Source organism: Oryctolagus cuniculus, chromosome 9 (assembly GCF_051225735.1).
Source record: "Oryctolagus cuniculus isolate XC-2025 breed Fujian yellow rabbit chromosome 9, ASM5122573v1, whole genome shotgun sequence".
Classification (NCBI taxonomy): Eukaryota; Metazoa; Chordata; class Mammalia; order Lagomorpha; family Leporidae; genus Oryctolagus; species Oryctolagus cuniculus.
Genome location: NC_142875.1, coordinates 60,676,938 through 60,794,112, shown reverse-complemented (window position 1 = coordinate 60,794,112; position 117,175 = coordinate 60,676,938). Strand labels below are relative to the sequence as shown.

General features: G+C 48.9%; 1 protein-coding gene, 1 long non-coding RNA gene and 1 pseudogene across 6 annotated transcripts; 2 read left to right on the top strand and 1 right to left on the bottom strand.

Annotated features, from left to right (window-relative positions):
• Positions 1-5,906: 5,906 nt before the first annotated feature.
• On the top strand, positions 5,907-39,540 carry LOC149124571 (uncharacterized). Of its 4 annotated transcripts, none has more exons than XR_016213232.1 (4): positions 5,919-10,104; positions 20,245-20,319; positions 30,706-30,859; positions 36,070-39,540. It is a non-coding gene; the product is annotated as an uncharacterized LOC149124571 (long non-coding RNA). The 4 variants fall into 4 exon arrangements; XR_016213233.1 differs by lacking the exon at positions 5,919-10,104 and adding an exon at positions 19,627-19,647; XR_016213235.1 differs by lacking the exon at positions 30,706-30,859 and having other exon boundaries at positions 5,907-10,104.
• Positions 39,541-60,808: 21,268 nt separating this feature from the next.
• RGCC (regulator of cell cycle) lies at positions 60,809-72,930 on the bottom strand. Its single transcript, XM_051850648.3, has 5 exons — positions 72,741-72,930; positions 72,032-72,217; positions 63,966-64,073; positions 62,341-62,403; positions 60,809-61,184 (listed from the first exon to the last, which is right to left on the bottom strand). Exons 1-5 carry the CDS (start codon positions 72,787-72,789, stop codon positions 61,177-61,179), a joined length of 414 nt encoding a protein of 137 aa, XP_051706608.1. The 5' UTR covers positions 72,790-72,930; the 3' UTR covers positions 60,809-61,176.
• Positions 72,931-93,105: 20,175 nt separating this feature from the next.
• LOC138843788 (YEATS domain-containing protein 4 pseudogene) lies at positions 93,106-98,310 on the top strand (annotated as a pseudogene). The gene is made up of 3 exons (XR_016212891.1): positions 93,106-95,307; positions 97,266-97,415; positions 97,892-98,310. The product of XR_016212891.1 is annotated as a YEATS domain-containing protein 4 pseudogene (transcript).
• The last annotated feature ends 18,865 nt before the right edge of the window (positions 98,311-117,175 follow it).

Sequence of the window (117,175 nt, the reverse complement as noted above, 5' to 3'; positions counted from 1 at the left end):
GCTTTGAAAGCCATTTAGCCATGGTTTTCCGTCGACAGCCCCACGTGGCTCTTTCCTGTGCCTGTCGGACCAGCCAGAATTAAATTCCTCAGCGAGTAGGGCAGTGAATGAAGCAAAACAACAGGACCGGTCCCGTATTTGCTGCATTTCTATTTGTTGCCGACTATGGCAATTATGAGAGAATTCTGGAAATTCTCAGCCAGTGTCTCCAGCCTGGACAGCTTCTTTCTGGAATTACATCAGAAACACACACGTATCTACTTGTATTCAACTAGTTGTTCATAGCATTTTCATTTCGTTAAGCTCTACATTTTTTCCGACCGATAACATTTGTGATTTTTAAAAATACGTGGGGTTTCTGGTCAGGGTTTTATCATGAGGTTCTTGTTGCTCTTTTCTTTACCTTTTCGCTAAGGTTTCCTGTGGGAAAAGTACTCCAGGTAATGGAATGAAGCTCTATTTCTCTGCTTGGAAGTGGGGAGAATTTACAGACACGGCAGAGAATTAGTTTGTAGCCAGGAAGGTCTACCCCTGCTCAGCCATTCACATGTAATCGCTCTTGGATCTCCGCTGAACGAAATGGATGAATTAAAGCAGTTGGACAAAATCATCTCTAGCACTAAAATACCAAGTTCCCCAGCATGCAGGAAATTGACTTGGTCCCTCTTATATCTCATAGGTAACCCACCTTATATCCCATTGTGCAGAGAATGCTGGCATCTCTCAGAACTGCCCTAACAAAGTAGCATTTTACAGACTGAACATGTAGACTAAAAGGAAGAATGTCCTTAGAACTGGACAAAAGGGACTTTCCCTCAACAGCTGAGCGGACACTTAGCTGATAGTGATGAACAGGATTCAGCCTGTCGCTTCACACTTCACTGTTACAAAATTACCTATCTGCCCCGCTACACAGTGGGAATCAAGACGACTCAGGAGTTGGAAAACTACTGTGTCCGCAGAGCTGACCTTTGTGCTGTGGCTGAACAATGCCCAATTGTGTGTGCCCGCGCGTGTGCATGTGCGTGTGCGTGTAATTGTTAAATGCTTTGAACAAAAATCTCCTCCAGAGGAGAAAAAAAAAATGCTCGCCAAGCAAACATCTCAAGTCGCGAATGACCTGAGGCTCCGTCTGAGAGTGAGCACTGTGTGGGGTTTCCACCTTCAGAGCCGCGCCTGTCCCTGCACAGCCAGGCACGCGGCCTGTGGAATGCCGCGGTCACATAAGGTTGAAGTCGAGGACTGCTGTGGTATTTGACCACTCAGAGCAAAGTACAACACTCCCATCAAATGGTTTGGACGCTGAGGGTGACAAAAATGGCACAGTCTGCTAGGAGAAATTTCCTCATGGGAATGGTAGCTGCTAAGGAACATCCGCCACCTTGCTTGGTCCCCCAGCCCTGACCCCTGACCCCTGACCCCTGACCCCTGGCAGGTGCTAAAGATACTTCACATCTTCCTGCAGGCTGCACTTAAAGGACTTTGGAGGTGCCAGCTCTTGCCCTAAAGAGACAATCAGAATGAATCGATAAACTCAGAGTCCGAACACGGTGGGCGTGGCCACAGAGAAGTTTCAGAATGTAAAGACTGATACAAATGAAATGCCACAATGAAGCATTAAGAAAGTAATCGCTGTAGTGCAACCTGGAAACAGAAGTGAACAGTGTCTCTCCGAACATCCCGAATCAGGTTAGACCAGAATCAGGTTAGACCAGAATCTGCGAGACAGTCATGACCGAGTCAAGTACTCGATGTAATTGCTCTCACGACATCATCGTGGTCAAACCTATTGATTGAAACTTTAAATATATTTACTCAGGACGTTAAATTGGAATTTCAAGTAAATATGTTTATATTAGTGATTCAAATGTAATGAGGCTGACCACTTCCTCATTCTTGAACTGATAAAAATCCTCCATCATCGGGTCTCCAGAAATAGAGTGAGTTGCAACAAAAGAAGTTGGTCCGCTTCCTCTTATAAAAGATTTTATGGCCAGTTCAAAATTCAGCCCTGAAATTGGCCCAGAAGGGAGCACTTGCAGGCCAGTGGAGATCCAATGGCAAAGCAGGAGAGGCAGCTTGCGTGGGCCTTGCCTCCCGGGGGGTGTTTCCCATAGAGACCGGGGCTGATGAGGAATCCCAGGGCCTCTCAGCAAGGATGCTCAGATTCCAGCGAGTTCCACACAGCAGTTTGAAGGGCAGATCACAGGAGGACTGGCGAAGGTCAGGGCGCAGCTAATGGACACGTGGTTGGGTAATAAAGCTGCATATTTTGCAGTTGACAAAGAAGGAGCCTATATCTGAAAAGTCGCCTTTGGAGCCCAGATGCTTTTGAACGGCTCCTTTCAAGGCTGATGGGATATGCATGTCCCTTTATTGCGGGCTGGAGCACAAAGGTTTTATATTAAATATGTAGCGCCAGAACGAAAGAATCTCTCTTTCTCTCCATGACCTTTCTTGGAGACTGGAAAAACAAGCATCCTCTCCGCACAAGTGGAAGACTGCAGCACTCCGCAGAACTGCCTGGCCGTTTGGCTGGAACACAGCTCCGCACAGCTGGCCTGGCTCCTTGCCCCTCGCATCTGAAGTCTATCTGCAGAGCTGTGTTCCTCTTCAAGAAGGCCTTCTCTTTTCGGATGCAAACGGCCATCCATCATGCTCATCGCGATTTGAATTCTCTCATTCACATACTTTCCTTCTAACCCCAGCTGAGGTGGAGGTCCTCACACAGAGGGCCTGTGACTTCGGGGAGGAGGTGGAAGTGTGGGGGGGCGCGTTTCCTGCTTGGAGCCTCCCCCAAGTAGAGGCCTGGGCCTGAGACACAGCACCAGGGCATGAAACACGGGCGGACGGTCATGCCTTGGGCTGCCTCGTTCACCTCTCGCGCCTCCCAGATTTAGATGGATGCTAGCTTGGTCCTCTTAAGTCTTGCTTTTTCAGAGACTGCCGGCATTTGGTCTTGCATCTGACAGAAGCGCTGCCTTCCGGGCTGGGTTACAGCACTGTGTGTGTGTGTGTGTGTGTGTGTGTTGGGGAGGCAACTTCCTGACTGCTGCAGTGAAAGGCCTTCTGCCCAGAGGAAGGGCATGGTCTTCAACATTGGACACAGACCTCTGGGCCAGGTCTTTGAGGACATGAACAAATCAGCTTTTTTTTTTTTTTCTTAATTTAGTTTGCCAAGTGAGGAGCCCTTGCTCTGTGCTGTGTGTTTTTGAAAAGACAGCTGATACCCCTGAGTGACCACAACCCTTATTAGAAGCATCTTCCCTTTCTTGCGGAGGGGGGACATGGCCCACGCCCCACTGCACAGCACATGCCATGGAGAGGTGGTTGTGGGAAGAGCTTTGGAATTCCCAAGTTCTGATAGGGACTGAAAGAGTTGATTGTGAGCCTGTTAAAGTCAACATACATTCCTTCTCTCCAGTGAGAGTATTGGATATCCAAGAGTACTTCAAAAATCCAAGGGTATTCATGGAAAATACATACTATGAAAAAGACATGGATGGGTTTCAAAAATTTTTTGATCAAAGTCAAGTCATCTTTTATTTCCATTTCTCCACCAACCTGTTGAGGTACCCTCATATGCTTTTGGAGCTTTGTGTGCTAGAAAGTTTTGTGAAATGTCTGGAATTGTGCCTCTAGGAAGAACAGGTTGTGTTTTTAAAAATCCCAAAGTACAAGGGGCATGAAAAAAGTTCATGAAAAAAATGAAATTGGAAGATAAATTAAGGGGCCAGCATTGTGGCATAGCAGGTACAACTGCTGCCTGTGGTGGTGGCAGTTCATGTCCCAGCTGCTCTGCTTCTGATCCAGCTCCCTGCTAATGGCCCGGGAAAGACAGCAGAAGATGGTGCAAGTATCTGGGCCCCTGCCAGCCACATGGGAGGTCCAGATGAAGCTCCTGGCTTCAACCTGGCCCAGGCCTGCCCATTGCGGCCATCTGCAGAGTGAATCGGCAGATGGAAGATCCATCTCTCTCTCTCTCTTTCTCTCTCTCTCTCCTCTTTCAAATAGATAAATAAATCTTAGAAAAGAGAAATCAATTTTAGTGCAATTTTTTTAATGGATGTATCTGAGGCATCTTCCAAAAGTTTTTGAAAAATATTGTATTATGAAGTAATTTCATGGATTTAGAATCCTTTTTTACACTGCCTGTTATTATTACTTTTTTGTTTATTTGACAGATAGAATTAGACAGTGAGAGAGAAAGACAGAAAGGTCTTCCTTCTGTTGGTTCACTCCCCAAATGGCCGCCACGGCCGGCACCTGTGCTAATCCGAAGCCAGGAGCCAGGTGCTTCCTCCTGGTCTCCCATGCAGGTGCAGGGGCCCAAGCACTCAGGCCATCCTCTACTGCCCTCCCGGGCCACAGCAGAGAGTTGGACTGGAAGAGGAGCAACCTGGACTAGAACCGGCACCCATATGGGATGCCGGCGCCGTAGGCGGAGGATTAACCAAGTGAGCCACTGTGCCAGCCCCTGGATTTAGAATCTTTTTCAGCAAAGCAAAGTTCTGTATTCAGTTTTTCCATGACACTTTTAAAGTACCCTTTCATTATTTCCTTAGTGCTAAGATGATCAAATGTCTCTGAGAAACAAATATGGCTCCTTTAAAAAAAAAAGTTCCTTTTTTCTTTAAGGTGGTTCTCCTTTTCCCTTTCCTAAGAAAAACCAGTGTTGCATTTTCTGGCCCTTGCTTAGCCAGATCCCTCCCTCCCCTTCATGCTTATAAATAAACACCCATTACATCAGTTTCACTCCTAAACCACTTCAGCTCCTCCCCATGACACTACCACTTGTCATCCGTAATTACATCCGACCGTCCCACCCAGGTCTGCAGAGAGAGGCTGCGTGACTGGCACCCTGAAAGCATCCCCAAAGTCAGAGGGGCCAAGGGATGAGTCTGGAAGGAAGAGAGAAGTAGTGGTGCGGAGAATCACCCTGGCTTCCAGAACAGTCGGTTCTGTCCCTGCCAGGCCACAGGCACCTGAGAAAGCCCAGACTCAGGCTTTACAGTCGGCAGGATCGGGCAGAGTCCTGCACCTGCCCTCCTGGCCTCTCGGAGAAGCAGGTTCCTCGATGCCATCCTGGGGTTCAAGTGAGGAGAGAACTGTCCAGCTCATGATACATTTGGATTTTGGGGTTTGGATTTTTTTTTCCATTTTTTGGTGGGTGGAGGGGTTTGGATGGTTTTGGTTTTGTTCTGTTTTGTCCCAAATGTGTTTTTGGCATGGTTTCCCATTCTTTCTGATGCAGGATGCTTTTAGTGCTGCCTCGGTATGAAGGAGCCTCGTACTGGAAGCCTGCATTTCCTCCTGTGGACTGGCAAAGGGTGGCAGAGCAGCCAACAATGTGTGTGTGTGTGTGTGTGTGTGTGTGTGTGTGTGTGTGACTAAACCACAGTACCCTCACATGCATGGAGTACAGACTGGGGCTGTGCACCAGGCACTACCTGGACTTCCGCTTCTCCTCTGCTGGGGACAATGTGAGGCCGTGTTCTCATGGGAAGGTCATTACCAGCCCCAAAGGCAACACGCTCACAGAGGGAAGTGGCCTCCTCGGAGGTGAGGGTCTCTGGGCACTTTTGTTTGGGAACCAAGACATTGTGGACAAACACCTCAGAACCCAGAGGGTGCCTCTCCCTCGCAGGGGTGGGGGAGCCGTGGCTTTCAGGCCCCAGAAGCCCGGCGACCCTGCTGAGCCAACTGCAGGCTGGAATGCAAAAACACAATACTTCGATAGCAGCCTCATCTTGAAGTTGATCATTTTTGTTGGGCCTGTGGATGGTGTTACCAATATCCACACGGCCCGTGGCAGGAAAAAGGCTCCCCACCCCTGCTCTTTGGATACCCCTCGCTGACCAAGGGAAACGAAAGTTAAATGGCCCCCAGAAACGCGGGATCCATGTCCTCTGCCCTCTTTGCTGATGTGTTGGGCTCATGAATTTGCTGCCTGCTCAGAGCTCGCTCCTCCAGGCTCTCCTGGCCTGCCCTGGGCGGGGTGAAATGGCATTTCTTAGGAGCGACTCCAAGTGGTTTGCAAGCTACGGCCTTCCGGAAGCTGTCAACGTTGGAACCACCTTAAAACTTCAGACCACGATAGAGTCCATTTGGGATGTTGTCCTGCCCCATACCAGGGAGAGCCCCTGACCCAGCTCAGAATTCAGACGGCCCCTGAAGCATTCTGCCGTGTTCTGGCAAATGCAGAGAATATCATCAAAAGTATTATTCTTACCCAAAGTAATGAGAATAACAGCTAACTCTCTAGTACGAGGTCCTAGCTCCTGACTTCCCAGGGCCTGGCTACAGCTCCTTTTGGAGTTCAGTTGTGCCTCCTTCTGCACACCTACCCAATGCACTGGCATCCTCCCAGTGCCTTCCTTTCCACTCCAGCAAGTTCAAGTTCAAGAAGTGTGGCAGAGCTACCTACTGCTCCCGGAATATCCCCCACACTTCCCTGTCCCCTTGCAATTAGGCTGGGCCGAGCGACTAGTCCCAACCAATGGGTCGTGAGCAGAAGTGAAGTGGCAATAATGAGGTGAAACACAGAAGAGTCAGGGTGCAAGCCCCCTACCTCCCCTCCTCGGAACCAGGGTGGCTGGTCCAAGCACGTGTTTCAGACGGCGGCGAGGCCTCCGTGAGCCTGCGTTCCTGGATGTTGTGAACTGCACATTTGGGCCACCCTGAACTCCTATGTTGAGATCCTCACCCCTCTGGAGATGGCTCCTGTGTGTGGGATTAGTGCCTGCGTAAGAAGAGACCCAAGAGCCTGCTCGCCCACACTCTATTCTGCACCCTGGAGGATACAATGAGGAAACAGCTGTGCACCACAAAGTAGGCCTTCCCCACAGGCGGGATCCACCAGGGACTTCTCAGCCACAGCAGTGGAAAAAAATAAATGTTTGTTGTCTGAGCCACCCAACCTAAGGCAGCCTGCGCTGACCATCAGCCAGCCTCAGGTGGTGGTGTGGAGGGGCGACTCCGCCAGTTTGCTCTGGCGCTATAGCGTGAGAGATCAGCCTTTGAGGTGCTAAAGCATTAGAACTTCAGCTCACTTTGGTATGAAATCACAAACACCATCACTAATACAGGAGGTTCTCTTTGTTCTGTTTCTCGTGGCGGTGCTACCAGATAAATAAAGACCCAGGACTTGAAGCGCAAGTTAGCAAAGAGTCCCTTAGCACCAGCCACCAGATAGCCATTGAATCCAAGGACATACTGGGTGACCACTGCGCAAGGTGCTCAGAACATGAGAGACTGAAGACCCTTCCCTCCAGGTGCTAACAGTCTGCTGGGAAGATAGGACCTACCAAGAAATAACTCACCAGCCTCCATGGCTGTGGGGCAGTGAGAAGAGTCGGGGGTGCTCGGCGCCCTATCCCATCACTGTCTCCACATCTGCCATCCCTATTGCAGGGGAACAAGGGCAGGGATCAAATCTTGTTCATCTTTGTCCTGAATCTGCGACCCTGCCAATAGATTGTTGCTGCATGAACAGCTGTGGGATGGGAAGGCACCGGGGTCCTGGGAATCAGAACCTGTGCTGACTCCGAAAGACAGGCGAGATTCGAGGGAGCCTAGGAGTCCCAGAGGAAGATGGGGGTAAGAGTCGTCCAGGCAGAAGCCTGAATTTGGAACATGCAGAGGGGGCGCTGAGCAGGCAGGGGTGACACATTGTCCTCCCTGCTCTACAGGCACCCGTGTGAAGCCAAGGATGGCTAAGCAAGGGTCAGCTCTGGAAAGCAGTTTTCTCCCGAGTCTGTAGGGTGGTCTCCTAGGTAGCTCAGCTGCTGATCCTTGCCCCGTCTGGCCGGAGGTGAGGTGGGAGGCCAGCCAAGCAACCGAGGCCCTCCTGAAACCCAGAGTCTCAATAGCTCACCAGAGCAAGCCCCTACGTGGAAGGCTTCATGATGTAGCTGTTAGGTCCTCTTCCCTCTGAAGATAAGCCGAGATCTTTCGTTACCCAAGATTACCAGTTAGCTTGGTGATGAAAGGTCTGCGCAGTGTAGAAGGAGCCCTTAGGAGGGAACTTGCACATTTGCAAGTCCTTTTGTTGAAAATGACTTGTTCTTTGGGGGAAAAATAAAATAGAGGAAATTAGCAGGGAGGGCTCAGGATCAGCTCCGCCTTTGTGATGCTGCCTGCAGGCCGTGGCGATCATCATGGCTGCCCAACGTTTCCACACTGCACACAACCCAGTGCGACCCCAGCTTGAGAAATCCCTGTAAGACTCAGAAAAAAACCGTGTAGGCCATGTTCTCAAATCCTGCCCAGCAAGGAACAAAAACCTTGGCAATTGATGTCCTTCAATACATGGGTATTGGATTCAAGTCATGACTCATTAACAAGCTCTCTTCCTAGGGAAGTTTTTGTTTGTTTGTTTGTTTACATATATCTGTAATTTGAGAAGCAGAAAGGGAGAGAGATAGTGTGAGGTCTTATTCACTGGTTCACTCCCCAAACGTCTGCAGTGGCCTGGAGGGCCACAGCCAAGAGCCAGGAATTCCCAGAAGATTCGCCTTCCACCCACCACGCAACTTTATGGCCGGCCCCAGCCTGGCTGTCACTCAGGGCCTCACACATCAAGCCCTCCCCTCTCATCCCTGTCTCCCTGTGAGAACTCTGTTCCCAGGCTGAACTCACTCAATGTTCTTTCTCCATGCATTAGGTACCAATCTGGGAGCTTTCCAGCTAATTGGGGGTCTGAACGCAGTTGCGCTCCTGAGTCAAGGGGAGGTTCAACACAGCTGGAAGGCAGCTGGAGACGTCGTGGGCCCCAGCTGACTTGGAGGCGGAAGCACCTGTTCCTCTCCAATCACACCATCTCCAGCCCGCCTCCGGGCAGCCCGGGCCAGGAGTAATTTGTGGCTCATGAATAATAGTATCAGGAAGACTAAACCTGCAGGCTCCATGCCCTGTGCTTTCAGAACACAGAGAGAGCAACTGAGCCGTCAACAATGAACCCTGACGTCCCTGCAGCACAGAGCATCCCAGTACACCTCAGCCTCGAAGCACAGCCCTGAGGGCGGTCACTCACAGGGGACCCAAGGCCGCCCCTTCCCAATGCCCCACCCGTGGCCCACCCTGGAGTCAGCCACAGCGCCCGACCAGCTTCGCAGCTGCTGTCCACTGCGTTGGAAATGCTACTCCCTGTGTGCTCACCATCTGTCCGTCTGTCCTTCAAGGCCAAGCTCACCTGAGCTTCTGAGGAAGACTTCCTGTGAACTTTCTTTGCCTCCTATATTTAACAAATATTTGCTCAGCACCTGCTATGAAAGGGGACTTCAAAAAGTTCGTGGAAAATGGCAACTAAGAGATAACGCACGTTCTCCATGAAGTCTTGGAAGCCTGCTAGTATTTCAGGCACCGTTCTGGGCACTGGAGATTCAACGGTGGACTTGCTTTCATGGAAGCATTCAGCAAGAGCCAGCAACTAAACAGGGAAATGTACTTATATAATGTGTAGGTGGCGGCGAGCTCTGCAAATAAATAGAGTTAGGATAGGGCTGGGCGCACTTTTTGAAATAAGATGCACAGGGAAGCCACCAAGATCCTCTCTCCTCTGGCCACGTTTCTGAATGGGCTGGGGGACCTTGCAGTGCCCGTCCAGGTCCCAGTGGTGACAAGAGGCAATGCTGGCCACACCCAGGCACAGACCCTGAGCCGAGGCTCAATCAGGCAGGGCTGGCGAGGGAGGAGGAAAAGGCTTCCGAACAGGAGGCCTCGACCTTGATGGCACATTCAGGTCACCTTGGGGAGGCTTTGGCCGGGTCCGACTCTGAGCCAATTAGCCAGACTGTGTGGGGCAGGGGCCAGGTCTCCAGGGTTTTAGTTTCCCCATATTTGACGAAGATGGAGAGCAAGTGCTTCTTGGCTGTCTCTACCTGTGCTTTGTAAGGGCCTGGGCACTGAGCGGGGACAGAAACTCCCCACCCTACAGACAGCAAGTCAGCATCCCCGTTAAAACATCGCCAGGCCCTCGGCTGCACCTTATGCAGCTCCACCTCTTTCACAGATGAAATATATTTCGAAAATTTGCAGTCTGCCCACACCCTGCCCTGGAAGGTCTCCCAGCAGGCCCAGCGGTGTGCGGAATGTGAGCAACAGGTAAGAGAGAGCTGGGGGTGAGCCTGGGGTGTTTGGGTATTCCTCTCCCAGCCCTGGGTACTGGGGTAGACCAGAGCGGTAGCCAGGACCTAGAGGAGGGTGAGAGACTGGAGGCTTCTCCATGGCTCAGTGACTTGGACTCGGCTCCAGTTCAACTCCGGAGGAGCCGGAGAGGCAGGGTCCTCTTCCTCTCATTAATGCTCATTGGCCAGCCCTTCTACGTCCCCAGTCAGTCATTGCACAGAAGCCTCCTCTGGGCCTGCAGCGGCTGTGACCCCTCCTCCGTAGCCCACTCCCCAGACACCTTTGTGGCTGGAACCCACACTACTTGATTGAGGTCAGGTGAGATGAGAAAACATTTGCTGCTTGATAATCGCCCACATCTGTGCTGTCTGGCCAACCATAGCCTGGGCTGTTTGTCATGAGGAACCGGACTCCCTGAAGAGTGTGGGTGCAGAGTGGTGGCCGCTCTTGTACGCCCACCTGCCCCTGGGGAGGCGGGGGGACTGTGGGGCAGGCAGGGTGTTGCCGTCAGGCTGACCCGGATGTAAAGCCTGACTCGCGTGAGGACCCGCACACCTTTGAGACACTTGTCCAATCTTCCCGAGCTTCTGTCTGAGTTTGTCAAGAGGTCCAAGTGGAGGACGTGAGCAGGTGCAGGCAGGTGGACAGTGCACCCCCCAGGTTCCCCTCACCTCCACCTGGAACCCGTCATTTGGGAGACTGAGTCAGCTCGCCTGCCCACTCCGAGAAGACCCCCTTCTCTGAGTCCAGAAGGAAGAGAGCAAAGGGACCAGCCTGGGGCTGAACCCTGGCATCATGGACGTGGTCCCCAGCACATAGGGATGGGTCTGGCTTCAGCAGCAAAGTGCCTGGCAGGTGGGCCCGGGACTGGCCAGAGAGAGATCCCTGTGATGTCGCTTCTTAGCTGATGAGGTCTCGGAGGCCTCTCAGGAGGTACAGTTACCCCCTTCCCCGGGCAAGGTGGGGGGCGGGCTGGGACCTGCTATGACTACAAGACTGGACCACAGCTCTGCAGTGGGGTGAGCATGGCCACAGTTCTCAGGAGGAGGCCGAACTTCTCCCCCGCCCCCCTCGCCTCCTCAAGCCTCAGCTGGCCCAGTTCCCAGCTAAGTGCTGATGAGGTGGGTTCTGCGTTGCACTTTCGGGGAGCCCTCAGCCGCCCAGCAGGAAGCATAGTTCCCCTGCCAGAGAGCCCTCGTGGGAAGCCAAGGCCCTGAGATGACGCCAAGAGGCCCGGGAGAGCCTCCAGGGGCCGCCTGCTGCCCGTGCCCCCTGAGGGACCCCAGCCAGGTCTTGCGCCACTGAGCCCCGGCAGCCCCCAGAACCGAGTCTGGCTAGGCCACAGCAGGTCACCGTGGAAGTCCCCGCCGCTGCCCATATAAGAGCGAGGCATGCGCAATGGAGAGGCCCGCTTCTCTCGCCCCTGCAGGGCCTCTCCACAGAGCCCCTCACGGTGCACAGGTGTTGTCAGTGCACCCCAGATGTGCGTGTGTCACACCACGTGTGAGTGTGGAGGGCCTGGGGGAGGGGTCGGAAGTCAACCCTGGAGGCCTCAGGAGCTTCCTCATCCTCTTCCATCCACCTCCCGCACCGGGACCACCTCTGCTCTGCAGCCTCCGGCCAGCATGGTCCTTAACAGCCATCCGCCCAGGGCCTCGGCCCCCCTCATGCACCCCCCCCACCCCCCAGCCTCCTGCTCTGGTGGCTCTCAGGTTGGCCCGAGCCTCACCCTCACTATCCTCCCCCAGTTGCCAAACAGAAAGATAATTACAGCCCCCCTGCCAAACCCAGGCCTGGGTGCACAAAGGAAATCAAGTGACACTTCCCAAAAGGGACCGAAAGTTCCCTTCACTCAACCAGACAGCCGCTCCATGACTTGGTCTTTGAGGGTCAAGCATGGATTACGGATATTTTTTAAACTATTTTTATTTAAAAGGCATAGTTAGAAGACCTCTTTCTGTGTCTCTCCCTTTTTCTATCTGCTGGTTCACTCCCCAAATGGCAGCAATGGCCGGAGCTTGGCCAGGAGCTTCTTCTGGATCTCCCATGTTGCTGCAGGGGCCCAAACACTTTGGGTCATCCTCTACTGCTTTCCCAGGTCATAATAGGGAGCTGGATCGGAAGTGGAGCAGCCGGGACTCAAACCGGTGCCCATATGGGATGCTGGCACTACAGGGAATGACTTAACCCACTGCGCCATAGCATTGGCACTGGGTTACTGATATTTTTATAGAAAATGTCAACTGTGCTCAAAATCAGATCAGTGGAAGAAACACAGGCCATCAGACAGGGCTCATGGCAAGTCTCGTCCCCTCTCCCCCATCCCACTCCCCACACACCCACCCCACATTATTCTGGAAATAGTTCAGCACACAGCTCTAGCAGCAAGGGCTGCCCTTGGCAACAACAACGCCGTAGTTCACAGACTCCAAGAAATCCATTCTGGGCTGTGCCCTGCCCAGGAACGCCTCTCAGGTCTGGCCCACCTGCGGGATGTGGCAGAGATGACAGCATGCCAGGCTGGCCCTATGTGTTCCTTTCCCAGGTTGGGGCACTTGGCTGAACGTGGCGGGACAGGAAGCCAGGGGAGTGAGAGAACCACGGGCAGACACAAGGGAGGGAGGGTCCCAAACAGAATGGAATGGAAGCACCCGAGCTGCCACTCTTGTCCTGTCACCCTCCTTCATCAAAGACACAGCTCCTGGCCCTGGTGTCCTTGGATGGCCTTAGACCTACAGATGTGGGAAAGCAAAAATCATTGGCTCATGCATTTGCTGTCACTCTCAGAGCAGTGCAGGCTCCCAACAGCCAACAACATCATGGCCTATGTTCCAGGCTCACATTGGGCCCTCCCTGACCACACCCAGAATGCCTCGCTCAGAGGCAGGGCAGGACTCCCGGGTTTCTCATAAATCTGAAACATGGGCCGGGACCACAGACAGACATGTGGAAAGTGAAAGGCTATTTCCATTAGGTAGCATTTTGAAAAGGATTTAGCTTGTTGTGTATTCCAGAGAAATGGTGACCATCTCTTAGGCCTCGTTGTGTTGTGCGTCTCCCACTTTCCACCCCAGGGCTTCTCCACCTGAGCTCTGTTGACTTTGGAACCAAATAGTTCCTTGCTGGGGGGGGGGAGGGGGGCTGATCCTCCACCCAGGTGCTAGCAGCGGCCTTTCTCTCCAAGTTGTGACAACCACAGGTGCCTGCAGGCCTCACCCCAGGAGCCCTGGGAGGCAGAACTGCCTGGGCTGGGAGCCCCTGACCTATTTGTGTGCTTTTTCCTCCAATTTGCTTGCCTCCCTTCTTGAAATCAACGAGCATTTCCTGTGTTAGATAAAATAGAAAGGAGGGCACTCAAGCTTGTCTGGCCTGGGGATTGGATAAACCTGCCAGCCGCTGTGCCATCACAGTTGTTGTTAAGACTGCACACGTGTGTTATTCTTAACCCATGGGCAGCGCCGTAACGAACACGAAGCCATCAAAGCAAACACAGCGGCATCCTCCATGACAGGACTCTGGGAACTCTTTTTCTGCTTTTCCTTTGTTTTCTTTTCTTTTTTTTTTTTTTTAAAGTTCTGAATTTTTTTTTTTTTTTTTTGACAGGCAGAGTGGACAGTGAGAGAGAGAGACAGAGAGAAAGGTCTTCCTTTGCCGTTGGTTCACCCTCCAATGGCCGCCACGGCCGGCGCACCACGCTGATCTGATGGCAGGAGCCAGGAGCCAGGTGCTTTTCCTGGTCTCCCATGGGGTGCAGGGCCCAAGCACCTGGGCCATCCTCCACTGCACTCCCTGGCCACAGCAGAGAGCTGGCCTGGAAGAGGGGCAACCGGGACAGAATCCTGCGCCCCGACCGGGACTAGAACCCGGTGTGCCGGCGCCGCTAGGCGGAGGATTAGCCTGTTGAGCCGCGGCGCCGGCCTTCCTTTGTTTTCACAGTGAGACAAATCAGAGACGGTCCCTGAGGTTGGACACAGGGACAGGCTACTCATCCTGACATTTTCATCATGGGTTCTCGAGAGCTCAGGTGTTGGTTTTATGGTCCCTAATGGGAGAGTCCAGTCCTTTTATTCCATTTTTCTTTTATCATGTTGCATTCCTAGAAGAGATGAAACTGCCTGTCATCGAAAATGCCCTGTATAATCAGGAAGTGAAAATGTCTGCCTTGAACCCCCAGCTCTGGTGCCCAGAGAAGGCCCCCAGGCTGAAGATCTCTGGGGAAGGCCGGCTGCGCTGTGTTACTGTAGAAAAGCCAACCGCGGTGTCCTTCAGGCCCTGAGGCTTCCGGGGGCGGCCTCGGCCCTGTCGTGGAGGCCACACAGCCTGCTGCTCAGGGTAGGCCCCACTGAGCCCTGGCTGTGGCTCAAGGGCTTCTTAGTAAACGAATTGTCATTTTAGAAAGTGGATGGCAGAGCCCTGAGCTCACAACTTGAACGGGCAGGCCTGGCAAGGACGTAGAGCCAGGGGTGGGTGGGCGTCTGTGGCCCCTGGCGAGCAGCAGATGCTCAGAGAGACTGGGGTGCCTCCCAAGATTGTGCCCAGAATCCGGCCTCTCCCGTCTCTCGTCTCTTAGTCCTTGGGCCCAGGGCTGCCTGCCCCTCGGCCACATTGATGTGGGGGTGGGGAGTGGCAAGAATGACACCCCCCCTGGAATCGTCAGCCTCTCTGCATTGAGGCTTCAGCTGGAACCTGGCCGGCCCAGCGAGGGGAAGGTCAGAGACTCAACACGGCAGGACTCTGGGAGGGAAGATGGAAATTTTAACCTTTTCTGCTTCCTGGGCAGGGCAGTGAGAAAGGAGGCTGTTGTGAGGGTTGGGGGCCCTGGGACGCACTCTGTGCTCTGGGGACACCACGTGCCCTTGACCTGGGTGCAAAGGGCAGGGGTTGGAAAGCACTGACCTTTTGCACGGGGAGGCATCGAGGGCCCTGGGTTCCCACAGGGCAGGCGGGAGCTGGCCCTCTCCCACGGTGAGGAACAAGGCCAGTGTGCCCAGCTGGCTGGGCCCGGCCCGGCCCATTGCATGGTGGCCGTGGGGGCCCGGGAGACTTAAGCAGGAGCCCTCGTCTGCTAACAGAGGAGGACTTTGTTTCCCAGGCCGGGCTGCGCTTTTTCCTGCGCTCCGTTCATGGAAAAGACGAGACGACTGAGGCGTGTGTATGTTGTGATTTCCAACTTGGCGAAAGTGTAAATGTGCGAGTTCACACAGGTGGGAGATAGATGGTGCTTTGTGCACCGGCCCTGGCCATTCCCCTGCGGCTCAGACCCATCAGGACAGCTGCACTCAGAGGGGCCGAGGGGCGGGAAGATGGGAGTGCCCAGGTCTGGGAAGCGCCCCCACCAGGTGAGGGCAGGAAGTGCACGCAGGGATCAGCGGGAGGGGCCTTCCCTTCAGGAGCACCTGAGATCTCCCAGATAGGGTGCCCCCACTCCCTGTCCTACACCTCCCACTCAACCTCGGGCCTGCCCCAGCCTGAGCGGCTGGCAGCATGTCCACTTCCCTCCCCTGATGAAGTCTCTCTCTTCCTGGGCTTTCACCCTTTCTCATTCAATCTGCACAACCACAAATCCATCCATCTGTCCATCCACCCATCCACTCATCCATTCATGCATTTATCCATCTACTCATCCATCCATCCATCCATTCTTCTATGCATCCACGCACTAGTCCATTCATCCAGTTATCCATCCATCCATCCATCCATCTGTCCGTCCATCCATCCATCCACTCATCCATTCATGCATTTATCCATCTACTCATCCATCCATCCATTCTTCTATGCATCCACACACTAGTCCATTCATCCATTTATCCATCCATCCATTCATCTGTCCATCCATCCATCTATTCATCTATCTGTCCATCCATCCATCCATCCAACAATGTGTGTTAGCAGCTGGTTTCTGGGGTCAGAGTGGTGGATGGTACAGATATGAAGGGAAGAGCTGCAGAAGACAGAGCACTTAGTCGCAAGATACATAGTAGCAACAATGATAACACCCACTAATGATTAAGAACTCGTGATGTCCCGGGTGTATGTAAACATACTTAACCCTCCCAGTTCCAGTGCAAGAAGACTCCTACTACCTGATCTTACAGAGAGGGTTCAGTAACTTGGTCAAGACCACCCCATAGGTAAGTGGTAGTACTGAGCTGACAGCCTCAGAAATGCCCAAAGGCTGCTCCTTTAGAGGCCAGCCTCGGCTTTCCGGGGTGCATGGGAGCTGCTCAGCTGTGGATGGTGGTCAGGAACTTCAGGGCCAAAATGCACTGGAGGCAGAAGTCCGTGGTATAGCCCCTGGAACCCCCCTGCCCCGGGTTGGGGCTGCTTGCAGAGCCAAGGCTGGAACTCCCAGAATTTTGACTTAAATCACAGGGAGAATCACAGTTTCCACCCTTCTGCTGCCCAGTCACATGGAGGTCACCTAATCCCAGCCTGCCGGGAAAGGTCCACGAGGGTCCAGAGAAGCGGAGTCTGGTTTCCAGGGAGAGCCAGTTTATCCTGCTGATTCAAGAGGTGGCTCAGTGGTGGGCATTTGACCTGGTGTCAGGACGTGTACTGGAGCACCTAGGCTTGAGTCCTGGCTCAGTTCCTGATCCCAACTTCCTGCCAATAATGCTGCGGAAGAAAACAGGTAGCAATGCAAGTAGGTGGGGCCCTGCCACCCATTTGGGGAACCTGAATTGAGTTCCTAGCTCCCAGCTTCCGTCTGGACAGCCCAGCCATTGCAGGCACTGGGGAATGAACCAGAAGAAAGGAGTACTTGCTCTCACTCTCTCAATAAATAAATTTTAATATTTTTTTAAAAAAAAGGTGGCTCAGGCCGGCGCTGCGGCTCACTAGGCTAATCCTCCACCTTGCAGCGCCGGCACACCGGGTTCTAGTCCCGGTCGGGGCGCCGGATTCTGTCCCGGTTGCCCCTCTTCCAGGCCAGCTCTCTGCTGTGGCCAGGGAGTGCAGTGGAGGATGGCCCAGGTGCTTGGGCCCTGCACCCCATGGGAGACCAGGAAAAGCACCTGGCTCCTGGCTCCTGCCATCGGATCAGCGCGGTGCACCGGCCGCAGCGCGCCGGCCGTGGCGGCCATTGGAGGGTGAACCAACGGCAAAGGAAGACCTTTCTCTCTGTCTCTCTCTCTCTCACTGTCCACTCTGCCTGTCAAAAAAAAAATAAAATAAAAAATTTAAAAAAAAAAAAGGTGGCTCAGAGTTGCCAATGTGTGGACAGCCAGTTCCCCAGGGCCTCGCCTAAGATGGGGGAGAGAAAGAGGTTGGACAGGCAAGCAAACAGCTTGGCCCTGGAGCTTCCCATCATTGCACAAGGCTGATTAAGCCACTTGCTGCTACTGATGAAATGGAGGGGCGGGAGTGGCAGCAACTTTACAGCCTGGAGGGTGGTGCTCCAGGAACCGGGCCAGAGAACAAAGGTGGGGCAGGGGGAGGGGTGCAGTCAGGGGAAGTGCAGCTCAAGCTGATGCTCTCCAGCTCTCCACGTGGGAGGTGTGGGCAGGGCCCAAGACAGGAGAGGTGACTGGGTGTGAGGGGGCGGAGGAAGTGTTGAGCAGACATCCCCTCTGAGCCCCGAGGAGAAAAGTCATCACTTGCATGTGCCTGTTACACAAGTCCCCAGCACAGAGACCACCCAATGTCTCAAGAGAGCAATGATCCAAGGGCAGAACCAGAAAAATGAAGTCCAGCACACACACCAAGGTCAACGCTGTAAAAATGCTCCAGCTTTGAAGGGACTGGAGAGGTGGAGTGGGTGTTGGTGATGCCGCTGCTTTGTACTGCACAGCCCTCGCCCTCTCACCTGGGAGAGCCGTGAGGCACCGCTCAGCCCCCATGGCTCGTGGCGTAGCCCCTCCTCCACGCTGAGACGTGGCCCCATGCAGATTTGGGTGACAGCTTTTCCCCGTGTCTCATACTCTCCTCCCCTGCCCGACACACCAAGCCAAACTGGAAACCGCAGCTTTCTCAGTCACAGAGCCCCACGTGCGTCATCCCCACAAACCACTGTGGAATCCAAGAGCTGGGAGGACCAGCCCGTGGGCAAGAGCATTGACTCAGGAGCGAGAAAATCCAGTGGAAAATGAATCTGTTCCCCTGCGGAGCACCCACTCTGCGGCAGCAGCAGCAAGGCGGCCACACCTAGGATAGGAGCACGCGTGCGGGGCCGCCCGCACCACTGGCAGGGCCTGGGCAAGGACGCAGATGGGCGCTTCCAGCCTGCAGCCCCTCTCACTTGCCACCTGGTTCTGTCCTTGCTGCTACCTCTCCCATCCCCCCTCAGAGCAGCAGTCCTCAGCCAGCCCTTGGATTGCAGGTGCACACACCAGGGGTGAGGAGGGTGTTGCAGGGCCCCAGTACTTGGAACATGGGCCAGTAGGGCAGGCATGCTTTCCATTGAGAACATCTCCTGGGTCCCGCACGTGGGTCTTCATTACATGGGTTGGGGTGTGACTGGAGGAGGATCCTGTTTGCCTAACCAATGGCAATGCCATAAATATGGTGTGTGTGTGTGTGTGACTATTTGAGACCTGGTTAAGAGCCAAGTCCTTGGTTACTAGACTTATGTTTAGGTAAAAACCATACCATGGCTGGATGGATTTTTCTGTCCTTCCTCAAATGTACTGCGTGAGTCTCAGCTTCGGTGGGGAAGAAGAATTTTTCATTGCTATTATTAAATGACACCAAAGTTATGCCAAGAAGGATTCATGCTTGTGAGAGAATCTATTTGCCTGCCAGAACTCCACAAGGATGGAACCCCCATCACCCTCACAGGATGGGGCAGGAACTAGTGGCCCAGGGTAGGACATGAGTCACGGATGGGTCACCCAATGACTTGGGAATGGAGAGAGAGAAAGTGACCCGAGGAAGCAGGCATGGGTCCAAGATGAATGTTTTCCAGCCTCCCTGTATCTTTTCAGTTAGGTGCAGCCACAAGAGGAGAAAGGGCTCAGGAGGGTCAACCTCATTCTCACAGGGTGCCATGCGAGTGTGCAGAGTGCTTTGGCTGTGGCCTCGGGAGGCAGGGCAGGGTGCACAGTTTGGGGCTGGATGGTTTGAGTCATCCAGTGAGCTTCGGGCTGCAGAAGTGGTCTCTGGTGGCTACCCAGTGTCTGGCCCTGGATGGTCATGGCAGAGGTAGTGCCTGTGGGGTTTACGGGCAGAGAGAGGAGGGCTGGCTCTGGGCTGTCATCTCCCTCTCCAAGAATTGACTTCCCCAAGGCAAGCAGCATCTTTCCAGCCAGGAAGGGTTTTTGAAGATGTCAAAGCCTCGTAATACACAGAAGATACGGACACAAGGCAGTCCCTTAATGGCAAGCAGCTTTGTGATCAGCTCCAAAAAAGGGGTGGGTTTCCTTCCAGAAGTGGGCAGCCCCTCAGGTTCCTGCAGGTGCCGTGAAGGCTTGGCAAAGTTATGAACTTGGGCTGACCCACCTGAAATCACTGGCAGAATAATCAAGGAACCGGCCTAAAGCCTTCCCTCCCCGTGGCTCCTCTGCTAGAGGTGCCTGTGCTAGGGTGAGCAGAGGGAGCAGCCTTGTGCTATTCCTAACTATAATGGGAATGTTTCTTATTTTCCCCTATGGGCATCATGGCAAGTTTGAAATATGCATATTGCTTTGTATTTATTCCTATTTTATAAAATGCGTTTGGTCAAACATGGGTGTTAAGCATTACTGAATGCCTACTAGCAATCATGATGGCCTACTGCTGGAAGTCATTCCATCGCTGGCATGCAGCCCAGTGACTTTTCAAATACATTGTTGCATTCTGTTTGCTACTGTTTCAAGTTAAGCTTCACACCATTATCGATAAGCAAAGTTACAACTTTACCTTATTTTTGCTCTTGTACTATTTTGATATTGGTGCTGTGTTACAGTTGATACGGATCCTAATTCTATGGACAGTGGATATGCTTTCCTTAGACGTTTTGATACAGTTCTGCCATGAAGCCATCTTTGATTGGATGTCTCATGGGGGACAGTTGGGGAAATGGACTGACAGATAGGGCAGATAGAAAATTTGTGATTTCTCCCCACTCAGCCGAGAGTGGCAACCACAGGGGTTCTTGTAATTCAGTTCCATCTGCTGCCAGGATTTGGGTTTGCCTTTCAGCCCGGCCTCTCCCAGATGAAGCAGAGCTATTCACCTGCTGTTGCCTCCGTCCGAGCACCCTGTCCACGGTCGCAGGTATGTCCTGTTGGTTCTGAGCCCTTGAGCTTCTCACTTTGCAGAAGCTTGCTCTGGTGGAATGGAGCTCGTGGTCGTGGCCCCAGCATCTCCCGCGTCTTCACCCCTCCCTGCTGATCTTGCCCTCATTGAGCAGCCCGTCCTCAAAAAGGGTGGACGTAAGTCTCAGATGTTCCCGGTTTAATCAAAAATGGAGCTTACATTTCCGCTGCTGCTTCTCCTGGGGATCAGCTTAGGGGCTGATGTTAGGAGCAGGGGATATTGCCACCTGGAAACTGGAAACTAGTATCCCTTGACTTGGAATATTTTTTAAGGTGTCTTTATTTTATTTGAAAGGCAGAGTTACAGAGAGAAAGGAGAGGGAGAGACAGATCTTCCATCTGCAGCTTCAGTCTCCACATGGCCACAACAGTCAGGGCTGGGCCAGGCTAGAGCCAGGACCCAGGAGCTTCATCCAGATCTCTCTGGTACAGGGCCCCAAGCACTTGGGTCATCTTCTGCTGTTTTCCCAGACCACTAGCAGGGAGCTGGGTCAGAAGAGGAGCAGCTAAAACTCAAATTGATACCCATATGGGATGCTGGCATTGCAGGGGGTGGCTTGACATGCTACACCATAATGCCGATCCCTTGAATATTCTTATACATTTACTTTTCCATAGGAAGTTGAGGATTTGTTTTACAAGTAGCATAAAAAAAGTTCTATTGGCACAGAGGTACATTTTGTTGGAGTTGCAGATTGCTTGAGTCTTCCCATGCATGACTGCATTATCTGCTGTTTTCCCATTGAGTCTCCTATGATGTGGAAAATTCTGAACCTGTCAGGCCCCTCAACTTTATTTTTCATTTTTTACTTTTTCCTATGCGTCTCCTCTGGGAAATTTATTTTGCTTAAACTTGATTGTACATGGGAATCACCTGAAGACTTCTAAAACCTGACAGGACTGGACCCACTGCCAGGAAGTGTGAATTAATTAGAATGGGGCACAGCCAGGAACTGGAGGTTCTAAGTCTCCCCCGGTGACCCTGTTGTGTAGTGAAATTAGAAAATCATGCCTCTCGTTCACTAATTCTGTCTTCAGTCTGCCCATTCTGTTACTTAGCCCCTAAACAGAGACTTTGTCCCAGCAAATTGAATTCTAGAAAATTCTAATTTGTGTCTCTTTCCTAGCAATCTTTTTGTTTTCATGGGTTTACTACCACCTACATTTGAGAATGCTAATTATTTCTTTGCTTCAAAGTGTTCTCCATCTGTTAGCTCTATTTTCTCAATCATTTCAAGGATATATTTTTCTGCTTTACACATGAATTCTATTTCCTCAGGGGTTAATTCTCCTATTGAAAGAGTGTGGTTGATTTTCACGCTGTTGAACAGTGGGTGCTTCCCAGCTCTGTGTGTAGCAGTCTGAGGCTGCTGATGGAGTGGATGTATGTCCCCAGCCCAAGTGGGCAGTGAGTGCAGGCTCTGTGCAGCAGCTTAGCTGGTCTCTGGGACCTGAGCAGCTGGCAGTGCCTGGGATGAGGCAGGATGTGCAGTTGCTTAGCTTCTGGGTGTGGAGGGGCTCCCTCCTCCTCACAGGCAGTGACCCCAGGGGACTTTCTTCCAGAGACACTCCCACTCAGCCCCACGTGGAAATGGCCAGTCCCAGGGTTTCTCCTTATGAAAATCTCAAGTTGTCTCAGGCTCTTCTCTATTTCTCTTTTTTTATGTAGATTTATTTATTAATTTGAGAGGCATAGTTATAGATAGAGAAAGGGAGAGACAGAGGTCTTCCATCTAATGGTTCACTCCCCAAATGGCTGTCATGGCCAGGGCTGCACCAGGCTAAAGCCAGAAGACAGGCGCTTCTTTTGGATCTCGCATGTAGGTATGGGTCGCAAGCACCTGGGCCATCTTCTACTGCTTGCCCAAGCCATTAGCAGGTAGCTCGATCAGAAGAGGAGCAGCCAGGACACAAAACAGCACCCATATAGAATGCCAGGAGGCTTAGCCCCCTATCCCACAGCGCCAGCCCCTCAACTTCTCCCCAACACTGGCACCTTCCCAAGAGGATTATGACAGTTTCTGGCAATCCGTTGATGATCGGTAAGGACCCCTCTGAAGGGGGTTGATGCCGTGGCTTATTTGGTTAATCCTCTGCCTGCGGCACCGGCATCCCATATGGGCACCAGTTCTAGTCCCAGTTGCTCCTCTTCCAGTCCAGCTCTCTGCTGTGGCTGGGGAAGGCAGTGGAGGATGGCCCAAGTGCTTGGACCTCCACCAGCATGGGAGACCAGGAAGAAGCACCTGGCTCCTGGCTGCAGATCAGTGCAGTGCCAGCCGTGGCGGCCATTTGGGGGGTGAACCAACGGAAGGAAGACCTTTCTCTCTGTCTCTCTCTCACTGTCTATAACTGCACCTGTCAAATAAAAAAAAAGACCCCTCTGAAAAGGTAGCATGGCAGCTGATACCCAGAGGACAACGAGGCAGCACACTGCAGGGAAGAGGAGAGATTGGAGAAAGGAGAAAGCATGGCAATATTCCAGGAAGCAAAAGGAGCCTGGACACGTGTCCCAGGACTGGCAAGAGCCTGGCAGTTAGGGACTTATGAATGGCAAAGTGGCTGGGTTGCAATGGGGAGGCAGGAAGACGGTATGGGGTGGAGGCCTGCAGGCTTTGTTTGTTCTAAATTCAATGGAAAGCCTTTGGGAGTCTTAAGCAACGGAAACATATGATGTGCTTGTAGTTTGGTTTTGATTACACTGGCTGCTGTGTGGATAGGAATTGAAAGGAGCAACGGAGGGAGCAGGGGAGACCAGGGAGGAGGATGTCATGGTCATCCAGACGAGAGATGGCGGTGGCCAGCACCTGCATCACGGTGGTCACAACAGAGGGAGGAGGAGGGGCTTCAGATACCCCATGGAGGAGACCAAACATAACAAGCTTAGGGATTAGGAATTAGGTGCAGGATGTGAAGGAGAGGGAGGAAGTGAGAGCAGCAACTAGGTTGTGGTCTGAGAACCTGGAGGGAGGTGACGGCGTTTCCTAGGGTGGGGAAGACTGGGGTGAGCTGGGTTAGTTATGGGGGGGTTAAGAGTTCCATTTTGGATGGGTTAAGTTTGAACCATACATGAGACAGTGAAGCAAAGATGGTCGACAGGCAATCCGAGCACCTAAATAGATATAGTAACAAGTTAGAGACGGTTCAAGGGTAGAAATGGGTGTCCACATTGATAATAAAAGATACATGAGCAAGTAGAGGGGTGGGGAGGGGGCACGGAAGTCAGAAAAGCATCATTTTCCAACCACGCTGGTAAAAGTTGGATCCCACACAAATCATCCGTGGATGTGAATCTAGAGGTAAACTCTTTGAGATACAGAACAGTTGCTTGCCTTAAAGCGTCTCCCCACAGACCAGCTGTTAGCTACCAGGAAAACGATGGGGAAGGAGTAGTAATTATACAAAGGAGAAATCCAGCTGCATCCTGACAATGCAATCAAAACACACATCAGCAGCTGAGGCTTGAATGGACGCTGTGCACCCCAGGAGGGGACGCTCTGACCCTAACCTGGGTCAGACCCAGCACACTCCAAATAACAGCCTGATCGCAAGAAAGCGGCAAGCCCTAAATGAGGAAGGCCCTATTTAAAGAAAGAAGAAAAAATGGGGAATCCTGTTCTTCAGACATGTCAATGTTATAAAAGACAAAGAAAGGCTGTGGAAGTGTGCCAGGTTAAAGGAGGCCAAAGAGACATGAGAATTAAACGTGCTGTCTGACCATAGTCTAGCTCCTGTGCTGAGAGTGGAAACAAAATGCCATCAGGAATATCTTTGGGTTAACTAACAAAATTGAAAGGAGAAGGATAAAGTATTACACCAATGTTAAATGTACTAGGTTGATAGCCATTGTCGTTACACAAGAGAATACCCTTCACCTTATAAACAATGTTTAAGTGGCCCTCCAATGGCTAAGCAAAAAATATATATACATACATGGTATTATTTATTATACGTATAAGGTATATACACATTACAGATTATATGTAATATATACAAACACCTGTGAGATCATATATAGTATACACGTAATACACACAAAAAACAAGACAAAGCAGAGAGAGGTATGATACTCGTTAGGTAAACTCAGAGAGGGTATACAGGTAATTTTTGTACTTTTTGTGATTGTTAAACAAGTAACAAATGATTTTTAGGTTTATTTTGGGTTTTTAATAATTACTTCCAGCTGGTGCATAAATTGTACAGATCTGTGGGGCACTATGTGCTGTTTCAGTGCATGTGTGTGCTATGTGATTTCCCAGCAGAGAAAACCTATCTGTCACCTCAAGCTGTCAGCATTTCTTTATGGAAAAACACTCACAATCCTAGTTTCTGCTTTTGTAGAGACATGTCAAGTACATTATTATTACTATCTATAATTAACCAATGCAATACCCTACCAGAATATCTTACTTCCTTATCATTGCAATTTAGTGCCCATTGACCAACCTTGCCCCATCCTGCCCCCACCTCTGCTAACCACCACTACATTCTCCCGTGAGATCCACTGCTTTAGCTTCCTTGTAGGAGTGACATCATGTGATACTTGTCTCCCTGTGCTTGGCTTCTTTTATTCATTTGATGTAACCCATGCTGTTGCCTAAGATTTATCTATGTTATGGTAGAGTAATATTCCATTATGAGGCTGTACCACGTTTTCTTTATAGGGTGTTCCTGTCCCCTGGCTGTTGTGGGTAGAGCAGCAACAAACATGCAAGTGCAGCTGTCTACTGGCAGACTCCTTTACTTCCCCGGTCACACACCCAGGGGTGGGACGGCTGGCTCATAGGCGAGTTCTGGTTTTGGTTCTCAGAGGCACTCTTCATACTGTTTTCTCTACTGGCCCTGTGTTCCCTGCACTGCTGTGCAATGGTTCCCTTTAGTCTGCATCCTTACCAGCACTTGGTAGTCTCTGTGTTTCTGATAATAGCCCTGCAGTGAGGTGACATCTCTTTGTGGTTTAGATTTACAGTTGCCTGAAAATTAGTGACGTGGAACATTTTTCCATAGACCTGTTGGCCAATTGTAGGTCTTTCTTTGAGAAATATCTACTTAAAACCTTCTTCCAGGGGCCATCAAAGAAGGAGGTACCTTTCTCTGAAGGGAAGAAAGAACTTCCACTTTGCTTATAGCCCTGTCTAAATAATGTTGGAGTTTGTGGGCTCAAAAGGCTTCCATAGCCTTGGCAGCTCATGACAAGAGCCTTGGGTGATCACTGAGGTCGTAAATAAGAGTGTCAATTGTTAAGTCAACAACAGGAGTCACTGTGCACTTGCTCCCCATGTAGAACCTCTGTCCTTAATGTGTTATACTATGAGAATTAGCAGTAAAACTAGCCTTCAAACAGTACTTTATACTTTGTGTGCCTTAGTGGGTGCAAACTGTTGAAATCTTTACTAGGTATAGAGTTGGTCTTCTGTATGTAAAGATAATTTAAAATGAATCTTAATGAAGAATGGGATGGGAGAGGGAGTAGGAGGTGGGATGGGAGGGAAGGTAGGAGGATGGTATGGGGGGAAGAACCACTGTATTCCTAAAGCTGTACCTTGAAATTTGTGTTCATTAAATAAAAGCTTTCTAAAAAAAAAAAAAAAAAAAGCCATTTTGCAAAAACAAAAGGAACCTTTTTCCCATTGATGATTAGATTAATTTTTTTTTTGGCTGTTGAGTTATTTGAGTTCCTTATATATTCTGATTATTAACCTCCTGTCAGATGTATAATTGCAAATATCTTGTCCCACTCTGTAGGTTGCCTTTTCACTCTATTGATCATTTCTTTTGATGTTCTGAATCTCTATAGTTCAATGAAATCCCATTTACCTATTTTTGTTTTGTTTTGTGTGCTTTGGGTCTGATCCAAAAACAATCCTTACTCAGACCAACATCCTGAAGCATTTCCTGAGGTTTTCTTCCAGTAGTTTTAAAGCTCAGGATCTTACCTTTGGGTCGTTAATCCATTTGGAGATATCATTCTTCTGCACGTGGATATCCAGTTTTCCCAGCTCTATTTATTCAAAAGACTGTCCTTTATGGTGTTTTTTTTTTTACTTTTTATTTGTTGAACTCTTTATTTAGTGGAACATTAAGCCTTTTGATTATAATATAAATTAAAAATATGTTATCTCAAAAAATTTAAAAAAGACTGTCTTTATTTTAATGTGTTTTCTTAACACCTTAGTCAAAGATCAGTGTGGGGTTACTGCTGGAGTCTCTATTCTGTTCCATTGGTCCATGTATCTGTGTTTATGCCAATGCCATGCTGTTTTAATTAGTGTAGATTGGTAATGCATTTTAAAGTTGGGTACTATAATGCCTCTGCTTTGTTCTTTTTTATTCAATATTGCTTTGGCTAATTGGTGTCTTTTGTGGTTCCATAAAAGTTCTAGGATTTCTTCTAGTTCTTCAAAAAATATCATTGGTATTTTAATAGCAATTGCATTGAATTTATAAATCACTTTGGGTAGCATAACATTTTAACAATATTGATTCTTTTTTTTTTTTATTTGACAGAGTTATACAGTGAGAGAGAGAGAGAGAGAGAAAGAGAAAGGTCTTCCTTCCGTTGGTTCACCCCCCAAATGGCTGCTACGGCCAGAGCTATGCCAATCCGAAGCCAGGAGCCAGGTGCTTCTTCCTGGTCTCCCATGTGGGTGCAGGGGCCCAAGAACTTGGCCCATCCTCCACTGCCTTCCCAGGCCACAGCAGAGAGCTGGACTGGAAGAGAAGCAACCAGGACTAGAACCCGGCACCTATATGGGATGCCAGCACTGGAGGCGGAGGATTAACCTAGTGAGCCACTGTGTCGGCCCAACAATATTGATTCTTTCCAACCCATGTGTTCCCTTGAGCTTCTTTCATCAGTGTTTTATAGTTTTCCTTGTAGAGATCTTTTGCTTCTTTGGTTAAGTTTATTCCTATGTATCCTTATCTTTTTTAGCATACCTATTGGATATGATTTGCTTCCTTGATTTCTTTTTCAGATAATTAAAATACTATATGGGTGTTTAAAAATGTTGACTTTGGAAATTTGCTGAATTCATTTATCGGGTCTAATTTTTAGTGAATCTTTGGAATTTTCTGTATGTATGGTCATGTCATCTGTGAACAGGAATAATTTTACTTGTCCCTTTCCAATTGGGACGTCCTTTACTTCTTCCTCCTACCTGATTGCCTTGGCTAGAACTTCCAGTTCTGTGTAAAATAAGGGAGTAAAAGTGGGCCTCCTTGCCTTGCTCCATAAGCCTTTGAACTTGACCCATCACACCAGCCGCTGGCTTGTTACACAATGGCCTTTACTATGGAGGTACATTCCCTCTATCCCTCAAGTGCTTGAAGCAATGTTGGATTTGATCAAATGTCCTTTCTGAGGTTTCTGCCCTTCATTCTGTGGATGCAATAGATCATGTTTATTGACTTGCATATTTTAAATCATCCCTGCATTCCTGATTTGAACCCCACTGAATCATGGTGACTAATATTTTTAGTGTTTTATTGGGTTTGGTTTGCTAGTATTTTGCTGAGGATTTTTGCATCATGTTCATCAGGAACATTGGTCCGGAGCTTTCTCTTTTTGTGTGTCCTCGCCTGGTTTTGGTATCAAGGTAATACTGGCCTCATAGAATTAGTTTGGAAAAATCATTTGCTCTTCTATTTTGGGGGATAACTTAAGAAGTATTTATCAACTTTTCTTTAAATGTTTGGTGGAATTCAGTAATGAAAGTGGTCTGGGCTTTTCTTTGAGGGGAGACTTTTTTGCTTATTCAAGTTGGCTACTCATTATTGATCTGTTTAAGTGTTCTTCATGATTCAAGCTTGGTGAGGTGTATGTATCCAAGAGTTTGTTGGTTCCTTCTCTGTTACCAAATTTGTTTTCATATATTTTCCATAATTTCCAACAATCTTGTATGTGTCTGTGGTATCACTTGTAATGTTACCCTTTTATCTATGATTTTTGAGTCTTTCCTTTTTTCTTTAATCTACTTAATAGTTTGTCAGTTTTGTTTCTGATTTTTTCTGCAGTTTTTTAGCCTTTGAGGTACTATGGCTTTGAGTTTTAGTATTTCATTCTATTAATTTTGTATTTAATTTTTGCTTTTCCCTCTCCTTGTGGTATAGTGAAGTTGTTTTCTGAGATATTTCTGCTTGTCGTGCAATGATTGTCATAACCTGCCCTTTTATAATGCTTTTGCTGTATCTCATGGATTTTGTTACATTGTATTTGTTTTTGTTTCAAGAAATTTTAAAATTTCCTTCTGAGTTTCTTCCTGGATCCATCTTTGTTCTGGTGTAAGTCAGTTTCCGTGTATTTACGTAGTTTCCAAAGTTTTTGGTGGTATTGCTTTTTAGCTTTATTAAATTGCAGTCAGGGCCAGCGCCGCGGCTCACTAGGCTAATCCTCCACCTTGCGGCGCCGGCACACCGGGTTCTAGTCCCAGTCAGGGCACCGGATTCTGTCCCGGTTGCCCCTCTTCCAGGCCAGCTCTCTGCTGTGGCCAGGGAGTGCAGTGGAGGATGGCCCAAGTGCTTGGGCCCTGCACCCCATGGGAGACCAGGAGAAGCACCTGGCTCCTGCCATCAGATCAGCGTGGTGCGGCAGCCATTGGAGGGTGAACCAACGGCAAAGAAAGACCTTTCTCTCTGTCTCTCTCTCTCACTGTCCACTCTGCCTGTCAAAAAAAAAAAAAAATTTCAGTCAGAAAAGATAGTGATATGATTTCTTTTTTTTTTTTTTTTCACTTTTTGAGACTTGTTTTGTAATCAACCATATCATCTACGGAGAGTATTCCATGTGCTTTTGAGAGATTGTGTGTTCTGCAGCTACTGGCTGGAACTGTCCGCTCACATCTTTTGGGTCCAATTGATTGAAAGTGCAATGTAGCTCTGCTGCTTCTTCGATTATTTCCTGCCCAGATTATCCATTTCTGAATGTGGGGTGATTAAGTACCCTGTTCTTATTACATTGAGGTCTATCTGTCCCTTTAGGTGTATTGATATTTGCTTTATATAATTGAATGCTCTGATATTGGGTATGTATATGCATTTATAATTGTTATGTCCTCTTGCTGGATTAAATTCTTTATTATTGCATAATGACCTTCTTTGTCTCCTTTTGCTGCTTTTTATTTACATTTTTATTTTCTCTAAGTGTGACAACTCCTGCTTTCTGTTGGGTTCCATTAGCCTGAAATACCTTATTCCACCCTTTTACTTCAGTCTGTGTGTGTTCTTGGAGGTGAGGTGAACTTCTTGTAAGTGTATATAGGTGAATCTCACTTAATCTAATCAATTAGTCATGCTCTGCCCTTTAATTGAATAATTTAATTCTTTTACATTTAAGTTAGTTATGGATAAGTGTTATGGCTACAACTGTGATATTTGTTTTCTTTTTTGAAAAATTTTTAAATATTTATTTGGAAGGCAGAGATAAGAGAGCTGGAGAGAGATAGGAACTGAGAAAGAGAAAGAGAAGAGCTTCCATCTGCTGGTTCACTCCCCAGATGGCAACAACAGCCAGTGCTTGGGCCAGGCCAAAGCTGGGAGCCAGGAACTCCATTCGCTCCTCCCATGCGGGTGCAGGGGCCCAAGTACTTAAACCATTCTCTCCTGCTTTCCCAGGCACATCAGCAGGGAACTAAATCAGAAGTGGAGCAGCCAGGGCTTGAACCAGCACTCATATGGGATGCTGGCATCACAGGTGGTGATTTAACCATCTGTGCCACAACACTGCCCCTAATTTTTTTGAGAGGTGGTGGGGGTTAGTTCTCTTCCACTGGTTCATTCCTCAAGTGCCAGCAAGAGCAATGACTGGGCCAATTCTGTAGCCAGGAGTTAGAAACCGCATCCAGGTCTCCTACCTGGATGACAGGAACCCAGTTGCTCGAGTCATCACTTCTGTCTCCCAGGATCTGCACTGTCAGGAAGCTGGGGCCAGGAATTGAACCCAGTTATTCTAATGTGGGATACAGGCGTCATAAAGGCTAGGGTAAATGCTCATTCCCTGATACTTGTTTGCTAGTTTTATTATAACTCCTTTTTACTCCTTCTCATACAATCTTCTTTTGTGATTAAATGATTTTCTCTAGTCGTGTATTTTCATTCCTTGCTTATTTTTGGTAAATGTATTATGGATTTTTTTGTGGTTACCATGAGGCTTACAAAACCACTTTTTGGTTATAACACAGTATTTTGAAATGATAGCAACGTGGTATCAATTATAAAGGCAGGAAAAGTAACAATAAAGAACTCTTTTTCCTCTCCATTCCTCCTCACGTTTTGATTTTTAAAAATTTTCTATTTTATTTATTTGAAAGAGAGAGAGAGAAAGTCTTCCATCTGCTTGTTCATTCCCCAGATGCCTACAATACCGAGGGCTGGGCCAGGCCAAAGCCAGAAATCAGGAACTCAATCTGGACCTCCCACATGGGTGGCAGCGACCCGGCTACTTGAGCCATCACCTGCTGCCTGCCAAGGTGCACATTAGCAGGAAGCTGGAACCAGGAGCAGAGGTGAGACTTGAACTCTGACATTCCGATACAGGCTATGGGCATCCCAAGCAGCATCTTAACTGTGAGACAAAACAGCAGCACATTTTGAATTTTTGTTGTCCCATTTTATAGCTGTGCATATTGTCTGTCTCCTAACATTTTAATGTAGTTATTATTTTTAGTTGCTTTGATTTGTAGTTTTCACAATAAAGATATGACTGGCATGCGTGTTTATGATATTAAAGCATTCTGAATTTGTATAGTACTCCTATCAGTGACTTTTTTATCTTCTGCTATTTTCTTCTTATTTTTCAGTGTCTCTTTGAGTGTGAAGAGCTCCCATTAACATTTCTTGTTTGACAGATCTGGTGATGATAAATTCTCTCAGCTTTTGTTCGGGAATATGTCTATCTTTCTCATATCTAAAGGATAATTCTGGGTACAGTATTCTTGTCTGGCAGAAGCCTGGTGTTCTTCAGTTCTGTGATGGTCTTGTTCCATTCTCTCCTGCTATGTCAGGGTTATTTTTTTAAGATTTATTAATTTAATTGAAAGAGAGGCAGGGAGAGAGAGAGAGAACCCTCTGCTGGTTCACTCCCCGCGTGGCCACAATGGCCAGGTCTGGGCCAGGTCGAAGCCAGGAGCCAGGAACTTCACCCAGGTCTCCTACATGGATGACAGGGGCCCAAGTTATTGGACCATCTTCTGCAGCTTTTCCCAGGCTGTGAGTAGGGAGCTGGAATGGAAGTGGAGCAGCTGGGACATGAACCAACACCTACTATGGGATGCCGGCATTGCAGGCAGCAGCTTTACCCACTGTGATGACATGGGCCCCAGCCTGTTTGGTTTCTGCTGAGAAGTCTTCAGTCAGGTGAACTGGGACTGCTTTATGTAATATTTGTTTCTTTTCTCGTGTAGCTGTGGGAATCCTGTCCTTTTCTTTATCTTTGGGGAATTTGATCAAAAGATGTTTGAGTTGATTGAGTTCAGTCTGACTGGTGATGATCCATATGGAACGGAACATGCTAAGTAGGATTGGTAAGCAGCAGCAGATTAACATTAAAAAATCCCACACCTCATATACTGGACTACTTCATCATCTTCCACTGTTTCCTCTGTCTGCCTTGCAGAAAGTTCCTTGTGAATATTTCAGTTTGGTTCAGAGGAAACAGTAGGAAGCAGAATTGTGTTGTGAGACAACCATGAAGCCCCAGGGAGCCTTGAGGTTGCAACCTGCAGGGTTAGGGCTGGTGCAGAGGGAAAGCCTCTTCCTGCTTAGAAGACATCCTTCAACCTCGGGCAGCTTTCCCCTCAAAGCTGCTTTCTGGCTAACCTCCCCCTTGCAGGATGCCTCTTGATTGATTTTTTAGAATTTTATTTAAGTTATACAGTTTTCATGTATTTCATAGATACAGATTTAGGAACATAGTGACACTTCCCTCTCCTACCCTCCCTCCTGCCCATACTCCAACCCTTCCTTCTCTTTCCTCTCACATTTCCACTCTTAATTTTTACAAAGATCTATTTTCAGTTTACTTAGTGATAGTATAGTCAACCCTATTCTGAATAAAAGAGTTCAACAAATAGTATGAAGAGAAAAAAATAACGCTGTTTCTCAGTGGAAGAGGCAAGGGCTATAAACAATCATGAAATCTCAAAATGTCCATTTCACTCCACATTACATTTCAGGTACTCTATTAGTTACCTCAGTTCAGGGAAAACATATGATATCTGTCTTTTTTGAACTGGCTTATTTAAGTATAATGATTTACAGTTGTGTCTATCTTGTTGCAGAAAACAGGATTTCAATTTTTTTTCTTACAGCTGAGTAGTACTCGATAGTATATGTACACTGTAATTTCTTTGTCCAGTCAACAGTTGATGGACATCTGGGTTGATTCCATATCTTAGCTATTGGGAATTGTGCTGCAGTGAACATGGGGGTACAGATAATTCTTTCATATGCTGATTTCTTTTGGTTTGGGTCAATTCCCAGGAGTGGGCTTCCTGGATCATGTGGTAGGTCTATATTCAGATTTCTGAGGTATCTTCATACTGTCTTCCACAGTGGCTGCACCAGTTTACATTTCCACCAACAGTGGAGTAGGATACCTTTCCCCCCACATCCTCACCAGCATTTGTCATTTGTTGATTTCTGTATGGAGTGAGGTGAAACCTCACTATGGTTTTGATTTGCATTTCTCTGATGGCTAGTGATCCCGAGCATTTTCTGAAGTGCCTGTTGGTCATTTGAATTTCCTCTCTTGAAAAATGCCTGTTCAGGTCCTTTTTCCATTTCTTAACTGGAGTTTTTATTTTGTTGTTGTTGAATTTCTTGAGCTCTTTATAGATTCTGTACATTTAACCCTTTATCAGTTGCGTAGTTTGCAAATATTTTCTCCAATTCTGTTGGTTACCTCTTCACTTTGCTGAGTGTTTCTTTTGCAGTGCAGAAGCTTCTCAGCTTGATAGAATCACATTTGTCAATTTTGGCTTTAATTACCTGTGCTTCTGGGGTCTTTTCCAAGAAGTCTTTCCCTAAGCCAATGTCTTTTAGGGTTTCCCCAATGATCTCTAATAGTTTGATGGTATTGGGTCATAAATTTAGGTCTCTGATCAATTTTGAGTGGATTTTTGTGTAAGATGTAAGGTAGGGGTCTTGTTTCATACTTCTGCGTGCAGAGATCCAGTTTTCCAAGCACCATTTGTTGAAGAGACTGTCTTGACTCCAGGGTTGATTTTTACTCCTTTGTCAAAGATAAATTGGTTGTAGATGCATGGATTAATTTCTGGAGTTCCTATTCTGCTCCATTGGTCTACACATCTGTTTTTGTGCCAGTACCAGGCTGATTATAACTGCCTTGTAGAATGTCTTGAGGTCTAGTATTGTGATGCCTCCAGCTTTGTTTTTATTGTTTAAGATTGCTTTAGTTATTTGAGGTCTCTTGTGTTTCCATATGAATTTTAGCATCATTTTTCTCTGGATCTGAGAAGAATGTTGTTGGTATTTTGATTGGGATCACATTGAATCTATAAACTGCTTTCAGTAGTATGGACATTTTGAAGATGTTGATTCTTCCAATGCATGTACATGGAATATTTTTCCACTTTTTTATGTCTTCTTCTATTTGTTTCTTTAATGACTTGTAATTTTCATCATAGAGATCTTTGACATCCTTGGTTAAATTTATTCCAAGGTATTTAAATTTTGTATAGCTATTGTGAATGAGATTGATCTTAGAAGTTCTTTCTCAGCCTTGGCATTGTCTGTGTCTACAACAGCTATTGATCTTTGTGTTAATTTTATATCCTGCAAACTCTTTTATGAGTTCCAATAGTCTCTTCATGGAGTCTTTTGGGTTCCCGATATATAGACTCATGTCATCAACAAATAGAGATAATTTGACTTCTTCCTTCACTATTTGTATCTCCTTTGATTTCATTTTCTTGCCTAATGGCTCTGGCTAAAACTTTCAGTACAATATTGAATAGCAATGGTGAGAGACGGCATTTTTGTCTGATTCTGGATCTTGATATCCAAACTCCAGGGAACATATGCATCGTTCCCAATCATGTTTTTTGGCTGGAATTTATCTAGGATAACCTTCTATTTTTACCTCTGAAACACCACATACTACATTTCAACAAAATACCATTGTTGCTGTGGATTTGTTCTAAGAGGAGAAGCGCAGCAGGGGCAAGAGGAGCAGAGTCATGACACAGACACCAGGAGTTGGGTGAAAGTGGGCTAGGGGCAAGCAGCTTGAAGACTTGTTTATTTCAATTGCTGCAGCAGCTTTTATAGCCAAGGCAGCCAATCTGGTCAAGGGGCAGTTTATGCCATAACCAATCACTGCCTGTTGCTAGGCAGGCTCCTTTGCCAGGTGGGTTCGGAAGCCATTTCTTGAGTAACTGACACTCGCTTGCCAGCACCATCTTGGCATAGCCTTCTCATTCCACCACATACCATGTCAATAAACTCTTGAGAATCATTACAATTGTAATTAATAGAGGGTCAGAATGTCATAGCAGAGGTTTTATGAAACACAGCAAATGTCCACAGAAAGGATGGGTGTTTCCAAAGTTGCTGGCACTAACAGAGGTCCCAGCATCATTTCATGCAAAGCAACACTAGCAACCATGTCAATGAGTAGTATTTTAAGCTATGTTTTAAGGACTTACACTCTAAAGTGGTATTTTACTATTTACATATGTGTTTCACCATGTATAATTACAAGTAGGAAATTGATTGGCAGGTGTGTACATTATAAATTTTTCCACTTAGATAGTATAGTGTGTTATTTTAGCAGAAATGATATATCAATAGGAACTTTTGATTCTAATGTACAACATGGTGACTGTAATACTCTATCTATACTTAATAATACTCCATTACTGAAATGTGTTAAGACAGTAGACTTTTTTAAGGATTTATTTATTTCTTTGAAAAGTAGAGTTATGGATAGAGAAGGAAATAGAGAGAGAGAGAGAGAGAGAGAGAGCAAGCTTCCATCTGCTGGTCCACTCCCCGAATGGCTGCAATGGCCAGGGCTGGAATAGGCCAAAGCCAGGTGCTTCACAGGGGTCTCCCACATGGGTACCCCACATGGGCTCTTGGGCCATCTTCCGCTGCTTTCTCAGGTGCATTAGCAGGGAGCTGGATCAGAAATGGAGCAGCTGGGACTTGAGCCAGCACCCAGGTGGGATGCCGTTGTCTCAGAGACCACAACTCTAGCCCCAAGACAGTAGATCTTGCATTTGAATTTCTTCACTGCACACACACACACACACACACACACAGTGACTAAGTGACATGGTAGTTGTATTAACTAAATTTGATTGTGGTAATCATTTCATAATGTATGTTTTATCAAATCACATTTTGTATGTTTAATACGTATAATTCGGTTGGACATATTCAGTTGTATACATTCAGTATAGAAATTACACCTCAATAAAGCTGAAAATACATTAAATGTAATACAGAGACATAGGACGTCTGATATCCAGATATAGACAACTGACCTGAGCGGGGAGTCAGCTAAGAGAGGCAGCATTGTGTCCCCTGCCCAGAGGAGAAAGAACCAGCACATTAGCTCCAGTGGGGACGACTTCCAAGGAGAATAGAGTCAGATGCCATTGTGGTCAGTTCCTGTCACCCCATGCCTTGTAGGGCACAGTCATCATCCATTCGGTCACCAACGACCAGTATCTCCCTCCTCTCACTGCAGAATCCCACAGTACCAGCTACCAGCTTCTCCAGTCCCCTTGACAGGGAAGAAAGACGAGTGGCTGGCTTCTGTCCCCAAGAAGAAGAAGCAGGTCTCCTGCGCAGCGTGGACCATCCTGGCCGCAGACAGTGGTGATCCGATGGAAGACATCCAGCTTCTACGGGCAGCAGGACTCTGTGTCCAGCTGGGCTGTCAGCAGTGGGCCCTGCAGCTGAGCAAATCTGCCTTCACCAAATAGGTGCTAAGGCAGGACTTGGTCTGCACCCCAGGCCCCTGAGCTTTGCCAGTCCCCAGGCCGGTGCCCCAGGGGACACTGCTGGGACACAGTGAGCTACCCAGTGTCTTGCTAATCAAGCCTCTTTCTGCCTCATTAGCTAGGGTCCGTTGCTTTTCCTTGCAATTATGAACCCTGACTGAAAGGATCTTGCATTTCCTTGGCTAAAGAGGGGATTCCTTTCTGCCATCTTACACCAACTTCTGCCTCTCATGAGTGTATCGAGTATCCAGTGTCCCTGGCCAGTGGCCAGTGTAGACAAAATGGCCTCCCAGCGGTCACAGTCTGAGCCCTGATATCTGATATCTCCATTTCCCCTTTTCAGATCCCAAGAACTCAGCCCCGTCTCTAGCTATGTGGATGCCTGTTCGCCTGTTCCCCACTTTATCTTGGCTCTGCAGAACCAGCTCTCACTCACCCATTGCCCTGTGTTCTCCTGGGACTCCTTGGAGCCTGTGGTTTTCAAGCTGCCTTGCTGCTAAGTGGGGGAAAGGAGATAAACAGGGAACACAACTCCCCGAAGTTCTCCGAAGCATCCAGTAGGTTTGTCTCTTGCAAACGCTGATTTGAAGTTCTTTGCCCGAAATCAAACCAGTCTGTCATCACCCTGGGCTGATGGGGGATGAATCAGACCTCGCAGATCTCGGGAATCTGCCTAGCCACCCTTGACACGTGTACCCAGAGCCGCTGTGCAGGGAAACCTGCGATGGATGTCTACCTGTGGCGCTGCCAGACGCCCAAACCACGAATGACAGCCAGCTCATCAGTCTCCTCTTCTCCTCCATGAGTGGCCGTGTCTGAAGAGCCTGGTGCCCTCCCAGAGGCCTCCCCATGCTAATTACATGTGTGGCCTTCCAAGGAGGCCCAAGCTGATCTTGCAGGCTGGGGCCAGTGAGCATTAGACAGTGATAAGACTGCTTAACCCGCTCCCATGAGCGTCAGGGGCTCAAATCAGCATTTTTGTCTTTTCCAAGGAGAGGTTTCCTGACGTCACCTGATCCCACTGGTGTACCACAACTTCCTGTGAGGGGAAAGGCATAGATTTTGCCATCCAGCTGGGAAAACTGAGGTCTAGAGAGGGCACAGGGGACTTCCCATATGGCAAAGTGGCTCACGGGGAGCCTGAGGTTTGCAGGTTCCCAGTCCTAGAGACGCATCATCGGCTGTTGATGTCACTGCTCTCTTGGCCTACTCGGAAGCAGAGAAAGCTTCCACTGACTCTCTTGGGTTCTTCCTCTTGCACCCATTAAATCATTCTTTGAAAGTGTATGGCTCTCAAGGGCTTCACCAAGGCGAAGTAGTTATGATCGGTAGAATCCCGAGAACAAAGCGTGCAGTAGCTTGGCCCTTGGCAAGTGGCTTATTCTCCAAGTGTGATTTGTGTCCATCACCTTCTAGTTTTCAGATCTGCCTCTGCAAGTGGGGCTGGGACATCTTCGCACTCATGGGGCTGCTCTGAAGGAGACTGGAAGAGTCGAGGTGAGGGCTTGGGAGCAAGGTGGGATCACCACCGGGCCTGGTCTTCCTAGCCCCAGAGGCCAGGACAACCCAGCACAGGCCAGGTGTGGGGGTTGGTCACCCAAAGCCGGTTTAGCCATCCTACCTCCATGTCCTATTCTGAGGTTGGGAGTCACTGTGAACCCCTGGGATGTTCTGGCCTCGTTACTTCTTATTCCAAAACCTTCTCTTCCATGTCCCTTGCCCAACCTCAAGCAGTGACATTTGAGCACTCCAGGGATTTAGAGACTGGTCCCATCCACTTATTTTACAGTCAAGGTGACCCCGCTTTACATCTGATGCAAAGGCAGAAGGATGGTCAGAGATGGGTTCCAGGATATAGCATGGAGATACACTTGGGCCCACCCTGGAGCCCAGCACAAGGCATGAAGAAGTGGCCAGAAAGTTCCCAAAACACTGACCCTGCAGTTCTGAATTGCCCCTGGCACAGACGTAGCTTGGAGTCCAGAACGGATGAGAAACAGATCAGTGGCCGTGTCTAATGGTTTTGGAGTCCAGCTCTGGTGGCCATCCTCCCCCGGACACCCAAGTGTCTGATCTGCTCCGAGCTGCAGGCCTCTGACGTCAAGCAGGGTCTTTGGAAGCAATGAGTTTCTAAGGAGAAGCTGAGCCCCATTTAAACCATCTGGGAGACCTCTGCCAACATCTTTTTCTGCTTCCCTGCTACTGAGAAAACACAAGGCCCCACTTTCTCTCCACATTGAAGCAGCAAAGGCTCATTCTGTATCCACATCCCCTCTCCCGCTCTCAGCTCCTCCACCCCCACCTAGGCTCTGGCTCTCCCTCAAGGAGCCAACACTAGGCCCACACAGAGCCTCTGCAGTTGGTTGGTGGGAAATGCCAGGTGGGCTCTATCAGGGTTCTTGCAGGTTGTGCCTGGAAGGGGACACCTTGGGAATCCCCACTTCCATGGAGCCGTCAGGGTCAGGGGAGGGGTACTGCAGGCTGAACAAGGCCCTCCCTAGAATGTCAGCATCCTAACCCCTAGGACCCCTGACTGTTACCTTCCGTAGTAAAATGGACTTTGCAGATGGGATTAAGCTAAGGATTCTAAGACAAGGAGATTATCTTGGTTGTCTGGATGGGCCTACTCCTGGCCATCACAGGGGTCCTTGTAGGAGGGCAAGGGAGTACAAAGGCTTCTAGAAGCTAAAACACGCAAGAAGCCAGCTTCCCCAGCAGCCTCCAGAGGACAGGTGGCCCTGCCAGCAGCTTGGGTTTTAGGCTCTGAACTCTTGAATGGAAAGAGAATAAAGTTATGTTGGTTTAAGCCAGTAAGTTTTTGGTAAACTGTTGCAATAGCGACAGGAAACTGGTACAGAGGTCCTAGGTGAGCATTCACGTGCCTGGGAAGGAAACCTGGGAGTGGTCCCATGGGTCCCAGGGTCTTCCAGGTCTCAGATCTTCTGCCACTAGGTGATCCCAAGTAGCAGAAAAATAAGTCAACTGGTTTATGCACAAGTCCAAAGGCAGGAACTCCAAGCTCGGTTGGTCAGTGACACTGTCATACTACCAAGGACCATGGTTCTCCCCAGCATTCTTATGTACTAGTCTCACTGTCTTCTTGGTCACAATGTGGCTGCCACAGTTCCAGGTAACACATCCAGGTACACCATTGCCTAGACCCAGGGCAAGAAGCCATTTTATCTTGGAATCTGTTGTTGAGAGAGAGGAGAGCCTTCTCAGAATGATCAGCCCTCTCCCTTCCTGCACCTCAATGCCAGAAGATTTCTCCTTCCATCTACTCATTGGCCAGCATCACATCATATGTCCATGCTTAAGCCAATCACTGGTGAGGAAAATGGGAGCACTCTGATGGGTTTAGCCCCAAAGCACTTGGCTATCGGGCAGAGAATGGAGCCCAAAAATAACCCAGGAGAATACTGGCCAGGTTGAGTAGACGTCCACTGATGTGTGGCATGGGCTTCACAGAGCCTTCAGACAACTCCAGAGCTTACGCAGCCTGTCCTTTACGTGGGATGGAATGGCTAGTCCCAGGCACCAGGGAGCCAACCCTCTGAGCAGCAGTCCTGCCTAGCCACCTGGGCTCCAGGCTCTCCCCAATCTGCCCCATTGTCTTCACCCACAATGTGGAGTCTGATGGAACCATCTGGAATCCATCTGTCACAGGGCTGGGTTCTGCTACCTTACTAACATCTCCACATCTCTAGCACCTGCAGTTGACGCTACTTTCCCCCAAGAAAACAGCCATAGGTATGGCAGGTCCCCCTGGCTCCATGGATTTTTCTCTAGGCCCCTGCTCCCCCAGGTGCAGGTTGCCTGCTGTTTCGGCCTCCGTGGCCTCGCCTGACGTGTGACAGGGTCCTGAGGTCCCCGTGTGCCCAGCCTCTGTGGGCTTCTCCCTGTGATGCGCACCTCGTGAAAGAAGTCAGGTGTTTGTGCCTGGGACACAGGACCCCTGCACCTCACAGTCTCCGTCTCCTCCATGGGGCGGAGGAGGAGGCAGGTGTGCAGGAAAAAAATAACCCAAGTGACCAAACTGGGGCTGAGAAGGGTAAGGAAGGCAAAAGGCAAATGAGCTAGGTGGAACGTCTTTCCGGAACAGCGAAGGGACGGGGGGGGGGGGGGGGCAGTGGTCCAGCCTGCATAAAGTATGTGAGAGCGACTCGGGGACCAGCTCAACTGCTCAGCTCGGATGAAGGTATGAGATGGTAGCATCAGGGGGAGCTGGATCAAGGGCATCCAGGAACTCTGCACTTCCTTTGCAACTTCCCGATAAATCTATAGTTATTCCAAAATAAAAAGCATATCAATTATTTTTACAAAAAGAATAAAGATAACATCAGGCCCAGCCCAGTTTCTACTCTTGGCCCCTGGGGTGCTCCCTCCCCCAGCTGGCTGGGCCCAGGTGAGAATCCTCTGTTCCAGCACCAACCCTAAAACAAATCCAAACGAGCGAGGAGGCATTTGAGTTAGAAGCACGAAGTTTATGTATTTAAGGGGCAGACACGAAATCAGCTCCTAGAGATGTTCCTATGTGTTGGGGAAAGGTGGCAAATCAGGATGCCAATCAGTGGGGTTAAGAGGTTTCTCAATGTCAGGACTCCGCAAAGCCACCAACAAGATCCGGTTCAGAGGCTGGCGCCAGGAGGCCTTTCCCAGAATGTCTTTAACAAGGGACCTTTCTTTGTGAAGTCACCTTGAGACACCATTTCCACCCGCCCTGCAGGGAGCCCGGCCTGGCCTCATTCCCAGGTTCTTTGCGTCAGCTTCTGCTGTTTTCCCAGCCCCGCCTTGAGGCCCAGTTCTGACTATAGAACTTTCCAGACCAAGTCACGTGCACCATCGCGGTGTGAGAACCGGCTGTGCATCGTGCTGTGCTGGCAGCCTGCCTTGAGCCCCGCCCCTCAGCTATCCTCACGACGTGGTTTAAATCCTGAGCCCCATCGTAGTCCGCCTCTGACAGATGAGGGGGCCCAGAGAGATTAAATCCTCTGCTAGTGAGGCCACCTCTGCACAGCCCCTCCCCTGAGCCTTGAAAAAATCCCATGGGCTTCCCTGCCTGGACATTTGCATATCCCCTGGTTCATATTTTGCTGCCTGCCACTGCTCCTTGCCTTTGTCATTCCTGTCCCCACACCTGTGGCCAGGGTGGTCTACTCCCAGGGGTCTGGCTCCACTCCTCCTCCTGCCCTCACCTTAGCAGGCAATGACCAGAGGTAAGAAAGGGGGGGCAGGCAGCAAGAAGGCACCTGCAGTGGGCCCAGAAGAAAATGAAAGGCTGCTGAGGTCTCAGTGTCCCCTTGCTGGGGACAGTCCCAGGCACAGAGGTGTCCATGACACCTGCTGGTGAGCCTGCCTTATTTCCCACTCTCTTTCAATTGGCCCAGCTATCAGCTGTGAATTGTGTCCTGCAGGGTCCTGGGCTCCTGGGCAGGGTCCGCAGTGACACTGCACAGTGGAACGGGCCCATCTGAGGGCCCGCAGCTCTGGTCTCATAAACTCCCAACGCACTTTTATGCTCCACATGTTTACTTTGAACAGGGAGGTCCCACACGAAGGCAGTGACCTTTCTCTGATATTTACTTTGAGTTGCATTAAAACTGCAATATTTTTTCCCTTACCGTTGGCGGCACGTCCCAGGACAAACACCTCCGTAAAACTCGGTGGCTCCGAGACAGCCGGCAGAGAGCCCTGTGTCACCCAAGGTTATGAGCCTTTGTTTCTGAGTGATCTCTCTTCAAGTGTAAGTGGCAACACGTTTAATGTTCAAGTCCTAGCAAGCGGCCAAAGTCTGACAACGGACAAGGGGGAAAGAATGCTTTAAAACATATTCCTGGCGGCGCCGCGGCTCACTAGGCTAATCCTCCGCCTTGCGGCGCCGGCACACCGGGTTCTAGTCCCGGCCAGGGCACCAGATTCTGTCCCGGTTGCCCCTCTTCCAGGCCAGCTCTCTGCTGTGGCCAGGGAGTGCAGTGGAGGATGGCCCAAGTGCTTGGACCCTGCACCCCATGGGAGACCAGGAGAAGCACCTGGCTCCTGCCATCGGATCAGCACGGTGCACTGGCCACAGCGTGCCAGCCCCGGCGGCCATTGGAGGGTGAACCAACAGCAAAAGAAAGACCTTTCTCTCTGTCTCTCTCTCTCTCACTGTCCACTCTGCCTGTCAAAAAAAAAAAAAAAACAAGCCGGCGCCGTGGCTCAATAGGCTAATCCTCCACCTTGCGGCGCCGGCACACCGGGTTCTAGTCCCGGTTGGGGCGCCGGATTCTGTCCCGGTTGCCCCTCTTCCAGGCCAGCTCTCTGCTATGGCCAGGGAGTGCAGTGGAGGATGGCCCAGGTGCTTGGGCCCTGCACCCCATGGGAGACCAGGAAAAGCACCTGGCTCCTGGCTCCTGCCAGGATCAGCGCGGTGCGCCGGCTGCAGCGGCGGCCATTGGAGGGTGAACCAGCGGCAAAAGGAAGACCTTTCTCTCTCTGTCTCTCTCTCTCACTGTCCACTCTGCCTGTCAAAAAAAAAAAAAAAAACAAAAAACAAAAAACATATTCCTTTATTTATGAAACACTTCAGCTCTAGGAGTGCCACACTTTTGGGGTGGCTGCTCTGTCTCCAAGATGTGAAAGCCTTCCAGGTAAAGCTACTCCCATGTGGCCACTCCCACGGCCTCTGGAGACGAGGGACGAGCATGCATGGTTTAGTCTTCTTGAACGGCAGGTGCTTGCCTTAGGGCTTCTCCTGCCGACCTGCCCAGCCACAGTCAGTCATTCCCTGAGCGTGTCCTGAGCTGCTTTCCTTGTCACTGTGTCTCATTTCTCCATGTTCATTTCTTATAGCACTTGTCTCTCTGAAATTATTCTCTATTTCGTCACTTCTAATGTATTTGAGAGGCAGAGAGATGTGAGTGGGCACTCCCACCCATGGGCTTATTCCCCAAATGCCTCCAATGGTCTCCTAGCCAGCACTGAACTGCAGCCCAATTATCTGAACCACCACTGCTGCCTCTCAGGGTCTGCATTAGCAGGAAGCTGGAGCCAGGAGTCGGAGCCGGGGATTGAACTCGGGTACTGTGAAACGGTGCAGGTGTTTTAACTGCTAAGCCAAGGGGCTTCCCCTATTTTTTTCCCCTGTCTTCCCGCTGGAACATAAGCTGTATGAGAGTAGGAGCTCTGTGGGTTTTGTTCACTGCTGAATCTATAGAATAAATTCGGTAGAAGAGTAGAATAAAGCACCAGGCAGGTCCCCACCATCATGGCTGTCTTCTCTCACCATGGAGAAGCAGATCACGAGTTCAAATTCTGGATCTGCTGCTCACAAGCTGCACTGTAAGGTGAGTTCCTCAACCTGTCTGTGCCCCAGCTGCCCCACGTAATGATGGAGTACACTAACAGATGCCCCTCAATCGGGCTAACATCTGTGAAGCACTTACAGTAGATGCCAGCGTACACACACTCAGTCAGCATTGGTTACTGTCACCTAGGGCCCCTTCCAGGCAAACCCACGTTCACCTCCAACATAGACGATCTGCAACCCTTCCAGGACCATGCACCCAGCCTTCCAGACACAACACCTTCTCCTTGTCTCTCCCATTTAACCATCTCTATCCCATTTCCTAGAGAGAAAAAAACCTGATCAAGGGGCGGGCGTTTAGCCTAGCTGTGAACACCAGGTAGGATGCCCGCGTCCCGTAGCAGAGTATCTGGGTTTGTTCCTTGGGTTTGGTTTCTGACTCCAGCTTTCTGCTAATGCAGACCCTGGGAGGCAGCTGTGATGGCTCAAGTAATTGGGTCCCTGCCACCCATGTGGAGGACCTGGATTGAGCTCCTGGCTCTTGGCTCCTGGCTCCTGCTTGGCCCAGCCCTGGCTGTTGCGGGCATCTGGAGAGTAGACTCACAAACAGGAATTCTGTGTGTGTCTGCGCTGTATGAATAATAAATAATTGTGAATATAAAAGTTCAGATCCACCAATCTGCCTCCAAGGATGCAAACCACCTACTCTCTCGTGGATCCAAACAGTCCTGGATCCCCCAAGGTGGCCTATGGGGTGAAATGTTCAACACTGAGTAAGCCCCCACCCTGGGAGCCGAGCCGGCAGGCCACACCCCATGTCCTAGAGAACTCCCTCCCCTGGGATCTCCCTCTAATCACCCATGGTGTCAAAGGGGTCAGCCCAACTGTAGGCACAGAATAGATCCGCGTTTGCCTGTAAGACAGCTGAGGAGGGTAGAACAATTACTGACTTCCCTAAGGCTTGGGGATGGGCTTCTGGGCTCTTTGGTGCCACCTACATGCTACGCCCCCAGCAGGAGCACTCTTCCCTCTGTCTTCCTCCTGGATATGTCCACTCACTGTGTAGACCCCAATTCCTCCAGGAAGGCTTCCCTGATTCTACCTGTCTGGGTGAGATTTCCTTCTTGCGTCTGCTGACTCGGTCCCTGTGCACACAGCTCTGCATGGGCACTTGATTACCTGTCTGAATCCCTGAGGGCACCCAGCCTGGGGCCTGGCACAGAGCTGACTCCTGTTACTCTGATGCATGGGGTATTTGTGCGCCCCCCCCCCCAAGTCCCCTTGCTGCAGTCTTAACCCTCAATGTCATAATATCAGGAGGTGGAGGCTTTGGGAGGGAGTTATACCATGAGGATGGAGGCTTTATGGATGGGATCAGTGCTCTTGGAAAAAGGACCCCTTAGACCCTGCGGCCTCCTTCCGCCACGTGAGGGCAGCGATCTGCGGACCCGGAAGAGGGTCCCCACCAGACTGGACCAGCCCCCCTGGTCTGGGAGAAGTACACACCTATGGTTTATAAGCCACTCTGGCCATGGTACTGTGACAGCAGCCAGCATTGAATTGCTAACCTAAAAATGTATTTCAATTTCCACTCTCAAAGATGTGCTGTCTTTGCTTCTGGTTGAAAATCCCGCCCCTGCTTTGCAATGCAGGAAAACCAATTTCTATAAAACATGAGAAAGGGGAGAGCTTAAGAAAAAAAAATGCTGCCCTCTGCCTCTCCCCAGCTCAGCTTTGCGGTGGGCAGGAAGCTTGTGGTATAGACAGGAGACAGGATTGCTTCCCCCCCCCCCAGTCTTACTACTACTCCTCCCCCTTCATCATCGGGCCCACCATCATGTCTCCTCCCAGGCCAGTGGGTGAGGGATGGGGAGAGAGGACAGAGGAGAGGGAAGGACAGATGTTAGCGGAAGGACACTTCCTCTTTGTCAGGTGTGTTGCAAGCCGGCTCTGCTCCCTCTGGGGCTGGGAGGTGTTCAAAGCTGAGAGTCCTTCTCTAATGGGCAAGAGTGGGTTCTTAGCAGACCCGGTCGGTGGGCGGACTCTTGCAGTCCCCTCCGCCAAGAACGTGTGCTTGTTCCCCTCTGCCGAGGCTTGTCCAAGATGGCTGCCTCTGGGAGCAAAGCCAAAACAGATCTGTCTCGGACCAAAAAGGAGGCCCAAGGAGATGAGAGTGCTGGGGAGTGACACCCAGAACGTGAAGGCAAAGGCCTGAAGTGGGAGTGTGTTGGGTGCGACAGCAAGGAGCGCCCCAGGGCTGCAGACCAGCTGGGGCTGGAGCACGCAGGGCCTTGGCTTTGTTCTCTGTGGGAGGGAAGGGAAGCCGTGGGAGGCCTCTGATCAGAGGAGTGAGGTGATCCAACTTTGCGCAAGAGCACAGGCTGAGCATACGGAGAGGAGTGGGGCTCCTGCAGCCTCCAGATGAACACAGACCCGGGAGGTAGAACTGGAGGTTGTGAGAGGAGGGTTCAGGATATTTTGAAGGTAGGGCCGAAAGGAACCCCAGAGCTTCTCCTGGAGAGGAGAATCGAGGCTGCCTTCACAGGCTGGACCTTCACAACTCGAGGAAGGAGTCTCTCTGAGGAAGACTGCCTGTTAGGGATAAGGATGGAATGGGGGGTTGGTTTGGACTTGCTAACGGCGAGATCCTATGAGGGAGCTAACTGGCGAAGCCAAGCAAGCAGCCAGGTGCCCTAACTGGAGCTCAGGAGAGGGCCAGCCGGGACAAGTGCCAGCATGGCACTAACCACTCCGGGGTACCCAAACGTTATAATGGCGGTTTTGTGGTTTGAGCAAGAACATGCAAAAACGCAGGTGTCTGTGGCCAGTGAACTTCTCTGTGAAACAACGCTCACCCAGCTACAAGCCGGGAACACCTGTCACTGTCTGTTAGCTGCTACCACATGCGCAAGGCAGGGCTTCCTTCTGTACCAGGTGAAGTGACTTCAACTCTTTCATGCACCTGCTTAATTTACCAGTTGCCATCGCAACGCCACTTTCAAAATAAACAGTGTATTTTGCTAAGTTCAGGGCCCCCAACATATTTCCAAGTGCCCTTAATTCAATATGGATGTGCACTTATATTGTGGCAGATGTGTTGGACATTTAAAGGGCAGAAAGGAGGAAAATAGACATGTGTTGAGTTCCTGTAGAGATAAACAACCTTAAGGTTATTTATAACACGCACCTGCTTTGTGTAAGGCAAGTGGAACCAGAGAAGGATCGTTCTGTGATGAGGAGTAGACAGATACAAGAGGGGAGAGATGGATGCTGCACCTAAGAAAAATGACAGAGACCCAGAAGAGAGGCCCCCGGACTGGAGGGCTCCTGGAAGAGCAGGAGATGGAGGTGGGTGGGTGGTGCCAGGACAGGGAACAAGGCAGAGAGCCTAGGAAGATTGCTGTAAGGAGAGTTGGGGCCAAGGGCTCAGAGCCACTTAAAGTGGGGGCCAGGAGGTGTTGCTCTTGTGGGTGAGGTGGGATTCCCTCTGGGCCTCCACGTGGAATCTGCAATGATTTTCTTCCCACAGGAAGCTGAGCTTGTACAGTGTGCGGAGATGGGTTTCGAGGGGCGAGCAGGTGGCCCAGGATCATAGGCTGGGCTGTGAGACCTAGGTCTCTGCCAGCGAGTGCTTGATCATTCGTTCTCAGAACTCCAGAACAGAAAATGTGCTCCTTCCTGATAACACCTGGACAGGACAATTGTACACGTCTGGGTGGGGAAGCGTTGGGGGCGGATCGTTAACCAAGAGGGCAGAAACCCCACCCACCTGCTCCCCAGCCCTGGTGCTCCCTCTCCGTGGGCCAGAATCTGCTGATGGTGGAAAGAGCTCTTCAGGACTTGTTTTAGAAGGCATCAGAGCACAAAACAAATGTCAGTGCAGGTTCAATTATTTCTTTGTAGAAAATGTGAATTATATCTGACCCAACTGGTGGAACAAATCCTCTCATGTTCAGTTGTATTGGGAAAGACTATTTGCTTTAAGAAGTAAACCAGGGCATTTGGCATAGCAGTTAGAACATGGTTTAGGGTGCCCAGACCCCATCATTCTACATTCCTGGTACTGTGCACCCTGGGAGGCAGGAAACAATGGCTCAAGTACATGGGTCCCTGCCACCCACGGAGATGGGCGGGTGCAAGAACCTGAACTGGGTTCCAAACTCCTGGCTTCAGCTTGGACAAGCCCTGGCTGTTGTGGGCTTTTGGGTAGTGAACAGGCAGATGGAAGATCTCTATCTCTCTGCCTTTCAAATAAATAAATATACATCAATACTTTTTTTAAAAAAATTAAGTGACCATAACATTTCAGTGGCCTTGAGTGATGTAAGTTGACTTGTCGCTCCTCTGCCAGGCTTGCTGTGGTGCACTGGTGAGTGCATGACTTTCTTCCACAAACGTGGTGATCCAGGCATCCAGGATCTTCCCATCGTGTGGACCTGCCATCCATAGGGCCTCACAGTCTTCTATACCCATCAGCAGAGCTGAAGAGAGGACATGGAGGGGCCGGCGTTGTGCTACAGCAGGTTAAGCTGCCACTTGCTGTGCTAACATTCCATATGGGCCCCAGTCCTGCTCCAGGTCTGAGCCAGCTCCCTACTAATGGCCTGGGAAAGCAGCAGAATATGGCCCAAGTGCTTGGGTCCCCTGCACCCACGTGGGAGACGCTAATGGAGCTCCAGGCTCCTAACTTAGGTCTGGCCCACCCCTGGCTATTATAGCTGTCTGGGGAGTGAACTAGTGGATGGAAGAGATATTCTCTCTCTCTCCCTCCCTACCTATCACTGCCAAATAAATTTTAAAAATCTTTAAAAAGACATAAAGAGAATATGTAAAGACCTGCCCACTTCTTAAAAGTCCCCTCCCAGAAATGCCATACCTCTTGTCTGCCCACATCCCACTGACAAGAGTGAATCACGTGACCACCTCTGGCCAGGAGGAAGGCTGGGAAGCACAACCCTTGTTCCTGCAGCAACAGCGGAACTCCACACTGTAGAAATGAGAGCTTAAATTTCTGGTAAATAGTCACCGAATTTAGGCCTGTTAATATGGGAGGATACTTCAAAATATTTGTGGCAAATGTAATTTAAAAGACCATGTTGGAGCAACAACTTTTGAAATTCATGAATAGTTTTTCATAATATGCATTTCTGTGGGGAGCAACTGGGAGCAACCCGGACTAGACTAAGTTACTGGAATTAAGACTTATTCTATGTATCTGCACTCCCACAATATGGCGCTGGGAGAGGAGGCAATAGCTTCTACCCAGCTGCCTCTCACCAACTTGACAAGCTGCAGGACCTGCTCCTGATTGGAGGAGAGCAGCGTACTCGGCGTGTGGGCAGCAGAGTTGGGATTGGTGGAGGAGGACTATAAAGGAGGAGAGAGACAACATGCACCAGGAACATCTAAGGGGAACATCTAAGGGGAACACCTGTGCAGCCCCCGAGAGAGCCGGCCGGCGGTGTGCCGCTCCCCTGCGGAAGTGGGGAATGTGGCAGGGGGAACCGCCCTTCCACGGAGGTGGAAGGGACAGTAGCCAACCCGGGAAGAACCAGCAGCAAACCCGGGGAGGGCCGAGCAGACAAAAGAACAGTGCAGGGTCCTGTGTCGTTCCTCCACGAAGAGGGGGAGCGACAATTTCCACAAACTTTTCCAAGAGCCTCACATATACATGCTGTTCAAAACTTCTTGCATCAAGACCTTTCTCTCTGTCTCTCTCTCTCACTGTCCACTCTGCCTGTCAAAAAAAAAAAAACTTCTTGCATCAAAATGATCTGATCTTTTTTTAAAAAAATTATTTTCATTTTATTTGAAAAGCAAAAAGAGACATCGTCCATCCCAAAATGCTTACAACAACCAGGGCTGGCCCAGGCTGAATCTAGAAGTCTGGAACTTAATCTGGCTTTCCCTTGGGGGTGGCAGAAACCCAAGGATTTGAACAGTTATCTGCTGCCTCCCAGGGTGTGCAGTGGCAGAGTGGCTCTCCTTGTAAAACCTCAGCTACTGACGTAGGCAGGCAAACCTTGCACAGGGCTCAAGAAGCACCAGGCCTGCTTCTGATCTGATTCCATACAGTTGTGGATCTGCTGGGCCAGTCACGCTGCTGGCCCGGGAATTCTTCAGGGAGTTTGTCCCACACCAAAACATGGAACCAGTTTCCAAGGTTCTTGCTTCACCCTTCACCCCTGCCAATCCGTGTAGTTCAACGCTGCTTGCTGGCTTTGGGGCTTCTGACACTTGGCCATTTTTCTTTAAAAAAAAAATTAGCAACTGGTTGCACATACATAGTGTCCTTGGAATGTCCCCCACTGAAGCAGAGGCTAATGGCTTGCACATTAGAAGGTGAGTGAATCAGGCAGTGAATTTAATACTTGTCCTATCCTACACCAAAGTGCATGCCAGGGACTAAAGGGGACAGGATGGTCCACAGTACAAGAGAACGAACCTGAAGCAGCTGAGTGAGAGATCATGGGAACAAGGGGACAGAGGCAGGCTCAGCGCCTCCAGCCTGGGAGGTGGGGTTGTTTCCGGTCTGGGCTTACACCACCGACTGCGGGCTCTGAGGCCGGCCTCGCCTCTGTCAGCTCACGGGTAACCTTCCCAGGAGGGAGAACCAGGTTGGCACAGAGAACCGGAACTCAGCAGGGGAAGGGGAGGGCCATCGGCCAGAACCCAAAGAAAGGGACACTCAGGGAAAAGCCCAGGAAAAGCGAACAGGAAAGTCTTCAGCCCAGAGACTAGAAGGAGAGGGCTGGGTATTGATTGTGAAGTGCAGGAGCCTCCGGCTTGCCAATGCTCTGTAGCCCGATGGGAGTAGTGGTTACCCGTGCACTCCTCCTCCGGAAGTCTCGTGCTAACCACGCCAGCGCTGACCCTGGACACGTGCAAGCCGAGTGAGGACACTGGGGGTCGTGCATCAGGGGCAAAGTCTGTGAGATGCCTGCCTCCTCCACGTCCCAAGGAGGCTGGCCTCTGAGCCCAGATCCAGCCCGGGGGGCAGCTGCTGTGGCAGGAGCATGATCTAAACCCAGACGGGCATCCACGGAGGTGGCTGTGCCACCGGCCCTGCTGTCACTCACACCTGCATTTCCTCATCTGTGCCCTGGGATGAGCCTGCCTCTTGGCACGGCTGCTCCGGGAGGGAAATGGAAGATAACTGCACGGGGGACTGCTATCCTCTGGACCACGTTGCGAGTCTGGCATTCCCACGAACAGCCTTTCTTAGGCGCCCCTCTCTGAAGATGGCTTCACGCTCCTTCAACATTCTGCTGGTCTATTTCAATCTCAGAACGTGTTGTCCTTGCCCTTGGAAACCCCAATGAGAGCTGAGGCTGTCGTGCAACCCCCGGGAGGGCCCATTTCACAGGAGAGTGACCTTCTTCCGTGGCACACGTAGACGAGGTGTAGCCATAACAGCAAGGCAGGCGGGCTGGGGCCACGTTCTCATTGGCAGGCAGACTGTGTGTGCAAAGGCGCCACTTTGTGCCATTGCACCACGTGGAAGTGCACTCACTGCACTCAAGTAGAACAGCTCAAGAGGCCCCCAGTGAGGCCTGGAGACCTGGTTTGGGTTGGGGAGGGGGACAACCACAGGACAGAAAAAGCCGCTGGTGTCACACTCACCCCTGCCCTCAGAAAGGGACTTCCCTACACCCTTTTGGGCAATGATTAAAAAAAAAAAAAAAAGAATACTGGGACAGGTGCTTGACCTGGTGGTTAAGTGGACCCTTGGGATCCCATTTTCCAAGTGCCTGGTTCGAGTCCTGGCTCCTCCACTACCAGTCCAAATAATGTGCATTGTGGGAGGCAGCAGCTCAAGGGCTTGACCTACTGAGACTCAGATTGAGGTCTGGCCTCCTGGCTTCAGCCTGACCCAGCTCTGTCACTGCAGGCAATCAGGGAGCGAACTAGCAGATGGAATCAATCTCTCTCTCTCTTCCTCTCTTCCTGCCTCTCAAGTTTTAAAAAAAAAATTCTCAAAATAGACCAAGTTGCGGGAGAAAAGCAGCTCCCAGTATACTCCCCACCCGACAAATGTACCCAAATTAGGTACCACCTGCTGCCACCTAGCCTGGGGTCCTTGGCTCCAGCCTTGGCAGCACGGGTAGCAGGTGACACTGAATAGCATCACACTGCCCTTCAGACCACCTTAACCCCAGGCCTTTGAATGGGGGGTTGTACTTCCCAGCCCCTCCATCTGCACGAGCCTCAGGTCTCTCCTGGCTTGTACAACCAAAAAGAGACTTGGAAAACAGGTGTCTCCACACCAAGGCCAGATACGTAGGCCAGGTGTTGGCCAGCCTAAGAGAAAGACGTGGTGCTTATCAGGCACCGACTCTTAATTAGCGCTCAGCTGATCTCGAGACCATGTTAATGCTTCGGTCTCCACCCAGGAAGGAAACAGTTTTGCCTTTAAAAAGGAGGCAGGGTTGTGACAGCAGAGCGCTCGCTACTTTGCTATCTCGGGATCACAAATATTCCCACAGTGCTGCGCAGCCTGGTGGGGCTGGAAACTCCTCCCTGGAGGAGCTCGCCCAAGAGAATCGAGCTCTTGACTTTCTTAACCAAGATGTAAACATTTAAAAAGTCTCCAGCGTGTGTTTGCACTGCGCCCTGGGACGCGGGGTCACGGCCCTGACCCGTTGCATAACCTCTCTGAGGGCCAGCTCTAATCTTAGCACAATGGGTTTCCTTGGATCAAGGTGTCCTCTCTCCCTGAGTGTTTGCCTTTGCCTTGGCTGCCTGGCTGCCGGCTCCTGGCTGCCCCGACACACGGCTCCTGGTACGATCCGTCCCAGATGCCTTGAGATTGCGGTGGCTATTTGGGGGTTGTGGAACTTGTTGAACCCTGTGGCCCAAGCCTGTCTCTTAATTTCCCTGCCCTGAAACATTTCAGACTGAGGTGCAGTGTTTGGTCACTTGATCCGTCGGCCCCAGCCTCAGTTTCTTCATCTGTAAAAGGGGTGTTCTAATTCGGCGAGCTTTTGGACAACCCAAGGAAAACAAGCCAGGCAGAGGGAGAGCAGGGACTAGGGCTCAGAGGCCAGCAACGCTTGTGTTGGGGGGAAAGGGGGGTGCCGACCCGCCTTCCAGAATGAACTCCATTTTGCTCTAAGGTTTTTGGTTTGGTTTATTTTTTTTCCTCCTTCGAGTCTGTTCTCCTTCCAGAAACCTCGCTGGGTCACTCAGCCCGTCTGCCCCATTGCTCTCCAGCAGCCCGAGTTGTCCCAGGAAGAGACCGTGGCCCTCCTGCCTCCTCGGCCTCAGAATCCCTCCCATCATGGCTCCCAGGCTGCCTTCCTCCAGCTCAGGGCCTCGCCCTTCAGCCACCCTTGTCAAGTGAGAGTCCCCCTCCCATCCTGCCCCTCCCAGACCTGTTCTTGCCTGGGCGGGGGCTTCCTTTGGCCCAGAACCCACAGCCAAGCCCTGACTCTTGTGGGTGCAGGACAGGCCTTGGCTGTGGGCCGAGGACAGCAGGTCACACAGCCTTCCCGTGTGATGCGTGAAGCCCCAGTTGTGAACATAGTCCTGTTCTATGACAGTGATGACAAGCAAGGGCCAGCCCCAGGGGCTGGCTGTGCTGTTTCCAGCAGGCTGGCTTGGGAGTGGCTCCACTCCAGAGTCTCTGGGGGCCCTGGCTTCTCCTATAGGTCTTCCCAGTTAGGGCCCGTGTCTCTGCCACCTGCCTTTCCAGCTTGTAACAGACACCATGCGCACACGCGCACACACACACTTAGCCCAGTGCCTGTTCATCATAGGGCTTGGGAGATTTGCTGATGTTAGGGTCTTGGAGTTCTAGAATCCACAGGGTCAACTCCTTTTCCCTCCTGCCGGTCCAGGTGCCTGACGTTCCACCATTAGAGATTCATTCCTTTGGCCTCAACATTCTCTCAGGTCTTTAGTGAGTCCTGCTCTCCCAAGAAATTCTGTGTCGCCGGGGAAGGGAGGCTGTGGGTCCCCAGCACCAGGGTGGGCCCTGAGTCAGTAGCTCGGATGCTTTGAGAGAGAGAAGGCCCTGGAGAAGGGGAGGCAGAAAAGAGCTACGTGAGGCTGGTGACCCAGTCAGTGGGAGGACATGGCCAACAGCCCTCCATGGAAGCACATCACAGCCAGGGTGCCTGGCTGCAGCTGAGGTGGGAAATGTCTCTCGTTAACTGAGCATATGGTGGCAAGCCATCAAATCCCTGTCCCAACGGGGTTTAAAGCCCCCATCGCGGGAGGGCAGGGAGACCCCAGCAAAAATCATACTACTGAACATGTCATTGCAAACCAAGATGAGCGTCCTCAGGAAGATCTTCCCAGGACATAGCACCAAGCGAAAAACCGGCCAACACTGTGCGGCTGGGGAGGTTTGCTGAGGAAGTGATACTTGGGTTGACCCTAATGAAGCAGAATTAGCTACAGAGAGGGAGGAGAGGTGGCATTCTAGGAAAAGGGAACTGCACGTGTAAAGGCCCTGTGGTGGCAAGGAGCCACCCAATCCTACCATTGTGGATTGTCCTGACCTTTAACCTTCAGTAACCTCTGAACTTGAAATGTTCCCTGCTAAAAATGTACTTCCCCTTCCCCTTCCATGTACTCCTGCACTCAGCACCCAGCCCCGCAGAGGTGAGGTGCTCAGGAGAAAGCCTTAAAAAAAATAAATAAATAAAACTTGCAGACAGCAGCTAGGACAGCCATTTCCTGTTTGGTGTCGCTCACCACAAGCCTTCCTAGCCAAATAAATCAGCACAGGAAAACATTTTGGAGAAGGGTGTGGAAGAGGCTGGGTGGTGGGGGGAGGGGATCCCATCTGCTTTTCAGAGAACTGCAGGGTCCTGGCCCAGCCCCCCACCCACCCAAGGGCTGCTGACCTGAGGACATTTAGTGCTGCCCCTGCTTTTTGTTTTGTTTTGTTTTTTGAAGAACTATTTTATTTATTTGAAAGAGTTACAGAGAGGTAGAGCCAGAGAGAGAGAGAGAGAGAGAGAGAGAGAGAGAGAGATCTTCCATTCCTCTGGTTCACTCCCCAAATGACAGCAACAGCCAGAGCTGAGCTGATCCGAAGCCAGGAGCTTCTGCCGGGTCTCCCATGTGGGTGCAGGGGCCCAAGGACTTGGGCCATCTTCTACTACTTTCCCAGGCCACAGCAGAGAGCTGGATCAGAAGAGGAGCTGCTAGCCCTTGAATCTGCAGTCATGGGATGGGATGCTGGCACCGCAGGCTGGGGCTTTAACCCGCTGCACCACAGCACTGCCCCCCCCCCCTTCATCTGCAGGGGTCTGAGGCCCGCGGAACGGAATGGATTGGGTTAGATTGGGTTAGCGGCGGCGCTGGGGCTCGTCCAGGGTTGTGTGCCGGCCTCTCTCCCTCTGGCCACACCTGCCGCTTTATTCTATCAGACAAGGACCTGTAGGGCTGCAGTGGCCCGCTACAGTCACTGGAGCTAAAGCTTCATTTCGCCACGAGCGCAGGAGCCCAGGGTCCCTGGGACGTGGAAAGGAGGAGCAGGAAAAGGAGGGCAGACAGCGTGTGCTCGACACTCCAGTTTGGCCATGACCCTGGGAGACGAGATCCCGCGCCCCCATCTGATGGGGGAGGCACCAGAGCCTCTGCCACAGGGCTTCCCCCAGGTCACTCAGCTAGCACGCAGCAGAGCTGAGGCTTGAACCCGGGCTAGTTTGAGGTGCAGTACTTTGTCCTCCTTTCCCCATCCATATCCAGCAGAATATTTCCATTTAGAGGCCTCAGGGTCCCCAACCCTCACTGATCCCCAACAGGTCCCCAGCTAGAGCCCTCACTGCACAAACGGCTACTCACACCCGAGGATTGACGCGCGGTGCCGCCCAGCTCCATCCTGACCCCTGGAGGAGAGCAGCCCTGTTCCAGACGCTGGCCGGGCGTCCAAATACTTGAGCTGGCGCTAGATCCTCCTTCCTTGAGGGTGTGTGCAAGATGTTTTTGGCTTTGTTTTGCTTGGGAAGTCAGAGAATTCCCAAACTCAGACACAAAGCCAGCATTGCACACACACTGTTCAGTATGATTTTGTTCTAGAATTGTCTGCTGGATGACTCGCTCCAGGTAACAGACAAGCAGGTTGCAAGGGCCGCCCACCTGGCATTCAGGCCTGGGAGGGCGTGGCCAGACAAAGACAGTCTTGGAGCAAGGTAACAGCCAACGTTTCCAACCTGTGCTCCCGGGGCGGTGCTGTGGACGGTTGGTAGCATTCAGAGCCGCCCAGGGACCAGGGCAGAGGTGACTGCGTGTCCTCCAATACCTGCGCTCTTCCTCTCCCACTATAATAGAGCTCCCAGATTTCAGCTGAACACGTATCTGCCCAGTTAGAAACCTCTCCCAGCCTCCCTTGCATCTGCAATGAACATTTCACTGAGAGCTGAACGCTGGGATGTGAACGGAAATGAGGTATTTCTTCGTTTAAACAAAGAAGCCTGTGCTTGACATGCTTTTTCTCCTTTCTGCTGGCTGGGATGGAAATGTGATGACAAGAGCAGGAGCAGCCTCTTTGGACCCTCTCAGGCCTTCTGTTAGTAAGAAAAGATTTTCATCATGTTCGAGCCACTGTATTTTTGGGTCTTTGATCCAGCTCCTTAGACTGACTCCTAAGTAATTTATATACCATAAACGTAATAAATCTAAGTGGAATATATAGCATGCAGCATTTTCAAACATATATGACCTTAATACCTAATTTTCAGAGTAGATTAGGACTATGCTCCTAACTTGGGAAACTCTAAAAACAGGTTTTCCGACATTTCCAGAAGCCCAAGCTGTGACTCAATCCTCAGCCCACTTATCCCTAAGTCGTTATTCACAGAGGTTCACACAGCACGAACTACCCTCCCACGCACTGACATAAAAGAACCCGTTTCTGGGGGCCCGGTGCTGTGTTGTATTGGGTAAAGCCGCTGCCTGCAGTGCCAGCATCCTATATGGGCACCGGTTTGAGTCCCAGCTGCTCCACTTCTGATCCAGCTCTCTGCTATGGGCTGGGAAAGCAGCAGCAGATGGCCCAAGTGCTTGGGCCCCTGCACCCACGTGGGAGACCCAGAGGAGGCTCCTGGCTCCTGGCTTTGGATCGGTGCAGCTCCAGCTGTTGTGGCCAATCGGATAGTGAACCAGCAGATGGAGGATCTCTCTCCCTGCCTCTCCTTCTCTGTGTAACTCTGACTTTCAAATAAATAAATAAATCTTAAAAAAAAAAAAAAAAAAAAAAAGAGAACCCGTTTCTTTTCCCCAAGCCTCTGGCCTTATCCTCCCCAGGCCACACAGCTGCACACACTCCACGTCTCACTTTGGGAGTCCAGACCTCAGGAGCTCACAGAGAAAGAGCTGCCGAAGGCAGTTAGATCCTCAGTTCCAGAAGAGGTGTGGAATAAAGGCGACAGTGACGGTGATGAGCCAGTAATGAAAAAAAGCTCATCAAAAGCGGAACAAATCAGAACCACATCCAGGTAATGGGAAAATCCAGCTTAGAAAACAAGTCAAGGAAAAACTAGGCACTTAGCACAGCAGTTACGACGCGGCTTGGGACGCCTGCGATCCCTTATTGGACTGCCTGGGTTCAAGTCCCAGCTCCACTTCCAATCCCAGCTCCCTGCTAATGCATACCCTGAAAACAGTTCCATTTCTTTTTACTTTTTTTTTTTTTTTTTTTTGACAGGCAGAATGGACAGTGAGAGAGAGAGACAGAGAGAAAGGTCTTCCTTTGCCGTTGGTTCACCCTCCAATGGCCGCCGCGGCCGGCGCACTGCAGCCGGTGCACCGCGCTGATCTGATGGCAGGAGCCAGGTGCTTCTCCTGGTCTCCCATGGGGTGCAGGGCCCAAGCACTTGGGCCATCCTCCACTGCACTCCCTGGCCACAGCAGAGAGCTGGCCTGGAAGAGGGGCAACTGGGACAGAATCTGGCGCCCCGACCGGGACTAGAACCCAGTGTGCCGGCGCTGCAAGGCGGAGGATTAGCCTAGTGAGCCGCGGCGCTGGCCTATTTTTACTTTTTAAAGAAAGGTCTTTGGCCGGTGCTGCAGCGCCAGCATCCCATATGGGCGCTGGTTCAAGTCATGACTGCTCCGCTTTCAATTCAGCTTCCTGCTAATGCCAGCAGAGGATGGCTCAAGTGCTTGGGCTCCTGCACCCACATGGGAGACCTGGAAGAGGCTCCTGGCTTTGGATCGGCCCAGCTCTGGCCATTGCAGCCATTTGGGGAGTGAACCAGCAGATGGAATATCCCTTCCTCTTCCTCTTCCTCTCTCTCTCTCCCCACTCTCTGTAACTTTTAGTAGGGAAAGAGAGAGAGGGGGAGAGAGAGAGAGAGAGAGAGAGAGAGAGAGAGAGAGAGATCTTCCATCTGCTGGTTGACTCCCCAAATAGCCACAGTGGCCAGGACTGGGCCAGGATGAAACAGGAGCCAGGAGCTTCATCTACATCTCCTACATAGGTGGCAGGGGCCCAAACACTTGGGCCATCTTCCACTGCTTCCCCAGGCCATTAGTGAGCTGGATTGAAAGTGGAGCAGCTGGGCTTTGAGCCTACACCCATTCGGGATGCTGGTGCCACAAATGGCGGCTTCACCTGCTACACCACAAGGCCAGTCCCATAGTTCCATTTATAATAGTATCAAAACGAATAGGAATAAACTTAACAAAAGTCATGCAAGATTTATACTGTGAAAACTACAAAACACAGATGAAAGAAATTTTAAAAGACCTAGGTAAACTGAAAGGCATGCATGTTCATGAATTCCAAGGAAGACCAGGTAGTTAAGACAGCAACTGTCCCTCTCTGCTCTGTAAATTCGGGGCAATCCCTGTGAAAATCCCAGCTATGCTTGTTTGCTGAAATTGACAAGCAGATAGTAAAATGGACATGGAAATATAAGAGACCCAGGACAACCAAAACAATCTTGCAAAAGAAGGATAAAGTCAAAAAAGACTCACACGTTCCAGTTCCAAACTTACTACGAAGCTATAGTCACCGATATCATGAGATGCTGGAATAAAAACGGACACGAGGATCAGTGGGATAGAACTGAGAATCCGCTGAGAAACACATATTGTGGTCCACTGATTTTCATCAAGGGCACTAACACAATGGAGCACCCGAAAACACAGATCAATGCCCGAAAACACAGATCAAGCACAGCCGTTAGCGTTCAAAAAAACAAGCTTGTGAGTACGGTCACGCATCACTTAATAACGGCCACGTTCTGAGCAGCTCATGGGCAGAGGATTTCGTGGTGTGCACACTGTGGACTGTTCTGACCCCCAAACCTACAAGGTAGATGGCAACAGCTGGACAGGGTCTAGTGATGCAGCCGAGAGACACAGTAAACACGAGATGTTCGAGGCTGCTACTCGCGTAACACTGCATACTTAAAAAAAAAAAAAATATTTTATTTATTTGAAAGAGTTACAGAGAGAGGTAGAGCCAGAGAGGGGGGTCTTCCATCCACAGGTTCATTTCCAAAATTACTGCAACAGCCAGAGCTGAGTGATCTGGAGCCAGGAGCTTCCTCCAGGTCTCCCAGGCAGGTGCAGGGGCCAAGCACTTGCGTCATCTTCTATTGCTTTCCCAGGCCATAGCAGAGAGCTGGATCAGAAGAGGGGCAGCTGGGACTAGAACTGGTGCCCATATGGGATGCCAGCACTGCAGGCGGCGGCTTTACCCGCTACACCACGGCGCCGGCACATACTGTTTTACAGTCAACTGTCTTTTTATGCAGATAGGAGCACACTCTAAAATAAGTATAGTTAAGTCAGGAACACAGTCCTTTATTGTCATCATCAAGTATTATGAGCTGCACATAATTACAAGTGCTATATTTATAGGACTGGCAGGACAGGAGGTTTGTTTACCGCAGCATCATCACCAACATCATCGCAGGATGATTCTACCATGGCTGCAGTGTCATTTCAGTTCCATAATCTTCTAGGGTGGCCGCTGTATATGCAGCCATTGTCCATAGCAATGCTGATATGCAGCAGGTGGCTGTAGTTATGTCTTGGATCACAGTTTTTAAATAGCTTTATCATGAATAAGAAATTTAGGGCTGGAGTTGTGCACAGGGGGATAAGGCACCACGTACAACACCAGTATCCCGTTAGGGCACTGGTTTGAGTCCCAGTTTCTCCACTTCCAATCCAGCTCCTTGTTAATACACCTGAGGAAGCAGTAGAAGATAGCTCCTGGCTCCTGGCTTCAGCCTGGCCCAGCCTCTGCTATGGTGGCCATGGAGTGAACCAGCAGATGCAAGATCAATCTCTCTCTCTCCCTCCCTCCCCTCTCTGTATTGCAGCCTTTCAAATTAAAAAAAAAAAAAAAAAAAAAAAAAAAAAAAAAAGTATGCCATTTGGTTCAGAGAAGGTTTTAAAGCAAGAAAGTATAAATAAGAAAGTCATGAATTTTTCTGTTCCCCTGTGTCCCTGGCTATTGTGTGAAAGCCTTGCCTCTGGACCCCTGGGCTCCACCGAAGTTGCCTGCACACTGGCATCAAGGCCAGCACATTGAACACATCGAATCTCCCATAGTGCACGGATCTTACAACAGCACTGTCACCTTTACCTGCTCCAGCTGCCCCACTTTTCTTTATCCTGGATTTCCAATTCTGCTGGTTTTTCCCTTAATTTATAGTAACAGTCCATGGTGCTTGCAAAGTACCAAGACTTGAGAAGGAGGGCAGAGAATGCTAACTGCTGTCAAAGCCATGATCCTTACATTAAAATTTCCCAGGCATTAGTCCCTGGCCGCACTGCCCTGCAGAGCACTGAGTGAGCGTGGCAGAAGGTTCCAGAAGTCCCCACACCTTCCTGTCTGGTGCAGTCAGGCAGCACCAGGGCCTCAGTGGGGGTCTAGAGGCCTGGAATTCCTGGTGGCTAAGGCGGCTGTGTCCTTTCTCAGAGTACCTGGGTGATTCCGAGCTCTGGCTCCTGGCTCCTGCTCCTGCTAATGCAGAGCCCAGGAGGCAGCTGGGATGGCTCAAGTGATTGGCTGCCTGTCACCCACAGGGGACCCCTGTGAGTTCCCAGTTTCAGCCCAGCAGCCTTGGCCGTGATGGACATCTGGGGAGTGAACAGTGGATGCAAGCACATGTGCACACACTCTCTCTCAAATAAATAAATTTTAAACATGACCTTCAAGAGAATATTATTTAAATTGAAATATAATGGGAAAAATGAAGAAAAAGAAAAGGAAGCTTACAAAATAGATTCCAGTTCAAATTTTATTTGTATACAAAAATATATTATAATGGGAAAAGCATATTACTATTTCCAACTATATATAATTAATTACAAATATTTTCATAAAAGCACTTTAAATTACAGGAAAGCCGTGTTTTAAAACACAACATTAGCGTGGATCATTTGTCCTAACTCGCTGCAAGCAGGTAAACAAAGTCAGTTTCACTGTCTAAATTGCCAAGAGGTGTGCCCCAGGGCTGACTTGGAGGCGAGCTTGAGAACGGCAGGGTGGTGGGTGAGGGCTCCTCTCCATCCCCTCCGCAGCTGGCTTTTCCAGGTCCTCCAAGCTTCCTGAAGCTTCTGCAGGATGCAAGGCCCAGGACGCCCTGCCTCACATGCCTGTACATGGGAGACAGGGCAAGTTATCCACTTAGAGAAGGTCACGGTCTAGGCTAAACCACATCACAGCCCCACAGCTAGCGGCAGCCTCCCACGCAACGTGTGCCTGCGAGGTGGGATGACTGGGTGGCCAGCGGCAACTCCGTGACGTGGCTGGACTTGTTCCGTGGGTCTGACACAAACTGGGCTGCGGCTGTACTCATCTCTGTCAAAACAGGCCCAGGACCTCTGCTGTAGCGTGGTACAGCGTGTAAGACGGGGAGGTAACAAAATTTCAGGTACATGGAGATGATACAAGGACTATGCCTGATATTTAGGTTTGCCTGAGAGAGTGTTAAGAGCTGAGTTATTCTTGAATAGGCACCGTTGGATCTATTCTCTCAGATTTACCCGGCTACTGAGCAGTGCATTGCACAGCGTCTTTCTGATGCGAAATCAACCCTTTCCCTGAAAGATCAAGGAGCGGCAGCTCCAGCTGGTTGTCCCAGCTCTTGCAGCCCTATCGTACGGAAGTAGAACATGCAAATCCACAGTGCGCGTCCCTTCCATTCCTCCCCTCCACACCCCCCACTGTAACTGTGACCTGATAGCTTCAGTTCCCGGCATTTTGGGTCACCCGGTATAGGTCACCATCAATGTTAGGCCCAAATGGGAAGCAAGAAATTGCATGTGTAATCCAGGCCGTTCAGTATGGGTGGTATGGGTCTTTGGCAGCAAGATCTCCCCCAGCCAACACCCAACTCTTAGACCTCCCCAAGCCCCTGGATCTAACCTGGGGAAAGCACCCTGGGCCCTGGGAGGGAAGCCCCTGGCTTGCTGGAGTCGGGCAAATGTGGTCGGTGGGCTCACTTCATCCCTGAGAAGCCTGGCAGGCCGCCACCACGGGAAAGCTCCAACCTTGCTCACTCTCCATCTCAAACAAAGCGCCATTGTTCGCTGGTGACCTGTTCTCCCTGCTCAGAAAGGCGCGCGGTCTACTTTAAGGCAAGCTTATCCTCAGAGTTTCTCCCCCAGCCGCTGGGGTCCTGTTTCTCAGCCTAAAGAAGCCCTGTGATGCAACTTCCTGCCCCGGGCGAGCTGGGAAACTTGAGAGCACTTCATCAGAGGTGTCAGGTCGTTTTCTGTTTGATTTTTTTAATGTCGGGCGTGTACTCACTTGCTAGTGTTCTGTCAAGATCAGCAATGAAGTCTTCTAGCTCTTTTGTGTCTCCCAGTTTGGCTGTAACACAGGAGAAGAAGTTCAGTGTCCGTATCAGTGACGGCAGCGGGTGAATGGATTACTTCCTCTCGGCACCTCTGTCTACAGAGGTTTTTCTGAAGAGTGCCCCCTGCCCTTCCTCAGGGTCTGCTCCCGGGTTTAGTTACAGCAAACTCAGAAACTGACTCCTGAAGACCCCATCTCAAGCCCTCTCCCATCACCACCCTCTTCCACTGCCTTGCCTGGAAGAAGAATCTCCCTTGGCTCTGTTACAAGCTTGGGGAGGGCTGGGGGGATAGAAAGTTGCAATTGCCTAGGACTTGAGTTATCAGTAAAAACCAGCCAGAGAGCAGGGCGGGGTGTGGAATGGACACACCTGCTTTCTGACACAGGCTTGCTTCTGCTTTCACCGCAGGGTAGCAGAGTGGCCCCCAGAACTCCTCCACTGAAATGCCCCAAGAGCTACTGTTGCCGATGAGAGGAAGGTGGCAGAGGCTGGGGGCCTGCCAGCACAGGTAACGAATCCAGCTCCTGATTGTGATCTCTCTATAGCTTTGTATCAGGCTCTTTTCTTGTAGCTTGTCATTGTGTGCCTTCCCTGCATTGCACTGCTGGATGGGCTCACGAATTCACCTCTGCCGACTATAAATAGCCCATTGTTCTGAGCTTTTCAAGTCATTTCAACCCCCCAAGCTTTTTCCCCCTCCTTAATGCCTGTGTCTTGAGGATCAGGTAGAAAAATCCGGGCACATTCTAAGGCACTTTGTCAGCTGCTCTCCCAGAATTCCAGAGCTCACGGCAGGCTCCCCGGGGGCTGCTAATGGAGCTGAGTTGAGAAGGGAATGTAAAATGTGTCTTTTGAGAGAAACAGAAGTTCTGTCTTAACACCAGAGTGAGAAAAGTGATGGGATCTTCGTATTTCCATTTTTCTTGCATTCTACAACTATTTTCAGCAAGTGTAACTTTTTTAAGGAAAAAAGTCTCCTTTTGTTTTCAAAAGGGCGCCTGTCCAGAACAACAGAACATTCGGCTCTCTTGCTGGAGAGGCTTTGCCAGTTTCAAAAAATAAGAAACTGCTCATGCATCATTAAAAACTTTTTAGGTCTATTAATATCACAGCAGAGACAAGTGGGAGCTGCTATTCTGAATTACGTTAGGTCACTGCTTGTCTCATAATGAACACCCCATTTAATTGCTAAATTGGTCATCTGAAAGCACTGGCTTACTAGTTAATGCAATTAAAAAAAAAAAAAAAGCAAGACTGAACAGCTTGCTTTAAATTCTAGAACCAATCAGCCTGGGAGGAGACTCATGAGAAACGCTGGCATTTGGCACAGTGGTGACTGCAACACACGAGAAAGAACAGTCTACAGTCTGCAAGTTGGCCTTTTCCCTGGGGATCCAGGCTTTCTGTCCCCCAAGCAATCTGATTTCATTTTCACAGTGGTCAGAATCCTGAGAAATAACAAGTTCTCATCTAACTGGTTTGCACATTTGGGAAAGACTGGCCAGGAATAAAAGGAAAGGAATAAATTTTTAAAAAAGGCAAAAAAGGAAAGTCACACTGCAACCACGGAGCTTACCTTTCCGCGGAGGGACAGTGGGGGAGAGCAGAGCGGGGCCAGGGTCTGTTGGGGAATTCAGTTTTTCATCGCTGAAGCTGAAGCTGTTCCTGTACAGCGAATCGGCACCTTTTGGGGAAAGACACCACGGTCGTTAGAAAGGACACTCGTGAGACTACCCACTCAGCAGTCCACGGGCAGCCGAGTGCCAGCGGCAGAGCCCCAAGATAAGCCAAAGTTGGACATCCAGAGTGAGGGAAGCCTTTCAGGCTCCAAACTGTGTATGTCTGCCTCCAAATGACTTGAGACTGGGGTGTGTGTGCATCGCATGCATGCGAGTGTCTCTGGTCAAGCACCCCAGAGGTCCTGGCTGCCCTACAAAAGGAAGGGTGTGAGGGCCACCATGGCCAGCACAGCCCCCTGCTGACACACAGGAGCCTGCCAGCCAGGCGTCTCAAGTGCAGCTAAGCCAACTCGCGGCTGCTAAGGGGCAGTGGGAGATGTGTTTGAGATTTTATTTTTATTTTTCTAATTTTTACAAGTTATTTATTTTCATTTATGTGAAAGGTAAAGAGACAGAGATCTGCCATCTGCTGGTTCACTTCCCCAAATGTCTGCAACAGCCAGGACTGAGCCAGGCTGAAGCCAGGAGCCTGGAATGCACTCTGGGTCTCCCACGTGGGTTGGCAGCGACCCAAGCACATGACCCAAGCACACCCGCTGCCTTCTCAGGGTGAGCAGGAGCAGGAGCAGGGACTTGAACTAAGGCACCTGGCTATGGGATACAGGCATCCCAGGCAGTGTTTTCATCACCAAATGCCCACCCTAACATAAGGAATCCTCCATCATGAAAAATGTCCCTCTTGTTCTAAAATAAAGCACAAGGTTGTAGCCCGGAACTTAACAATCCTCCCACTCTGCTCTCTGGACCTCAGCTTACCCTTCATTAAAATGGACAAGTGGACTAAATAATCCTTAAAATCCCTTCCAGCTCTGAAGTTCTGAGATTCTTTTTCTCTAAGTCCTACCAAAGGGGAGGAAACCAACCCAAGGCCAGCCCAGCTGTGCATCTGTGATGCAGAGAGGAGCTGCTGGCGGAGCAGCACCGCATTCAAAGGGCCCAAAGGCAGGGCAGGCAGCGGAAGCAGGATGTGGCCACGGAGGTTGCGAGGCAACAGCCTTCCTCCCTTAAACAGATCACAAAGGCAGCCGCAGTCATGGCAGAGATGAGCTCTGGAAAGCTCTACAGGTGAATGACGATGGTGTGGCTGGGCCCCCACTTCTTGGGGTTCTCTGAAGTCCATTGCTTCCAGCTCAGCAGAAGGCAAAAACGTGGCTCTTTGGTCTCCTGAACTCTAAATGAACTTGCCCAAGTTACAAAAGCCACCTGCACCCTGTATAATAAGCAGCAGCGTCTTAAAAAAATTATTTATTTGAAAGGCAGAGCTACAGAGAGGGAAAGGCAGAGGGAGAGAAGTCTTTCATCTGCTGGTTCACTCCCCAAATGTCTACAATGGCCAGGACTGGGCCAGACCGAAGCCAGGAGCTTCATCCAGGTCTCCCACATGGGTGCAGGGACCAAAGCACTTGGCCATTTTCCACTGCATTCCCAGGCACATTAACAGGGAGCTGGATCAGAAGTAGAGCAACTGGGACTCAAACCAGTGCTCTTATGGGATGCCAGCACTGCAGGTGGTGGCTTTAACTGCTGTGCCACAGCACCGGCCTCCAGCAGGGTGTATAGAGAAATGCTGAGCGCCGTCAGGGACGTCCCTTGTGCGGCCCCACCGTGCCGGTCCCTGAGGAGTGTTGTGATAAAGAAACCAGCGTGGCCCTGCTGTCTGGGAGCACTTGGCAATGGGACCCTTTCTTGCAGGTGTCCTGTTGGCATTTTTGAAGATGCTTTGCCTCTGCTCACCTTGACTCGGGAAGCCTTCGGCTGGGTCTGTGGGTGGGACCTCCCCCAGAGACGCAGTGTGGGCTTGGTCAAGGGAAGATCTCTCCCTCCACCCGGGACCGTGGCCAGGCAGTAACCACAGGAATCGCCGTGAATGAGGAGGTGCGATAAGGAGTGGGAAAACCACAGAGTGTCGGGCAGGCCGCCTGCAAGCCAGAAGGAAGGGCCACGCCCCTGGCACCTTATCTTTGGCTCTGAAGGACACCGGGAGCATAGGCCCCACCCCCATAGCCGGAGTGGCAGTGCCAAGATGCACAGCTCTGGCCGCTATCTCCCAAAGACAGCTGGCACCTGAGAGCCAGCTCCGATGCCACACCTCACTGCACCTTGCTCTGGCTTCACGTGTGCCCCACCCCAGCTGTTCAGCAATTTGACAGCCACGCGTGCTCATCCTTTGTTTACCTCCCAAGCATGTGGACCAAACACTAGTGAGTTTTCAAGGAAGGAGCAGTGTAGACCCAGAGAAGGCCCGCATAGGGTCTGGAGCTGTGGCATAGCAGGCAGAGCCGTCGCCTGTGATGCCAGCATCCCACATGGGAGCAGGTTCAGGTCCTGCCTGCTTCACTTCCAATCCATCTCTCTGTTAATGGCCTGGGAAAGCAGCAGAGGATGCCCCAAGATCTTAGGCCCCTGCCACCCACATGGGAGACTCAGATAAAGCTCCTGACTCCTGGCTTTGGCCTGGCCCAGTCCTAGCTGTTGTGGCCATCTGGGGAGTAAACCAGCAGATGGAAGGTATCTCTCTCTCTCTCTCTCTCTCCTTTGTGTGTGAGCGTGTGTAACTGACTTTCAAATAAATCAATCTTCGAAAAGAAAAGGCCCGTGAGAAGGAGGGTGGTAAGAAAAAGGAAAAAGCAAATCCAACGGGGATTCCAGAAGAGCCCCAGGACACTCAGGTGGCTGGAGAAACTGTAGGAAATGAACAATCGCCCGAGCTATCACCACAACCTAGCTTGATCCTGTGGAGCCTAAATGCCTCCCTCACGCAAGCATTTTCCCCAGTCTCAGAAAATAAAAGACAAACCGACTGCTCCCAGACAGATACACACAGTTGCAAAGCAAGCAATGAAGACATCAGAGGCTGTCTCTTATTGCTAAGGGACGCAGGCTACTCCCCCGAGGAGGGAAGGCGAGGGGACAAACACCAGTTACAGTATCTATATATAAACATGCGTACAGGGAGGCACAACAACACAGCTTCCACTCACTTGCCTCCTCCCCACCCCCACCACACACACACACACACACACACACACACCAGCCCACACCCTGGCTCACCGCCCTGTGCCTTCCACTGTCTCTTTCCATGAGGTGTACAGTCAGGGGCAGACCCAACTGCAGGTTCTAAAATGTGCAACCTTCACCCACCAGAAGGAAATGAACCCAGGGCACGCCCCTTCTGCCACAGTGACAGTCTACGCGTGTCTTTATGGCACACGTGAGAGCAGCAAGCTCAGGAGCCCCCCGGACCAGGCTGCACAGCACAGGAGGCCAGGAGAGAGCTGTGCGTCCCTGTGCAAGTCCCTCATCTCCTCTCCTGGCCCAGGGAGAACAGCCACTCAGGCCAGGCACTCGGTGTGCGATGCCCGGGGTTTGCTCATGCATCCTGCAGTTCCCAGCAAGAGCAGGGGACAGCAGGCCCAGGAGAGAAAAGAGCATCATAGAAACGCCAAGGACTCGAGACCCTGGGCCAGGTTTGCTCCCGTTCCTCACACGGCAGCACCATTCCGAGGTTCCTCTTCAGAGGCGCCCCAGAACACACCTCCCCAGAGTGAGCCCCAGCACAGGCACCCCACGCCCTAGGCTGCTCTGTTTCCGTTCCCCAGCAGAATGCCTGTCCACGAAACTGCGCTAAGATTGCACAGGGAGGGAACTCGTCCGCTTGGGGAAGTAGGGCCCCGCCTGCTGTCCTATGCGCCTCCCTCGGATCCCTATTCCTTGCAAAGTGATGGCCGATTTGGCCGGAGAAATGATAGCAATGTGTCACCAGCTAAAAGCACGTTAACGTAGTATTGGCCACCCCAGTATCATAGTAGTGCTATTAATAGGAGCTTGGGGGACTCGTCACCGGTGGTGATTTGGGGAACCTGGGCAGGTGGGGAGGCTGGGTATTTTAGGGGCTGACAACCTGTCTTTCAAGCAGCTCACGTCCCATTTGGAAATGTCCTTGGCAATTCCCCTTTTAGTGTACGGCAGCCAGGAACCTCAAATTCTGGGACCAGGTTTTCTAAAACATCATCAAAAGGAATAAAAGCATATGAAACATGCAAGCTGCTAACTTTAGGAGCACGGACAGAGCTTGAGAAACTCTGCTAGAAAAACAGATACTTGTTTAAAAGGTGGGTATTTGTTTTGTTTTGTTTTTAGTCTGGAGGGTTGGGAGAAAGGTAATTTAGGGTTAGCACTGACATGTGCTACTCCAGGGGGAAGTAAAACCACAGACAGTAAACCTTGCCCAGAGCTCCTGTAAATATAGAACAATCCCACATGCTTAAAGCAAGCGAACTATAGTAATTCACTGAGAAAAAAACAAGCCCAGGGCCTGGGGTGGAGAGGCAGTGCACCCTCAGGATCTGTATGCCCACAGCCCCCCAGGGTGCAGGGAGGGAGACACAGCCTCTCTCCTCCCTTCCCCCACCATGGCCCATCTGGGACAGCTCCATCAGGCGTCACAGGGAGGCCTGTCACCTACTGGGAGTCCCAACACAGCCCCTGGGCACCCAGAGGGCTCCTCCCTGGCCTCATCCTCTCACAACGTGAGCAAGTGCAGGTCCCAGTCTCAGTGGCTCCCAGGCCACATCAGCCCCTGCCAAGCTCCCTGTCCTGCTGGTCCCCTGGGCCCATAGGTGTCCCTCTCTCAGGGCAGAGACACGCAGGTGTCCTAAGTCTTGCTCGTGCTGGCCCTGCCAGCTCCTCGTCCCCTAACGCGGTCCTAGCATCTCACAACAGCCCCGGCTCACACAGCAGACGGCAGACCTTCTCTGCTAAGTGGCAAGATAGCTCCCTGCCAAAGGAGAAACGCGTGTGAAGCTCCGTGACATCCAGATGAGTTCATACCGCTTTTTACCGTTTGAGTTAGTGTTACAAGCTTTTCAGAAAGCCAACCAGTAAACATTTATAAGAAACCATGATGTGTTTTTACAGTTTTGAAAATACTGAAAAAAAAATAAATTTTTAACAATAAATTCAAAACCAAGATATTCACCATTTCTAAAGCACCTCTGACTTCAAGTTTGGAAAACACTACTGGAGCTCTCAACTGCATTGCCCTTTTACCATGGAAGTGAAAATGAGGCCCGCTGAAGTGCCTGAAATTACCTGTCAGAATGCACGTGCACAATCTAACAACCTAGGTAGATCAACCACCCTATCAGAACAACTACCTATACAGTGACGATCCCTATAAAGATCAAGTACCACTGGCATGGCCGCCCTCATGTGAAGTCACCTGCAGGTGTTACGTTGGTCCTCTCCATGTCTTAGGAGGCCTCCCTGAGAAGGGGCGCTGGAAGGACCAATTCCTCACTAAATATCCGGTCTTCTTTTCTATCCAAGTAACCGGCCTCTTTGCATGGGAGAAGGAATACCCATTTTCCTGCTTTGAAAGCGAACAATCCCCATTTGTTTTTAATGAGAAATATAAATTTTCTTCTAAAATCAAGAACACTGTTTTTATCTACCTTGTAAAGCTGGCACACCTTCAGAGAGCTGGAGCTATAAAACAGAGTGCAAAAACCAGAGTAACATCCATAGCATTTAATGTCATGGCTCCCTGCATAGCACTTTCCTGCAAGGCACTGGCTCCACGCAACAGACCACAGTATATGCATTTTCAGGTTTTTCGAAAGCATAAAACAGAACAAATCCTTCCTTCCTGATCACGAGCTTACCCATGTTTCTAACAGCACTTTAAATAGCATCCTTTCAATTTTACAAGCTGGAGAAACTGAGGCCACCCAGGGCTCAGCCTGGGCTCCGCTGACCCTGCCAAATGACCACCACCTGGAAGAGAGACTGTCAAAACCAAGCAGCATCGATAAGCAAGCGGGAGACCCAGATCCATGGGACTTCAGTCCACTGCCGAGGCTCTGGTTCCCATTCGAGCCAACCATCCGTGGTGATAGAGCAAGGCCTTAGAGAGAGAGCCCACGTGCTGCAAGCTACTCTATCAGAAAAAAGGGGAGAGCGTCAACGATCTTAAAGCACTGTGCTAGGGATCGTAGGAGATACACGCTCCAGAAACAGCAGAGATCGCTAATAGTAGCAGCTAATAAGTCACCATACAATCACCATACTGCGGGCCTGGCAAAAGAGAGCTGCTGGTACTCTCATCACCGGGGAGTGTCTCCCTTTTCCATGTCAGTAGAATCGACGTCTCTCCTGCATGCTCCTCCACGGACAAATCAGCGTAACAAATGTCTACATGCAATTCCTGGCCACAGTCAGCGTATACGTATTACACGTCCTTAGGATATTACTATTTAGATACACACAGCTCCTGCCAAGACTCTACCCAGCCTTGTCAGAGGCAAGTTACATATTATAGCAAAGACGGGAGTCATCTGAGTCTTCTTTATACCTTACCCAGGACTTCTCTAACCACCAAACCAAGGGCTACTTTAACAGCTAACAACAAAAGCACAGAGAAAAATACGCACATACACCCTAAGAAAAACTGCAGATTCCATCTCCAATGTCTCCCTCTTTTACTGTTAGGAAGGCTTTTCTAGTGCCTTCTCTTTGAGGCCTCTGAAAACAGATGCCAGCTCTGAAATGCCAGCCAGTGGAAGCTGTGTTCAGCCAGGAATGGGTGAGCTCGGGGCCGTGGTCTAGCTGAACGAGGCTGTGGTTGACAAAGGAGCTGTTCTGGCCCACAAAGCAGCAGTGACGGATCAACCCAGCTTGTTGTCCCATGGCGGGGAGACTTTGCCTTTGATGAATCTCTTGCTCCATGCCCCCAGTGGAAAGAGACAGATGAAGTCTGGCCACAGGTACTGAGACCACTTTCAAAAATTGTAAGGCTTCTCTAGAAATAGAAAAGGCGCAGCGCGTTCAGTGGCATCACAGTTCCCGCCCCTTCCACCTCCAGAGCTACAGCCCGCATCAAGCCTCTGGCAGGGCCACCAAGGAAACCAAAGCTGGAGTTCCGGTTTCCAGCTCAAATCCTGACCAGCGCTGAGAGTGCCTCTGGCTCTTCTCAGGATCGCAGCTCAGGTTCAAGTCCAGCACTGAATCTCTCTCCCCAGGAATGGAGCAAAACAAGAGAATCGCCGCTTTGATTTCCAGAGTCAAGGATGCTCATGCGTGTAACCTACCAGGGAATTAAAGACCCCAGAGTAACACAGGAGAGTTCTGAAATTCCCTTGGAAAAACAGTAAGCAATCCAGGATGTGAAAACCGACAATCATGTGATATTCAAGAGTTGCCAAATTTGCTGATAACCAAACAGGTATCTATTATCCTTCCAGGACATCTGAGTTCCTGTAAAAGCTGTTTTGTTCTGTTTTTGCAAAGTCACAGAGGACCAAGAGACTCCCTGAGAGCTTCCACTGTAAGAAAGGTCACCAGGAAGCACCCGCATACCCGACTGCCTTCCAGCCCGGGTGCTGGCCTGCCTGGAGGAAGGGGGACGCTTTCTAAAGTTCCGTAGCTGACCTCAGCGGCCCCAGAGAGTCTTGCAAAACTGCATGCATTGGGGAGCTTAGGGCCAGTAGAAAGTGCAAGAAGTTATTCCAAAAATGCCCAGAGTAGCAGCTTATGAAATCCCGCCTGGTTTCCCCAATGTTTCAGCGCTGTGCCCTCTCCATTCCTGTGGCACTTGTTCCACATACTCTGAAAAGTTAGGGCTGGGAGGGGAGAGAAGGGGGGAGGGAGAGAGGAAGAGAGAGGAGGAGAGGAGAGGAAACCGTGCAAAGCCTTGGCTGGAGTCCCGGGGCTCCTATCCGGCAGCTCGGCACACCTGCAGGTGACAGGTGGACCAACACGTACCCGGGACTACCCACAGTGCTTAGCCTACAGCCCTGGAGACTCAACCCTCCCGGCTTGTAGATATGCAAACTGAGAGCAGGTCCTGGGAATCCAGCGGCGCCGGCGCCGGCACCGGCACCGTCCCAGTAGGGGCCACACTTACTCTCCGAGTCGCTGAAGCCGCTGCTGTCGCTCACGCTGGCGCTACTGCGCCGCTTCATCCGCTCCAGGTGCTCCTCGTAGTGGAAGTGGCGCTCGTGGAAGGGCGACGCGAAGTCAGCCAGCACCGCGTCAAACTCGCACAGCGCGTCTGTCAGGTCCGCGGCGGCCGCCGAGTCCAAGGCCGGGGCTGGGGGCAGGGAGACGGGCTCGGTGGACTGCAGCGCCTGGGGGCGGCCGTCCCTCCACGGGGCCCGGGGGAGGGATCGGCGCCCTTCCCGAGGGTAACTGCCATTGCCTTCTCGTTTGCCAAGGGAAGCCACGCAGCTACTGCCTCTGCCTCCTCCCAACCACCTCCTAAGGTGCGTTCTGCCATCTGGCCCATTGTGCAGATAAAGAAACTGAGCCCGCGCCCGAGGAAGCTGCAGGCCTGAGGCCGCCGCGCTGTCGCCTGCTTGCTCCCCGCGACGCGTGCGGGCTTGGAGGCAGTGGAAAGACTGGGTCCGGAGGCGCCCCCAAGGGTCGGGCTCCGATCCCCAGCAGGGCGTGGAAGGGAGGTTGAGCCCGCTCGGGAGACGCTGGGGCGGGTCTCGCCGTGGAGGATGGAAAGGTGCCGGGTGTGCGTGTAAAGGGATGACACGAGACCCCTCTTCTCCCGCCCCCGACCTGCAGAGCTGGGGACTCGAAGGGGGACCCCGGGATCCCGCACTCACCTGCGGCCGCGGCGGCCGCCGGGCTGCCCTTTGTCGCGGGCGGCTTCATGGGAGGGCTTGGCTCGGGGCGGCGCGCGCCGAGGGTCCTGAGAGCTGCGGGCCGGGGACGCCGAGGAGGCCGGGGTACGCCGGGGTCGCCACGCAGCGCGCTCCGCCCTGCCCGTGCGCTCTTCTGGTTCTCCCGCTCAGCGCCCGCCACCGGCGCGCGCCGCCGTCTTATAGCCGCGGGCGGGGCGGGGCCGCCGGCTCTGTCCCCGCCGCCCTCGGGGACGCCCCAGTGCCCCGGGCCCCGCCCCCGCCACGCGCCCGCCGGGGAACCGCAGGGGCGAGCCGCCCAGGTTACAGCCCTAAATATTTACCAGCCGCTTGCCCCGCGCGCCCTGACAACCCAGCCCACGCAAGTGGCTCTGGCGTCACCGGAGCCCCAAAGAGTTGATTCTTCGGCTCGAGCTCCGCCGCCTCCCGGCCGCGTGCTCGGTCCCTCCGCGGGCTTCAGTTCCACCCCCGGTCCGTGAGGTGGACGTGGGACCGCAGGCAGAGCCGCGCGGTACTTGCGGCGAGGAACGCGGGAGCGGGCGGCCCAGCCGCTGTTGGAGGCGCGGAGCGGAGGGAGGGTCTCCACTGCCTCCCCACCCCCGCCCGTGGGCGGTCGTGGTGGACAGGGTGCGAGGCGAGAGCGACACAAGTAGGGGCGCTCCTTTCTTGTGCCCAGCCCGGAGCACAGCAGCTCCCGCCAGCCCCTGCTTTGATTCACGTGCAGGGAGGAGATGACCGCGTAGACGCCCCTGGAGCCCGGTGCGGGCGGTGTCCATACTGGCGAGAGACTCGCGTCTAAGCGAGCGCCTGAGATGTTGCGCAGGCTAATATGGAGGCCACAAGCCACAGATGGGCGTGTAGGTGCAGAGCGATTCAAAAATGAATACAGGGCACAGTTCGCTCTAGGCGCATCTCCCGTGCCCGGTGGCCAGCATGGACGCCCCGTTTGACAGCGCTGCGAAAGGCTCCGATGCTCACGCTGGCCTCGGGGAGGAGCGGGGATTCTTGCCCAGGTTATTGAGGGCCCCCTGGGCGTCAGCACCAGGCAGGCACCCGTTCCCGAGCCCACAGCAGCCCAGAGCCAGAACTACTGCCCCCTTGCTTTGCCCCTGAGAAAACTGAGGCGCACGACCGGTTAAGCAGTTGCGCAGGAATAAAGAGCAGGTCTGTCTGGTTTCGGAGCCACTGTGGGCTCCCCCACGCCCCCGGTGCACGGGCAAGACCTGCAGTAGGGTGGGGAGCTGAGCAGCTAACCGTGGGAGGAAAGCAGATAACCCAGCCCCTTGGAGCAGCAGGGCAGGGCACCTGCATCTGTCAGGGTGTTTGTTGCTTCTCATTTCCCCATGCCTCTTCCAATGCTTGCTATTGCTTTCTCTCCCTCCCTACCCTCATTCTCTTCTCCTTGCCCGCACTACCTACTGGTGCTGCCCACGCTATAAGAGCAGGAGCCAGTCTGGGAGCTGAGGCCCAGGTGCAGAGTAGTAGACACCCCAGCCGGGTTCTGACCTGCTAGTTCTAGGTCCCATCTTCAAATGAGCCTGGCAAACAATCCGGCCTTCCAGCGCCCTGGCAATGTACTGAGAGAGTGATGGTGAAAGGCGCCTTGTCTCGTCTGAGAGAGGTTGTTTGGCTCCTGTCCTCCACACCTCCACTGAAAGGGAACCTGTTGGAGCACCCAGGCCCCGAGCCAAAGTGCGCCCTCCTCTGGAACAGGGCCACCTTTGTGACAAAGGACTGCTGCCCCCTCTCTTTCCTAACTGCAAGCATGTTTTATTAGAGCATTAGGTGATAACATTCTGTGTATCTGTCACCAAGAATTAGCGCACTACTGTTGTATCACGTTTGCTTCCGCGATTTTTGAGTTACTCTGTCAATGAAGTATACAAGACAGCTTGGAAAGTTCTCACCCACCTTTCTACCTGTGTGGTTACTGTTCACATGAAGTGTATTATCATCTCCCCAGAAGACTCCCTATGCTATTTTTTAAAAATATTTTATTTATTTATTTGAGAGGTAGAGTTACAGACAGTGAGAGGGAGAGACAGAGAAAAAGGTCTTCTTTCCATTGGTTCACTCCCCAAATGGCCTCAACGGCTGGAGCTGTGCCAATCCAAAGCCAGGAGCCAGGAGCCTCTTCCAGGTCTCCCACACGGGTTCAGGGGCCCAAGGATTTGGGCTATCCTCTACTGATTTCCCAGGCCACAGCAGAGAGCTGGATCAGAAGTGGAACAGCCAGGACTCGAACCGGCATTTATATGGGATGCTGGCGCTGCAGGCAGAGGATTAACCTGCGCCATGGCACCGGCCCTTCCCTATGCCATTTTCCAATCAACAGCACTCACTAACAACTCCTGTCCTGAATCCTTTCACCAAAAATCAGTCTTGCCTCTTCCAGAATCCCTCAAACAAAATCGTGCTGTGTATATATTCTTTCCTGTCGCCTTCTTTGCTTCGTATAATACCCATGGGATTCTTCCATGTCTGTTGCAGCTGGTAGACATTTGAGTTGTTTGTTGCTGTTGCTACTGTAAATAATGCTGTGAAGAACATTCTTGTGCCTGTCTTCTGTGTACATGGTTAAGAATATTTGTGGTATATTATTTAGGAATACAAAATTGCCATGCTTAGCTCTGGTCATTGGTGAATATAAAGCTTCCATGAACATCTTTATAGAATTCTTTAGATAATCATTTATCTTGCGTTTAGACCTAAAGATGGAATTTCAGAATCACAAGATGAGCATATGTTCAATTTTCGAATATACGTCCAGGGAAGATTTATTTATTTGAAAGAGTTAGAGGGAGAGGGAGATGGCGGGGTAGATTTTCCATCTGCTGGCTCAAATGGCTGCAATGGCTAGAGCTGGGCCAGGCCAAAGCCAGCAGTCAGGAGCTTCTTCTGGGTCTCCCATGTGGGTGACAGAGGCCCAAACACTTGGATCATCTGCTGCTGCTTTTCCCAGGCCATTAGCAGGGAGCTGGATCAGAAGTGGAGCAGCTGGGACATGAATCAGTACCCATATGCATTGCAGGCTTCAGCTTAACACAGTACAACACAACGCTGGCCCCGCCCTTCCAGTTTTACAATGAGTATGAGAATTTGAGTTTCGGTTGCTCGGTATCTGTGTCAACGTTTCATGTTGTTCGATTAGCTCATTTTAGCCGTTCTCGTGAGTGTGGACTGAGAGCTTACTAGAGTCCTCTCTTCCTCCTCCTCCTTCCCTCTTCCTCTCCTCCTCCTGCTCTTCCTCTTCCTCCTCCTTCTTACTTTAGCTTTAATGTACATTTCCCTAATAAGTAATTAAATTGACTATATTTTCATAGGCTCAACAGTCTCTAATGAGAAAACTAGAACAATAATTGTCCCAATCCGATTCCCCTCTCTCCCTAGAGACAACCACAGCCACAAATTTGGTAAATAATTTCCCAGTCCATGTCTTTACACATAAACTATATTTATGCTATTTTTATGTGGCTTTTAAATGTCCATAAATTTCATGCTGCAACATGCCTTGTCTCTCACTGATGAGGGATGAGGTTCAGTGCCCAAGTGCATGTGTCCCGGTATCCATGTTGGAGATGCTGATAAGGCCCCTGGCTCCTGGCCTCAGTCTGGCCCAGCCCTGGCCATTGCTGCTATCTGGGGAGTGAACCAGCAGATGGAAGATCTCTCTCCTTCTCTCTTTCTCCCTCCCTCTCTCTGTTAACTCTGACTTTCAAATACATGAACAGAGCTTTTTAAGTACACCATGAGTTCTTAAATGTGTCTAAGGTTTCCACTGGTTGACTTTATAAGAAATTTATAATATTAACTCAAACGGTAAAAAGCGGTATGAACTCATCTCCTGGATGTCACGGAGCTTCACACGCGTTTCTCCTTTGGCAGGGAGCTATCTTGCCACTTAGCAGAGAAGGTCTGCCGTCTGCTGTGTGAGCCGGGGCTGTCGTGAGATGCTAGGACCGCGTTAGGGGACGAGGAGCTGGCAGGGCCAGCACGAGCAAGACTTAGGACACCTGCGTGTCTCTGCCCTGAGAGAGGGACACCTATGGGCCCAGGGGACCAGCAGGACAGGGAGCTTGGCAGGGGCTGATGTGGCCTGGGAGCCACTGAGCTGGGACCTGCACTTGCTCACGTTGTGAGAGGATGAGGCCAGGGAGGAGCCCTCTGGGTGCCCAGGGGCTGTGTTGGGACTCCCAGTAGGTGACAGGCCTCCCCGTGACGCCCGATGGAGCTGTCCCAGATGGGCCACGGTGGGGGAAGGGAGGAAAGAGGCTGCGTCTCCCTCCCTGCACCCTGGGGGGCTGTGGGCATGCAGATCCTGAGGGTGCACTGCCCCTCCCCAGGATTTTTCTGGCAAACAGGTGTCCCTGCACAGTTTATAGGAAGGAAGAAGAGCGACCCTGACTTCTTACCCATATCCAAACCTTTACACGTCCTTTCTGTCCTCTTGATAAACGATGATGTCAGTATTGGGATCTCCATTTTACACAGGAGAAAAGTGTGATTTGAAAAGCAGAACAGGGGCTGGTGCTGTGGCATAGTGGGTAAAGCCGCTGCCTGCAGTGCCAGCATCCCATATGAGCACCAGTTCGAGACCTGGCTGCTCCACTTCCAATCCAGCTCTCTGCTGTGGCCTGGGAAAGCAGTAGAAAATGGCCCAAGTGCTTGGGCCCCTGCACCCGCATGGGAGACCCGGAAGAAGCTCCTGGCTCCTGGTGCTGTTACGGCCATTTGGAGAGTGAACCAGCAGATGGAAGACCTCTCTCTCTCTCTCTCTCTCTCTCTTTGCCTTTCCTTCTCTCTGTGTGTGACTCTGACTTTCAAATAAATATAAATCAATCTTTAAAAAAGAAAGAAAGAAAGAAAAGCAAAACATCCCCCTGCTATGGCCCAGCTAATGGGCGATAGTGCTCTGCTCGCCATCTGCCTGCCTCCCCAGGCGACTCCCTTCCCACTGCCTCCCTGACTCCTGCTACTGTGTCTGCTTCCTGGCGGAAACCACCAGTGATGCCTAACCAGTGAGAGTTGAATGCAAATGGAATATTCCGAAGGGAAGGGCCCTCCTTGACGCCAGCTCAGCCTGGCAGAGAAGGCAAAGGAGCGCTAAGAAGAGCAGATCACTTCAGAGTGACTTTTCTGCAGGTTTCCTTGAGTGCGATTGACATCCAGCAAGCAGCACAGATTTAGAGCAGAGACCCCGGTGAGTTTGACAAAGGATCACGAGACAGTGATCCCAGCCCCCTCCAGGGGTTTCCTCCTGCCCCACTGTAATCCTTTTCCACGCCTTCCTGTCCCCTCTCCACTCCCAGGCAACGGCTGGCACCCTTTCTGTCACTTAATTAGTTTGCATTTTCTAGAATTTCATGTAAATTGAATTATGAATCCTGCAGTCTCTTACAATTAGTTAGAGATTTCTCCATCCTGCTCTGTATCAATTTACTCCTCTCTCATGGCAGTCCGTTGTCTGGATAGACCACAATGTATTTATCTGTACACCTGCCAATGGTCATTTGGGCTGTGCCCAGTTGGGGCTATTACAAATGATGCTAGTGTGCAAGGATGAAGATGTGTTTTTTTCTCCTGGGTAAATAACTAAGAGTAGAAAGGCAGGAGACATGGTAGGTGTAAGTTTTTTTTACCATAGAAAGCAAAACACCTTCCGGTGAGTTTTCAGTCACCATGCGTTTCTCTTGCTGCCCTACATTGTTGGTGAATGACGGAAGAACGCGTGTCACCAACCCTTGTAAACTGAGAAGCTGAGACACAGAGACACTAATTGGGTTTCCAAAGCTTACCCCAGGAAGTCGGCTTTGGAGACCAAATCCGCACGCAGCCCTCCCTTCTGAGGATACGCAGCCCCTGGGCACATGGGCTCCTTCTGCCGCTTCTAGATGTGGAGACAGGCTTTGTAATGCTTTGGGAGAAGCAAATACAAATGTCTCCCTTGGGCCGGCACCATGGCTCACTTGGTTAATCCTCTGCCTGCGGCACCGGCATCCCATATGGGCACCGGGCTCTAATCCAGGTTGCTCCTCTTCTAGTCCAGCTCTCTGCTGTGGCCTGGGAGGGCAGTGGAGGATGGCCCAAGTCCTTGGGCCCCCTGCACCTGCTTGGGAGACCAGGAAGAAGCACCTGGCTCCTGGCTTCAGTTTGGCGTAGCTCCGGCCATGGTGGCCGTTTGGGGGGTGAGCCAATAGAAGGAAGATCTTTCTCTCTCTCTCTCTCACTGTCTAACTCTGTCAAATAAAAAAACTAAAAAAAAAAAAAGGTCTCCCAAGGAGAACGATTAACTCAGGTGCTTGTTTTATAAGAGGTATTCATGAAACCTCTTCAGATAAAGGCCACCTAGCTCAAACACACTGTGCAAGGTTATTACGCTACAATCAAACTAACCAGCTGCTAACGCGAGAGATTATTGCCACCGTCAGAAAAGGAAAGAAGGTATGCAGAAACCTCAAAGTCTTCAGAATAGGCCAAACTCTCATTTGATTCTTTTTGTCCTCTCCTACCTCCACCTGCACCACCTCCCGTCCCCACCACTCAGGGTTTATTACAGAGGAACACCTGCTCTGGTTTGGAGTTGCCGACTGGACATGATTGTGGATGTGGAACAGGGAAACATGACTTTCTGAAGACTGGACACAGGGTGTTCCACTGATTTGTTTGTCTTAAGATTTATTTATTTGGAAGGCAGAGTTATAGAAAGAGGGGGAGAGATGGAAAACTTCCAGCACCGTGTTGAATGGAGAGAAGTCCACTTGTGTACAGAACCTCCAGGCCCTCTCCTTAAACATGGCCCACCCACCACAGCTGTGCTTCCAAGCATCCGCAACACACATGAGCCTCGCTGGCTCCAGGATTATTGTTTTCTAACTTCACAAAGTGGGAAAAAGACTCCTTGGAGAATAGCAGCTGATGGAATGTCTTAGGGAAGGGGGGAACATCCCTTTGAATCTGGACTCTTCTTGTTTCCAGAAAGCAAAGATGGCTTTGCAGCACCTCTGGCGTGGAGGCAGCGCCACATCTGCATACACTGCGTGAGTGAGTGTTTCTCAAACCAGAGTAAACCTCAGAAGCCACGTGTTAGGACACACCTGCAGAGGGGCCCGGGGAGCTGCGTGTCTGACATGCTCCCAGTTGAAGTGCCTGCTGGCCACGCTTTGAGAACCAGTGGTATAAATTATCTTCGTTGGATGGATGAGTCTCTGAGCATCTGTGTGTTTGCTGTGGGACCTGTAAGAGAAAAGCCAATAAAAAACGTACAGAATTGCAACCGTAAAAACCATTTTACACTTGTTACTATATGAGTACTTTGACAATCCATGTGATGAGTGAAAAAACAAAAACAAATCTACATGTGAATAAAACTCCAGAAAAAGCAGTGATTGTATGACAATAAAACTCCTCAGCACCAGCTGTGTACTCAACAACATGGTAGAGAGGGGCCCGGCTGTCACAGCATTTTGCGTAATAACCAGTCACACAGTCTTACTGCTCCAAAATGCTGAATGGCCCAAAGGAGAGAATTCATTCAGCCCTTTACCTCCTAGCAAAGAACATCTCCAAATGATTCATTGTAATTAATCACTCATAAGGCTGTGATGTATTTTCAATTGAAATCTCAAACCAGGGGACTGGTGGTGTGGCGCAGCGTGTTGAGCCACAGCCTGAGACACAGGCATTACATACGAGCACCAGTTCAAGTCCCAGCTGCTCCACTTTCAATCCAGCTCCCTACCGATGCACCTGAGAAAGCAGCAGAAGATGCTCCAAGTACCTGGGCCACTGCCATCCACTTGGGAGACCCAGCTGCAGTTCCAGGCTCCTGGCTTTGGCCTGGTCCAGCTCTGGCCAGTTGTGGCCATTTTGGGAATGAACCAGTAGATGGAAGCTTTAGATGTTTCTATCTGTATTTTCCTCTCCCTCTTTCTCTCTGTCACTCTGCCTTTCAAATAAAGAAATCTTTAAAAAAAAAAAAAAAATCCGGGGTCAGTGCTGTGGCGCAGTGGGTTAACGCCCTGGCCTGAAGCGCTGGCATCCCATATGGGCGCTGGTTTGAGTCCCGGCTGCTCCTCTTCCTATCCAGCTCTCTGCTGTGGTCTGGGAAAGCACTGGAAGATGGCCCAAGTCCTTGGGCCCCTGCACCCATGTGGGAGACACAGAAGAAGCTCCTGGCTCCTGGCTTCAGAACAGCGCAGCTCTGGCCATTGTCACCATATGTGGGGAGTGAATCAGCGGATGGAAGACCTCTCTCTCTGCCTCCCCTCTCTGTGTAACTCTGACTTTCAAATAAATAAATAAATCTTTAAAAAAAAAAGAATCAACTTGAGTTCTCAACAAAGAACTAATCGCTGATGACACAGATCTGGAAACCACGAAGGTCAAATCTGTTTTGCTTTGTTTTCAGCATTTAAAATCTGATAAGATCACTGCAACTTTAGGAAAAAGGCAGAAAACCAGATCAAATTAGTGTACCTCCAAGTAAATAATTCTGAGAATGTGTAAGAGTAAGAACAGAGTAAGAATAAAAGCCTCTGTCTGTCCAAGGGCAAGCTGCACATGAATGCCCACAGCAGTTTTATTCCTAAAAGCCTCAAACTGGAAACTAAGTGACCATTAACAACTGAACAAATATGCAAATCCTGGTACATCCACACTGTGAACTACTACTCAGCGCCAGAACGGTGCTGATGCATGCTGCATTACAGATGAATCTCGAAAACATTATAGCAAAAGGAGCTAGGTGTAAGAGTACCTCTGTATGATCTTTGTGTTGTTTAGTGTGTGTTTGATCCACTTAGGAGAGGGGTTTGTCTACTGGACTGCTGACTTAATCAAGTATTTTGAAAAATTTGATAAGACAGGTTATTTTATTTATTTGAGAGGGAGAAAGACACTCCCATTCACTGGTTCACTCGCTAAATGCCTGCAACAGCCAGGCCTGAAGCCAGAAATTAGAAACCCAATCATAGTCTCCCATGTGGGGGCAGGGACAACCACCTGAGCCATCACTTGCTGCCTCCCAGGGTTTGCATTAGCTGGAATCAAGAGCAGAGCCAGAACTCAAACCCAGGCTGGGGTGCAGGCATACCAAGCAGCATCTTAACTGCTATACCAGATACCCAATTTGAAATGTGGGGGGGATTTCTGTTTGTGAAAATTCAACATTGTCCATATGTTAGTTGTGGGCATTATAAATAGATATGGAAAAGAATATGTATTTTAATGATTGTAGGAATTCTAAGTGATCAAAATAAGAATATAGTGTAGGAATACATTGTTAGGGCTGGTGCTGTAGGGTAGTGGGTTAAACCCCTTGCCTGTGATGCCAGCATCCCATATGGGCACCAGCTTGAATCCCAGCTGCTCCACTTCTGATCCAGTTCCCTGCTAACGCACCTGAGAAAGTAGCAGAAGATGGCCCAAATGTTTAAGACCCTGCATCCACATGGGAGACCTGGAGGAGGCTCCTGGCTCCTGGCTTTGGTCTGGCTCAGCCTTGGCTGCTGAGGCAATCAATGGAAAGAACTAACAAATGGAAGATCTTTCTCTCCTCTCTCTCTCTCTGAAACTCTGCCTTCCAAATAAATAAATACATCTTTTTAAAAAAATAAATGAATAAGCAAATATTTGAAAACAAAAAAAATACATTGTTACCTTGAACAAGACATACCAGAAGGGAGTGTTCCTCATTTGCACAAAAGCCTGTTACATATTCAGTGGTTCATTAGCATACATGCTACAAATCTACCTTCAGTGTTTGTCTGCATAGGGTCTGCTGTTTCCACCTGATTTTTCATAAATACAATTTGATCTTTAGAGAAAGCCCATGATCTTTTTTTTTTTTTTTTTTTGAGATATTGGTAAGCTAGTATAACTTATACCTCCCCTGTTGAGGCTTAAAAGTTCAAAAGCACTACTTTATGGGCTCAGAATTCCAGCTCCACTCAGTGGTAGCTATGTGACCTTGGCCACCTGTTCTTTCCAAGCTCACTTACTCCAGGGTTACAGAGAGGAATAAATAAGAGATGACTGTAGCACCCTGGCACATAGTAGGTGCCCAGAAATGTGGAGTCCTAGATAGATCCAGTACATGTTTCTCTGATGTTGTTGACATGTTCTTTAGGCATCCAAGCCTTTTGACTTACGTGTAATTATCAGCAGACTCCCACCACTGGATCTGGTGCTTGTCATTTTCCAGATATAACCTTCACTACTTTCCTCCTTTGAAAGTTGATGCAAACTTACTTTTTTAAAAAAATAAATGTTTATTTGAAAGACAGAGTGAAAGAAAAGGAGAGAGAGAATCATCCATCTACTAGTTCACTCCCCAAATGCCTGGAAAAGCCAGGCCAAAGACAGGAGCCAGGAACTCTATCCTGGTCTGCCACCTAGATGGCAGGGACCAAAGCCCGTGGGCCATCATACACTGCTTTCCCACACCCACTAGCAGGAAGCTGAATTGGATGTGGAATAACTGGGACTCGAACCAGTGCTCCAATGTAGGATGCTGGTGTCGCAAGTGGAGGCTTAACCCTCTACCCCACAATGCTGGCCCCTAAGCTTACATATTTTAATTCCTTCAAGCCAGTTTTCTCCAATGTCTTTAAGATTTATTTATTTTATTTAAAAAGCAGAGTTACATAGAGGCAGAGGCAGTGAGACAGAGAGGTCTTCCATCTGCTTGTTCATTCCCCAAATGGCCACAATGGCCAGAGCTGAGCTGATCTGAAGCCAGGAGCCAGGAGCTTTTTCCAGCTCTCCCATGCAGGTGCAGGGGCCCAAGAACTTGGGTCATCTTCTACTGCTTTCCCAGGCCATAGCAGAGAGCTGGATCAGAAGTGGAACAACTGGGCTCAAACCAGCACCTATATGGGATGCCGGCACTTCAGGCGGCAGCTCTACCCGCTATGCCACAGCATCGGCCCCTCCCCATGTCCTCCTGTTTGCTTTTTCACTCTTCTACTTGACACTCTGTCCTCCATAGCCTTCCTGGAGTTGTCATCTGTGCTGCCTGTTCTGTTCTCCCCTTGGTTGAGCTTGTTTCGGGCATACAATGTTGCATATATTTCAGATAGGATCATATCCTGTATACTGTTTATAACCTATAATCAACCACATGATCAGTTTTCATGTCTTTAAATATTGTTGCTACACTCAGAAAAGTGAAGACGCAACTGACAGAATGGGAGAAATTATTTGCAAACTACTCAACTGATAAAGGATTAATAACCCGAATATATAAAGAGATCAAGAAACTCCACAACAACAAAACAAACCCAGTGAAGAAATGGGTAAAGGACAAAGGACTTAAACAGACATTTTTCAAAAGAGGAAATCCAGGTGGCCAACAGACACATGAAAAAATGCTCAGGATCACTACCCATCAAAACCACAATGAGGTTTCACTTCACCCCAGTTAGAATGGCTTTCATACAGAAATCAACAAACAATAAATGCTGGCGAGGATGTGGGGGAAAAGGGACACTAATCCACTGTTGGTGGGAATGCAAACTGGTAAGGCCACTATGGAAGACAGTTTGGAGATACCTTAGAAATCTGAATATAGACCTACCATATGACCCAGCCATCCCACTCCTGGGAATTTACCCAAGGGAAATGAAATCAGTAAGCAAAAGAGCTATCTGCATCTCCATGTTTACTGCAGCTCAATTCACAATAGCTAAGACATGGAATCAATCTAAATAAATGACTGTCAACTAAAGGCTGAATAAAGAAATTATGGGATATGTACTCTATGGAATACTACACAAGATGGATGAATCTGGAAAACATCACACTTAGTGAAATAAGCCAGTCCCAAAGGGACTTATGTACTTCCTGACCTGTGATAACTAATAGAGCACCTAATATGATATTTCTAGGAGTGAAATTGACACTTTGAGAAGCAATGACTTGACAGCCCTTGTCTTGGCTGTTGAAGAACAGGTTTTTTTAAGATTTATTTATTTATTTGAAAGTCAGTTACACAGAGAGAGGAGAGGCAGAGAGAGAGAGAGAGATCTTCCATCTAATGGTTCACTCCCCAATTGGCCACAACAGCCCTAGCTGTATCAATCCAAAGCCGGGAGCCAGGAGCTTCTTCTGGGTCTCCCACTTGGGCGCTGGGGCCCAAGTAGAGCAGCCAGGACTCGAACCAGCACCCATTTGAGGTGCCAGCACTGCGGGCAGTAGCTTTACCTGCTACACAACAGTGCCAGCCCCATTTTTGGTTGTTTTTATACTATTTGTTGAACACTTTAATCAACATAGAATTAAACATATGTGTATAAGGTCAATTGAAAATAGATCTCAGCAAAAATAAGAGTGGAAGTAAGAGGGGGAGGAGGAAGAGGGATGGAAGGGTGGGCACGGTGGGAAGAATCACCATGTTTCTAAAGTTGTAATTATGGCTGGTGCTGTGGCTCACTAGGCTAATGCTCTGCCTGTGGCGCTGGTGCTCCGGGTTCTAGTCCCAGTTAGGGTGCCGGATACTGTCCCGGTTGCTCCTCTTCCAGTCCAGCTCTCTGCTGTGGCCCAGGAAGGCAGTGGAGGATGACCCAAGTGCTTGGGCCCTGCACCCCATGGGAGACCAGGAGGAGGCACCTGGCTCTTGGCTTCAGATCGGCGCAGCGCGCCAGCCATGGTGGCCATTTTGGGGGGTGAACCAACAGGAAGACCTTTCTCTCTGTCTCTCTCTCTCACTGTCTAACTCTGCCTGTCAAAAAAAAAATAAAAATAAAGTTGTAATTATAAAGTGCATGAAGTTTGTAACTGTAAAGCTGTATAGTTCTGCATATATTCCTATGGACTTACTTCTAAGGGTATAGTTTAAAAACTTGCCATGGGATCCCAAATCCCCTTATGCTGGGTGGTAAAAATACCTATTAAAGTGATCACATGGATAGGATTAAGGGTAATAATAATAGATAGAATTAAAAGGAATGAATTCTGCAACATGGGAAGTATTCCACACAGCAGTCATAGAATGACAATCGCTTTAAATAGCACTCTGACCTCAGAATCAGCTCTTAAGGCATTCTGGTCTGGCTGAAAAGTCCACAAGTGCATTTTAGGCATGGAAAACCAAGGCACTGTGACATAAAATTTCCTACAGGAAGGACCTTGGTAGGTGAGAACCCTATGGAAAGAAGTGATCATCAAAGAAGGAGGTACTTTTCTCTGAAGCGAGAAGAGACCTTCCACTTTGCTTATGGCCTTGTTTAAATACTGAGAGAGTTCATGGATTCATGGCCTAGGCAGCTCATAATAAGAGCCTCAGGTAATCACTGACATCATACATAAGAGTGTTAATTGTTAAATTAATAACAGGAGTCACTGTGCACCAACTTCCCATGCAGGATCTCTGTCCTTGAAGAGTTGTGTTATAACTATGTCTAAGTGCTCCTAAAAGATGTATCATTCTTGGGTGCTTTGTCAAAGTTAATTAAGTTTCTTTTTAAAAAAAATGAAATTAACTTCAAGATACAATGACTTTGAATAGCCCTTGTCTCAACCGTTGAAGAAAAGGGTTTTTTTTAATTTGTTTTGGTTTTTGGTTTTAGTTTTTTTTTTTCCATGCAAATTGTTGAATTCTTTACGTAGTATAGAATTGGTCTTCTGTGTATAAAGTTAATCAAAAATGGATCTTAGTGGAGAATGGGACTAGGAATGGGAGAGGGAAGAGGAGGAGGGGTGGGAGAGTGGGTGGGAGGGCAGGTATGGTGGGAAGAATCACTGTGTTCCTAAAGTTGTAATTACAAAATGCTTGAAGTCTGCATTCCTTAAATAAAAGGTTTATTTGGGGGGAAAAGATAAATAAATAAATATTGTTTCTCATTATTTTCATTGGGTAAAAATGTCCCAATTTTCAAAATTTTGATTTTTCCTACTATTACCATTCAAGGAATCACAACTTAAGCCCCATCCAGGATTGATTCCTTATGATAAATGCATAGATGTTAGATTGCTGGCATCAATATAAATTACAAATACAATATACAATATACAATCCTAAGTTTTTCAGATATTTTCATGTAACTTCCACAAAGATCATATATCAAATTATGGTGTAGCTATCTGCAAAAGATGGAAGGCAATATTATCATACTAACAATTTTGTTTAGATAGTCTGCTATTGAGCAACATCCAGAAATACTTGTGTGTTGGGCTGTTTTCCTGAGTAAAATACATACCATACCATGAGCTCACATTTTAACAGTCTGATACAAAAGTAGTGAGACTTCTGGAATGTTCTCCTTATTAAACCAGTGCCCTCTGAGGGCACCTTACAATGTGGTGCCTGTCTCATAAAAGCACATTCAACTGATTTCGAGATCAGTAGGTGCAGTGGCCTGGGGACATTCCCACCCTCTCTTCTGCTCTGATTTGCCCTAGCAATGCCGACTAAGCACTTTGTTTTCAGCCACAAGGGTCTGAGCGCTGCATAGCTATACCATGCCTTTTAGATTAAATCTGATTTCTTCCTTCAAGTGGATGCTTTATTCTTATAGCCAACAGGGCGTGGAGTTCAGAGAGAGATCATATTCTCTAATGTTTATGAATGTCTTGAAAGTATGTGCCCATCTGTTCCAAGTCTAAAGAAATCAAAGTGAGGCTTATAGAATACCAGGCACAGCCAATCAATCAATTAATTCGCCATTATTGAGGGTCAACAATTGATAGTGCACCAGGAATAAGCAAAATCAGAGTAAACTTAAAATATGTTGGCAAGTATTCTACTTTCCTGATATATTGGGTGAATGTCTAAGGTTGTATTTTGCCTCTTTTTTTGATGCTAGTTTTCTCTCAACCTAGAGTGATAAGATCATGGTAACTATGGTTGTAAAGTATCCCATTGTATCCTATTTCCCCTCTAAGGGTGCATTTTAAAATTGAGATTGCCTTGCCCTTTAAGTGCGGACCTGAAGTGTTCTTCTGTGAAATGTCCATTTATGTCCTTTGCTCGTTTTTCTACATTGATTTACATCCTTTCCTTATTGATTTGTAAGAGATGTTAAAATATTCTTACACAGATTCTGTTAAACATGATACATCTCCTCTTCCTTTGTGGTTTGTCTTTTTCACCTTCTTAAACAAGTCTGGATGAACACAGGTTGTTAATTTTAATGTAGTTACATTCATCACAGGTGTATTCTTACGGTGGGCTTCTTTGTGTCCGATGTTTAAGGAATACTTTCCTACCCCCACAATCTGAAGGAATTCTTCCATACTCTCTTCCAGAATTTTAATATTTTGCTTTTGATGTTTGCTTAAAAAGAGATTGTGGCCAGCGCTGCGGCTTACTAGGCTAATCTTCCGCCTTGCGGCGCCGGCACACCGGGTTCTAGTCCTGGTTGGGGCGCCGGATTCTGTCCCGGTTGCCCCTCTTCCAGGCCAGCTCTCTGCTGTGGCCCGGGAGTGCAGTGGAGGATGGCCCAAGTGCTTGGGCCCTGCACCCCATGGGAGACTGGGAGAAGCACCTGGCTCCTGCCTTTGGATCAGCGTGGTACGCTGGCTGCAGCGCGCCGGCAGCAGCGCGCCGGCCGCGGCGGCCATTGGAGGGTGAACCAATGGCAAAGAAAGACATTTCTCTCTGTCTCTCTCTCTCACTGTCCACTCTGCCTGTCAAAAAAAAAAAAAAAAAAAAAAAAAAAAAAAAAAGAGAGAGAGAGAGAGATTGTGGGCTGGCGCTGTGTTGTATTGGGTAAAGCTGCCACAGTGCCAGCATCCCATATGGGCACCGGTTTGAGTCCCGGCTGCTCCACTTACAATCCAGCTCTCTGCTGTGGCCTGGAAAAGCAGTGGAGGATGGCCCAAGTCCTCAGGCCCCTGCACCCCCATGGGAGACCTGGAAGAGGCTCCAGGCTCCCGACTTCGGATCAGCCCAGCTCCAGCCACTGCAGCCATCTGGGGAGTGAACCAATGGATGGAAGTCTCTCTCTCTCTCTCTCTCTCTCTCTCTCCCCCCCCCCCTCTCTCTCTACCTCTCTGTAACTCCCTTTCAAATAAATAAATAAATCAAAAAAAGAAAACACACAGATTGAAAAGCTATTTGGTAGCAGTAACATGTGTTGATAAATCGAAGCTCCTCACATTAGTAATATTCACCAGTTCTTGTTCAGGAGATGTTAAGTAATAAATCTGCCCCTGCTTAAACTCCACGTTCTTTCAGGTCTGTTTGGACTCCAGTGCAAAGCAGATGAATAAATTCTCTTAATGGGGCCAGACAGGGAATCCGGCAGACTAATAATACCCTAGGATTCTTTAAGAATTTTATGTTATCACAAGAATGAGCTCTGAATAATAAAACCGGCTTAAGCTCTCTAGAATTTTACAGTTTGCATTGTGTTCCCCTATGCATGTTTCATTTGAGATGGGACAAAAAGTCTGAGAACTTAACAAAAACAAATCTGCCAGATATTTGTGACAAAAATGATATAAAACTGAGTCCTGGTGTTATTTACAGCTGAGCCTCCATGTACAAGTTCACTGAAAGCATACAGCAAAATGAAAACTAAACGTGTCACCATGATCTTTCTGTGCTTCGATTTCTTTAAATCTTGGTCTACGTGGAAAATTGTTTTTAAAAATTTATTTCACTTTTTTAAAAGGCAGAGTTACAGAGAGAGACACAGAGATATTCATCTACTGGTTCACTCCTCAAATGGCTGAAACAGCCCAGGCTGGGCCAGGCTGAAGCCAGGAGCCTGGAACTCCATCCCCATCTCCCACATGAGTGGAAGGGGCCCAAGCACTTGGGTCATCTTCTGCTGCCTTCCCAGGCGCATCAGCAGAGAGCTGGATTGGAAACTGAGCAACCAGGACTTGAACCGATGCTCATATGGGATGTTGGTGTCAAAGGGGGCAGCTTCACCCACTGTGGCACAACACTGGCCCCTAAATGGGAACTTCTGCTATTGTTCTAAAATTCCAATTCAACAAATATCTGTTGAGTTCCCCAGATAGGCAGACACTGTGTTTGGATCTAGAAATAAGACAACAAGAAAGACTGTAGCCATTGAGCTGTTGATACTATGTTTAGTAAAATAAGCATTCCTGTCTGATTTTTAAAACCATGTCACTAAGCAGCCTGTGTTTTATGAAGCTTTGTTTGGCCTTACGTGAGACTTGCCCAGGAGAACTACTGGGCCCGTTTATGTCCCCAGTGTACAATTCCTCACCCTGAACTGCAACCATCCATCTACAGAAGACATCTGTCATTTCCTTGTGACCAGAATCTTTCTTTGCAGGAACTGCAAACTTTTCCCACCTTCCCAGGCTGTCAGTTGCATATCCTTACAGCCCCACCTGGAAGGTGCGGGCGGCCCGTGCAGAGGAGGTGTGTCTGTGACTGAGGCAGGGTCCTTTTTGGAGTCTTGGTGTAGATCCTGGAAGAGAAAAACTTTCCCTCCCTTCCTAAAATTGCTAACGCCGATAATCAAGGAAGCATCCGTGGGAAAGTCGAAGAGCCTAGAGGACAGCTGAGTAGTGAGACCGAGAGCAACTGATTTTTTGATATTCTTTAAGCCTGAATCCAGCACTGCCTGAAACCCAAGGTTTCTGGAATTCCCAACTACAAAGAACCAGTAAGTTCACTTTGTGCTTACGCTTGCTAGGATGGCTTGTGTTTTGAGCTTTCCTGACACTTGAAACTGGAAACATCCTAACTACACTGCATGCCTGTCCTCTACTTGAATTGAGCTTCTAGGAACACCCGTAAGGGCAGGCCTACTTGGCGTCACCTCCCACTGGCGGCAGCTGCTCTGGTAGCAAGTGTTTTTGTCCAGCTGAAATTGCTCAGCACCCAGGGTGGGCCTCCGTAACCCTCGGCGCACTAACTCCTTGTCATTAGGTGCTCAAAGGAACCTAAAACCAAACCATCTCGAAAGCTCTCACAGGTCTACGGGTTGTGCCCAAGAAAGCCAGCCCAGCAGCAGTGATAGCAGTCACTGGGGACAAGGAGTCAAGGAGAAAAGACTTTGCTGGGAAAGTTCCTTCCACCCAGAGAGTGCACAAGTTTGCTCTGCTCCAGGTAAAGTCTGCCATGCTGGATTGGTTTGGTTTGGTGTGGTTTGGTGTGGTTTGCGGGAGTGTTTGAAAATGTATTCTGGTTTGATCTTCTAAGCCTGTGGAAGAATGCAGCAGGGGAATTGGAAATAGGCAGAGAAATCAAACTCATTCCCAGTGTCTCATAACTGGTCAACACCCTGCTGTACTCACGCACAGCCTTGGGCTCCCTTGAGGACTCCGCAAATCAAATCCCATTAGCAATGTCTAGCTTGCATTCTTTCCTCTTTGTTGTGGTACAACACACATATAAAATGTGGCCTATTTTGGAAAAAAAAAAAAAAAGACGAATTATAACAGTTGCATATACAGTGTACATAGGTATGGGGTACCTTGTGATGTTTACATTGTGTGTCCAGTCTGGGTAAACATATCTCCTCAAATTATGCCATCCAGGTTCCTACCATTTTATATAGAGACATATACAATGGATTAACATTATCTATAGTAAACCTACTATGTAATAGAAATTATTTCAGGGAAGAAATAAACTGAACTCGAAATCCTGATCCCAGATTCCCAATCCCTGATTGACCCAGCCTGGATTTTCCTCCTTGTGGGATCCGTTGTGGCCCGGCAGGTGGAGGCACCCAGCTTGCTGGCCATGGCAATGAGGTGCACAGGGCCTGCTCCACAGTTCCAAGAAGGGGCTGGTCGTCCCAGGCAGGCTTTCGAAGAAAGCCCGATTACTTATTAAAGGTTCTTATTTAATCTACAAGTGTTATATACAGAACCCCAGTGAACTGATTCTAATGTGGAATCCATTCTTTTAAACATATATTTTTAAGAGAATAGACTGTCACAGTCAGAATCACACTGGCACCAACTCTCCAGAAATCCTATGAGACACATTGATTGTTCAGAGATAGCTGAGGGTACCAGGCATGTGGTCAGCTCCCCCAGGCTTTTGTCTCCACATAGAAAGAGAAGCAGATCCATTTGTTTGTTCATGGATGAAAGCACTCAGGGCACAACATGTCACATAAACCTGCCTTATGACATAAATTTGCTCCTGCCTGCCAGGCAGTGGTCCAATGTGTATTTTAGATGGCTGCTTTTGCAACTGTCAGCACCTCAGCTGCCAACCTATATTTTGCTCTTATATTTTTAATCAGATTGAGTAATGCACCCACCAGTGTAGGTCAAAATTCAGTTGATTTGCTTGTGGCTGTGAGTCACACGACAGAATAAAAAGGAAGCATGGACAGTTTGTCTCCGGGGTGGTACATGAGATTCTCTGAGGAACGTCAGGCTCCAATTTAGTTTCTCAGCATTTCAGATATCTACACTCAGCCCAAATGCTATCGTGTCCACTTACTACTTGTATGACATTTTGCAACAGCCGTATTGCAGTGTGATTCACCATTCAATATTTTTTGTATATTCAGAGTTGTGCAACCATCACCACAATCCAGTTGAAAGACATGCCCATCCCCCACTAGCCGCTGCTGCCCTTTCTTCCCACAACCTGGCCAACACGTACACATCCCTCAGCCCCAGGAATGTCATGGGCTTCACGTCGCTAACAAGTTGCCTATTCTGGAATTCCATATAGATGAAATCGCATTGCAGGTTCCTGGTTTCTTTCACTTACAATGTTTCCAAGGTTCATTCATACCGTAGCATGTATCAGTACTCCATTCTTTTTATTGCCAAATAACATTCCATTATGTGTATTTACCATATTTAATGGATCTACTCTTCAAGTGTTAGAACTTTGTGTTGATTGTACTCATCGGCTATTCTAAACAATGCTGCTCTGAGCATATGTGTATGAACGTTTATGTGGACATATGTCGTGAGTTCTGTAGGAGTAAAATTACTAGGTTAAATAATGGCTCTATGACTAACATTTTGAGGAACCACCAAACTGTTTTTCCAAAGTAGCTACATCATTTTACAGTCCCACCAGGACTGAATAAAGGGTTCCAATTTCTCTGCAACTTTGCCAATGCTTGTTATGTCTTTTTGATGACAGACATCAGAGTTATGAAGTAGCAGCTCACTGCGGTTTCCTTTTCCATATTTCCCCTGGTTTCTGATGATTTCTAGCGTCAATCATGTGCTTGCTGATTGGTCTGTTCTGTATCTTCTTTGGGGAGATAGCTATTTGTATCCTTTGCCCATTTGTTAGTTGGATTATTTCTCTCTATCATTGAGTTGTAAAGGTGCTTCATATATTTGGAATTCAAGTCATACATATATATATATATATATATATATATATATATAGCTACTTTGGAAAATAATTTGGCGGTTCCTCAAGATGTTAATCATAGAGCCATTATTTAACCTAGTAATTTTATTCCTACAAAACTCAACATCGTTACTTTTGATGAAGTCGTTTATCCATGTTGTTTCTTGTGCCTTTTATCTTCCTAAGAAACAATCGCCTAATCTGAGGCTGCAGAATTTACTACATTTTCTTCTACAAGTTTTGTAGTTTAAGCTCACATGTCTGGGTCTAATTTTGAATTCATTTTAGGTGCGGTGTGAGCAAGGGCTCTAACTTCATTCTTTATGTATGGCTTATCTACTTACTCCAGCACTATTTGTTGAACTTACACTTTTGTTTTTTGCATAATCTAAATTCTTTTTCACCTTAAAAATTATGTAATTGAGCTTCCGTGCTGCCCTCCTCCCGCGCCGGGGCTGAACGGCCTTCAGGGATGGCGTCTGCCTCGAAGGGTTGGCGGCTGCTGAGCGCCTGGAGCCCCTGGGACTCGCCTTCCCTTTGCCGGAAAGCCTCCGCCTGCGCCCGCACGGGAGGACCTGGTGCTCGGAGGGGAGCGGCGACCCCGCCGGCCCCGGTCTCTTTCCCTGGCAGCGGCGGCTTCTTCCGTGGGACAATATGTTCAAGAGAATGGCCGAATTTGGGCCTGACTCCGGCGGGAGAGTAAAGGGAGTAACTATTGTTAAACCAGTAGTTTATGGTAACGTCGCTCGATATTTTGGAAGAAGATGGGCACACACATCGGTGGACGGTGTATGTAAAGCCATATAGAAATGAGGATATGTCGGCATATGTGAAGAAAATCCAATTTAAATTGCACGAAAGCTATGGCAATCCTTTAAGAGTTGTTACTAAGCCTCCATATAAAATTACTGAAACAGGATGGGTGAATTTAAATAATCAACAAGATATTTTTTATTGCCCCTAATGAAAGACCTGTAACCCTGTATCGTTTATTAAAACTATTTCAATCAGACACGGATGCAATGCTGGGAAAAAAGACAGTGGTTTCAGAGTTCTGTGATGAAATGATATTTCAAGATCCAACAGCAACGATGCAACAATTATTAACAACATCGCGTCAGCTAACATTAGGAGCCTATAAGCATGAAACAGAATTTGCAGAACTTGAAGTGAAAACTAGAGAAAAATTAGAAGCTGCCAAGAAAAAAACAAGCTTTGAAATTGCAGAGCTGAAGGAGAGATTAAAAGCAAATCGTGAAACTATAAATTGTTTAAAAAATGAAATCAGGAAACTTGAGGAAGATGATCAGACAAAAGACATAAATGGTTTTGAAGAGAACTTGCTAAAAATAAGGTGGACTTTGATGGAGAAAAGGACTTAATGAAAATGCTGTGATGCTTCTTAGAGGAACTGCGGATGCAGTTGTTGACTAGGTTCTCTGCAATGGGGTCAAAGTATTTGTTCTACTCAAGCAATCTTTAGTGGGAAATACGTGTACATTAAGGATCAGTCCTGCATAGGATTTTACCAACCCATTTTAGGGAAATTTTATGATGTTAAGCACAATTTTTAAAATATTTTTATTTTAGTATATGTGTAGGTTATTGTCCTTTGACAGGCATCAAAATTTCATTATGAAGAATAACTTGTATAAATTTTGTGTGTATTTCTCTAGTAGTTAGAATTAGTGGTAAAATTAGCCTGTGTATTTAATTTCTTCAAGTTCTTACCGGCCCCCATGTTACCTGTCTTGTATATGGTGTGCCCAGTACACAGTCAATAAATATAGTTTACAGACCCTGAAAAAAATTATGTAATTGAAAAATTTATAGTACTGTCATAAAAGTAAAATGAATATTATCTGCCATAAAAGGAGAGACTTACAAGTAAATATTCAAAAAAGCAAAACGCTATAAAATATGATTTAGAGATACTTGTGGCTGCTGAAGACCACCTGTCAAAAACAGAGATCAGCAAGTGCTGGGGGCAGCTAGGGCTATCCTAGCTGTTCCCAGTTAGAAGGATTAAAAGAAGGTCTCAAACGAAGAAACACTTGCCCTACTAAGTGATTTGCTGGGAGTTAGGGCCAGAGCTCAGCGCCTCTAAGCACAGGTGGCTCCCTTTGGGAAATACTTGTCTGTGTCGCTAGCATCAGCAGAACCAGGAAGAAGCTATACTGGGGAAGGAAGCCACAGCACGGGTTCTGCTACAGCTTGAATAGGATTTGACTCTGCAACTCATGCGGACATTCAAATTCTCAAGTCGTAAGTTGGTGGTGACAACTTGATCCTATTATGGTGTTTAAAAGGTGGGGGGGCCTAGTGTGATGCCCGCAGGTCATTGGTGGGGTGAGCCCTCAGAAACCAGTTCTCAGGAGAGGGTTGGCTGTATGAGCCAGCGTCTCCATGTGACCGTTCCTTTGTACACCCTCCCCCACTGCTATCCTGCAGCCTCACCAGAGAGCCACGCCCATGGGGCCCACCCAGTCCTGGTTGTGAGACCTCCTTCATAAGTAGCTTCTTTTAGGCATTGAGTTGCAGTAACAAAAAGCTGTATCATGCAGCCTTTTTTTTTTTTTTTTTTTTTTTTTTTTTTTGACAGGTAGAGTTATAGACAGTGAGCGAGAGAGAGACAGAGAGAAAGGTCTTCCTTCCGTTGGTTCATTCCCCAAATGGCCGCTACGGCTGGTGCGCTGTGCCGATCTGAAGCCAGGAGCCAGGTGCTTCTCCTGGTCTCCCATGCAGGTCAGGAGCCCAAGCACTTGGGCCATCCTCCACTGCCTTCCAGGGCCACAGCAGAGAGCTGGACTGGAAGAGGAGCAGCCGGGACTAGAATCCGGCGCCCATATGGGATGCCGGTGCCACGGGTGGAAGATTAGCCAAGTGAGCCACAGCGCCGGCCCTACATAGGACAGTTTTTAATCCCAGGCCCATCACTTATGGCCAGAATCTGGGCAGGTTGTTCAGCCTTGGTCTCATGGGACCTTCTTTGTTCAACTGAAGGTAATCTCATCCTAATGTGTGGCATGAGGATTTAGGACTACGCCAGATGGAGGCAGGCCAATAAGGAAGACCCTACAGAAAAATGAGTGCCGGCCTGGTGTTCTTGCCACTTTCAGAAAAATAGAGATGCCAATATCCTAGCCATGTTTTCCAAAATGTGGCTAGTGGCCTGGCCACAGAAGAAAGATGGAGGAGGACATCCCCCGCCGTTCACCAACTCCATCGCACACCCTGGAAACTGCTCCCACACACCTGCCTGGGTTCTCCATAACTCCTGTCACCTCCGTCTTGACAGGCCCGCCCTGCTGAGTGTTCCCAGAAGAATCTGAGTCCCTTCCATTCCTGAAGACACAGCCTCTGATGACCACTTTCAGGGTCTTTCAAGGCTTGGGAATTTGGTTTTATGAATGAAAGGAAATAAAAACTAAAGGCACAGAGTCCAAACACATCACCGAATGTTCAATGCTTCCAAAGACAGGAGCAGTGACCATAGCCTGTCCTCACCCTTCTTCTCCCCAGCGTCGATGGTAGAAACAAAGATGCAGAAATAAAGCACAAAGGCCATCCATGGGCTGCAGAAGGGAGACACTGGGAGATCCAAGCTGAGAATAACCCAGCCCTGAAAAACCAGCCGCTCACTCCTGCCATCAGGAACTACAGGGCTCCTCCTGAGGCCACAGTGCCAGGCACTGAGGGGTACAGGTGCCTGAGGGGACACGGGAAAACACACCTGGAACCTCACAGCCTGGCGGGGAGACGAAGTTAACTATCAACACAGGAGAGATCCTGAGGCACAAAATCATTTGTATGGGTGCAGGGCAAGGAAAGAGAAATAGTGACAGTGTGTTAACAAGGGAGGGAGGGAGGAGCGCAGGCCCCAGAGGAGGGATGTGTGGGAGGGATGGGGAACCAGGGTAACGAGGAGGATGGCGGGTAGGGGTGAGGACAGAGGTGGGGCTTCCCTTATGGGTGGTGCTTTTTCTTTTAAACAATTGAGAGGCACCAGCACTGTGGCATAGCGGTGAAGCCTCTGCACCCACGTGGGAGACCCAGATGAAGCTCCTGGCTCCTGGCTTACACCTGGCCCAGCCCCACCATCGTGGCCATTTGGGGCTTTAACACACTGTGCCACAGTGCCTATCTTCAGATGTGCGATCTTTAAGACGTGATTAGGGCACAAGGGCTCTGCCCTCACGAGTGGATGAATGTTATAATTGCAGGAGTGGACTCCTTATCGTGACCGCGTCTTTGTTATAAAGCAGTTACTTCTGTCCCCTCTCTCACTCTGTCTCCCCCACTCTTCTGCCTTCCGCCATGGGATGTCACAGCTCGGAGACCCACCGGATGCTGGCAGTCCTGCCCCGAAAACTGTGAGCGATAAACCTCTGTTCTTTATAAATGATCCAGGCTTGGGTATTCTGTCACAGCAGCACAAGATGCCCTGAGACGCCCCCTCTTGGGCCTGCGTTTCTGATTCAGATTGGCAGGTGGAATCCTGACTATAACCTTAAGCCTGCCTGCTCCCCTACTTGGCAGAAATTCCCTACCAGGCCAGAGTAGCTGATGGTAGAGGTGGGAAAAGCAGGTGAGGTAGATTTGAGGATGTCTTTCCCCCAAAAAAAAACTCTTCTGTTTATCTGTCCCAATAAACATGCATGGAACAGTGGTGCTGGTGGCTTTCCTGCTCTGTAGTTTGCATCCATGAAGTTGTCCTTACAAGATGATTGTGACATGGGGTCAGCGCTGTGGCGTAGTGGGTAAAGCTCCCCGCCCCGCCCCCACCGCCTGCAGGGCCGGCATCCCATATGGGCTGGTTTGAGATCCGGCTGCTCCTCTTCTGTTCCAGCTTTCTGCTATGTCCTGGGAAAGCAGTGGAAAATGGCCCAAGTGTTTGGGCCCCTGCACCCATGTGGGAGACCTGCAAGAAGCTCCTGGCTCCTGGCTCCTGGCTCCTGGCTCCTGGCTTCGGATCAGCACAGCTCCGGCCATTGCGAACAACTGGGGAATGGACCAACAGATAGAAGACCTTGCTCTCTCAATCTCTCTCTCTCTCCTCTCTCTGTGTAACTCTTTCAAATATATAAATAAATCTTTAAAAAAATTTTTTAAGTACCATCAAAAAAATAAAAGAAGCAAAGGAAACTCTGTAAGCTGACTTTTATACAATTGAAACAATCTTAATATCTATTGCTAAAAAATCTGTATGGTAAATTGTGCTATGCATAATGGAACATTATGTTACCATTAAAAATGACTTTATTTTGATTTGGTTCTTTATTAGTTTCATTCTGCTGTAAGAACACAATGGGGGATCTACCTTCACGCCCACTCACTAACTGCTCATTTCTCCCTTCCTGAAGCCCCAGCACCCACCATAATGCTCTTTGATCTCAGGAAGTTGAGTGTTTTAGACACCTCAAATGAGTGGAATCGTGGATTATTTGTATTTCTGGAATTGACTTATTACCACCCCATATTGATCATCGTAGTTATATATTAAAAAAAGAAGTGTTGGTGAAGTGTAAAGAAATCTGAACCCTTGTACCTGTTGGTAGGACTGAAAAGTGATGCACCCACCACGGAGAACAGCATAGCAGTTCCTCAAAAAACTAAAAGTTAAACTATCATGATTCTGCGATTCCACTTACATAAATGTATGTTCAATAGTTGAAACCAAGCTCTGAGAGAGATGTCCACATTTCTGCTTTCACACAGGCTTCTTCCAGGTTACCAGCATCCCTGGGGACACAAGGCAGTGATCCCAAGATGGATGGCTCCCAGGTGGGCACTTGGTGCAGCAGATAAATTGCAGTTTGGGCCACCTGAACCTGGAGTTGCAGTGCCTGATTGAAGTCCTGGCTCTCTCTGACTTCCAGGGCAACCTCCAGGTAGTTAGAGCTCCGTCACCCGTGTGGGAGACGCTGCTGAAGTCCTGAACTCCTGGCTTCAGCCTGGCCCGGCCCTGGCTTTCTTAGGCATTTGGGGAGTAAACGAGCAGATTGAAGATCTTTCTCTCTCTCTCTCTCTTTCAAATAAAATAAAAATTAATAAACTTTAAAAATTAGATGCATGCCTCTCTAGCCTCCCCCAGCCACCTAGTTTCAAAAGTCAGCTTTCAATTCTATCCCAAATGTTAGTAGGATTTCCTGCATTCCACCTCAGCTAGATCTCCCATTCCCTCAAACGATACTTGGCATTTATTTGTTGAATCCTCCTATTTAAATAGGATTTTATGTGCTATTTAAATTATATGAAGGTTAGGACTGGAAAAAAAATTATCAACCTGGAATTTGCTATGGATTTGTTATTGTTAACCAGTCCTTTGATGAAGATGGAGTTTTTCAAGCCTTCTGGGTGCGCCCTCTAGTGGAGGTAATGTGGAGCTGGGTCCCACAGGCTCCAGGAGCCATTCGTGCCTTCTCTTCCCAACTGCCCAGCTCATTCTTGGTGATGTGCAGCGGGCGGCTGGGCATCGGTGGTAACTGGAGTATTTATGCCCAAGAAACAGCAAAGTGTCTGTGTCGGGCTTTGCCTCCCAACCCCTCCCCAACCAGTTATTAAACACTCACCAGCGTACGACTGACTTTTTGTATACATTTAACCTGTTTTCTCTCTACACCACTGCTTACTAGGAAGATTTTACTCTGCAGAAATCCGAAGCCAAACCACTCCGTGGTAACACAAGACTGAGCTAGCGCTTGCGACTTCTTTTCTCCATGCCCCACCCTCCTGCCCTACACCCTGGCCCCAGCTCTCACCTCCCTGCACTTCCTCCACCTGGATTAAAGGACAAGAAATGATAGGGGTCAGGAGAGGAGGTGGAAGTCAAACTGCCTGTAACTTCTTAAGAATATACATTTTAAAAAGTAGATACAGGCCGGCGCCGCGGCTCAATAGGCTAATCCTCCGCCTGCAGCGCCGGCACACCGGATTCTGTCCCGGTCGCTCCTCTTCTTGTCCAGCTCTCTGCTATGGCCCGGGAGGGCCGTGGAGGATGGCCCAAGTTGTTGGGCCCTGCACCCGCATGGGAGACCAGGAGGAAGCACCTGGCTCCTGGCTTCAGATCAGCGTGGTGCACCAGCTGCAGCGCACAAGCCGCAGAGGTCATTGGGGGGGTGAACCAACGGCAAAAGAAGACTTTTCTCTCTCTCTCTCTCTCTCTCTCTCTCTCTCTCTCTCTATCACTGTCCACTCTGCCTGTCCAAAAAAAAAAAAAAAAAAAAAAAAAAAAAAAGAAAGAAAGAAAAGGAAGACCTTTCGGCCGGCGCCGCGGCTCACTAGGCTAATCCTCCGCCTAGTGGCGCCGGCACACCGGGTTCTAGTCCCGGTCCGGGCGCCGGATTCTGTCCCGGTTGCCCTTCTTCCAGGCCAGCCCTCTGCTGTGGCCAGGGAGTGCAGTGGAGGATGGCCCAGGTGCCTGGGCCCTGCACCCCATGGGAGACCAGGAAAAGCACCTGGCTCCTGGCTCCTGCCATCGGATCAGCGCGGTGCGCCGGCCGCAGCGCGCCGGCCGCGGCGGCCATTGGAGGGTGAACCAACGGCAAAAGGAAGACCTTTCTCTCTGTCTCTCTCTCTCACTATCCACTCTGCCTGTAAAAAAAGAAAAGAAAAAGAAAAGTAGATACACCCTAAGGAACAGTGCTTCTATAGGTCCATTATTTAAGCTTCATTTATTTTTATTTAAGGACAGAGAAAGAGAACTTCCATCCAGTGGTTGACTCTCCAAAATGCCCACAACAGCCAGGGCTGGGCCATGCTGTAGCCTGGCGCCCAGAACTCCATCTGGGTCTCCTGTTTGAGTGGCAGGGACCCATGTACTTGGGCCATCTGCTACATCCCAAAGTGTAGATTAGTAGGAAGCTAGAATTGGAAGCAGAGCCAGGATTCATTCGTGGGCCCTCTGATATGGGATTTGGACCCTTCCCCCAAGCAGCATCTTAACCTCTGTGCCACACACCTGCCCTGGGCCCCATTAGCACTCAGACCTCTCATGAGCTAGCCCTGGGGATTGCCTCCTATGTTCTGAACAGGTGGATCTGGGTAGCGATAATGGCAACTTCAAAGACTAGTAGGAAATTAGGGAAAAAGATGTATTGGCAACATTTGTGTTTCAAACACTAGTGACTGTAGGTGAGAGACAGCAGGTGACAAACAGAGCCCCAAGGTCTCTCATCTGTCGCCACATGTCTCTGACTTCGGCTTCTCCCTCTCTTTGGCTCATTTTCTGAGTCCCTGGGAGCTATGAAAAAAAAAATTTAAATACAAGGTTAGAATACTTGACTTGAATCTTCCAGTCTGGCTCCCATTGTAAGTAATCAAATATTCTCAACACCTGAAACCTGCACACTGTTGCATTCAAAGGATATTGTGAATTCTTTCACTCTCTCTGTAACTGTGCCTTTCAAATGAACAAATCTTCACATGCCACAATTTCCTTTTTGTTTATCTAAATCCATTGAGTTTTTATCCTTTTACACTCGTTTTCATATAAGCATTCACAATTTTTGATGCGCTGTATGAGGTTCAGGATGGCTGTTCTGTTGAGAAAAGGGACGCAGGCTCCCTGCGGCTGTGGGGGGAGCCGGCGGGAGGCTCTGGCTGCCACCCACGCCCACCCCAGTCCCTGCCATTTCACAGTGTGTAGATAAGAGACTTGGGCTTTCTGCCAACCCAACGACTCCTCTGGAAAATGGAGAATTAAGTCGACCCAAACCTCTTGTTGCTCTCAGGGCGGGCTCTGACTGCAAGGTGCCTCTCCCCAGCTTAGATGAGGCCTCACTGATGTGGTTCCGCGTGCTCCCAATTAAACTCTCTCCCCGGTGCGGAGGAGGAGTAGAGAGCAGCTGAAAACCCTTCAAAGGAGCCTGAGTTCCTTGGCTCTGCCGGTGACAACAGCTGACGGACACCGCGCAGGGGCGAGGCTGCCGCAGGTTCCCTGGGGGTGGTGGGGAAGGTGTGCACTGGTACTGGGACGCACTCCTTAGCAAGGCACACAGCCAGATCCCTAGATGGCTCCCAGACTCAGGTAGCCAGGGGAATCTAATTGTGGTATTCTGGAGGTGGGGTGGTGGGAGGCCCTCAGCACGGGGCGGGGCGTGCCCTTGGGGAGGCGGGTCGCAGGAGAGGGCTATGTGTTTAAGCAGATCTCTCTACTTCCTGGCTCATCATGGGTTTCTCCCTCTGTTCACAAGCCTGTCTTGCCATGTGCTGCTCCGCACCGCCTCGGGACTCAGCCCGCAAGACTGCCGTCAACAGATGCCCCATGGATGCGGCTGCAAATCTTAGATGGTGACTGCAAACAGCGAGCAGAAGAAATCCGTGACTGGCCCTACTCCCTCAGTGAGGGGAGGCTGCGAGGGCACAGAAGTGCCTGTGCTCTGGGGGACTGTGAAGCTGTAGTATATGTGAGAAATGTGCAGTACATCTGACCCTGTGCAGCTTCCTGGCACACAGCACCCTAACCCCCCCCCATCTCCAACGCCACAGGTGTGCCTTTGTATGTTAATGATATGACGTGGGGAGTGGGGGGTGGGGGGCTCCTGGATGCCTCCGGATGGGTCCTGGTTACCAGGCGAAGCAACCAAGGGATTAGAGGATTGGAACTTCGCGCCCCACTGCCCCTTTAGGGAGGGGGAGGTGGGCTAAATGTCCTGTTCATCACTGATGCCAAAAGGATGGAGTTGGGAGGGTTTGGGGTAGTTAAGCACCCGGAGGAGGTGGGATAGCAGGGCGGGGCACTGGGAGGGGGCAGGCAAGCCCCACAGCCCTCCCCACATACCTTGCCATAGGTGCTTCTTGCTTCCTCTGGCCATTCGTCTGTATCCTTTGTATTATCTTCTGCACTAAGCTGGTGCACAGCTGTGTCCCTGAATTCAGAGAGCTGTTCTAGCAAATGATCACTCCCAAGGAGCAGGGCACAGGAGCCACCTGTTGAAGGCTCATCATTAGAGGTCCTGGAGGCCTGCACTTGCAGTTGGCGTCTGAAATGGGGGCAGTCTTGTGGGACCGAGCCCTGAACCTGTGAGATCTGATACTAACTTCCAGTAGGTAGGGGCAGAATTGGACTGAATGGTAAGACACCAGTGTCCCTGTGGAACGTATAGCCACATAGCTCATCAAAGAAGTGTTCTGTGCTGAGTGTTCCATCACTCCCCAGTATCCACAAAGGACTGGCTCCAGAACCCTCCTCAGATTCCAAACTCTGTGAATGCTCTGGTCTCATAAGAAACAGTGTAGGATCACATAGAATCCGCATAACCCTCCCGTGTCCTCTGAATCGCCTCTACATTATTTACAACACCTTTTGCAATGTAGGTGCTAGGTAAATGATGGTTATATTGTTTAGGGAATGGTGATCAGGAAACTACTCTGTATGCATTCAGTACAGAGGCAAATTTCCCCCACATATTTTGGAGCCACAGTTGGGATGAAGCTGCAGAGGAAGACACAGAAGGCTGAGTGCAGGAGGAGGAACTGGGCTCGTTCTGTGCCAGCGAAGGTACTTGTGGATAGCAAAAGGGGTCTCACACACTGCTTCCCCCTCAGGGTCTTGTAGTTTCAGGACACAGAGACAGGGCATACTGTCGCTTAGAAAGGCCTCCTCACTCTACCGGTGAGGAATGGGGGTCCTGGGAAGGCGTGGCCTGCCTGAGACCAGTCCCTGGTCCTCCCAGTATAAAGCTGCTGCCCTCTGACAAGCCAGCTGGCTAGCGGTTTTCTGTCTTGGCAGAGGGCAACTAGCATGGGGATACATTGGATCAGGAGGAATCGCATACACTTCCAGCACATGGAGAGGATCTAACTTATTTGAAACAATTAAAGTTCAGGTCCATGAATAGTTGTCTTAATTTTCAAGAACTCAGAAAAATAAACTTGAGTTGGAAAGCGTGCCCTCTAGTGGGGAAACAATGAACTACACACACATCAGTTTCACAAAAGTGATTGCTGCCCTGAATTTTGTGTTAACCAAGTGTGTTTAACTGGAAAATAAATATTAAGGAACACATGTAGCACCTGGTATAGGCTTAGTGAGACCAGACTTTAAGCACACATGGGACCAGACAAATCATGACCGAGAGAAAGGGACGAGGTGCTTGGCTCAAAGCTGGAAGGAGTGAGTTTCGATCCTGGTCTGTATGGAGAAGCTGTGAGCCCAGGGAAAAGCATCTGTCCTATTGGTGCCATCGAATCCGAGAAGACCTCTTCCACAGGGTGAATGAGGGCTAATGAGAGACTAGTGGCGTACTTAGTGACTGTGCGCGTTCCTCACCATGTTCTCTGCTAGTTTGCGTCTTTCATACTAAAGACGGACCACAGAAATGATTGAGGTGACAGATACGCCAGTTCTCCTGATCTGGTCATTATACGTTGCTTATGAGTATTGCATGGTCACGCTGCACACATGAGAGGGCTTAAAAAGTTGGTGGAAAATTCACATTATGAGAAAACTGAATGGATTTCAAACCATTTTTGTGTGGCCTGGTAGGTTAACCCACCACTTGGAATGCTACTTTGAATTCTGGCTACTCCTCTTCTGGTCCAGCTTCCTGCTCATGGGCCTAGGAAGGCAGCAGAAGGTGGCGCAGGTACCGGATTCCCTGATACCCACATGGGAGACCTGGATGGAGTTCTGTGCTCCTGACTTTGGTGCCCAACCCTAGCTGTTGTGGGCATTTGGGAATGAGCCAGCAGGTGGAAGACCTCCATCTCTCCAGACTCTCTCTGTTCCTCTGCCTTCCAAATAAATAGATTTATTATTATTATTACTATTATTATTTGAAAGGCAGAGTTACAGAGAGAGAAGGACAGATCTTCCATCTTTGGTTCGCTCCCCAAATGGTCACAACAACCGGCGCTGGGCCAGGCCGAAGCCAGGAGCTTCTTCTGGGTCTCCCACATAGATGCAGGGGCCCAAGCACTTTGGATGTCTTACACTGCCTTCCTAGACTCATTAGCAGAGAGATTGGAAGTGGAGCATCTGGAATGTGAACCAGCACCCATATGGGATGCTGGCACCACAGATAGCGAGTTTACCTGATACAGCACAGTGCCAGCCCCTAAAAAGATGGGAGATGGCCCAAGTCTTTGGGCCCCTGTGCCTATGTGGGAGACCCAGAGGAAGCTCCTGGCTTCAGATCAACGCAGCTCTGAGCATTGCAGCCAATCGAGGAGTGAACCAGCTGATGGAAGACCCCCACCCCACCTCTCTTCTCTGTGTAACTCTGCCTTTCAAATAAATCTTTTTTTGGAAAAAAAAAAAAAAAGAGGTCTCCCACTTGCTCAAGCACTTGGGCCATCTTTCACTGCTTTCCCAGGCCATAGCAGAGAGCTGGATTGGAAGTACAGCAGCTGGGACTGGAACCAGCACCCATATGGGATGCCAGGGCTTTAACCCACTGTGCCACAGTGCCAATCCCCAAAATTATATATATACATATATATATATATATATTTGACGGAGTTAGAGACAGAGAAAGGTCTTCCTTCTGTTGGTTCACCCCCCAAATGGCTGCTACAGCAGGCGCGCTGCGCTGATCCACAGCCAGGAGCCAAGTGCTTCCTCCTGGTCTCCCATGCAGGTGCAGGGCCCAAGTACTTGGGCCATCCTCCACTGCCTTCCTGGGCCACAGCAGAGAGCTGGACTGGAAGAGGAGCAACCGAGACAAAATCTGGCACCCCAACCAGGACTAGAACCCAGTGTGCCAGCGCCGCAGGTGGAGGATTAGCCAAGTGAGCTGCGGCATCAGCCCAAAATTATATTTTTTAAGACCACATTGGTGACCTTAGGGAACTTAGAATCAAGCTAAGTAACTGGATGTCAACCGGTGACCAGGTAAGTGGACTACTACTGGCACACATGCCTCCCCTGCAAGATCTGAAAAGACAGCCCTGTAAATGGAGGAATCTCAAGTCAAGGCCCCTTCTGGGGAGAATTTTGAGACCTACATCACTGTAGAATATGGCAGCCTTTAGCCACTTGGGACTGGTTAAGTTTTTTAAAAATAAGATTTACCATTCAGCACTCAAAAGGCACATGTGACTAGGACTACTGAACTGCAGATTATGATAGATGCGGGGCCATTGCTGTGGCTCACTTGGTTAATCCTCCACCTGCGGTGCCAGCATCCCATATGGGCGCCGGGTTCTAGTCCTGGTTGCTCCTCTTCCAGTCCAGCTCTCTGCTGTGGCCCGGGAAGGCAGTGGAGGATGGCCCAAGTACTTGGGCCCTGTACCCGCATGGGAGACCAGGAGGAAGCACCTGGCTCCTGGCTTTAGATCGGTGCAGCTCTGGCCGTTGCGGCCATTAGGGGAGTGAACCAACGGAAGGAAGACTTCTCTCTCTCTCTCTCTCTCTCTCTCTCTCATTGTCTGTTTAAAAAACAAACAAAAAAAAAAACACCTCCAATTGTGAGTTCTGGCAGTGTTGTGGTGAAAACTCACACAGCATTTTTCAAAAAAAAAAAAAATACTATGATAGATGCTAGATTTGATAGATAGGAACTACTTTCTATTCATTGTCCTCATTTTTTTCTACTTTGGTCATATTTTAAAGTTCTACTCTTAAAAAAAAATAAAGTTCTCTTAAAACATTTTAATTGTCATGTAATACTTGGAAATTTTATGAGTTATGTTTTTTTTTTTTTTTTTTTGACAGGCAGAGTGGACAGTGAGAGAGAGAGACGGAGAGAAAGGTCTTCCTTTTTGCCGTTGGTTCACCCTCCAATGGCCGCCACGGCTGGCGCACTGCAGCCGGCGCACCGCGCTGATCCGATGGCAGGAGCCAGGTGCTTCTTCCTGGTCTCCCATGGGGTGCAGGGCCCAAGCACTTAGGCCATCCTCCACTGCACTCCCTGGCCACAGCAGAGAGCTGGACTGGAAGAGGAGCAACCGGGACAGAATCCGGCACCCCAACCTGGACCAGAACCCGGGGTGCCGGCGCCGCAGGCGGAGGATTAGCCTAGTGAGCTGCTGGCCTATGTTGTAATATTTCAACACAGATGCAGAGCATAACCCAAGCATTCCAGGCAACTTAGCCTTTCCGTTTCCTTATGTCTGTTTTGTGTTTGGAGTCTCCCAGGTCTTTACACTGTAACACACAGTGGTGAGGCGTCCTCACCCTGCCGTCCTGTTAGCACCACCGCACAACTGGGGTTTGGTACCCATCATCCAATCTCCCTTCCCACTCCTTATCCCAGCCCCTACTAATCACTTTTAGATTCAGATCGAATATAACTTTTTGCACTTAGTTTTTATATATTACAGAGAACAGAGAGTCTTTTGGGTCTGATTGACCTCATTGAATATAATGACCTCCGGCTCCACCCATTTTGCTGTTTGGAATGTCATTCCTTTTTACAGTTGATTAATGCTCGCTTTTGTTGAGCCATTCATATATTGATAGATACCCAAGTTGGTTCATATCTTAGCTATGATGAATAGTGCGGCAATGAGCATTGAAGTACAGGTTTGTTTCAGCTGCTGATTTCATTTCCTTCCGATAAATACCCAGAAGCAGGATATCTGGGTTCATGTGATCTATTTTTAGTATTTTGAGGCACCTCCATACTGTTTTTTTTTTAATTAATATTTATTTATTTGGAAGGCAGAGTTAGAGAAAGAGAGCTTCCATCTGCTGGTTCACTCACCAAAGAGCCGCAACTTTCAGGGCTGGGCCAGGCTGAAGCCAGGAGCTTCATCTGTGCTGCTCCTCCGCACGCGGAGGAGCCGCACCGGACCGGGCGCTTGTTGTTCCCTTTTTTCACAAGTCCTTTCTATAGTAAAGTAAGAATAAGTAAACAGCAAACTCCCAAAGCAAGAATGAGTAGAGAGAAATAAGAACGAAGTAACGAACTTCCCCGCGAACTCTCCAACGCACTCTCCAACCAACCCACACCACCATGCCATCTCTCTCCTCCTATATAGTCCTCCTCTGCCAATCCTAACTCGGCTGCCCACACGCCGAGCACGCTGCTCTCCTCCAATCAGGAGCAAGTCCTACAGTTTATTGGCTGAACTGGAGGCAGCTGTGTAGAAGCTGTTTTCTTCTCTCCCAGCGCCATATTGTGGGAGAGCAGATGCATAGAATAAGTCTTAATTCCAGTAACAGTATAGTCCGAGTTGCTCCCCACAATCTGGGTCTCCCGTGTGGGTGCAAGCACCTGGGCCACCTTCCACTCCTTTCCCAGGCACATTAGCAGGGTGCTGGATCAGAAGTGGAGCAGCTGGGACTCAAATTGGCACCCACATGGGTTGCAGATGTGGCAGGCAGCAGCTTTACCTGTTAACGCCACAACACCAGCCCCATCCTTCTGTTCTTCAGAGAACTTCCCAGAGGCCAGAAAACCAATTAAACGCCTTGTCCTGGCCACCCCTGGCTTCATAAACAGCACATTCTGACATCTGCCACAGATTTCAGCGATACATTAGAATCCAAATTGTTTCTCTTGAAGAGGAAGAGAAAGAGCCTTCTCTACCTGGTAAGAATGACAGGCGTTCCCACACAAGTGCAACCATCAGCTGTCATTCTAACCCCTGCAACATCAAAATGTAAGAATTTACTTAACACATCGGCTTGATAAAAGCTGGGACAGGACAAGCCCAACCTAAGCTTAAAAGCTTTTTCATCTTGAAGGTGTTACTGCCTGCCAACCACTTAAAAGACCAACACACTTTGTTACCTCCATACTGTTCTTAATAATGACTATTCTGACTTTTGCATTCCCACCAGCAGTCTGTAAGGTTTCCCTTTTCTGCAATATCCTTCTCAGCGTGTTATTTTTTGTCTTTGATGAAAGACATTCTAACTGCAGTGAAATGAGATGATGCTTCATTGTGGTCTTGATTTGCATTTCCCTGATGACTAGTGATACTGAGTAGTTTGAGTGTTTGTCTGCTATTTGTATTTCTTTTGAAAAATGTCTATTCAGAATGTTTGCCTATTTCTTAACTGAATTGTTTGATATTTTTTTCTTTTGCTGTTTTGAGTTCTCTGAATTCCTCATATATTCTAGACAGTAGCCCTTTGTTAGATGCATAGTTTGCAAATATTTTCTCCTCTCCTATTGGTGGTCCCTTCCTTTGTTATGCAGAAGCTGCATAGTTAGCTATAATCCCACTTGTCTACTTTTACTTTTAAGGTGTGATCCAAAAAAATCGTTGCTTATACCAATGTCTTGAAGTGTTTCTCCTGTTTTCTATTAGTTGCATAGTTTGGGGTCTTACATTTAGATATTTGATAACATTTTGAGTTGGTTTTTGTATAGAGTGAGAGCCAGGTGATCAAGTGAGGGTCTTCTGTATGTTGAATATCCAATTCTCCCAACATCATTTGTTGAAGACCTTGTCCTTTTTCTGGTGGATACTTTTGGTGCCTTTGTCCAAAAAGTTAGCTGTAGATGCCTGAATTCATTTCTGGGGTGTCTGTTCTGTTCCATTGGCCCATCTTCCAGTACCACACTGCCTGGGTTGCAATTGGTCTGCGGTATGTTTTGTTTTTTTTTTTTAAGATTTATTTATTTATTTGAAAGAGTGGCAGAGAGTTGCAGAGAAAGACTTGGGCCATCTTCTACTGCTTTTCCAGGCCATAGCAGGGAGCTGGATCGGAAGTGGAGCAGCTGGGACTTGAACTGGAGCCCATATGGGATGTCATCACTGCAGGTGGTGGCTTTACCTCTACGCCACAGCGCTGGCCCCTGCAGTATGTTTTACTATCTGGTCTTGTGATGTCTCTAGCCTTGTCCTCTATAAGATTGCTTTAGCTACTCAGGGACTTTGTACTTCCATATGAATATTGGAATTTTTTTCCCTAGTTAAGTGAAGAATGTCATTGGTATCTTGTCATTGAATCTGTGAGCCATTTTGGATAGTTTGGACATTTTAATTCTTCCAATCCATGAACATGAGAGGTCTTTCCATTTTTGTGTCTTCAATTCTTTTGTTGCTGTCTTGTGATTTTCATTGTAAAAGTTTTTCACATCCTTGGTTAAATTTATTCTGAAGTATTTTAACTTTTATATCTATTATGAATGGGATTATTCTAAGGTCTTAGTGAATTAGTTATTGATATATAGAAATTCTGATTTTTTTTGTATGTTGATTTTTGTATCCTGCAAGTTTACTGAATTTGTTCATCGGTGCTAATAGTCCCCAGTGGAGTCTTTTTTGTTTAAAGATATTATTTGAGAGGTAGAGTTACAGACAGTTAGAGGGAGAGACAGAAATTCCATCCACTGGTTCACTCCCCAGTTGGCCCACATGGCCGGAGCTATGCTGATCCAAAGCCAAGAGCCAGGAGCTTCTTCCAGGTTTCCCACCTTGAATGCAGAGGCCCAAGCACTCGGCCATCTTTCACTGTTTTCTCAGGTGCATTAGCAGGGAGCTGGATCAGAAGTGGAGCTGCTGGGACTAGAACTGGTGCCCATTTGGGATTCTGGTACTGCAGGTGGAGGTTTAGGCCACCACAACACAGTGCCGGCCCGGTGGAGTCTTTAAATTTATATTTATACATAGAATCATGTCATCTGGGAGGAAAAAAGGCTAATTTAACTTCCTCCTTTCCTATTTTTATGACATTTCTTTTATGCAGTTGCTCTGGGTAAACCTGCGGTACTATGTTGAATAACAGATCTTAGAGAAAATGCTTTCAGCTTCACCCATTCAATCTGATGTTGTGGGGCCAGTGCTGTGGTGTGACAGGTAAAGCCACTACCTGTGATACTGGCATCCCATGTGGGCACCACTTCGAGACCCAGCTGCTCCACTTACTATCCAGCTCTCTGCTATGGCCTGGGAAGGCAGTAGAAGATGACCCAAGTCCTTGGGCCCCTGCACCCATGTGGGAGACCTGGAAAAAGCTCCTGGCTTTGGATCAGCACAGCTCTGAACGTTGTAGCCATCTAGGGAGTGAACCAGTGGATGGAAGACTTCTGTCTCTCTGCCTCTCCTCTCTCTGTGTAACTCTGACTTTCAAATAAACCTTTTAAAAAAATATGCTGGAGGCTGGCGCCGCTGCTCAATAGGCTAATCCTCTGCCTGCGGTGCCGGCACACCGGGTTCTAGTCCCCGTCGGGGTGCCAGATTCTATCCCGGTTGCCCCTCTTCCAGGCCAGCTCTCTGCTGTGGCCCGGGAGTGCAGTGGAGGATGGCCCAAGTGCTTGGACCCTGCACCCACATGGGAGACCAGGAGAGGCACCTGGCTCGCTCCTGGCTTCAGATCAGTGCAATGCGCCGGCCGCAGCGCACTGGCCGTGGCAGCCATTGGAGGTGAACCAACGGCAAAAGGAAGACCTTTCTTTCTGTCTCTCTCTCACTGTCCACTCTGCCTGTCAAAAAAATTTTTAAAAAAATATGCTGGCGTGGGTTTGCCAAATAAGCCTTCGTTACACTGAGGTATGTTTCTTTGATACAGAATTTGTTCAAGGTTTTCAATCATTGAATATTGATTTTTATTTATTTTCCTGCATCTATTGATACATCAACAGAATGAATGGTAGAAATAATTATTGATTTGCATATGTTGAAACATCTCTACATTCCTGGGATAAATCTCACTTGATCATGAGTGGTCTCTTTGATGTGTTGTTGGATTTGATTTGCTAACATCTTATTGAACATTTTTGTATCTTCATCAGGAATGGTGGTTTATAGTGTTTTGCTCTTATGTCATTGTCTAGTTTTGGAATCAAGGTATTGCTGGCCTTGTAGAATGAGTTTGGAAGCATTCTCTCCTTTTCAACTTTTTAGAGTATGAGAAGAATTGGTGATAGTTCTTCCTTAAAAGTTGGGTACACTGGTGCCAGCATTTTGGCATAGTGGGTAAAGTTGCCTCCTGTGATGCCAGCATCTCATATGGGCGCTGGTTCATGTCCCAGCTGCTCCACTTCAATCCAGCTCCCTGCTAAAGGCCTGGGCTCTGCCACCCATATAGGAGACTCGGATGAAATTCCTGCCTTCCGCTTAGCTCAGCCCTGGCCATTGCTGGAGAGTGAATCAGTGAATGGAAGGGGTCTGGGTCTGGGTCTGGGTCTGGGTCTGGGTCTATGTCCGTCTGTCTCTGCAATTCTTTTCAAATCAATCTTTTTTTCAAAAAAAAGTTTGGTATGGTTCAGCGATCAAGCCAAGAAATGGTGGGCTTTTCTTTATTGACAGTCTTATTTGATCACTGATCTCATTATGTTACTGGTCTGTTCAGGTTTTCTATGTCTTTATGATTCAATTTTGGTAAGTTATGTACATTCAGAAATGTAATCTCTCCAATTTGTTGGCATATAGTTTTTTGTAATAGTCCCTAATGGTTCTTTGTATTTCTGTGGTATCAGCTATAATATCTCTTTTTCATCCCCAATTTTGAGTCTTGTCTTAGTTAAAGGCTTAACAATTTTATTTTTACCAAAAACCAACTCCATTGATTATTGTGGGGTTTTTTTTGTTTGGTTTGGTCTCAGTATCATTTATTTCTGCTCTGATCTTTCTTTTTTCCTACTAACTTTGAGTTGCTCTTATTTTTTTCCAAGTCCTGGGGGTGCATTGTTAGGTCATTTATTGGATATTTTTCTTTTTATACAGGTGTTCATTGATATTCCTTCTTAGTACAAATTCACTGTATTATGAAACAAGAAACTTTCCTGTTTCTATGAGACATTGCTCTCCCATCATAACAGTATTCACTCAATGCTGCTTCTACCCATCCTTGTATTCCTAATGCGGGCCCCCTGGTGCTTCATTTTACATGGTCTGACCAACGCTGGGTTATCTGCCAACCAACAAGGTTGGTTCCATTGAGGTGTAATCATCTGAGTAGAATTCAGATGCGGGATACTTAGCCAGAGATGTTGAGTGTCCTGGGGAAAATGTAGTAGTCTTAGGGTAATCACCAAATACAAGGTGATCAGCGTTGGCCAGAGGGCTTCTTGGAGCCAACTCTGACTGCAGATAGGGATGCATCTCCTCCCTATTGAATTTTTAGTTAGGCCACTGTTGGAAGAATTTAGGTGAGATAGATGTCCATCCACAAAAATGCAATAGATAAACAGTAACATGTGGCGTTGTAACAGACACATGGCTTAATCAGGTCAGTGTTACACCAAGATTTTTTTAGTAGAGAATACTCATCAATCCCAATAGACACACAATATCATTGATAAACATTGGTTTGATTACCATGAGTTATACTTCAAGGAAAAAAATTCCAAAAAAATTCTCCAAATGGGAGGGACATGTATGTTTGTATTAAGATATATGTCGGGGCTGGCACTGTGGTGCAGTGAGTTAACACCCTGGCCTGAAGCACCAGCATCCCATATGGGCACCAGTTTGAGACCCGGCTACTCCACTTCTGATCCAGCTCTCTGCTATGGCCTGGGAAATCAGTAGAAGTTGTCCCAAGTCCTTGGACCCCTGTACTCACATGGGAGACCCAGAGGAAACTTGAGGCTCCTGGCTTCGGATCAGCGCAGCTCCAGCTGTTGCGACCAAATGGGAAGTGAACCATCAGATGAAGACCTCTCTCTCTCTCTCTCTCTCTCTCCCTCCCTCCCTCCCCCTTCTCCCCCCCCACCATGTAACTGAATTTCAAATAAATCTTTAAAAAATATGCCAATGTCTGGATGCATGAAGAAGTTGATAATTGTGTAACAAATATCTTTGAGTCTGATTTTTTTTATCACATAGGATAACCTGTAGTGTTCTGAGTAGCTAAGAGGTTTTTTGTTTGTTTTGTTTTTAAGATTTATTTATTTGAGAGAGTTACAGATAGAAGGAGAAACAGAGAAAGGTCTTCCATCTTCTGGTTCACTCCTCAAATAGCCACAATGGCCAGAGCTGGGCCAATCCAAAGCCAGGAGACTGCTCAGGGTCTCCCATGTGGGTGCAGGGGCCCAAGGGCTTGGGACAACTTCTACTGATTTCCCAGGACATAGCAGAGAGCTGGATTGGAAGAGGAGCATCTAGGACTTGAACAAGTACCTATAAGGGATGTTGGTGCCTCAGGCAGTGGCTTTATCCACTATACCACAGCGCTGGGCCCCAAGAGGTGGTATTTTCCCAAGTATACTTCTGGGACTCTAAGAAAAGATAGAATTTAAATAAGCACATTAGACAACATGATTCGCAGGGCATAAATTATAACAAGTATAAATGCAGGGCTGGCACTATAGCACCCTGGCCTGAGGTGTCGCTATCCCATATGGGTGCAGGTTTGAGTCTTGGCTGCTCCATTTTCAATCCACCTCTCTGCTAATGTGGCTGGGAAAACAACGAGGGATGACCCAAGTGCTTGGGCCCCTGCACTTGCATGGGAAATCTGGAAGAAGCTTCTGGCTCCTGGCTTCGGATTGGTCCAGCTCTGGCCAGTTGCAGCCCTTTGGAGAGTGAACCAGCAAATGGAAGACCTCTCTCTCTCTTTCTCTCTCTCTCTCTCTCTCTCTCTGCATCTCACTCTGTAACTGTCTTTCAAATAAACAAATCTTTTTAGAAAAGTATAAATGCATGCATTACAGGCCTGGTCAATAGTCCTAGGTATCCAGCTGTCTGCATCTGATATTGGCAATCTCTCATCCTCATTCTAGCAGTATAGCTTTAATTTTTTTTTAAAGATTTTATTTATTTGAGAGTTAGAGTTGCAGACAGTGAGAGGGAGAGACGGATCTTTCATCCATTGGTTCACTCTCCAAATGGCTGCAACAGCCGGAGCTGTGCCAATCTGAAGTCAGGACCCTCCTCCAGGTCTCCCACGTGAGTGCAGGGACCCAAGGACTTGGACCATCTACTACTGCTTTCCCAGGCCATAGCAGAGAGCTGGATGGGAAAAGGAGCAGCTGGGACTCAAACTGGCGCCCATACGGGATGCCAGCGCTGCAGGCGAAGGATTAACCTACTGCGCCACAGCACCGGCCCCTGTAGCTTCAATTTGAATTTGGATATTCATTAAGAAGACCGCTTTGGAATTGGTACCTTTTTAGATGAGGAATAGGAATCCAAGAGGCAATTCTTTGAAGCTTAGCTACACATAAGGTGGTTACAAGGACCTGATATGGTCCCTTCCATTTAGACTGCAGGGAGCGTTTTACCTAATGATGATTCCACAGCATAGTGACCTGCTTTGTCATGAGCCTGCACATCTTCATTTGTGAGTAGACGTGATAGCTGGTGATGAATTTGTATTTCAGATTTTTAGTCAGTTGTTTGCATTAGTACAATAGATATTAGAGCAAAGTAGGTTCATACATTCCTCCTTTTTAAAATTTATTTACTTGAGAGGTATTTGTTTCACAGAGAGAGGGAGACAGATCTTGCATCCACTGGTTCACTCCCCAAATGACCACAACGCATAGAGCTAGGCCTATCTGAAGCCAGGAGCTTCTTCCAGGTCTCCCACATGGGTGCAGGGATCCAAGCATTTGGGCCAACTTCTACTTTCCCAGCCATAGCAGAGAGCTGGATCAGAAGTGGAGCAGCCAGGACTCAAACCAGCACCCATATGGGATGCCAGCACAAAGGCAGTGGCTTTACTTGCTATGCCACAGTGCCAGCCCCTATTCTGATTTATTTTTCCCAAAGAAACCTTTTATTTAAGGAGTGCAAATTTCATGCATTTCATAAGTACAGCTTTAGGAATATAGTGATTCTTCCCACCATACCCACCCTCCCACTCATACTCCCATCCCTCCGCCTCCTCCCTCTTCCATTCCCAGTCTCAATCTCCACTAAGATCCATTTTCAATTAACTTTATACACAGAAGACCAACTCTATACTAAGAGTTAAACAATTTGCACAGAAAAAAAAAAAAAACTGTTCCTCAACAGTCAAGATTAGGGCTATTCAAAGTCATTGCATATTGAAGTTAATTTCACTACTTTTATTTTCTTTTTAGAAATGTATCTTTAAAGAAGCATCCAAGAATGATATCTTTTGTGAGCATTTAGAGACATAATTATAACCTATGAGACATAGGAATATCCCCCACTTAATATATCAAAAAGAAAGTCCTTGAGAATGAGTTTTATCATTAATTAAGGAAGTACCTAAGAAAACAAGCAATGGAGTTGTACACTTAGGCATAATTAAAACTTATGAGACATTAGAATATCCTCCAATTAATACACTAAAGAGTAAATCTTTGAGAACAAGTTTTACTGTTAACTCTTAATACAACTCTGAGGACAGAGTTGGTGCACAGTGACTCCTGTTGTTAATTTAAAAATTAACACTCTTGGGTGATCACTGATGTCATACCTAAGGCTCTTCACATGAGCTGCCACAGCTATGGAAGCCTTTTGAATCCACAAACTCCGTCAGTATAGAATTATAGACAAGGCCATAAAGAAAGTGGAAGTTCTCTCCTCCTTTCAGAGAAAAGTACCTGCTTCTTTGACCACTTCTTTCCACTGTGGTCTCATCCACCAAGGTTGTTCCTTTAGGACAATTTTTGCCACAGTGTCTTTGCTTGCCATGCCTGAAATGCTCTTGTGGGCTTTGCAGCCAGATCAGAATGATTTAAGGGCTGATTCTGAGGTCAGAGTGCTATTAAAGCTATAGTCATTCTATGAGTCTGCTGTGTGGACCACTTCCCATGTTGGAGTATGCACTCCTTTTTAATTATTTCCAGACACTTAATCCTATTTATATGATCACTTTAACACTTAATCCTATCTATATGATCCATTTACACTTGATCTTAGCCAAAAGGCCAAGAAACACTTAATCCTATCCATATGATCATTTTAACACTTAAGATGGTATTTTTACCACCCAGTTAAGGGGACTTGGGGTCCCATGGCAAGCTTTTAAGCTGTACCCTCAGAAGTAAGTCCATAGGAATGTATACAGAACAATACAGCTCTACAGTTACAAACTTCATATACTTCATAATTACAACTTTAAGAACATGGTGGTTCATAAACCTGTGCTCACCTTCCCATCCATACTCTCACCCCTCTTCCTCCTCCCTCTCTTATTCCCACTCTTATTTTTTACTGAGATCTATTTTTCATTTGTTAGAAAGCATTTATTTATATATTTATATACTTATATATATATATTTTATAAATATGTATTTATAAATATAAACATCATAGGTACAGCTTTTGGAATATAGTGGTTCTTCCCCCCCATACTCGCCCTCCAACCTTCACT

Excerpts from the sequence above, each read along its gene's own strand:
- RGCC (XM_051850648.3), bottom strand. The coding sequence starts at position 72,789 with ATGAAGCCGCCCGCGACAAAGGGCAGCCCGGCGGCCGCCGCGGCCGCA. Across the intron at positions 72,218-72,740 it reads GGCGGCCGCCGCGGCCGCAG|CCCCGGCCTTGGACTCGGCG; the intron begins GTGAGTGCGGGA and ends CCCTGCCCCCAG. Across the intron at positions 62,404-63,965 it reads CACTGTCCCTCCGCGGAAAG|CCAAACTGGGAGACACAAAA; the intron begins GTAAGCTCCGTG and ends CCTGTGTTACAG.